General features: G+C 36.6%; 1 protein-coding gene across 2 annotated transcripts; it reads left to right on the top strand.

The window, feature by feature from the left end:
* Positions 1-24716: 24716 nt before the first annotated feature.
* On the top strand, positions 24717-118577 carry Slc12a2 (solute carrier family 12 member 2). Of its 2 annotated transcripts, XM_074076620.1 has the most exons (27): positions 24717-25430; positions 50229-50348; positions 51465-51540; positions 51853-51948; positions 63855-63994; positions 66669-66779; positions 67909-68017; positions 74765-74892; positions 74991-75075; positions 77118-77269; positions 81921-82028; positions 83186-83309; positions 84399-84500; positions 86182-86337; positions 87532-87631; positions 91601-91712; positions 93661-93801; positions 100196-100302; positions 103519-103598; positions 105975-106100; positions 108851-108898; positions 110307-110429; positions 111766-111877; positions 113271-113357; positions 113906-114041; positions 114442-114509; positions 115791-118577. In XM_074076620.1, exons 1-27 carry the CDS (start codon positions 24732-24734, stop codon positions 115924-115926), a joined length of 3582 nt encoding a protein of 1193 aa, XP_073932721.1. In that variant the 5' UTR covers positions 24717-24731; the 3' UTR covers positions 115927-118577. The 2 variants fall into 2 exon arrangements, with proteins under 2 accessions (XP_073932721.1, XP_073932722.1); XM_074076621.1 differs by lacking the exon at positions 108851-108898.
* The last annotated feature ends 25602 nt before the right edge of the window (positions 118578-144179 follow it).

Here is a 144179-nt window from a genome sequence, read left to right on the forward strand (position 1 = left end):
CTGATGGGCAAGAAGTCAAATGGGGATATAGGTTTTAAAAGAATCTTGAACAACATCTCAGAGTACCATTCATGGGAAGCAAGGAAAAAGTTAGAAAAAGTAGGAACAAATCGGCTAAGATCTGTTAACAGCTACTAAGTTGTTAATTTTCTTGAGTTGCTCAAATTATTTAGGACTACTACAGTGAATTCTAAGTCAGGTTAGGTTGAGCATTTAACTGAATATGAGCAAAAAGGGATGAATCATCAATTGAATATAGGAAACACTGATCCAGGAATGAAGTTGACTAACTTGAGATCTAGTATACAGATCAATGTTAGGTTGAAAAACCACCATAATTTTCTATCTGCTACTGGTGTCAAGGTAGAAAGAATAATTTTCAAATATCAATAATAAGAGTAAATATTTATGGAGTGTAATGCTAAGAGCTTAAGCAGATTACCTCAATTATTCTCATAGCAACCTGTGTGGACTCCTGGCATCCCAGAGCTGGTACGCATATTATTTATATTAAAGACAGTTGAGGCTCAACAGTTGCAGAGAAAGTCTTTCAGAGCTTCCCTTATCTGACTAGTGGCACACATAGTGGCCACAAATATCCTGGGGGAAGGAGGGTCTCACTGGTCAGAAGCCAGAGAAGACCACTGACACCTGCATTACAAACATTATCACACACTTGATCTCTCCTTTGAGCCCAGAGACACTCATTTGTCCTTCCCACAGAAACCTCTGCTTCCCCTCCTTCTTCCCTATTAGGCATAGAAAACCACAACTTTAGCTGTTTGGAGAGTCACATTTTTTCTCTGTGCTCCTATTTATCTTTTCTCTTGTCAGTCTGGTTTTGTTTGTCTGTTTGTTTCTGTTTAATTCACAGGCCCCCCAAGAAATGGGGTAGAGGAAAAGTTTTTTTTCCTCTCAAATAAACCCTGTGAGATAAGTAATCTATCTTTATTACAGAATGAGAAAAGTTAGACTCAGAAGCTAGAAGCCCAAGTTCACTGGACCACAGGAGTGAGGATTCAAATGCTATCCCAGAGTCTGCACTTAAAAAAAAGTTGTTCATTTTTGGGTCTAGAGGTACTAGAAGTCCATTCAAACTGTCAGATCAACCAATCATCTATCTATCTACCTATCTATCCATCCTTTGTTTTGTCCTGGTGCTGGGTATGAACCGGGCCTCACACATGCAAGGCCAGTGCTCTACCACTGAGCTACATCTCTAGCTCCAAACTGTCAGATCTTAAAAAGTAAGTTTTATGGGGCTGGGAGTGTGGCTTAGCTGTAGAGCACACATGCTTTAGCATGCCTGAGACCCCGGGTTCACTTCCCAGCACTGAAAAAACAAAACAAAAAAACAAGTAATTGTTACACCTACCATCAGGAGTCTCATTTCTGAATGTTTTGATATTTACTAGGAGAGACATTACTTGGTTGGTTTAGTAAAAAGAAAAGCAAAGATAAATGAAGCATTTAACTTTATTTTACTTCCTTCACAAACTAGTTTCTAAGGTTCATATGTTTAATTCATTGGAAAAAATTCCTTATATAGAATTGAAAACTGACTCAAGGTGAAAGAATTCAGCATGAGTAAGACTTTCAGTTGTCACAAATCAGTAATGAGGAAGTTGAGCAGACGACAGGACACAGAACAACTGGAGACTAGTGTTGCTGAACCCCCAGGAATGCTCTAACTTTTCACAGCTGAGAAGCAGCCCCTGATCTGCCATTCCTGGCTAGCCAGGGTCATAGAGGATCACCTGCAGCTCAGAGGAGGAGAGTTAAAGGTGCAGAAGCCTGAAGATGGGGGTGCAAAGGAAGAAAGTTCCTGTGATCCATATAGGAAAGCAAGCAGCCTGTAAGCCACTACAGTAGGCCACATCTCAGGTGGTTGTATTAGAGAAACCAGGATAAATATCACGATCTCCAGTGAAAACAGTTGTGATGAGTTAACATGGATAGATTTCCAGGACACTTAAAAACAAAAATCAAGATACAATACACATAACATGGTAACTACTTTTGTTTTTAAAAACCTCCAAAACGGAGAAAGGAGTGTTGGCTCAGTGGTAGAGTGCTTGTTTAGCGTGTAGCATGAATGAAGTCCGGAGTTCAATCCCCTATTGCTATATTAAAAAAAAAAAAAGTGAAACAAAACAGTATGAGCCAGGTGCTGGTGGCTCATGCCCATAATCCTTGCTACTCAAGAGGCAAAGACCAGGAGGATCGCAGTTCAAAGCCAGCCCAGGCAAATAGTTCTCGAGACCCTATCTCGAAAAAACCTGCCACAAAAAAGGGCTGGTGGAGTGGCTCAAGGTATAAGCCCTGAGCTCCAGCTCCAGTACTGAAAAAAAAAAAAAAAGAACAGTATGTATTTCCCAAGAGTACAGATATATGTCCATCTATCTAGGTACGGTAAAAAGACTGGGAGGATATCAAGGAAATAAACACACCCAAGTGAGGATAATCAGAGGCTATTTATGCAGGGCTTACCATAACAAGGGAGTCAGCCACTATTACATATGTTTGGCAGAAAGTCAAAGGCAGGCAGGACATTGATGAAAAGATGTGTTATAGTGAAAAGGAAGGCAGGCTCCGAGTATGCTACTATTGGAAAATAAATGTTGGTGTGGAAGCTAGAGGTACACTAACTAGAAGTGGGACATCTCGTATAATTGGTTTGGTGACCCTCTTTGGCTTTCTGTGGTTGGGCCTGAGTTGGAAGCTGACAGTCATTGACCAAGCTCTAATACTTGATGAATTGTTCCAGAGCATCTGGCTTGGCATACCAGGCTGGTTGTTGCAGAGGTTTTGTGTCATAGTTCTATTGACATATATGATCTGTCCTTTGTCCATCTGTATATTTAGTTTCTTAGGTGCACCAAACTGATACTGGTGTTACCATCCAATGGTGGTAACCTGTGGGAAGGGATATAGTCACCAATGGCTAAATTCATTATTTGTAATTTTTAAACTTTATACTTGCATAATTTTGTAAAATAGCAGAAAAATAGCAGTTGACATTCCTAATCCTCACAACAATATTTCAAGATAGGTCATATTTTATTTTACTGAGGCACTAAGAAATTAACCTTCCCCTGGACACAGGTGATACATAACAGACAAATCAAATTCCAAGCATACCTGATTCTAATATTACTTTTCATCATGCTATGATACTGCTTACAAAAGTGCAGTTATGACAACATTTAAAAAAGAGAAAGGCCATCTGTACTGATTATAAAGGGTGAGTGTAAGACACAATATTAATTAGCACAATATTAATATTAGAACTCAAAAATGGCTATGGTCCTTTGCAAATTGACTTATTCAATATTATATGGGAGTCCTGCCTGAATTATTTTAAGTCTGATCGTTTGTATTTCTAGAATCCCCTTCTTTGGCTTTCTAAAAAGGGATAGCACTTATTCTTTTGCTTTTAGCACTGTTGGGGATTAAACCCAGGACCTCATGTATGCTAGGCAAGTGCTCTACCATCTGAGCTATATCCCCAGTCTAAGAGACAGTGTTTAAAATGCAGTTACAACTAGTGAGAAACTAGGATAGCATGGAACTTCGTGCATCTTTCAGAGAATTCCTTCCGGAATACCACTGGTTACCTAATATTGCTGATGAAATGCTATTTGCCAGTTTCAAATCTAGGAGATCTAAAGAATCCACTTCCTGAGGGTTTAAAGGAGGTTATAAACCAGTGGCTGTTTTTCATGTGCTAATCTGTTTATCATGCAATTTAAGAGCTGATAAAAGTTTTATTGCTTGGGTGCAAACCAGTACTTGAAGGGGTAACCTCTTTTTTGCCTTAAATCTTTAATTGGAATCACAGGTTGTAGTCAACGGTGAATTTTTTTTTTTAGTACTGGGGTTTGAACTCAGGGCCTACACCTTGAGCCACTCCACCAGCCCTATTTTTGTGATGGGTTTTTTTTGAGATAGGGTCTCATGAACTATTTGCCCAGGCTGGCTGCAAACCCTAATCCTCCTAATTTCTGCCTCCTCAGTAGCTAGGATTATAGTCATGAGCCACCAACGTCCAGTACTTGGAATTTTTGTTTTTGAGACAACCTCACTGTGTAGCCCAGACTGGCCTAGATCCTATTGCCTCAGTCTCCCAAGTGCTGGGATTACAGAGAAGCACCACCATGCCCAGGTAAATTTGCTAATCTTGTTCAAATCTTCTAAATCCTTGATGATTACACACACACTTTTAAATTTGATTATTCTATTGTTGAGAGGATGTGATGAAATCATCTATGATTTTAGATTGGTTCTTTTGGTAGTTATACCAATTTATGCTGTGTATGTCTTGATGCTGTTAGGACTGTGAATGGTAACCTCCTCAAACATGGCATTTTTGGCATGCTGAGTAATTTGGTGCAAAGTAATTCCCCTGCATGCCTTAAGATCAGACTGCAGAAGGGGACAAAATTGCCTTCCTTCTGCTCATGAAATCCCATTATCTATCTTGAAAAGGAAGAGTGAGGAGTGTAACCACCTGTTCTGATTCCCTTACAAGATGTCCCTGGGCTCAAATTTCCAAGTGAATCTTTCTACAAGCTTATCTCTTGTCCCCCTCAAACATTATTCACAACCCTGCAAAATTGTCTACAGTGCACCCTCTCCTCCCTTCCTACAGAAAGAGGTATATAAGGTTCTGAATGATGCTGAACTAATGGATAATCACGCTACTGTGAGATGTTTTTTCCCCCTCTTGTACATTATCTGTCAGTTTGTCACCAGCTTTTGCTCTCCAAAAGGATGTTATTTCTCCTTTTTAGAATTTGTAGAATCAATTACAAGAACTGGACACCAATTAGACAATGAAGGAGAATTTTACTTGGCCAAGCATTGGATTAAGTAGGAGATAAATAGGAAGTTACAGATACAAAGTAAAAGAAATGAGGGGGAGGGATAGGCTGAAAAAGAGGAAGATTTGGACCCTGCCTTTTCTCACCCCTTTTATGGTTCTTTCCAGTTGTCACATGAAAATCCTCAGTTTTCATGGCACTCGAGGTGTGTCACTTCGCACGCAGGCAGACTTTAATGAAGTTAGAGGTTCTTTGGCCCCTTGCTCTGGCAGCCATCTTATAAGGAAGCAGCTGCAGTCAACCTACCTAAAGGGGAACGTCTGGCCTACAGGCATCCTGTCTTCAATTCAGCCTAGGTCACGAAGGCAGTGGGGGATTTTTGGTACTGTGGGTTGGTAAGAGAATTTTATTAAGACAAGCAAATAGGAGAAACAAGAAGCTTATAGCTTCTGGCTTCTTGTTATAGCCAGGTCCACACCTGTAATCCTAGCTACTTGGGAGGTTGATATTGGGAGGATTGTGGTTTGAGGCCAGCCTGGGCAAGTAGTTCAGGAGACTCCACCTACAAAATAAGCAGAGCAAAATGGACTGGAGGCATGGCTCAAGCAGTAGAGAGCCTGCTTTCCAAGTGTGAGGCCCTGAGTTCAAATTCCAGCCCCACCCTCCCTCTCCAAAAAAAAAAAACTTTATTAGGACACAGAGGAGCAGCAGGCAGGAGAGCAGTTTTATTTATGTAAAGCAAAGCAAAAGTACACCATCCCGGGAGGGTGGGATCTACAGAGATGTGGGTGGTCAGTCCTGGAAAACTCAGAGACTGGGCTCTGTGTCATCAGCTCTTCCCAAATATTGTGGGTGTGTGTGGGGAGAGGGGTAGTTTTGTCCTTGGATGTTCAGGGCAAAATTTTCTGTGGGCTCCAGGGGATGCAGGTCAGCAAGACCCTGCTGTATGTAACAAGACATTTTGTTAAAGTCGGCAATCCAGGATGTGACTCCTCATCAACATCCAAGCCATGCTTTTCAGCCATCAGGTTTCCTAACTCCCTGCTTGGTTCTCATGATTACTCAGGGTGCCAAGTTTATTACAGTAAACCTTCATAGGGCAGAGGGGAAAACTGCATTTGTCCCTACAGTATATACATTATAAACAGTATGTATATAAACAGTATATACATTATACAGTACAAACATTTTATACCTTCATGGTAGACTAACATTTATCATTATGCAGCATACATTTTGTTTCTACAATTTTCTTTTTTTTTGTTTTTTTGCAGTACTGGGGTTTGTGATTGCTAGGCAGGCACTCTGTCATTTGAGCACTTGAGTCACTCTGCCATCCCAGCCCTGCTTTTATCTGGTATTAATTAATAAAACTATTATCCCATTGATTAGTGTTTGCATATTTTTCTTTTTGCATCCTCACATTTTAACATTTTGTGGGTTAAGGGTGAAGCTCCACGGTAGAGCACAGGCTTAGAGGCAATGCTCTTGGTTCAACTCCCAGCACCTCAAAATAAATATAATGCTTATAAATAGTACAAGATGATTTTGTTCAATGAAGCATTTTATTTTTTATATTTAATTTTTAATAAGCTTATGTTTAAATATACCATCTTATGAAGTCTTTTCCTTGTCTTTCCTTTATTGTTTTTTCTTTTTCAGTACTGGGGATTGAGTCCAGGGTCTTGCACATACTAGGCAAGTGCCCTGCCACCTGAGTTACATACTCAGTCCTCTTGATTTGTTTTCAATTATTTTAATTGACTTTTACACATATCTGATTTATTGAGGTGTAACATTATTTGACAGGTTCACTTTCTTCCCAGACAAGTCATGGGCCTTAGAAAACTAACTCTAGTGGCTCACGCCTGTAACCCTAGCTATTCAGGAGGCAGAGATCAGAAGGATCACGGTTTGAAGCTAGCCTGAGCAAATAGTTCATGAGACCCTCTCTTGAAAAAACCCTTCACAAAAAAGGGCTGGTGGAGTGGCTCAAGGTGTAGGCCCTGAGTTCAAGACCCAGTGCTGCAAAAAAAAAAAAAATCTCTTTTGTCATCTTCCTGACTATGCCAATCTTATCAGGCATTTTAATTCTGATTTATCACAAACCATTATTGTTTTATATTGTTAGTATATTTGATCCTCATCCTTATTTTCATTGTTTTCTCTCCTTCCTATGTTTTCAACTTTATTATCTGACTATTTTACATCTGTCTAAAGAACTCCCTTTAGTATTTCCTTTAGCTCAGGTATTATTTTTTGTGGTACTGGGGTTAGAACTCAGGGGCTTCATCCTGAGCCACTCCTTCAGCTCTATTTTTTTTGTGAAGGGTTTTTCAAGTTAGGGTTTCATGGAACTATTTGCCGGTTCTGAATTTGAACCTCGATCCTCCTGATCTCTGCCTCCTGAGTAGCTAGGATTACAGGCATGAGCAGTGCCCAGCCTTTCAGCTCAGTTTTGATAGTGATAAATTCTGGTTTTTTTGCTAAAGATAGCATTTTAAAAGGTATTTTCATTGGGTTTATAAGTTCACAATTTTTTTTTTTGAGACAGGGTCTTACTATGTAGTACAGGTTAGCCTGAAATTTGAGATCATCCTGCCTCAGGTTTCTGAGTGCTGGGATTATAGATGTGCACCATCATACCTGGCCTGAATCTTGTCATTTCTCTTTTTTTCAGTCTTTCTTTCTTCCTTCCTTCCTTCCTCCCTTCCTTTCCCTCCAAAACAGCGCCTCATGTGTGCTAGGTAAGCACTCTAAAATGACAGACATATCCTCATCCTTATCCTTTTTTTTCCTTTTCTTTTCTTAGTACTAGGGTTTGAACTCAGGGCCTCATGCTTGCTAGACAGGTGCTCTACCACTTAAGCCATGCCTCTAGGTCTTTTTGCTTTTTTTGCATCAGGTCTCGTTTTTTGCCCCTGCAGGATTCAGACCCAGATCCTCTTACTATGCCTCCCACAAAATGTCCAGCTGATTTGTTGAGATGGTATCTTACTAATTTTGCCAAGGCTGGCCTCGAACTTCGATTCTACTGATCTCTGCCTCCCAAGTAGCTGGGATTATAGCTATCAGCCATCACACCTGGCTGTAACTCTACTTTTGCAGTTATTTTCCTTCCGCATTTTGAAGATTGCATTTCATTATTTTCTGGTTTACTTTTATTAAGAAGTCAGCTGTTGGAAAGCAGTTTGACAGTTCTTCAAGATAAACACAAAATTACCCTATGATCCAGCAATTCTAATCCTAAATAGTTCAAAAGAACTGAAAACAGAAATTAAAACATTTGCACATCAATGTTCATAATAGCATTATTCATAATATTCAAAAAATGAAAACCTAATTGCCCATCAAAAAAGTGTACAGAAGCCAGGAATGCAGCTCAGTGGTATAGTGCTTGCTTAGTTATGCAAGAGGCCCTGGATTCAATCCCAGCACGGGAAAAAGAAAAAAACTGAGGCCAAGGGTGCCCTTATCTTCCTCCAGAGACTATTTATGATTAATTAATCCAAGTTCCTGGGAGCACTAGCAATCTAGAATCACCTCAAAACCATCAGACTCAGAGGTAAAGCGGGGCGACAGACGCTGGAGCACCTGGCTATATGGTTCTCTTCCTCTTCCCAGCCATAACCCTTGGGTCCTAACCTGTAACGTTGCACAAGTAGCACATTGTGATTCATGACTGATGGGCCTTGGACTCCGTGTTTCTATCCAGTCTGGAAACCCTGGGCCAGGCTCTTCATTTCTGTTCCCAGGGGAAAAACAGTCCCAATTACCATGCCATTTCCCGGGCTCTGCACCCTACCCCACCCAGATCCAGGCCTAATATTTCTTCTTTAGCTTTGAGATACCATCCTCTTTTTTGTTTTAAATAGCTTTTTAATCTGTTTTCAAAAGAAAGATTAATTAAAATAGTCTAACACATCAATACTATGTGGCTAATCTAGACCCAATATTTATCCTTTGAGAAATTCTGTCCTCCCAAACCTTAAGATTCTCATGGATAAAAGTATGACTGCTTTCTGAGGAATACATTATGGATGTTAGATAAATCCTCTCCCAAAACTCAATGTAAGTTGTGTTGTAAGCAGTGTGTTACAGAAGAGATACATTGACAAAAGCTGCCTATGGCCTGCGGTTAGTGTCCAATCAATTAGACCTTTTGCTCACAGATGAGTTGATTTCCAAGAGGGATAGTGAGGATAAACATTTTCTAGAAAACAACTTAGGAAGATACTCCTGTTTAGTTTATTATCTAATTTTTTCAGAGTCATATTCTATTTTTAAGCAGACGTACAGCAGTATAAGTTTCATTTGATTATAGTCATGAGGAAATCATGTTTGAAAAGCCAGTTCTTATGATTTAGAGAGAAGTTCCAGGGAACTTGCTAGAGCAGCAGAATAGCCATTTGATCATAGGATGGACATTAGAGACCATCAACCTAAGGCCCATGGTCCAAAACTAGCTCATCTGTATGGCCTGCAAGTTAAGGATGGTTTTTACATTTTTAAAGGGTTCCAAACACAAACAACACACACACAAACTCAAAGAAGCATACGTGAAGGAGACTATGTATTATCTATCTGGCCCTGTGCACAAAAGTGTGATGATCCCTGCAGTGCGTCATCTAGTTTAGGTGACATCTGACACAGAGTAGTTGTTACAGAGAGGAATCCTGAGCTCAAAAGAATCTGAATCTTTTAGAGCAGGCAATGGGCATACCTGCTCTTTACTCCACAGGGAGATACTATCTCAATCTTCTAGGACTGTTTGCTATAAAAACATTCAAGAAAAGTGGTCTGGATTATCAGTCAATGCCTGTGGGTGCAAGACATGCAGAAACACAAGAGACCGATAGAGAACTGTAGCCAATAATCTAAATTTGTATAGTTGCTACCTTTAGCTTGTTATGATACTTTTAACACTTTGGAAGTCCAAAAATGTTAAGAGTGTATTTGGTATTCTCTTAAACAATAGAGGAAATAACATTATTATAGTACATCAGAGATTTGTAAAGGCAGTTTTAAGCCAGGTGCTGGAGGCTCACAGCTGTAATCCTCCTTACTCAGGTGGCAGAGATCAGGAGGATCAAGGTTTGAAGCCAGCCCGGGCAAATAGTTTTCAAGACCCTATCTCAAAAATACCCAACACAAAATAGGGCTGGTGGAGTGACTCAAGTGGTAGTGTGCCTGCCTAACAAGGCTTGAGACACTGAGTTCAAATCTGCAAACTGAAAAAAAAATAGGTATTCGAGACTATAAACAAAGTAACATTTGACAAGATATTTAAAAAGCTGCTTTACTGAAAAATAATAAGGTTTGTAAAATTAGAAACCTTACAGAAAATGAGGATCATCTTTGAATGTTAATATAGGACAGTGCACAGAATTCCCATTCCAATATGAAAACTGACTCAAAATATGACATCCGTCTGAATGGTCCTGATGCTGTTACCATGGAGGCCTGAACTAAAAATACTTGGAGAAGAAAGATTACTTTGGGGACAATATGTCTTCAACTAAGTATGATCTTGTAGCTTTGAGTTCCCAGCCTACAGAACAAAAGCTGGTATGATATTAAACTATCTAATTTTACTTGGTAATTTGTAAATAGTTTTACACACATAGGAAGCAAGAATATAAACTAAAAAAAAGTCTTGCATTATTGGATGCTCTTCACAACCTCTAAGTATTACTATTTAGATTTACTCAGTCTTTTAGTTTGGGTTAAACTAGAAGTCATTTAAGCTGAAAACTAAGTGTGGAGTAGGTTCACAAGAACCTTTCTAAAATATATTCAAATATTAACTCATTTAGACACCCTTAGTGTTTTGGTTAAATCTTATTTTAACTAGTCTGTAAAAATATTTTATAGTTTTTTTTTTTTTTGAGGTACTGGGGCTTGAACTCAAGGCCTTCATACACTTTGATACAGTGTTTCAGATGAAATGAGGACCAGTAGCATTTTTTATTTTTGTTTGAGATAAAAAAGGCTGGCCTCAAATTCCACATCTTATAGCATCAGCCTCCCCAGTGCTGGGATTACAGATGTGCACCACTCCACCCATCTAGGAGTACCAGTAATTTGAAGCAAGGATGGAGAGAAGGTTTTTCTCTATTTTCTTAGATGACAATCTTTATGCTTGATAATGCTCTTTAGCTGTTCAAACTTTTCTACCCATTGACTTTTAGGATGCATAAAGGAAGGACAAAGAAGTCATTTAAATGACAAATATATATTCTTATAATTACATAAATTATAAAAATATTTTATTATATAATATATAAATTATATTATGTTATGTAATATATAAAATTATTTTATAGAAATTAATTATATAGATATTTATATATTTGGTGTTACTAGAGATTGAACTCAGGGCTTTGCACTTGCAAAACAGGCTCTATACTGCTTGAGCCACACTTCCAGTCCCATTTTGCTCTGGTTGTTTTGAAGATGGAATCTCATGAACTATTTGCCTGAGTTGGCCTCAAACTGTGATCCTCCCAATCTTAGCCTCCCAAGTAGCTAGGATTAAAGGCATGAGCCACCAGTGCCTGGCCTGCATTTTTTTTTTGTGTGTGTGTGGCACTGGGGTTTGAACTCAGGGCCTTGTGGCTGCTAGGCAGAAGCTCTACCACTTGAGTGATGTCTCCCTAGACCTGCATGTCTGTTTTGACAACTCAAACTCATCATATTCATAGATACATATTGGCTCCTTCTAGGAATGCTTTCATACACTTAAAAAAAAAGGGGGGAAAAGGCTGAGCAATTTGTGAACTAAATTTATATGTTGCTATTAATTTCATAAGACAAATGGCAACTCATGAAATAGGTTTCAAAGCAATTTGAAAGTTATATACAATCTGAAAATCATGAAGAATATTTAAACTTGTATACAAAAAGTTATAAGCCAAGTGAAAAAATTAACCATAAAATGTAAAAAAATATTAGCAACACATAACAGACAAAAATGTTAGGTTCTTTACCAATTTTACAAATCAGTAATGGAAAAAATACAACAACGTAACAGGCAAAGGACATTAACAGGCAGTCATTTGAATAAAGAAAACAAATGGAATCATATACAACTCTACTCATAACTGATTAAATAAATATAAACCAGAAAACAAAATGTATTCAACTATGAGAGCAACAAAGGTGAAATATTCTGATAAAAGACAATGTTGGCAAATAGCAGTTGATGTAAAAAAATGTAATTTAAAACAACTTTTTGGACAGCAATTTTGTAATATCTAACAAAACTTATTATGCTTTTATACTCTGAACTGTAATTCTGTAGCTAGGAATCTATTCTGAAAATTACAAGGTAATGGCTGGGGGCATGACTCAAGTATACAGCACCTGCCTAGCAAGCTCAAGGCACTGATGTTCAAACCCCAGTGCCACCAGAAAATGAAAAAAAAAAGTTACACAAAGATTATTTCTCAAATAGTTACTGATTGGTAACAAAGACCTGAAAATGATCTAAATGCCAATCAATTTCAGTCTTCCTGATAAAATAAATTGTTACATACCAAATCCACTTAGTATTATTTATCATTGAAAAGACAGAATCATGTATGATATTAAAGTGAAAAAGCATTATATGTGTGGTATAGTCTTACAAGGTAACGCCGTATGGAAAAAAAATGTACACCACCAATATAATGAGTTAATTGCATGCTGAAAAGAATGAAAGAAACATGCCCTTATGAATCCACGTATATTATGTTGTAGGATAAACATATAGAGAGTAAAACCAAGGAAATGATTATCGAGAACTCTCTGGGAGTGGAAGAAAGGTGTGACCTGGAAGGGGCACACTTAGGGTCTTTGGGAGACTTGGTAATGTTGTGTTCCAGGACCTAGATGGTGACTCACATAGGTATTTGCTTTATAATTTTTTTTTATCAAAATGTACATATCTGTTCTAAACATCCCTCTGTATGTATCACAATTAAAAAATACAAAAACAGCATGGCACAGTGGTACATGCCTATAATCTCAACACTAGGGAGACTGAGACAGGAGGACCTCAAAGTTAAAGCCAGACTGGGATATATAGTGAAACCCTGTCTCTAAACAAACAAAAAAACCAAAATAGGGAAGGAGTGTAGCTCAGTGGTAGTGTATGTGCCTGGCACGAATGAGGGCCTGGGTTCTAACATCACAACTGTCCCCAAAACAATAAAATAACACCAAAAAAACACCACTACCACCCTGTACCATTCTACACTAAGTCAATGGTACACACAGACTATTTATTACTCTACAGTGCCAAGGGAAATTTTATGCTAAGTTTCTAGAGAAATTTAGGCTTACAAAATGAATTCTAAGTTTTGGGCATTTATAATCCAAAAATAAATTACAGAGAGGCTAAATATGGAACTGTGTCAAATTATTATGATAAAGATCATTGGTACCAGCCCCAAGAGTAGATTTTATACTTAGATTAGAAGGTAGAATTTCTAATTCCTTTTTCACTATTAGATCTTTAATATTCATTCCTAAATTAGATACAGGTCATTCCTTTTCAAGGACATTACATTTCATGATGAATTTATTTCATAAATTGCAAATCATCTTAATCATATTAACATATCCTATCATCATTACTCATATTTACCTAGCTTGTTCCGAAATAATCTGAGAGATGAAAAAAGTGTATGAAGCATGTTAAGAGGCTTAAAACCAGCTGCTTACAAATAGCTTCCTTCTATACTCATGTTCCTCATCCAAACATATGGTAGTGCTAGTGGAGATGGAGGAGGAAGAAATGTTTAGAACTGTTATCACACTTACCATTTTGTAAGGGGAAAATCCTTATAAAATGTTAGCTATTTTCACTTAACATTTGTAAACATGTTTTCAGGTACATGCTCAATGTACTTACCATTTTAATACTAGTATTTAAAGTGTTTTCTAATCCTTTCAAACACAGGTTTCTATTTACTGGAAGGACTCATCATCATGGGGGATTTCAGAGCTCCTAGTATTTTGGCTGGTTACATGATTGCCAGATTAAAAAAAAACTTTGTTTCCTTCTCAAAACCCTGAGTTCAGTCAGCATACCAGAAACAAACAGGAAAAAACCCTCTCCACTCTGCACCAAACCCACTTTATTTCCAACCTGCTGATTGTTTTCCAACTCTCTTCTAATTCCCTCTTCCCACTGACTAGAAACTAGCAACAAATGAAGGCTTCCATTTCTAACAGAGAATCAGGAGCCTCCTGGTAAGAATGGAGAGTTACTTGGTTGGCCAGCTTCAGTCACATCATTTCTAGACTGTTGTATGAATAAACTATAAATATTTATCATGTTTAAGCATTGAAATTTGAGGCTAATCTTATAGAAAATTTTAACATAAAAGTCTAAATACTCAATTAAGTTATTTGTAGTGAATTGTTAAATCCTTGCCATATACCAAAGTAAAAATAATTGTCACAGGAATTAGGGGATAAAAATAAAACCTAAAAAATATATATATTAATTTTGATTTATTTAATCTTATGATAATAAAAACCTCTCTAAGCATTACATCAAAGGTAAGAACTACAAAGAAAAAGACCAAGATATGTTATGGTATTTTCTAAATAACTGAATGTTGTAAATAAAACTATAATGGTACTGGCAAAGTGGAGAAAACCAATTTAGTGTAAGGTTTATATCCATAATGTATAAATGCTTTTAGAATATAAGTGGAAGACACCAGAAAAATGGCAAAGAACATAGTATTAAGACTGATTTTTTGGTCACAAGTCACAGAAACCAACAATTTTTAACTAAAACAGAATGAACTACTAGAAGAATATGGAAGAGCTAAAAGAAAGAAAGAAGCTGCTTCATAGCAGCTACAACTGTGTATAGTCTTCTTTGAGTATTGTCATTGGAACAGACAATACGGGAAACAGACTGAGTGGTGGGGAGAAAGCTTTCTGGGGAGTGTTCTCAGCAGATGTATCTCTAGGGAAAAGAGGAAGGCCTGACAGGGAGGAGAAAGATGCAGGCCCACAATGAGGATGCAGCTGAAGCCCCAGCTACTCCAATACAATGCTCTTTGCTGGGAGTGTTCTTTAGAGACCCTGTCTATTCACCATCAGTCAGTCACTGGGCTAATGCCAAGCAAGGCAGTTCTTTAGTGAGGTAGGCAGTGGGACATGAAAAGGTGATAATGAAACCATTAAAAAAATTGCACCCAGGGGGGCGTGGCTCATACCTGTAATCCCAGCAACTCAGGAGCTGAGATTGAAGGGACTGAGATTCAAGACCAGCCTAGGCAAAAAATTAGCAAAACCCCATCTCAAACAATAAGGTGGGCTGTGGCCCAAACCTATCATCCCAGGTACATGGGAGGTTTAAGAGGACCATGGTCTGAGGCTAGCCCTGGGCAAAAAAACCAGTGGACCCTATCAAAAAAATAAGTTCAAAAAGCAAAAAGGGCTGCAGACATGGATCAAGTTCAAACCCCAAATCCCAATACTACAAAAAAAGAAAGATTAAAAAGAGGTTGGGTAGGGGGATAAGAATAATAGAGAGGTAAATATGATCAAGTATATTATACACAGGTATGGAAATGTTACAATGAGAACCTCACATTGAACAGTTATGTGCTAATAAAATGTATCAAAAAATAAGGAGCTAACAGTCCCAGGAGCTGACTTACTTTCTGACACCACCCGAGTGGTTGTATCATACCTGCTGAAGCTCAAACACTAAAAGAACCAGATAGGCACATTTAGTCATGTGCTCTCAGTTCTGGTGGGGCAGGCAAGTCCTCTAATTTTGTTCTTTCAAAATTGCTTGTTTGCTTTTTTTTAATGCAACTTGGGTTTGAACTCAGGGCTTTACTCTTGCAAAACTGGCACTCCTCCACTTGAGCCACACCTCTAGTACTGTTCTTCTAAATTTGTACACAGAGAGGTAATTCTCCACTCCATGGAAAAAAACAAAACAAACCCAAACATTTATATTTCTTACTAAGACAGACTATAAGCCAGACTTCCAAAAGACAGCAAATGTCTACTATAGGCATTAACAGGCAACTGAGAAATAAAAATATATAAACGATCACTAAACTGTTCCTTTTCTTGAGTCAGGGTCTTTCTGTGTTGTCCAGGTTGGCCTTGAACTCTCAGACTCAAGTGATCTCACCTCAGCCTCCTGTCTCTTGAATAGCTGGGACTACCACAGTATGTACCACTTCAACGATCTAACAAACTTTTAAAAGTACACCTTCACTGGCAGTCTAAGATCTGAATATCATATTTTGCTAATCAGATGACAAAAACAAAGAAGGATCTTATTCAGAATTTTTAAGAGCGGTAAAGAAAGTCACTCAAATACAATGTCAACAGAAGGATAAATTCATGTTCCTTCTTGAAAATCAATTCTGCAATGCATGTCAAGTTTTAAAATATAAATATCCTGAAATTTTACTTCTAGGAATTTATTCTAAGGAAAAATCAATGAAGAAGAGAGATATAAGAGCCCCATGCAGTACAGCCGTGGGGCTAAGGTAGGAGGCTCATTTCGGTCTATGAGTTTGCAACCACTCAGGGCAACACAGTGAGACCTGATCTCAGAAGAAAGACTCATACATAGAGAAATTGAATGCAGAGGTGGATGTGGTGGTACACACCTGTAATACCAGTACTTGGGAGGCTGAGGCAGAAGGATGGCAAATTCAAAGCCAGCCAGGGCTATGTAGTAAGACTGTCTCAAAAAAACTAAACAAAAACCAAAAATCAAAACAAAAAAATAAGGTTTCCAGATCAGCATTTCTTGATAGTATTTATAAAGAAAGTTAAACAAAATAAAATAGGTGATAGAAATTTCTATATTAAACATGTATTGCTTTATAAAAATAGGTAATATAAGGAATGCCTAGTAACTTTCTTATAAATATGCAATTTTTTTTTTTTTTTTTTGGTGATACTGGGGTTTAAACTCAGGGACTACACCTTGAGCCTCTCCACCAGCCCTTTTTTGTGAAAGTTTTTTTTGACATAGGGTCTCAAGAACTATTTGCCCCGGCTGACCTCCAGCCACAATCCTCCTGATCTCTGAGTAGCTAAGATTGTAGGTGTGAGCTACCAGCACCTGGCTTATGCAGTTCTTGATGTATAAAATTTTATGATTTTAGAAATTAGTTGCAAAAGAGGCGGGTATTTATTTAGGATGTCTCATTATGTAGTCTAGGTTGCCCTTGAACGTGCCATCCTCCAACCTTTGCCTGCCAAGTGCTATGATTACAGCTATGCACTACCACCCCACCCCCCGGCTTCAGGTGGACTATTAAGATTTTTTAAATGACAAAATTTTTTTTGGCTAATCAGAAGAATTGATACTCAGACATATTTGAAGTTAGCAGGTAGCCCAGACTTATTTAAAGATTTTTTTTTTTTCCCATACTGGTAATCAAACCTAGGCTAGGCAAGTAAGTGCTTTATCAAGGTGCTAGGTACATCCCCAGCCTAGCAGCCTGGTTTTAAATTTTAAAAAATTATTTAAATTTTAAAAATCTGTCTTTAGTTTTATACTCATCAGTTTTTTTTTTTTAACTGGAATATTAAACCTAATAGTTTTGGTCTATATTTAAAGGAAGATTAAATTATTTGGAAAGGGCCCAGAACAAAGTAATAGAAATAATTACATACTTAGAAATTGGGCTTCAAAATGACATGTAAGAAGAAATCATTTAGAAAACAAAACTAAAAATTATCTTACATTTTATGGAGCATTATAATCTCTAAAGAACAGGATAAGAAGCAAATAATTTGAATTGTTCTAAGAATAATTTAGGTTAGTCATTAGGAAGGATATCGTGTTCTCAAGTACTTGGATACCCATTACAGATCCAAGGCTAGGGCTACAAAAACCTGTAACCATCAGAATGTGTTACTAAAGACAAAAACTCTTTCAAAAAATATCAAAGGTAATTGTTCTTTAAAATAGGGGCTAGCTACATATTTAAAATCTTTTCCAAGGGCTAGCGATTGGTTGGCGGAATGGCTCAAGTGGTAAGCCTGAGGCCCTGAGTTCAAACTCCAGTACCAACAACAATAAAAATCCCAAGGGTTAAGGGTGTAGCACAATGGTAGAATACTTTTGTGAAATGCCAGTCTGTTTACCCCAGCATCAACCAAACAAACAAAAAAAAAATTAAAACAAAAAAAATCCTTTCCACATTTATGGCTTTTTAAATTTCAGGCATCTTAGAACAATTATAAAAACAAATTTGAATTACACTTATGGATTTCTGAAGATGAAAAACATTGATTAGTCATTTAGGAATACACAGATAACACGACTTAAGGAATGCGTTACATTACTCAATTCCATGCAGTGTGCAACGGCGAGTAGCCGTGCTTTGTGTTTGTGTGCATTGTAAGTGTCCATGTCTGTTTTGTAAGCATTTTTTTTTTTAAAGAAAGCACACTATAGTGCAATACAGCGAATGGAAAGCAAAGGTTTCTAAGGCATGTTGGTACCTGTTAGGTTTTGTTTTGAGATAAGGTCTCACATGTTACCCGGGCTGTCCCTGAACTTGCAATCTTCCTGCCTCAGTCTCTGGATTAAGTACCTATTAGTTTTAAAGAGCCCAGTGGGAGGAAAAAAAATGGAGTTAAGAAAAATAAGAAAGAATCATCCTTAGTCTGGGCTGTTGTTTCATCTTCTAAGTATGTGGCAGAAACATAATGATACCAACAACCGCTTTAAAAATCTGTAACAGAAAAAAAATCTGCTTACATGCTGCTCAAAAAAAATTTAACTCAATCACCTCTCAAAATAAAAAAATGCAAAAAATTAAAAATCAAACCAGAGCCCACAAAAAAAGACACAATTTAGAAGACTTGCCTTATCATTATTTCTATTCTGAACAAAGTATTAAAACTTTTCAATAGCTGGGCACCAGTGGCTCATCCCTGTAATCCAAGCTACTCAGTTGGCAGAGATCAGGAACAGCCAGCCTGGGCTTATAGTTCATAAGACCCTATCTCAAAAATACCCGTAACAAAGAAGGGCTGGTGGAGTGGCTTAAGTTGGTACAGTGCTTGACTAGTAAGCTTAAAAGCCCTCAGTTCAAACCCCAGTAGCACAAAAAAAAGTTTTCAATAATCGTTTAATATATAAAAATGATAGGTCCTGCCATATGTCAGGCCCTAGCCTAAGAACCTCATAGACAATAATTCATAGAATCCTTATAATTCTACAAGGTACCTACTATTATTATCTTCCATTTTACAGATGAGGAAACTGAGGCACAATCACACCAGAGCCAGTGACTCACACCTATAATCTTAGCTACTCAGGAGGCAGAGATTAAAAGGATTTCAATTTGAAGTTAGCCTCAGTTAAATAGACCCTATCTTGAAAACCTCACCACAAACAAGGGCTGATGGAGTGCTCAAACAGTAAGAAAGAGCACCTGCCTAGCAAGCATAAGGCTCTAAGTAACTGCAGTGCCACTAAAAAAAAAAAAAAAAAAAAAAAGAAAAATCACACCAGCCCAGTCACATAACTAGCAAATAGTGAACCTAAGATTCAAATCAAATCTAGGCTGTATGGTGCTGGAGTTCATGACTGAAGATTCTAAGCTATTACATAATAGTATTTACTTCATATATTAACATTTGATAATTTTAAACCTTGCAGTTTGCAAATATTCACAGTATGTAGAGTTCAAAAAATAAAAACAAATCAGTACAGAAGGAAAATAACTTTCCATATGCAGAATTTAAGTTGGAAGAGATTTCACTGACTAGCTTTATGACAAACACATATGTAGGTGGAAGTAGGGGATGAGAAGATAGACTATGTTTATTTTAAACACATTTTTCCTGAACTTACAATTTGGATGAGCAAACATAAAAAATTTAAATAAAAAATCTTGGGTTGTCTTTTTTGAAAGACAATTTATAAACAGGAATTTAAATACTGTTTTTTCACAAAGTTAAATACTTTTTTCATAAAAAAGAATAGAAAGATTTTAATTAACGTTTAGTTCTATGACTTTAAAATCTTTATAACATTTTTAATTAAAGAAGAATGTGATTGGGACTTAGGTATGAAAACAAAATTATGACATTTAAAGCACAAACAAGCTTCTCTAGGGTAACTGTTTTCTTTTTTCCATGATAGGATAATCACTTTATTTCTCAAGGGAAATACCATTGACTTAATCTGTGTGTTGAATGCCAGCTAGTAAAAATGCAAAACCACAACCAGGTAGAATGTCAGCATGGCATGTCTAACTAAAACCCAGGGTAAGAAAAAAACAAAACAAAACCCAAAAAAACAAAGCTGGGCATGGTGGCACATGCAGGCCAGTCTCCAATACGCAGCGAGACACTGTCTCAAAACAAAAAACAAAAATGGGGTTGGGGCTGGGAAGAGACTGATTTTAAAGGTTCTACATGGTTTTGTACCTTACATGCTGATACAAGCAGTTGTAGATCTAACATAAATTATGTCTCCTTTATGTCTCTTTTTAGGATATTTTAGTGTTAGAGGTTTGTCCTAGCTTGTTCTAAGATCTAAGTACATTCAATACATACTGCTAAGTTCATCGATACACATTGTCAAGGGCTCACTTTTTTTTTTTTTGGTGGTACTGGGGTTTCAATTCAGAGCCTCACACTTGCTAGGCAGGTGCTGTACCACTTGAGTCACTACACAAGCCCTAAGGCTCACCTTTTTGGCAAAAGTTGAGCCAAATAAGTATCCAAATGGGATCCTCCAATATGACACTGACAAAGTCTGTTCTTGTGGTTAGTCTCTGAATTGGCACCTGGTAGATCTGACAGCCAAATGACTGCTATCATAACAAAGGGACCTCCTGGCAGTGTTTCTGCAAGTTTCACATGTATGTTTTGATTATTTCTCCTGGAACCCCCCCTCCCACTTTGCTGGCTAATTTGTGTTACTAGATTCAATATATATTCAACTCATCTTTCCCTGCCTCGTTTCAATTTAACACAGCCAATCCCATCTCCAAATGCATTCATCTGGTTTTCTTTTTATCTGTTAGGTACTCCTTCTACCTGCCCTTTTAAAGTTTTTAGTCATTCTATGTAGGAATTAGAAAAACTTAACCACATTTCTCACCTGAAAAATGGGGGTAATCCTATGATTTTATTCATAGTGTTGTTAGAACTGAATAAAACTAAAAATGTTAAAGAGTTTAGCCCTATGTCCAGGACATAAATTCTCTAGAAATATTAACTACTACTGTTACTATCATTCATGACTAGTGAATTGTTCCCTGTGTTCCCTTGTCTACCTCTTCCAACTCTTCTGTCCATAACCAGAGTTTAATAAATGTCAATCTGATCCTGTAAACCCATTAATGGTTTCATGGGGCCTTTAGAATAAAGACAGTCTCAACTCTCACTACTTTTGCCCCTTACTTCCTATTCTTTAACCAAACTGACTTTAAGCTCCTTAGATAGGCTACATTCTAGTACTAAATGTCCTTCAGACTTCTGCTGAAAAGTCACTTCCTTCCTAAGTCTGGCCTTCCTATTTTATATTCTCATTTTACTATATTCCTCTCTCCTACAATTGTTTGCAATGACATGTTTACGGGTGACTACTATTTATTATTCCTATACATTTATGTGTTTCCTCCAAAAGACATTTCTGACGGAACTCCTACTCTCCATTCCACCCAAACGTTCACCTTTCTTCATCTCCATCTCAGAAAACAGCAACACTGTTCTTCCAGCTGCTTAGGTCACAATCCTTAGATTCTTTTTCATGCACCACAGTAAATTCTATTGCCTCCCTAGACTTCAACCACTCATTCCCCTTCCCATTAGTACCTACTGTGGTCAAAGCTACACCATCACTTCCTGGATAGTTCCAATACTTCCTAACACATCTTGCCTCTTTCTTTGCCTCTGCTACTTATTCCGTGAACTTTTTACAACATACAGTTACACTGATCCTTTACAATCAAGTTTCACTTACCCATAGGGATACCTTATGACAAATGCATCATCAGATGGATTTTATCACGTACTTACAAACCTAGATGGCATAGCCTATTACACACCAAGGCTATGTGGAATAGCCTATTGTTCTAACAATCCTGTTACAGTGTGTTACTAAGCTGAATACTGCAAGCAACTGTAATGCAATGGTATCTGTGTCCAAACACAGAGAAAGTACAGTAAAAATATTATGGTTCAGGAACTATTCCTCTCCACTATTTTATAGGATCACTTCCTGAAACATAATTATGTAGTATATAACCATGGATGTCAGATATCATTTCTCTACTGAAAGCCTACAATGACTTACCATCTGGTATGGACTGAATAGTGTCACCAAAAATTTCAGACATTGAAGCCCTAATCCCCCATCTGACTGCACTGGAGGTAACCCTTTTAAAGAGGTGACCTTAAGGTTAAATGAAGTCTTAAGAGTGGAATCCTGATCCAGTAGAGCTGGTGCCCCTTTTCTCTTTCCACTATGTAAGACCACACCGAAAAGGTGTCTGCAAGCCAGAAAGAGCCCTTATTTGAATCCCACAATGTTTGCACCCTGGTCTTGGACCTTCCAGTCTCAAAACTGTGAGAAAGTCAATTTGTGTTTAAGTCACCTAGTTTATGGCATTTTGTTATGGAAGCCTGAGCTGACTACATCATTCCACTCAGTGTAAATGTCAAGTATGTCCACTAGCAAAGAGGTCCTACCCTTCACCATTCTGGTCTATCATGTTCCACATCCCCCAACTCTCTGACCTAATTGTTTTTGATTCTTTCCATCTTTTAAGTAGTCCTCATCAAACTGGCCTACATGCAATTCCATGAACATGCTAAGCATGCTCCCATCTTTGGACCCTTGTTCTTCCTCTGTTTGGAACATTCTTTTCCAAAACATTTCCATCATTCCCTTCCACGCTCAGTATCATTCTTCTAAATGAGGGCGATAGCATTCTATGGCAAATTTACCACCCCATTTCACACATATCCCCCAGTTCCTTTTCCTAAGCACTCACAACTAGCATATAGGCTATGAGAGAAAGGACTGTGTTGCTCAAGGCTATACCCTGAGAACGCAGAGTAGCTCACAGCAGGTGCTTAGTATTTGTTCAGTTAATGTCGAATTTCAACAACCATGAATTAACTTAGTACTGAAAGGTACCACACAGACCAAGCACTAGGGCAGCAACTGCGCTGATAAAAGGACCACCGATTTTTCTTCTGATTTTCTGTTATTAGGGAAGTTCAAGAGGGCTTTAGAAACCCTAGCTACATGATCCAAGAGCTATTGGTTCTATCTCTATCTTTAAAACATAGATTACACAGATAATAAGATGAGGCGATAAGATGTCAAGGTCAAACAAGATCATAGCTGGCAAACTTTTTGAATTGTTTGCTTGGTTTTATTCATGTTCAGTTTCTGCAAACTATGAGGCTCTGTGATCATGCATAAAAGGTTCAAAAAAGATGGTGTTCATTGACACTAATGAAAATTCAAAATACATACAAAAAGCATAAATGAGATGACCAGAGGAAGCCATTTACTGCCATTCACCGTTTTACTTAGAGCTTCGGGTAGGCAGTAGGTTAAAAGTGGATTCTAACGTTAAGAAAAGTTGGAAATTAGTAGTAGTTCTGTCCATTTTACTGAAAATAGCCCTGCAAAGCAGAGTAAGTACCTTTCTGTTGGCCCTAAAACCATGGCATTCTTCACATCACAAACCAAGTAGAAACTTCTCCTAACTCGGCGGTTCCTTACTGCCATCGCTGCACTGTGATTGCTGAGCTTCCTAGGATCGGAGTCAGAAATTGCCTTCAAACAGTATCAGAGCTTAAGCTCCCTCTCCCCTTTAGACATCAGCTTTTAAAATAAAGGTGCGATCTCCAGGACGGACACACCCACTGCATCTCGGCGAAAGGCCAGCGTCTTATGCAAATCGAACTCGTCAGTCTGCGAGACAGCACCGCCCGCTCCCACCCCCGCCCCTCCGGGGTCTCAGGCCCCAGCACAAGTCGGGCGCCCCGGCGGCTCGGAGCCCGCGCAGGCCTCACGGCGCGCGCACCTCGCCCGCGCCTCCGGAAGCGCCCTCGCGCACAACAGGAAAGCGCCGAGCATCACTCGCAGGAAAGGCGCGGGCCCGGCCTCGGGTACCACGCGCCTGAGGGCAGGGGCCCAGACGCCCCGCAGCATCTCGCGAGATCTCGCCAGCTCAGCCCAAGTACTGCGAGCACAGAACTCCCCCCCACCCCACCCCCACCCCCCAACCAAAAAAAAAGCAAGAAGAGCCTTCGAAGCCGCCGCCGGCGTGCGCTGAACCCGCGGCCTGGGCTGCCGGTCCACTGACGCACCGCCCCGGGGCGTGGAGAAGAGAAGGCGGCTGGGACCCGCTCCTCTCCGCCGCAGAACGCGGCGGGGGAGGGAGGAGGGCGACGGAAGAGGAGGTAGCGGCGCGGAGAGCTTCCCGGCGACGGCGGTGAGGCGGCGTGCGGCCGTGCCTGCTCTTCAGACGCGGTGCTCGCGCAGCCGCAGGCGGGGCGGAGACGGGCGGAACGCGGGCAGCTGTCGCGCGGGGTCGCGCAGAAGCCCGGGAGGGCCGGGGTGCCCAGGGAGCGTCCGTCGCGCGCCACTGCGGGACCGCGGGTGGGCGGGCTGAGGGGCGGGAGAGCCGCCGGCCCCGCCTCCCGCGTGCGGCAGCCCGAGCGGCCGCCGCGGCCCCGCCGAGCCTTTAAACGGCGGGCCCGCCCCGCTCCGGCTACACTCGCGCGGTGCTCGGCCAGCTGGTGGCTTTCGTGCGGGTCGGGCGAGCGCCTCCCTCACCCGGCTCTGCAGCGGCGGCCCCCGCCGGCCCGGAGCGCGAAGGCGCGCACCGCGCAACGTTCGCCAGGCGCCGCAGGTCCGCCGAGGGTCGGGCGGCGATGGAGCCGGGGCCCACGGCGCCCTCCTCCGGCGCCCCGAGGCCGGCCGCCGCCGTGGTGGACCTGCCCGGCACGGCGATGCCCTCGGTGCCGGAGGATGCTGCGGCTGCGAGCCGGGGTGGCGGAGGCGGGGTCCGCGGCGAGGGCGCCGCGGCGGCCGGGGACGGACTGGGCAGACCTTTGGGGCCCACCCCGAGCCAGAGCCGCTTCCAGGTGGACCTGGTTTCCGAGAACGCCGGGCGGGCCGCGGCGGCGGCGGCGGCGGCGGCCGGAGCCGGGGCGGCGGGCGAGGAGACCCCCGCGGACGGTAAAGGCAGCGGCGAGAGCGGGTCGGCCAAGGGCAGCGAGGAAGCCAAGGGCCGTTTCCGCGTGAACTTCGTGGACCCGGCCGCCTCCTCGTCGGCCGATGACAGCCTGTCGGATGCGGCGGGAGTCGGAGGCGACGGGCCCAACGTGAGCTTCCAGAACGGCGGGGACACGGTGCTGAGCGACGGCAGCAGCCTGCACTCGGGCGGCGGCAGCGGGCACCACCCGCAGTACTACTACGACACCCACACCAACACCTACTACCTGCGCACCTTCGGCCACAACACCATGGACGCGGTGCCCAGGATCGACCACTACCGGCACACGGCCGCGCAGCTGGGCGAGAAGCTGCTCCGGCCCAGCCTGGCCGAGCTCCACGACGAGCTGGAAAAGGTGAGCGCCGCGACTCCCCCCTGCCCCGTGCCCCGTGCGCGCCGACCGCAGGATGTGCCGCCGGCCCCAGGGCGGCTGCGCTGCGGCAGCGGACGTACTCTCCGGGCTCAGCTGTCAAGTGTGGAATTGCAGTGCGTGTAACTTAAGCGCTGAGAAGTTTGCAGCGGGCCAGACTGGCTACGTGATGCACAGCCCTCCCCGTCCAGCTACGCGTCTCGCATACCCGGTTTCGCATCTGAGTTGCACGGTGTTCGCGGGACCCGAGAGGGCGTGGGGAGCAGGTTTAGGTGAGGACCTCCCTCGCGAGAGGGTGCAGAGTCCCCGTGCGCTGTGTCCCTTCTACCTTGTAATGCATGCCTTGCGTACGCCCACTAGGGAATCCCCTGAGTGGGAAGGCTGGAGTTTGAAGGAAAATCTTACTAGGCGTTGGTGGAATATGAATCATTAAAGCTCAGTGTTTTCGTTGCTATCTTGAATGTGCAGAGGGATCTAGAAATCTTAAATGTTGAGACATGCTATTCCTAAGTGACGGCCTAAGTCCATTTCGTGTAACGCAAACCTTTTGGGAGAGGGCTATAAATATTTTTTAAAAATTGACAGAGAGGAGCCTTTAAAAAAGAAGAAAAGAAGAATTGGTTTTTGTCTGGAGGGTGTCCAGGAAGACCTGGGGAAGTTGCACAAGCAGTTAGGCTTTGTGAACGGAGAATCATACGCACGCAATTATTGACTTCACTAATTCTGTTTTTTTATGGCCACATAAGGCTTCTTCAGAGTTCACAATCATTAATTTGAGATAACATTGATGCTTTTGAGACTCGATTAATGTTTAACTTTTTTATGACGCTTTTACAAATAAATCTAATTGTAATGACTATGTTATATTGATGGAATTTTGTGACTGCACAGTTGATACCATGTAGGTTGATATTTTAGTGTGGAAAAGTTTAAATCTAGTCAATATGTGATTTCTTTTTGGACATGATTATTTGAGCTCATGTAATCTCTTCATACGAGACTATCCTCAACCCAGTGTTTGATAAAGTAACATTCACAGCTTGGAATAAATGCATAGGTCCCAAGCCTTGCAGCTTTTTGATTGTTTAAAAGCCTGATATCATTTAGCTTTAGATAACACTACTCTTGTGTTACTCTTTGTGGTATTTTGTGATACCAGAAGCAAAACAGTTTCTAAAACATGTCTTTTATTCTTGCTTCTGTAGTTACTTTCAAATAACTTTTCTTTTTTCCAAAACTTCAAATTTTTGTAGACTAAAGTAGGAATGGCAGGAAAGAAATTTTCCTTTTCCTGGAGTATTTTTACTATTAAATATATTATACAAGTATATTTCAGATTTATTTCATCAAATCCAAGTAGTTTAGCAGTAAAGCAATCTGTATCTACCTGTGCAATTTAAATTAAAGGACATTATGTATCTTGAGTTTGAAAGTTTTTTGTGGTTTTTACTTTGGCAGTAGTAGGGTTTGAACTTGGGGCCTCACACTTGTTTGGCAGGCGCTCTACCTCTTGAGCCACTCCAACAGCCCTTTTTTATGTTGGGTATTTCCGAGAGATAGCGTTTTTGAAAACTATTTGCTCTATCTGGCTTAGAGCCATGATTCTTACCTCAGCCTCTTGAGTAGCTAGGGTTACACGTGTGAACCACTGATGCCCGGTTAGTTTTTGTTATTTTAAGTTCAATTCCGTCAGTAACAAAGCATTTCTAGTTCTCTAAGGCTTTAGGTTTATTTTGTGTGTGTATTTGTGTTTTTGGTTTTGATACTTTAATTCAGATCATCTAAATAACAGAACACTTGTTAGTGTATGATAGTTGAAGAAATCATCCAAACTCAGCCACAGCTACCTTGGCTTTCGGGGTCATTGTGCAGATTAGGAAAAAAGTGCAATGAAAATAAAGGTCCATGTTTAGTGCCTGGAAAAATAATAGTAGTTTAGTTATTATTTGGCTCTTATATTGGTCCTGCAGAAAGTAAATTCTAGGATTTCAAATTTACGTTCTCGTAGCTACATTATTAGAAGAATATAAGTATATAGGGTGTTAAATTCAGTCTCATTTGTGCAACAGGTAGTGTAATGAATTCTTTGTAGTTTTTTTCTACCTTCTATGTTTGTTTTCTGGTGGTACTTGGCTTTAAACTCAGGGACTTGCTGTGTTTGTTTTTGTGGTGGGATTTGAACTCAGGGACTTGCTAGGCAGGCACTCTATCACTTGAGCCATGCCCCTAGCCAGTTTTTTATTTATTTTTTTAAACCTTTTGTAGTGTGCGATAGACAGGCAGTCTACTACTGAGCCAAACTCTCAGGCTCCATTCAAATTCTTTATAGCTACCGGAAGAGGCTAATGAACTAACAGCCACATATTGAGGATAATTTTGCTTAGAATTTTAGCAGATGTATTAAAGAAATATCTGTGATGTTTAGTATAAAAAAGAGGGATAGGGAAGGGAGCGGTGATAACAGGTGTTGGCTAGATACCTAAAAAGTTGTTCCTTCCTCTGTAGATTGACAAAACCTCATGTTTTGTTTCTATCCTTTGGCAAATTACAATGTTTAGAATTTCTATGACATTTATTTCTAGCATTTGATTGTCATGTACTCTAGACTCACCATACGTCTAAGTCTGCTAGGAAAAAAGGAGGAAGATGAGTGCTCTAGGAACTTTTTAGGGAAAAGGACTGTATTGTATTTCCTCTTGAATTCCTTTCATTTCTCATCACTGTGACCTTTTAAAAGTATTTTGTTTAAATATCCAACTGTAGGGGAATAAATATCCTGGGTGCATCTTTCTGTATTATTTAGCAGTTCTAGGACCAAGACTCATGAACTCTCATTTATTTAATATGTATTGGAGAAAGGGGTATTTTAGATGTTGGCTACCTGCTGTGTCACTGTGGGATGATAGATGATGCAGTGATAGCAAAACAGATACTACCTTTACCCAGACAGACCTTAACCAAATGGTTGGATAAATAGCTAAGTTGTAAGCTATTTTTTTTTCAGTGCTTGAAAGAAGCGTTTGCTTGTGAGAATATAATTTTAATTGGGCATTGGAAAAGAATAAGTGTGACATTGATGTTGAGACCTGAATGATAAGTTGATAGGATGGAACAACATTCCAGGCCAAAGGAGCCCCAAATATGGAACTGCATATGTGAAGGTAGGTGAAAAAGAACATAAAAGAGGCCAATATATTTTACTGTTGTCCAAGATAGAAAAGATTGGAGGAGGGATAGATTTTGAGCAGTGAGGAGAAACAGTTCTGTAAGGTAGCTTGTAAGACATCATAGTCCAAGAGTTATTGAGAAGGGGAGGGCAAAAATACTACACTTGTAAGTATTATTTAGGGAGAGTGGGGTAGGCAGGAGTACAGAAAGAGTCTGGGATTGGACCTAGTGAACCATCTAAAGGTGTGTTAGAGATTGAGCTGCTAGACTAGAGAGCAGTGTCCAGAAAGGAGAGGAAAAGGGAAAGAAGGCAGGAACTAAGTAATGATTGGGTGGTACATGCTTATAATCCCAGCATTCCAAGTGCTTGAGGCAGGAAGAGGGTCAGAGGCCAGCCTGAGCTACATAGTGAGTTCCAGGCCATCATGGACTATATGGATTATAGAAAGAGACAAACCTGTCTCAAAAAAAGAAAAAGAAAAAAAAAAAAGGGGGCAGAAACTCCTCAAAGCTGATGGCAGGAATTGATTTTTTTTTTTAATTACTGCAAAAAAAATTAAAGTGGTTGTTTCTACTCCTACAGGAAGAAATAAAAAGTTCATCAATCGTTTTTGATGGACAGCTTGAACATGTATCATGGAAAGTATGATTATCAAATGTGGAAAAGTGCAGTGCTGGCTGAACAATCATACTAGCTCCTACTGGTTTACAGCATTATTGTTATTACTATTATTATATTTTAGTGCTGGAGATAGAACCCAGGGCTTTGCACATGCTAGGAAGAGTGCTCTACCACTGACCTAAACCCAAGCTCTAAAGCATTATTAAAGTTTCTTTTTTCCTTTGTTTCTGTAAGGGTAGCATCACCTAAACAGCTGTCCTTAGGCCAAGGTTTGGGAGCCTTTTATTTTTGCCTTTCTCATTAGTTAACAGGTAAAGGTACAAAGGAGGCAAGTATATTATCTTTCATGTCTCATTGAGCTTGTTCCATTTTCATTTAATTCCTAACAAATAGGACTTTTTGCACATTTTACTCATTATAAAATGGTCTCACAGAAACCAAGAGAAACTTTCATTGAAAGTAGTAGACTGTAATATGTATGTTTTTGATTAATGCTAGAGCATTGCATATCATATCTTTCTGCCTATCCACTAGACCTGCTCTAAGGTGGCAGGGATGTTGAGGGGGAGACTTCAGTTTCACCATCCCCTCACCACTTTGACCCTGAGAGTTGAGTGATTACAAAGCAAACAAAGGAGGAGGAGGAATACTTGTGATGATGTAATTACAGTTAATTTTACTGAGTCCTTCACTAGAATCTGAGCTTGTGTCTCCTTAATTTCTGTACAAATTAGTGTACAAATAAAAATGTATTCACTGAATGTATAGGGTAGACAGTTCTGTCACTTAACAAAGACTGAGTAAAACACTAAACAATTGTGGTATCACCTCTAACACTGAGCTGCTTCTCTGAATGGGTTGGTGTTTATCCTAGACCATAAATTTCACACTTTACTAATCCACTTCAGGATATAGCTTGATTCCTTGAATGTCATTCTGGAGAGAAATAAGAATAGATCGCATCTTGGGAGGTGTTTGGGAGTAGTTTCCAGGACTGAGTAAAAGTGGGGCCCTGAAAAGAAATAGTTGCATGTGACAGTCAAATTTGTCCTGTTTCAAGTTTAGCCAGGGACTCTTCCCTGCTAACTCCATGCCACTTTCCACTGTACATACTCTGTATGCATTCTCCATGTATACACCAACTACCTAAGTAGAAGGAAAAATAAAATTTGGGGATGTAAATGTGGCAAAAATCTGTACACTGCTAATCATAATTGACATCTTCTCTATGTATTTATATTCACAGCCACAGTCCTGTGAGTCTGGAACTTAAAGTACTAAAATTGAGTCTCTTAGTTCTTACATATTGAGTGTCTTTGCTTTCAATGACTTTTAATTCTACTTGTCATATATGGGAAGTCTCTAACACTAATCAAGTTGGTTCCATGCTGAAGTACGATGAATGTAAATTCAGTACTCATCAAATCCTACTGAGCTTCAACAATGGCACTGTTATAAGTGACGAAGATATAGTAGTGGTCAAAACAAAGTCACGGTTTCATTCTGATTGTAGGAAACAAACAAATAGGCATAGAACTGTGAAGAAAAAGGTGGCTAGATTAAGAAGGCTGTGGTGGCTCTTTTTTTAAGAGTAATTGGGGGTCTTTCTGAGAGGAGAACAGACTCTAGCAGAATGAGGGACCACTCCAGGCAAATAGGTAAAAAATGTTCTAGGTAGAGAAACTGCAGACAACCAGACTTTGAGATGGGAACATGCTTGTTATGATTGAAAGGACTAGGGAGGTCATTAAGACTGAAGTGATAAGACAAGGGCTCAGTAGTGTAAAACCTTATAGATCATGGTAAAAGACTTAGGGTTTTACTCTGAATGATACAGGGCACTGCAAAGTTTTGAGCACAGATTGGTGTGAAATGGCTTGAAAAATATGACTGACTGCCCCCCTGGAGCATATTCTGTAAGGGGGCAAGGGTGGAAGCTAGGACACCAGTTGGAAGCAAAGTCCTAAGGTGGTGTGATTGATAAAATGAGAGGTGTTCAGATACTGAAGAGTTTCAAAGGTAGAATTTTTGGGAATTGCTGATGGTTCGGATGAGGAGTGTATGGAAAGAGTAATGCCATGATTTTTCTCTTGTTGATATATTTGATGTTAATGGAGATTCGGAAGAGTGGGAAGAACTCTTCCATTTGGGAAGATTTGGGAGATGGACTCAATTGAGTTTTATTATACAAATTAGTTCTGCAACGGGACAAGTAGCTACTAGTTTGTTAACTAGAACTTAAGAAAACTGCTTTTTTTTGTTTTTGTTTTCTACTGGTTTGTTAATTAGAACTTAAGAAAACAGCCATTTTGTTGTTTTCATGACAGGGTTCTACCAAGGCTCGCCTTGAACTTGGGATCTTCCTGCCTCAGCCTTCCTAATGGTAGGCTTACCAGGCCTGTCTAATGGTGGTTGGCTCAACAAAGAGAGAGTATTGAAAATAACATCAGTCTTAAAGCAGTACTTTCCTTTTCTTTAGTGGCCTTGTCATTGTCACATAAATGATAAATCTAATAATACATTGTACTTTTTGCTTTGAACAGTCATGTTACAAAAACAGAAAGAAGAGCCTGTGTGTGTGTGTGTGTGTGTGTGTGTGTGTGTGTGTGTGTGTAGTTTTCATTCTTTAGTGATCTGTGTTTTCATTGCTTCCCTTCCTTGAGCACTTATAATGGAGGTCAACTGCCATCAAATTCTGGGTTGGTTTTATCTGAAAATGTTTTTATTTCACTTTGATGGATAGTTTTGTTGGATATCAATGTCTTTTTTTGACTAGATTTTCTTTTAGCCTTTTGAGTATTATGTTCCAGTGTCTTCTGTCTTTATTACTTCTGCTCAGAAGTCAGCCAACTGTAGAGGATGTGTTACTTTTCTGTTTCAAGGTTTTCTCATGAACTTTGGCTTTCAGCAGTTTGTGCTTAGGGATGTTTTTCTTTGTGTGTATCCTTTTTAGATTTAAGGTTCTTATATATGTGAGTTAATGCTTTACAATGTTTCTGTCTTCTGCCATTTCCATTCTGCTATTAAGTCCATGTAGTGACTTTTTCATTTCAATTATTGTGATCTTTAAAAATGTATTCCGGTCTAGAATTTCTAATTTTTAAAATGAGCTCTCATTTCACTGTTGAGATACTATCTCTGCTACTCATTGGTGATTATATTTATCTTAGACTTTTGAACATGCTAATTATTTTGAAGTCTTTGTGTCCTAAATGTGGTATCTGGGCCCACTGGAGTTAATTTCTAATTTGTATCTGTTGTTTTTCTTCTCTTGTCTTTTTTCCATTCATCATGGATTCTTTTCCTTGCATATATAGTTGAACTCAGGGATTTAAGTCCTGGACATTCCATTTAATAGTTGTATGATCTTCAGGAAAAGGACTTGCTACCTCTGATTCTCTGTTCCTTTATTTAAAATAGGAAAGATGATATGCATAGTGAGAATATTATCTGTTCATGTGAGAAGTACATGAAGTGGTGAATGAATACCATCTATCAAGTGTATAATAAATGAAGCTTTGTTATGTGGATTTGCATGCACATTGCTTTTCCAGTGTTTACCCATTGTGATGCTGCTACTTACATGGTTCTCTATATCTTCCCCAACTTTTGGTTATTTTTAAAATAAGACAATTTGAAATTTAAACCACACAGTAATACTATTACTTGATACTGAAAGGTGTACATTTTCTAGTAACTTCAGTTAGAATGTTTCAAGGTTCTAGTTTGTTGACATTAGCAAGTTGTGTTGGATTTGAAGCAATGCATAAAGTTATGCTATTCCTAATGCAAACTCTCAGAACTCAGTCTTGAATAGTTAGTAAAGAACATGATGGGCTAGTTAGAGGACTGCATTTTTTGACTTGGATCAGCAGTTCTGACTTGATTCATTGTAAAGTCACATGGTTACACCATCCACTTTTATCTGTGGTACTTGAGTTTTAAGCTTTGCATTAATGCCACTGGATATTAATAGAGCATTGTTAACCAGAGCAGATTGGATTCCTGCAAAACAATACTTTGTTTTGAAAGAGTAGTCTGTATGGGGAGCATTACACTGAATACACCAATCACCGACAGCACGGATAGGAAATGTTGGTGGCTTTGGGATGATATAATTGGCTAGTACTTGATAAAACTTTTTAGTTGCTAAATCAGCTACGTTTCAGAATATTTAACACTTTGACTTACCTTAGGATTAAGCAGATGCTGTTAAACAGTATGAGAAATTTTGATATTTTAAGTATGTTTATTAATATTTTAGTCCAAAAGTTTATTTCTAGATAAGCTTTTTGGTGAACTGTAACTTTTTTTTTTTCAATACTGGAGGTTGAACTCAGGGCTTTGTGCTTTCTAGGCAAGTGCTCTACCACTTGCACCACACCCCCAAGCCCAAACTTTTAATGTTTTTGACATTTTATTTGGGGCTGATTTAAATCAACAATAAACTGCTTGCAAACAAACTAATACCTTTTTGTATATTAACAGCTCTCTGAAATAGAGCTTTCTACTCTTCTCAATATTATAACAATGCTGGGCCCAGAAGTTTTGCTTCTCAGACATGCAATCTAGCATTAATGTAGGTGGTCCTGCTGTAAAGTGCCTGTTATTTGCCACAAGTGAAATGGGGCAGGAAAGAATTTGTCTTTTATTAAGTGAATTTTTAGTGCCAGAAAAGCTGTGAAATATTTCTAATAGTGTGATTATTGGTCTTCAAAGCCACATGTTTTGCATGATACCCAATGACTTAACTGATGGTGTGTGATAAATCCTTTGTCACCACCATGCAAGATGGTGACATAATATTTGTTTGTGAAGGTCAGTGCTTTTGTCTTATTCTTACAGAGGCAATCTTGTTTTTGTTGTTGTTGGCTGTACTGGGGCTTAAACTCAGGGTCTTATTCTAACTATGCAGAAACTCTGCCACTTGAGCCACTGCTCCAGCCTAAGAGGTGATCTTAAACTCTGCCAATATAAATTTTAAGAAGATATGTAAGATTCTAGATTAAATGATGTTTCGTAGTATTTGTTTAGTAGTATTTTTGGTGCATGTATTTTTGTCATGTATGCTTGACAAGTGCTCCACCACTGAGCAACATCCTCAGCCAGACCTTGCAGTATTTTATTTTTTCAGCAACTAGTTTTAAGCTTACAACATGGTCATTGCAACAATAGATCATTTATTTGTTGTTTATAGTAATAGCCAAAGTTTATTGCCCTCTTTCTTACTCTGTTCATGTCAGGCAATGTGCTAAGAATTTTAACACCTTTTCTCTCTTAATCTTTTAACAGTCTTAATTGTTGAATATAAAAGAACATGTGTGTAAATGCATATCTTAAGTTATACCTTAAGTGGAAACCAATGTAATCACCACACAAACCAAGAAACAGAACATTGCTAACAACCCAGAAGTCCTTCGTATATACAATTTCTAGTTTTCCCACAAAATAGCCACTGCCCAGACATAACGGTGATCACTTCTTTGGGTTTCAATTTTTTTTTCTTTTTTTTTTTTTGGTGGTACTGGAGTTTGGACTTGGGACCTCATGCTTGCTAGGCATGCACTGTACAACTTGAGCTACTCCACCACCCCCCTTTTGTGTTGAGTATTTTCAAGTTAGGGTCTCACAAACTATTTACCTGGGCTGGCTTTCAACTACCATCCTCCTGATCTCTGCCCCCTGAGTAGCAAGGATTGTAGGTATAAGCCACCAGTGCCTAGCTTGGGTCTTGGTTTTTTAAAAAAAAAAAAAAAAAGTGGTTTTGTCCCTTTTATGTGTTCCTGAAGACTTTCTTTTCTGCATTGAAACTTCATGTAAATTGAATCATACAGTATATTTTTAACTTTTATTTTTTTTGAGATGAAGTTTTGCTATGTTGCCTAGTGAATTTACGGGCTCACATAATCCTCCTGTGTTAGCCTCTGGAGTAGCTAGGATTATGGGTATATGCCACCACACCTGGCAATCTGTTACTTGCTCCTAGATTATGACACTCATTTGTACTGTAATTGTAATTCATTTGCATTGCTATTTATTTTCCATTGTATGAGCACACTGTAATTTCTTCCTTCTTAGTTATGGGTGTTTAGATTGTTTCTAGTTTGGGGAAGTTTTAAAATATGAATGTTTTTTATGCGTATATCTTCTTAGATGTGTATTTCTAGGAATATGCCTACCAGTAGAATTGGTGGGTTAAAGTATTTGCATCTTTTTTGTTGTTGTTCTTTGTTTGACGTAGGGTCTTGAAATGTAGCCGAGGCTGGCCTCAAACTCAAGATCCTCTTGCCTCAGTCTTCTGAGTACTGGGGTAACAGGTGTGTGTATAGCTTCTGAACTTGGCCAGCTGATATTCCCACCAGTAGTGTGTGAAAGTTTTGGTGTTGTATATAATCATCATACTTTCTCACTTTGTCTTTTGAAACAATAAGGGGTAGGTAATTTCACACCTGTTTCACAGATGTGGAAACTGAGGATTGTAGGTATTAAATCATATGGCTAGTTAGTAGCAGAGCTGGGATTTCAAATTAGATCTGACCTGGGAGCTGACAGTTTTCATTTCACTCTATTATTTCAGGGTGTCATTTAGAGCAAAGAGATTACCATAAAAGCTCAATATCCATTTACTGTGTCTTTGATAAAAATGATAGGAAAGATCTGTGCTGTTTCAGACCTTTCATTTTAACATGTATCAAAAGAGTGGAGGTGAGTGCATAAGATAATATAAAACCAAGTACTGTGATTGTGATGTGTGGCATGACGGAAATAAAAGGGACACTAATAAACAACTGTATGTTGTGTAGTCTGGGAAGGAGGAGGTGACATTTAAGCTAAGACTTAAAGGATGAGAAGAAGCCGGCCATCTTCAAAGTATATTATAGACACAGGAAAGAGGAAGCCAAAAGTACGTTGGGAGAAAGTAGTTTAAAACCAATATTTTAGCAAAAAGCTAAAATTATATCAAATTAAGTATTTTAGCTAGAATTCCAAGTAATTTTATACCTTAAAGGTAAGGAGTTTGAGAGAGGTAAAAAGTTTGAAGGAAAATCAATAGAAATAGGGAATCTATTTAGAAAAATACAGGAACTTCACTTTTATAACAGTCTGACTAATGTTTCTCTTTTCTTTAATCAAGTCAAGTGGATTGAAAACCCAGAGAATACTTTGCGGATAATCAATTTATCAAGCCTTCCTCAAAAAGCATGGTGTACAGTTGGGCCCAGGGGTTGAGAGGCTGCAAAGGGAAAGTATATAAAGCAAGAAAAACCTAGTTTAGGTTAAAAGGAGATGCTAGCTAGAGCAGCTATTGAGGATTTTTGACAGAAAAAGAAAACCTGTATGTCACTGAATGATTGACCTATTTTACCTGTGTTTTCTATCCAGTGACCTTAAGTGAATTTCCAGAGTTAAATAATGCACTTAACTGTATTTCACATTTAAACATTTTATATGTCTTCTGATATGTCTCGACATTATAGCAATTCATTTTCCTCCACAGATAGTATTGTGTGTATAGGATAAAGGGTTTTATAGACACAGTATACCGAAAGGGTCCTTCCTTAAAAGTAAGTTAAAAAATCTTCCATGATGCCATCCAGTAGTAGAATTTCTGCTATTGCTTTTATGAGGACCATCTTACAAGCCTATTACTTACGTAGATTTGGAAAGAAAGAAATGAGGGAAAGATGAAGAAAGGTTAGAGCAAAAATAGCCAAGGATTGGTAAATTTGAGTAGGATAGTTTCCTGAGTTGGATAATTTACATATCTTGTCACCGTGCCCGAAGAAAATAATGTAATTTACCTTGACTCACTGTAATTTGTGGAGGTCTACCATTTAAAAGATTATCTGCTGTGCCACATTAATAGCTTCATGATTTCAGGTTAAGGTAACTTCTCAAAATGTTTCATCATATGTGAAGTGGGGATAATAACATCTGCCGCTCAGTGATATGCCAGTTCAGGGTAATGGGATGAGAAAGCACTTAGGGATGTGTTCTGACCCATAGTAGGCTTTCGGTAACTGGTAGCTACTGTTAAAGCCAGGTCATGGGTAACCACCTAGATTATATAGAATACATTGTGTAAGAAGTTTTTTTTTTTTTTTTTTTTTGTCTTGAGCCACACCTCCAGTCCATTTTGCTTTGGTTTAATTTGGAGACGATGGGGTCTTCTGAACCATTTGCCTGGGCCAGTCTGAAACTGTGATCCTCCTGATTGCAGCCTCCCCAGTAGCTAGGATTATAGACATGAGCCACTATTGCCCATCTGTAAGAAATTTCTTGTTTCTCAAAGGCAGAACAGCTACTATTTATTTGTATCTTGCAGTTGTTACTTAGGACAAAATAATCTGGTATTTATCGTAGTAAATACAATTTGACGGGTTGGATTCTATGCCCGAGTTCACCCTACCCCAAATATAAGAAGTCAAGTTCTCCAAACTAAAAGTCATTTCTTATCCAGAATTGAACTCTTTTAAGAGTAATTGGAAAAAGCACTGGAGGTATGGCTTAAGTGATAGAGCACCTGCCTACCAATCATTGAAGCCCTGAGTTCGAATTCTATACCTCGAAAGAAAGATGGAGAGAGAAAAAGAAAGGGTAATAGGAAAAAAAAAACCCCATTGTGTCCCATGTTGTTTGTGTAAGTACAGGAAATATTAAAGGAATATCTCAATCAGATGAAAATAAATGTATTTAATAGGGAAGGTAGCTTGTTAACACTGCTAAGTAGGCTTTTCCGTCTTGTTTTTCAGATATTTTCATTTGGGGTAGAATTTAAAACTTAATTGCTGGGAAGATTTATTGTTCTGGTTTTATTTATGTGTGATTTTGTTTAATGTTGGACTTGTGAGTTTTTAGTGGCTTACAGTTACCAGAAGTTTTTAGCATTTAGATGATATGGACTGCTAGAATATTTTGAAACTGAGTAACCTGAATAAAGGTCAGCAATTTCGTATCTTTTAACTTGTCTGTATTCTCTGCCATAGCTACTACTCTGTACATAGTACCATCTTCTGAATAAATAATTATTAATTGAATAAAAGCTTTATACTGGCCTACTATCCCTCCCTCCCTCCATTCTTTCTCTGTTCGTGTTTATTTCTTGATACTTCAGGTTATCTGTAAGATTTGATTTTCCATGTGAAAATGTTTATAACTGTGACTGGGCTCAAAATTTTTATTTCACAGATCAAACTTTGAGAAATTGAAGGCTAGTTCCTTAGCCTTCAATTTGCAGAATAAGTGAATGTTTGATACTTTTTATTACAGTGGGAAAGCAGCAGCTAGATGCTTTACAGTGCATATAATTTTGTCTTAATGGAAAATTTAACTCTCTTGCCCAGCTTTCTTCCTTTTCATCTTTCTTCATCTTTAATAAATAATCCTTTTTGATAAATGACTACCTTTTATGGCTTTCCTATTAACTGTAACTTTGTTTATCAGTGTAAGAATCACTTTCTGTGATTTAGTTGATGCTAAAAGCAAATTTTGTGGTCCTTTTTTTTTTTTTTTTCATTTTTCTTTTATTATTCATATGTGCATACAAGGCTTGGTTCATTTCTCCCCCCTGCCCCCACCCCCTCCCTTACCTCCCACTCCACCCCCTCTTGCTCCCCCCCCTCAATACCCAGCAGAAACTATTTTGCCCTTATCTCTAATTTTGTTGTAGAGAGAGTATAAGCAATAATAGGAAGGAACAAGGGGTTTTGCTGGTTGAGATAAGGATAGCTATACAGGGCATTGACTCAACATTGATTTCCTGTGCGTGGGTGTTACCTTCTAGGTTAATTCTTTTTGATCTAACCTTTTCTCTAGTACCTGTTCCCCTTTTCCTATTGGCCTCAGTTGCTTTAAGGTATCTGCTTTAGTTTCTCTGCGTTAAGGGCAACAAATGCTAGCTAGTTTTTTAGGTGTCTTACCTATCCTCACCCCTCCCTTGTGTGCTCTCGCTTTTATCATGTGCTCATAGTCCAATCCCCTTGATCTAATGTCCACATATGAGGGAGAACATACGATTTTTGGTTTTTTGAGCCAGGCTAACCTCACTCAGAATGATGTTCTCCAATTCCATCCATTTACCAGCGAATGATAACATTTCGTTCTTCTTCATGGCTGCATAAAATTCCATTGTGTATAGATACCACATTTTCTTAATCCATTCATCAGTGCTGGGGCATCTTGGCTGTTTCCATAACTTGGCTATTGTGAATAGTGCCGCAATAAACATGGATGTGCAGGTGCCTCTGGAGTAACAGTCTTTTGGGTATATCCCCAAGAGTGGTATTGCTGGATCAAATGGTAGATCAATGTCCAGCTTTTTAAGTAGCCTCCAAATTTTTTTCCAGAGTGGTTGTACTAGTCTACATTCCCATCAACAGTGTAAGAGGGTTCCTTTTTCCCCGCATCCTCACCAACACCTGTTGTTGGTGGTGTTGCTGATGATGGCTGTTCTAACAGGGGTGAGGTGGAATCTTAGTGTGGTTTTAATTTGCATTTCCTTTATTGCTAGAGATGGTGAGCATTTTTTCATGTGTTTTCTGGCCATTTGAATTTCTTCTTTTGAGAAAGTTCTGTTTAGTTCACATGCCCATTTCTTTATTGGTTCATTAGTTTTGGGAGAATTTAGTTTTTTAAGTTCCCTGTATATTCTGGTTATCAGTCCTTTGTCTGATGTATAATTGGCAAATATTTTCTCCCACTCTGTGGGTGTTCTCTTCAGTTTAGAGACCATTTCTTTTGATGAACAGAAGCTTTTTAGTTTTATGAGGTCCCATTTATCTATGCTATCTCTTAGTTGCTGTGCTGTTGGGGTTTCATTGAGAAAGTTCTTGCCTATACCTCCTAACTCCAGAGTATTTCCTACTCTTTCTTGTATCAACTTAAGAGTTTGGGGTCTGATATTAAGATCCTTGATCCATTTTGAGTTAATCTTGGTGTAGGGTGATATACATGGATCTAGTTTCAGTTTTTTTGCAGACTGCTAACCAGTTTTCCCAGCAGTTTTTGTTGAAGAGGCTGCTATTTCTCCATCGTATATTTTTAGCTCCTTTGTCAAAGATAAGTTGCTCATAGTTGTGTGGCTTCATATCTGGATCCTCTATTCTGTTCCACTTGTCTTCATGTCTGTTTTTGTGCCAGTACCATGCTGTTTTTATTGTTACTGCTTTGTAATATAGTTTGAAGTCAGGTATTGTGATACCTCCTGCATTGTTCTTTTGACTGAGTATTGCCTTGGCTATTCGTGGCCTCTTGTGTTTCCATATAAATTTCACAGTAGATTTTTCAGTCTCTTTAATGAATGTCATTGGAATTTTGATGGGAATTGCATTAAACATGTAGATTACTTTTGGGAGTATAGACATTTTTACTATGTTGATTCTACCAATCCATGAGCATGGGAGATCTCTCCACTTTCTATAGTCTTCCTCAATCTCTTTCTTCAGAAGTGTATAGTTTTCCTTGTAGAGGTCTTTCACATCTTTTGTTAGGTTTACACCTAGGTATTTGATTTTTTTTGAGGCTATTGTAAATGGAATTGTTTTCATACATTCTTTTTCCGTTTGCTCATTGTTAGTGTATAGAAATGCTAATGATTTTTCTATGTTGATTTTATATCCTGCTACTTTGCTATAGCTATTGATGATGTCTAGAAGCTTCTGAGTAGAGTTTTTTGGGTCTTTAAGGTATAGGATCATGTCGTCTGCAAATAGGGATATTTTGACAGTTTCTTTACCTATTTGTATTCCTTTTATTCCTTCTTCTTGCCTAATTGCTCTGGCTAGGAATTCCAGTACTATGTTGAATAGGAGTGGAGATAGTGGGCATCCTTGTCTGGTTCCTGATTTTAGAGGGAATGGTTTTAATTTTTCTCCGTTAAGTATAATGCTGGCTGTAGGTTTGTCATATATAGCTTTTATAATGTTGAGGAACTTTCCTTCTATTCCTAGTTTTCTTAGAGCTTTTATCATGAAATGATGTTGGATCTTATCAAAGGCTTTTTCTGCATCTATTGAGATGATCAAGTGGTTTTTGTCTTTGCTTCTGTTAATGTGGTTTATTACGTTTATTGATTTTTGTATGTTGAACCACCCCTGCATCCCTGGGATGAAGCCTACCTGGTCGTGGTGAATAATCTTTTTGATGTGTTGCTGAATTCGATTTGCCATTATTTTGTTGAGGATTTTTGCATCAATGTTCATTAAGGAGATTGGCCTATAGTTCTCCTTTTTGGAGGTGTCTTTGCCTGGTTTTGGGATAAGTGTAATACTGGCTTCATAAAATGTGTTTGGCAGTTTTCCTTCCCTTTCTATTTCATGGAACAGTTTAAGGAGGGTTGGTATCAGTTCTTCTTTAAAGGTCTGATAGAATTCAGCAGAGAATCCATCAGGTCCTGGACTTTTCTTTTTGGGGAGACTCTTGATTGCTGCTTCAATTTCATTTTGTGTTACAGGTCTATTCAGGTGATTAATTTCCTCTTGGTTCAGTTTTGGATGATCATATGTATCTAGAAATCTGTCCATTTCTTTTAGATTTTCAAATTTATTTGAATATAGGTTCTCAAAGTAGTCTCTGATGATTTCCTGGACTTCCATGGTGTTTATTGTTATCTCCCCTTTTGCATTCCTAATTCTACTAATTTGGGTTTTTTTCTCTCCTCATTTTAGTCAGGTTTGCCAGGGGTCTATCGATCTTGTTTATTTTTTCAGAGAACCAACTTTTTGTTTCATTGATTCTTTGTATGGTTTTTTGGGTTTCTATTTTGTTGATTTCAGCTCTTATTTTTATTATTTCTCTCCTTCTATTTGTTTTGGGATTTGCTTGTTCTTGTTTTTCTAGGAGTTTGAGATGTATCATTAGGTCATTGATTTGGGATCTTTCAGTCTTTTTAATATATGCACTCATAGCTATAAACTTTCCTGTCAGGACTGCCTTAGCTGTGTCCCATAGGTTCCTTTAGGTTGTGTTCTCATTTTCATTGACTTCCAGGAACTTTTTAATTTCCTCTTTTATTTCATCAGTGATCCATTCTTCATTAAGTAATGAGTTATTTAGTTTCCAGCTGTTTGCATATTTTTTGTCTTTACTTTTGTTGGTGAGTTCTTCTTTTACTGCATTGTGATCAGATAGTATGAATGGTATAATTTCTATTTTCTTATATTTGCTGAGACTTGCTTTGTGCCCTAGGATATGATCTATTTTGGAGAAGATTCCATGGGCTGCTGAGAAGAACGCATATTGTGTAGAAGTTGGATGAAATGTTCTGTAGACATCAACTAGGTCCATTTGATCTATTGCATATTTTAGATCTTGGATTTCTTTATTGATTTTTTGTTTGGATGACCTATCTATTGATGATAATGGAGTGTTAAAGTCTCCCACAACCACTGTGTTGGTGTTTATATATGCTTTTAGGTCTTTCAGGGTATGTTTGATGAAATTGGGTGCGTTGACATTGGGTACATACAGGTTGATAATTATTATTTCCTTTTGGTCTATTTCCCCTTTTATTAGTATGAAATGTCCTTCTTTATCTCGTTTGATCAATGTAGGTTTGAAGTCTACTTTGTCAGAGATAAGTATTGCTACTCCTGCTTGTTTTCGGGGGCCATTGGCTTGGTAAATCTTCTTCCAGCCTTTCATCCTAAGCATATGCTTTTTTCTGTCGGCGAGATGAGTCTCCTGTAAGCAACAAATTGTTGGATCTTCTTTTGTAATCCATTTTGTCAAACGGTGTCTTTTGATGGGTGAATTAAGTCCATTAACATTAAGCGTTAGTACTGATAGGTATGTGGTGATTCCTGCCATTTAGTTTTCTTAGTTGTTTGAAGGTTTGATTGTGTGTACCTAACTTGATGTTACTCTCTACTGTCTTGCTTTTTCTTATCCTGTGGTTTGGTGCTGCCTGCCTTTTCATGGTTAAGTTGGGTGTCACTTTCTGTGTGCAGGATCCCTTGCAGAATCTTTTGTAATGGTGGCTTTGTGGTCACATATTGTTTTAGTTTCTGCTTATCATGGAAGACTTTTATTGCTCCATCTATTTTGAATGATAGCTTTGCTGGGTAGAGTATCCTGGGGTTGAAGTTATTTTCATTCAGTGCCTGGAAGATCTCACCCCACGGTCTTCTTGCTTTTAATGTTTCTGTTGAGAAGTCTGCTGTTTTTTTTGATGGGTTTACCTTTGTATGTTACTTGTTTTTTCTCTCTTACAGCCTTCAATATTCTTTCCTTAGTTTCTGAACTAAGTTTAGTTGATGCTAAAAGCAAATTTTGTGGTCCTTAAATAAGTGGACCTTCATATAAAAGCAGGCATGCATCTAGTCCATAAAATATGATTAAGATTTAATACTATGTGTATTTCAGAGACTCAGTTGGGAGTACTAAAAGAAGAAGCGCCTACTGGTAAGAGAGTTACAGGTACAAACTGGCCCTGCCTTTTTTTAGTCTTCCCATATTGTGATGGTTCAGAGCTTCTCAACAGCTGCAAAAGAAGCAGAATTGACTGGTCACTGAGTGCATGTGCAGTGCTGGGGGAAGCCTCTGTCCTTGCTCTTATAGTCACCCAGTGGTATAACCTTGTTCTTGGTGAAGAGTGGCTAGGAATGGAAAAGCAGTGTCACCTAAGAACAACTTTTCCACTAATTTTTTTCAAATACATAGCCATAAAGTGAGTTACACTTACATTTCAAATGTGGCACTGGCAGTTAAATTTAAATTATGATTTTAGCTAACAGTCAAGAGCTAGAGCCTCAACCGCTTTACATGGCTGCCCTTTTACAAATTGATCTTTATTTAGAGAGCCCTGACGCCACAAGGGGATGGTATTGGTGGGTAGGGATTATCTGCATTTTGTAGATGAGGAAACAGATTCCTAGAGAGGAGGGACTGTACCTTGAAAGGTAAAGTAGAATGTTATTAAACAGGGCATGCATCCTTCCTTTGATGGGTTAAACATTTAATGGAGGCTGCTTTGTATAATGGAAAAATGTAATTTATGCCAGAAGAATTGCCTTTCAGCTTGAGCCTCTACTGAAAAAGTAGTAACTTTTAAGTGGGCTGGAAAGTACCTAGCATGGTGTTTGATAAAATGGGTTGATAAATTTTGTTTAATGAATGAATGAAAGGATGTGATTCTAGTTTGTGTCCAGAAACTGTTTTTGCAAATGCAGAATCTTCAAATAATAGAAGAGCATCAAAATTTGCTTTGGGCCTTTTTATGTATTAAATTTAGTTAAGGAATTAGAACATATCCCTGTTGAAAGGGTATAGATATTTGGGCATCTTTAAGTCTCTCTGGGAACAATATTGTGGCAACTTGGGGAGACCTAAGAGACATTTTACTCTTTGGTCTGTTGTGTGTGTGTGTGTGTGTATATACATATACATATATATGTGTACATGTATATACATATAATTATATAATATATACATGTATATATATATATATATATTTTTTTTTTGGTGGGACTGGGGTTTGAACTCAGGGCTTCATGCTTGCAAAGCACATACTCTACCACTAGAGCCACACCTCCAGTCTATTTTGCTCTGATTATTTTGGAGATGGGGATTGCATGCAAAGTATTTGTCTGGGCAGGCCTCAAACCTCAATCCTTCCCACCTTAGCCTCCCAAACAGCTAGGATTACAGCTGTGAGACACCAGCGCCTGGCTCGATTATTCTTTTAAAATGCCAATAAAACAAAAACCCAAACACCATCCTCTCAAATTAAAAAAAAAAGTGTAGATTATTATCTTTGCCTGTTATGCCTGAAATCACTAAGAAGAAATTTTTTACCAAACTTTTCCCAATTTAAAGGCAGAATTACTAGAGATGTGTTTAATTAGTGTTTTTACTGAATTAAAAAGGTGTACTGTTTAAAGTCTTGATTTTTTTTCTTCCCAATGAAAAACACTTTTATCAGTCTACCGTGTAAAAAATCTGTTTTCAAAAGTTATTTTTGGGGCTATAGGCATAGCTTAGGTGGCAGAGCACTTGCCTACCAATCACAAAGCCCTGAGTTCAAACCACAGTATTGCAAAAAAAAAAAAAAATCATTTCAGTGGGGCAGGCATGATTATGGGTACACACCTGTAATCCCAGCTGTTCAGAAGACTGAGTCAGGAGGATCATGATTTCTAGGCCAGTCTGAGCTACATAGTGAGATCCTCTCTCCAAAAATAAAAATGGTGGCTGCACAATCATCTCTCCTGTATTGCTGTCCTTTTCCAATGACAACTTTAATAAAGATTGCTTATGCTACACTGTATACTTGAGATGTAAACTTTGTAACCTTAGTAGCTGACATTTTAATGTAATGCATACTTTTAAAGCATTTAAAAATGAAAAGCATATTTGTGTACTGGTAAAATAGACAAAGACAATCCTATAGTTTTGTTACAGGGCTGACTACTTAAAGAAGCCATATTAAGGTTTTTAATTATAATAATGAAAGAAACTTTTTCCCATTTGATTTTTGTTAATTACTAAAAAAGATTTGGTTTCATTATAAATTTGGTTTCTAAAAATACTGAATAGAGTTTTAGTGTTAGAGAAAAAGTAGTGGCTTAATATTATAAGAATTTTTCACTAAAAAAAATCATCATTAAGCTAAGTCACTCTGTTACAATGAATGGATATTTTTTCTCAGCTCTAGCAGAATGGAAGACCTTTGCTATGTAAGAGATAAATTGGTGAATCAGAAATCAAATTATTTTTGGATATTGGAAACAATTTTTTTTTTTTGGTAAGTATCTAAGACATGCATCCAGGAATAAATCTAAGATATTGTTTCCATTCTAAGTATTTTAATCTTGCCATCTTTTCTGGTCAAATATACTTTGGCAATTAAGTGTTTGCTGAAATCCTTAGAAATTATAAAACATATACAGAAAAAGAAAACTATTGCATTTAGAAAAAAGTCACTGTTTATAGCACATCAACCATTTCTTTTTCTCCTTTGGTAAAGATTAGAACAGTAAACATACTGAAACATTGAAGTGGTGTCATCCCAATATTTACATACATGGCTATAACTAAGAAGGCTAGTCTGATCTGGAAATGAACCTGAGCCATCCCTCATGACTTCTCACATGTAGTCAGTTGGTGTTTAAAGCTATTGATCTGGTAAGATAATCACAGACAGAAAATATGTTGTGAGAAAAGATGAGTCTATGACCAAACATTGGAAGGGACTCACATTCAGTTTCAGGATAGAAGCAGCTCAAAAAGAGTGGTCTTTCCAGAAAGAGTACGTGGGTAGTATCAAGTCAGCTTCAGATATCCAGTGAGAGGGTCTGAAAAATGTGCAATAGACTTGGCAGAAGAAAAGTCATTGGATGTCTTCATAAACCCTATTTTGGTATTGTGGAGGGGTGACCAGTATTTTTTATTTGTTGGTCTTTCAGTAGCTTTGATGGCGGGCATGGCACAATAAATGTTGATCGTGGTTATGTATACTAAGAATATAACGTTTTTGTTCAACTCCTCATATTTTCTGTTTGTAAGTATGTCTCAGTCTTGTTCCTGTAGCTTCACTCTCTGGTTCTTTATCCCTGGCCCCCTCTCCTAAGCTCCAGTCATAAATTTTTCAACTACATGAAATAGATTCTTTAGTTGTCTTCTAGCTCTTCAAATTTAATATTTCTTCCTAGGTTAACATAATTTACTTGTGTGTGTGTGTGTGTGTGTGTGTGTGTGTGTGTATGTATACACACACAGTATTATTAAAAAATCCTTTCAGTTACTGAAAGTCTTAACTTACCTGAATGTTTCCATTCATTCTTGTCTTTCCCGGTCATCCAATTTCCTTCTCATCCTACCCCCAATTCCTAATTGGTAGGCTCAGAGTCACAATGCTACTTTGCAAAATATTATTTTTCTGAATAATGCTAAATGCATTTGGTCCACCTTATTTAATATAGTATTATCCATAAAATAATTTGTTTTGATTATGTATTAGTGTGAAAAATAGTAAAAAACATAAACCCATCATTGTTGTGAAAATGGCAGGAAGATTAAAGATTTTTATGTACACAACTTTCCATCAGCATGATTTATAGTTCATACTTGAATATTTGATAGTATTTGGTATATTTGAACTTTTCCTTGATAATGAGTTTTTTTACACAGAAGCTTTTTGGGGATGGAAAAAATGTGATACTCAACAATTTCTTTATTTCTTGGAAGCTAATGTATTTTAGCAGACAATGCTGAGGATGCAGCTCAGTGGCAGAACACTTGCCTGGCATGTGCAAGGCTCTGGGTTGATCCCAGCATTACTTAAAAAAAAAAAAAAAGAAAGAAAAACAAAAGACGTATATTCACTTTGGTTTCCATACAACTGAGACCCCAGTTTCATTATACTTAAGTCTGTTAATTGAACTACAAAGAACATACTTACTTGATTTTAACTTTTCTATTTTAGTAATTAATAACTAAAATACTTTTCAAAATAGTTACTAGAAGATGGTCAGAAAGATACAGATTTTTCATTTTGTACAGTGACGTCTTTATTTCATATGTGTTAGAAAATGCTTGCTTTTTTTGTTGTTGTTGCTGCAGTACTGAGAATCAAACCCAGGGCCTCCCGAATGCTAGGCAAGTTCTGTACCACTGAGCTCCATTCCCAGCCCTTACTTTTTTGAGATGGGCTTCAATATATGTTGCTCAGACTGGACTCAATGTTGCTATGCCCATGCTGGCCTCGTGAGTGCTGGGATCCCAGGTGTACATCACTATGTCCAGCTCTGAGTGTTTACTTTTTGAACAGAATCATTCATGGTGTGGTGTAAACCAGCATAATTGCTAGGTCTTCAACTTTGAGGTGAAATTCTGCTAAACACCCATAGCAGAAAAGTTTAGGATACCTTCATATTTTTGCTTTGTGAAAAAGACATTCACATTGATACTTCACACTGGAAAAAGTAGCCTTTTAGGTATGCATGTCTTTTATTTTCTTCTTTCAGTAGAAATGGAAAGGGAAGGATGTCTTTTCTGTGTATATTACAGACATACACTTTCTTGAATTACTTGTAAATTCAAGAAATAATATTTTAAAACTCGATGGAAGAGTACTATTTGTCCTAGAGTGAAAACTAAGAAAGTTTTGTCCACTTTAGAGCTAATTAAATTAACAAGGCAGACTTTTTTTTGTCTGGCTTTATTTGAATAATTGAACAGTTGCATCATTTTTCCCTATTAGGAATTGGGATCATCATTGACTGCTGTCTGAATGTACTTAACAGTGGGAAAAAAGCTGAATTATGTTGCTCTTGCAATTGAGCTACACAGACCCCTGGTCATATTTTTTTCCTACTATTTGTATGTGTATGTATTTCTGACAAGCTTAGTGGCTACTGGTAGCCATGTTCATACTAGATTCTACCCAAGAAGAGAATTGATAGGCAGGCTAAAGTTAAAGAGAAGTTTGGATCATTGTATAGATTTTATTCTGTGATAACAGAATTTCCTTTTCTTTAAAAAATTATGGTCAGAATTCACTTAATGGTGTGAAGCATTGAAATCAGTTTTAAAAATAAATTTAGCTTTATGCATTTTAAAGAAACAGTGTTCAAAATATAGCTATTTTTTGTCCCTTGCTGTTGAGAAGAAGAGAGGAAAAACCATGGGGATAGTGTTAGGGACATGACTTTAGATTCAGAACATACATCTCTCAAGCTGTCTCTCGTCCCTCTTAGTATTGTGTTTAAGGCTCTGTTAATGGTTTGGAAATGTATCACAGAAGGAAGGTAGAAAACAAACTAAGAATTACAGATTTAAACATGAAACTTTACAGAAGAAGGAAACACTAGTTGTGAAAATGCATTGTCAACCATTTCATTATTAGCCGAGTCTGAGAAAAATTTCAAAGGAGATTATCAAGAGCACTGAAAGAATGAATACTTAAAGCGTTAACGGTTTAAAGCTTCCATACTTTCACAGGTAAGGAGTGAGTAAAGGGAAGGGAATATGAATGAATCTTGAGACCCAATCCTACTGTCGTGGACTATAAGGGGAAAACTACATTGATTGGTGATGAAGAAGAGTTTTTAAATTGTTACTGTTGAAATTTCCCATGTTGAAAGGTTGGTAGCTAGGTGATATAAGCTTGTGGCTAGAGAGAATTTATTGACCTACCTAGCCTATGCATGGCCGACAGTGTTCCCTGTGTATTGCAGACACCAACAAAGTGTAAAATTTGTAAATGTTACTTTTAGCTTTTGAGCTAGGATTTTACTGTGTTCCTAGGCTTGCCTCGAACTCCTAGATTCAAGTGATCCTCTATCTTTGCTTTCCAAGTGACTTGAACTATGGGCTTGGCTTAAACTCTGGAGTTACTAAGAAGTTTGCTGTCACAGTCAAGCATAAGTTTTAAGAAATTTTAATAATTAAGATTTCCTTCTATATTGCTTTATATTTTCCTCAGGTAAAATACTCAAAAACCTTTATGGATTAACTATTCATTACCATAATAAAATACCTGAGGCAGGCTACTTAGTAAAAAAAAAATTTTAATTAGGTTACTTTGGGTGCTGAAAGTCCAAACAGTATGGTGTAGCCTCTGGTTAGGGCTTCCCCTTGGCTGTGTCACCTCATGTTGGATTGCAGTGGTGAGAGCATGGGTAAGCACAAGTATCACATCACCCAACAGACCCAGATAGAGACTCAGGGGTTAGGCCCAGACTTTTACAAGAACTTGGGATAACTCATATCAGGAGATTGTTCCCATCTCAGGACAATATCCTAGTGACCCAGGGACCTCACCCTACGCCCCTCTTAAAGCTTCCAGGCCTCCCAGTACCACCACCCTGGGAACCAAACTCGCAATACATGAACCTATGTGGGGAACAAATTATATCCAGACCGTAGCACTTGATTCTTCTACTATGTCTATTATGTCCTTCTAAATATGTTTAAATATATTTAGTTTTGTTGTTAGGAATTCATCTTAAATTTCAAATAGTTCTTAAACAATTTATATTTCTTGTTATAATTAGGAACCTTTTGAGGATGGCTTCGCAAATGGAGAAGAAAGTACTCCAACCAGAGATGCCATGGTCACATACACTGCAGAAAGTAAAGGAGTTGTGAAGTTTGGATGGATCAAGGGTGTATTAGTATGTGTATATATATATATATATATATATGTATATACTTAATTTAAGAGAATTCTTTTTCTTCCTCTGCTTAAATTGTTCTATTTGAGTACTATGGAAGATCACTCATTCCTCTTCTTTTTCGATACTAAATTCAACGGAGGAGATATATTTATTAATATAAACAAATTGCCCTTGATAAATTGGAGAAAGTTTCACAAATCAGTTGGACATTTTTTTCTTTTTTGTGGTACTGGGGATTGAACCCAGGATTTCGTGCTTACTAGCATTCTACCACTTGACTTATGTACACAGCCCTTAAAATTTTTTTTTTGGCAGTACTGGGGTTTGAACTCAGTCTTCACCTTGAGCCACTCTGCCAGCCCTTTTTTGTTTTTTGTTTTTTTTTTCTGGTTATTTTATTTTATTTTTTTTTCTTTTATTATTCATATGTGCATACAAGGCTTGGTTCATTTCTCCCCCCTGCCCCCACCCTACCAGCCCTTTTTTGTGAAGGGCTTTTCAAGATAGGGTCTTGCAAACTATTTGCCCCGCTGGCTTTGATCTAAGATCCTCCTGATCTCTGCCTCCTCAATAGCTAGGATTATAGGCATGAGCCACCAGTGCCTGGCTCTTAAAACTTTTTTAAAGAGGAAAAAGAACCCACAAAATTTATTAGTAAGCCTAAGGCATGAGAATATGAGACTAAATTTAATTTTTTTTGAAAAATCGGGGAACAATTGACATTTTGTGCTTGACAAATATGTAATATTTAAACTATTCTTTATAAAAGAATAAGCAAAAATTAAACTTGTATGATAAAGAGAAATGTGGATTATTTTTTTAAAGGGCTAGTGTCTTAAAATATTTCTTGTCCTTTTGTGTTGTGTTGCTTCTGTTGTGATAATTTTGAGAAGCACATTGATTTGTACACACATACTTATGTTACATTACACTTACATTAGTTTAGCACTAAACTTTCATTAGAGTCTGTTTAGAAACAGCTACAGGTGTTAGATTTAAAAACTAACTTCAACAGTTTTGGATGCACTTATCTTACATTTGACTGGTACAGTGTTTATTACTGTAATGTTTATTTTTTTTAATCTATGACTTGACCTCTTTTTTCCCTTCTAGGTACGTTGCATGTTAAACATTTGGGGTGTTATGCTCTTTATTAGATTGTCATGGATAGTGGGTCAAGCTGGAATAGGTAAGTGAAGTTACATAGTACTTGATTTGAGTGTAATGAATTGGTAAAATAACTGTGCCTGCCCAAGTTCTCAACCTCATAAAATTCAAGTAATTGAAGTCACCTTAAGCTCTCTTTTTCTTTATTTCCTCGATTGTTACATTAATAGTACCTTTTCTGATTTCTAATTTGATTTTTCAAAAATGGGGTTCAAAATTAATTAGTGACTTATTTATAATGTAAATTTAGTGTACTTACACCAACCAATTCTAAATAATGACAAGCTTAAATAAGAGTATAAGCATTCTTAATTTCTTTTTTTTTTCTCTAAAGGTCTATCAGTTGTTGTAATAACCATGGCTACTGTTGTGACAACTATCACAGGATTGTCTACTTCAGCAATAGCTACTAATGGATTTGTAAGAGGAGGTAAATTTACAGTCTTTACACTTTATCATCTTACTATTACTAAATAAATTGAGATTTAAATCTTATTTCTAACTTGTTCTATTTTTATTTTTTGGTGGGATTGGGGTTTGAACTCAGGGCTTTGCTCTTACAAAGCAGGCTTTTTACCGCTTGAGTCAAACCTCCAGAACATGTTGGTCTGGTTTTTTTAGGGATCTTGGAAAGTGTTTGATCTGGGCTAATTGTGATCCTCTCAGACTCAGCCTCTGCCTCCCAAGTAACTAGGATTATAGGCATGAGCCACTGGCATCCAACTATTTTTTGTTTTAATAGAAGAAACATATCTGGTGGTGTATATGTGTATGGAAGTTTCAGCTGAACAGTTCCATACTGTTATATTTGAATGTAAAATTTAATTTGATCCATATTCATATACTACAGGTACAGTTATCTAAGGTATTTAAGGTGTTCAATGTGTAAAGCAGTGAGAATGAAGCATCTGCCTAGTCTCTTATCTACTGGACTGCTCCTTGTTGCTTCCTCCTAAGCTTCAGTCCTTGGCCACCATTGTGTAGGTATAACACCATTTTACCTTCTATTGAGGGAAGCTCATTTTGTTGCTGTGATAAAATACCTGACAGGAAAAAACTGAAGGGAGGAAATACTTATTTTGGGTGATGGTTTCAGAGGGTTCAGTCCATGGTTGCTTGGCCCCATAGCTGTCAGAGCATGTGGAGGAGGAGACTGTTCACTTCATGATGAACAAGAAGTAGAGGAGGAAGGGATTGAGGATAAAGTATAACCTTGAAATGCATATGTCCTTCAACTTAACTTCCTTCAACTAGGTCCTACCTCTTAAAATCTCCAGAATCTCCCAAAATAGTGCCACCAGCTGGGAGCCATGTGTTCAGTGCATGACCCTGTGGGGGACATTTTCTTTTCTTTTTTTTTCAGTACTGGAGCTTGAACTCAGGGCTTTCACCTTGAGCCACTCCACCAGTCCTATTTTTGTGAAAGGTTTCTCAAGACAGGGTCACGAAGTATTTGCCTGGGTTGGATTCGAACCACGATCCTCCTAATCTCTGCTTCCTGAGTAGCTAGGATTACAGGTGTGAGTCACCAGTGCCCAGGTTGTGGGGGACATTTTATATTACAACCATAACATTCTGCCCTGTGACCCCCAAAAGCTCATGGTCATCTCATAATGCAAAATGTGTTTAGTCCGAATCCCCAAAGTCTTAACAGTTCCAACACTGATCAAAGCCCAATTCAAAGTCTCCTTTGAGACTCAGGTAAAACTCTTGAGTGATAAGCCCCTGTAAAATAGAAAAAGTTACGTATTTCCAACATGGCACAGAGTGAACATTTCCATTCCACCAGGGAGGAATAGGAGAATAACAAGGAAGAAACTGACTAAAGCAAGACAAAAACTCAGCAGAGCAAACAGGAAATCCTGTAGCTCCCTTTTCTGTATCTGGGGCAGTGTCATAATGTAAGCTCCAAAAGGCTTGGACAGCTGCATTTGGCTTTCCTGGTCATATGTTCCACATTTCTCGTATCTCCCACATCCTGGGGCCTCCACTACAACTTTAGCATTGCCTTCTCAGGGACTGCCTACAAGGATCCTGACCCTGGTCTCTTGGGCCTTTCTTTGAAATTGGGTGGAAACATCCATGACGGTATAACTCTTGGATTCTGTATGCTTACAAAAGCACTAACACATGGATGTTTCTAAAGTCAGCTGCCAGCTTGAACAGTAGCCAGGCCCTGTTGGACCATGACTGCACAGTGTCATCTGAGGCCTCTGAGTGATTGAATCCTGGAGGACATTTACCTGGATGGCTCTTTGTGAATGCAGGGCACTCTGGATCCCTCTTCTTAAAGCATAGTCTTTCAGATGCATTAAAAGGTTTTATACTCCTGATCCTGAGATGGGTGGGGTCTGGCCAATTCCTGAGATGCCCTCAAGACATCTTTCTTACTGCCTTCTATGGAAAGCTCTTGATTTCTTTTTAATGGTATAATCTCTGAATTTTCATCCACCAAATAATTAATTAGTCCATTACTTTGAATCCAGCCTCACACAAAATCTCAGGAAATGGACAAAAATGTAGACTAATTCTTTGCCATAATGTAACACTAATGGCCTCTAGACCAGTTCCCAATAGGGTTCTCATTTCTACCCGAAACCTTATGAACATAGTATGTAAGTACTCTCCACATTCCTGTCAGCGTTCTGATTGTCTTAGCTCTCACCAGAATCACCCATTAAGCTCTACTTACTGGATTCTAGGGCTCCACATCTCCTAATATTTCTGAATTCCTCCCACAAACCAGTTCCAAAGGCTTAAGAACCACATTGGCAGTTAGTTACAGCCACATTCCCCTTCTCTGGTACAGGTTTTCTCAGTTAGTTGCTTTCCCCATCACTGTGACCAAATACCTAAGAAAAACAAGGGAGGAAAGGTTTATTTTGACTTAGTTTCAGAGGGTTCAGTCCATGCTGCTTGGCCTTGTGTGCTTGGGCAGAACATCAAAGGTGGCATGGGGGCATGTGGCAGAGGCTCTGTTCACTTCATGATAAACAGAAAGCAGGGAGAGTGAGAGAGGGACTGGACACCAGATAGAATTTGACCTACTTCCTCCAACTAGGCCCCACCAGCTAAAGTTTGCATAACCTCCCCAAATAGGATCACTAAGCCTTTGCCACTTGGTGGGTGTGGGAGGTTCATATTCAAACCATAGCAAGTACTTTCCCCATGAGTTAGTGGCTTATATGGATTGCACCTTAAACTTGTTTTAAGTCGTACCTGAAATTCTAGCTCTCCTTTGTGAGCACCCTGAGGCCTTCTTTAATTGGAGTCAGCAGGATCTGCCATGTGAGTTTTTACTCTCCTCAGAGAGCACCCAAAGGAACAAAAGAATTAATGGCCTTGGGACCTTGGAGAACAAGAAGAAATGAATTCCATTTTCCAAATCAAAATTCATCACGCTGTTGAAATGAGAAGATCCCTGGAGAAAGAACATGAAATGTTTGTCAGCACCTGTGAAGTTAAATTGCAAATCACTTGAGAAAATAACCCATCTGTTTTCCATCTGCCTCAATTACTTTGAATATTCCTAACGGTTGCTATATGAGTAAAATTTCTGCTTTATCGGCTTCAGATATTGGGGGAGAGTCCAGATTGAACTTTTTACTTTTTACCATCATCACATTTCTGAGATACCAGAGGATCCAGATTCCCATGTCCTAGGAAGCTGGTATCTGGAATCAGTATGATTATGACTATGCTGAGCATGCATCAATATTTACTGAGGTTTTATGTCTGTATTAATCGGAATTTTTTTTTTTTTTCAGTTCTGGGGCTAGAACTCAGGGCCCTGTGGTTGCTAGATGCATTACCATTTGAGCCACTCTGCCTGTCCCCCATCTGTGTTAATCTGAATTAAGATGTACAGGAGTATAGAATGTGCATATGTCCCAACAGTGTTAGACAACATTGATGTTCGTCTTCTTGTGAATGAGTATCTATGTTTCATTTCTATTGGGAAATATAAGTGGGAATAGACGTGGGTTATTTGCAAGGGAGTCAGCACATCATCAAAGTTTCTTCTTATTCTCAAACCTTAGAATCTAGGTTGTGAAACTCGATGAAACCACTGACAACATGACCCCTGGACCATTATCCATTTGGAACTGAACTTCTGAAAGTGTAGGTTTTCTTGGATAATGACCCAAAGCCATTTTATTTTTCTGTCCTACTGATCATTTGGTTACAAATTCATCCAGCTCAGATACTGAGTCTAATCTTTTCTGTCTTGGATCCCAAGCAGAGTATGAGAATGTGGGACCCTTGAAGATCTGTCACAACAAACTCACATGTGTTACAATTTTTCTTTAGTAGTCTCAAAATGATAGTTTACAAAGGAAGAATCTATAGGGAGAAAGATCATTAGATCATAAAATTTGGAAATCTGTTATCAGGTATTTATATAAATAAGTAAATATATTTGCTGAAATAATGAAACGATGGAAGATAAGAGAAAGTCATTAAAGGACCGAATATCTTGAAACTTTGCTAGGAGACATTTTTTGTACTTGTTAGTTGGTGACTTTGGACACTTGGCTGATCTTTACAAAATAAAAACAAGCTGCGTCATCTGCAGTGAGTGTTTCCTTGAGGTTGTTTCAGTGTTGTATCTGATTCATGGACTTACAGATCTTCTACAAGATTTCTTGTGGAATCATGAAAAGCCAGTATTTTCACGTGAGAGAAAGAAGATACAGGTATGAAACTGTATCAGTCATTTCACAATTAAAAATACTGTATCTCAGTCTCATTCATTTTATCCCCAAAGTGGGTAGTTTTTAGCTTTAGCCATTAAAATTACTTTCAATAAATGACCAGTCCAAGCATCTGTAATCTCCACAGTGTGTATGTCCATTCAAAAGAACCAGGGAATCTTGGAAAAATGATGGATTCTAGATCCGAGCAGGAAATGTGCTTGGTAATCTTTTCATATCTGAAAGTAAGATAACAGAGGCTGCTATTTATGTCAGCAGGACCTAGGAGCCACCTTAAGGAACCAACTTAAAGAAGATAATACTGACTGAAGCTTGAATAATTTAAATAACAGCAGTAATAACCAGTTGGGTTATTATAAAAACATAAAATAACCCATTGGGATGAAAACATAAAATCCATACATTTGTAACAAAAAAAGTATCACAAAACTCATTTCTTTGGAGAATGCTAGGGAAATAAAAATTGGAAAGTAAAGTTAAAGAATCTAGTATCCAATCAAAAAGTTTGCTTACCTGAACTTAAGGTGTAATTACTCTACAATAATAAAGAGTGAAGAGAATAAGAATATTGCAACTTTGTGAGCTCTGAAGTTGATAAGAGTACCTGTGAAGAATTATTTCCCAAAAAAATGAATGTGAATCACATCATGGCTTTAGCTACAGGAAGCATTTTGCAGAGTATACAAGAGGAGTTCAAGGGCACTATAGGATGATGACAGCAAGTAACAGATTGGGAATCTCCCTGGAACAGTGAATCCTAGTTCAACAAAATTTCAAAGAACAAAAAAGATGGAGAAGGAATTAAGGTCTTAAAACAAACTGAAGAGAATCAGAGTATAGATGTGAGTGTTGTTGTTTGCTATTCATAGCCATAAACTACTGAGGGCCATATTGAGAGTGCCTTGAATGGATCTTCTACGCCTCAGCCAGTGAGACTTGATTTCAATCGCTTTGTAATGGTTGCCAAGAGTTGAGGGTAATAGAGCTACAGCTATCCGGAGGATTGGGTGTCATAGGGGAAACAGAAGAATGCTATGGGAATAGTGATGTTGGGGACCACTCATCTAAACTTTTTGTAGACTGAAAGTTGATTAATAACATTAATTCCTCCTGAAAGTGGAAGGCTGTGGAATACTGATTATTCTGAAGTAATTTTAATTTGAAGAGCCCCCTTTCTGTAAACTCGATACTTACAGTTCTCTTATTTGTGAATAGAACTATTTTGAGGCAGTGTTTGACAGTTTAATCTTGATTCTTAACAATTAACAATGTTTATATTTTATGAATATGTAATATTTCTCATTATGAAAGATGTGTTTCTAACTCTATAATTTTCTAGTGTTGTATACTTTTTTTGCTATAGGAGTGATTTAGTAGTTTTAGATTTATTCAGTGATCAGGATTGACTCAAGATCTTGCATATGCTAGGCTAAACACTGAACTACCAAGCAACCTATAGCCCCTAGTTATTTTTAACATTTTCATTAACATTACATTTCAGAAATTAACAGGTGTTGGTCTAGAAAAGTTGTAGTGGTTTGTTTCTTTAATATGAATCAACTGTCAACTTACAAACAAATGTGAAGTCTAGGACAAATTAATATGAAAATAGGCAGGGTTTCTGAAACAAAAAAAAATCAGCCAGAATTTAGAAAATAAAGGATACTAAATTTCAGGATTGACTAGTTTTTAATAATGAATTTAGAGTACTATTTAACAGCAAGTTAGAACATCATCCCCTCAGTGTTTTTCCTCCCATAGAGCAGTAGTGCCAGTTAATTGGTAGAGTTTGCCTTCATCTCTAGCATAGTCCCTGCCTGAAAGACACATTCAAGCTTTTAAAATTATTGCAGCCTGTGGGGTGCCCAGAGCCTTTTACTGTTCTGCAAATCATATCAGTGTTCTTGAGAGTTTATCCTTTATAGAATTTACATGAACCTTGCTATGGATTGAAATGTTAGCTGCTGGCTAGCAGCTGTATTCATTCAGATTTGCATTTCCTTGGTTGGGAACACCAGCAATCTCTCATCTTCACCCAATCTGTGAACATGGACTCAAAGAATAGAGGCCAACCACAGGTGGCCTTTTATAAAATGAATGTAGTGTAAATTCTGATTTTTTTGAGTCCTATTGTATTAATAAACAGTAATAAAAGGAGAAGATTCCTTACCCTCTTTTTCTTTTGGGGCAGTTAACTTTTGTCTTAGATAAAAATAGGTCAATACTCTTTCAAACAAATGTCTGAGTTACGTCAAATTTCACACATGTACTTCTGAAAATCTAGAATCAATATAAACCTGCCTATTCTGTGACAAAAGTGAAATTTTATTTTAGTTGAGCTTTAGTCAGCAGGAAATTGCTGAGAATTTTATGATAGACACTGAGTTTGTAACAGTGTCTATCCAGTTTTCTTGGAGCTCATGTTCAGATAATAGTTATTACTTCAGACCTAACTGCTAGGCATGGTACCATGGTTTTGACTTAAATTATCTTATTTAATGCAGCATTACTGTTAGTCACATTCATCACTTATATGGATAATAAGAGCAAAAATGAAGCAATTAATACTCACTTTTAAAGCAAAATTAAACTTTATGCACATTCTGCTGATCAATCTTAAATGTTCACATCTTTGCTCTGAAATAATTAAAAGCCTCCATGTCTTTGCTTATAGGTAGAGCCAAAATATTGAAAGTGGAGGGAAAAAACCTAACATTTCTTCATGTTGTGACAAAAAATGATTTCTATATTGGTAAAATCAGGTTATCATTCCTAGTATCAAGCACGAAGCTCTTAGTTATAATTCAGTTCTGTAGTTCTTTCCTTTTATAGCTTGTTTCTTTTAAATTGTAACTATTTAGATCAATGGAATGTTTGAAGTAGCTGCAACAGACAGTTCACTTAAAAATAGCGTGTTTTCTTTCAGTCCAGTAAAGCAGTACTCAAATATTACAAGTAGCTCAGATATTAGTCTGGCACGTAATTGTCTTTGATGTCAGTAATTTTGGGCATGAATTTTTTTCTTTAATTAAAACTATTTTAACTGGGCTGCAGAATTGCGTGCTATAGGATTAGTATTATGTTTCTTTACTGTTGTAAATTAAAAGTTTAATTGAATTATTCTGGTGATCGTTCATAGTGATAGATATTACCCAATTCTGGTCTGAAGATTTTATGTTTGTCACCTTACCTTTAATTGATTTAACAACAAACACCACTGTGTATTTATAAACGAGTGTATTATAATATGTTTCCTAGAAGAATAACTAACCCCAAGTGAATGTTAGATCCATTGTAACCCTTTTTCATTCCCCCACAAGGAGGCTTTGGATAAATTGTCTAGAGAGAATAAAGCAGCTGCCTAACTACTAACAGGATTTGGGGTGTATTTGCTAATTATACAGGTGAACTCTGAATAAAAATTTCCAGTTTTATTTCTCATTGATAAGTTTTAAGTTTTTGATATCTTTACTTTTGAATCCTTCAATATACCAGCAACTTTATTTATATAAAATTTCTATAGGTATCATAGAATATGTAGATGATACTTAGGTATATTGATCAATTTCCTCCAAAGAGAATGAAGGTTATTTGGACTCACATTTTGCATTACCTCTGTCTTGGTGAATCATTAAGCTCCTAGAATGCTTCTTAAAAAGTTCTCTAATCGTAAAACAGATGTACGTTGTTGAAATTAATGTTTAGAATAGCATAAACTTTAGAAGACTTAAAAATCCTATCACCTGTATCCTAAGAGGAAAAAAGTGTTTGCCGAATTCTCCAGGTTTTTTTTTTTTTTTCAGTTTTTTATTGAGGTACAATTAAGATAGTTTTTTTTTTTTTTTAGTATATGACATATGACACCTAATCATGTAAAACTACACAAGCAAGACAGGCCAGTTCCATCAGTAGCACACCTCTCCCCACTTTCTCCACTCTTCAAAACCACTCATCGGTTTCCTGTTCCTGCAGTTTTGCTTTTTTGTTGTTTTTGAGACAAAGTCTTGAAATGTAGCTCAGGCTGCCTTCAAGTTTTGGTTCTCCCACCTCAGCTTCCTGAGTGGTGGGATATGGGCATGGGCACCATGCCCAGTTAGCTTTGCCTTTTTCCAGAATGCTGTACAGGGAGAATCATATCAGCCTTTTGTGTCTGGCTTCTTTCACTTAGCAAAATGCTTTCCAGGTTCAGCCACAAGGTGTGTCTATCACTAGATCATTCCTTATTGCAGAGTGTCATTCTGTTGTATAGACAGGCCACAGTTTGTTTACCCATTCCCCAGTTAAGGAGTATGTTGGTTGCTTCATAATCAGTTGTTACAAATAGTCTGCTACTAGTAGACACGTTTTTGTGTGAATGTAGGCTTTCATATTATATTACTTACGTAAATTCCAAACAAGAATTGCTGAATCAAGCGATAAGTGTATGCTTAACTTTAAAAGAAGCTGCCAAACTGTTTGCCAATGCCTGGGTTTGCATGCCAGCCAGCGGTGAGCTCCAGTTCTTCCACAGCTATATCCTCACCAGTACTTAGTATTGTCCTTTCTCTTTTTTTCTTTACATGTTCTAATATGTGTTACAGTACTGTCTCATGGTTTTCACTTTACTTTCATAGTGACTAGTGATATAAGAAATCTTCTAAGGAAATATAAATATCTATTCAAATCTTTTATGCAGTTTTTAGAGATTTATTGCATTTAAAAATTTTTATTTGTACCTATCATTTGTCTGTCTGTCTGTCTATCATCTGTCTGACAGTACTAAGGCTTGAACTCTGGGTCTCATGCTTGTTAGGCAGGCACTATACCACTTGAGCCCACTCCCAGCCCTCATTTATGTTGGTGATTTTTCACAAGGGGTCTTGCTTTGTAAGTGATTCTCCTGTTGTTTCCTAGTGTAGCTGGAATGACAGGCACACACCAACACACCCAGCCATTGGTTGAGATGAGGTCTTGTGAATATTTTGCCTAGGCTAGCCTTTAACTGTGATCCTCCTGCTGTCTACCCCCAATAAGTAGCTAGAATTACAGGTGTGAACCACTGTACTTAGCTGAGTTTTGAGAGTTAATTTTTCATCCTCTGTATACAATTTATCAGCTACATGATTTGTTTTTTTCTTAGTATATATATTGTCTTTTAATTCCCTTAATGGAAAGAACAGTTAATTTATTTTTACTATATCTACTTTGTTACTTTTGATTTCCCAATACCTCTTTGCCTGGCTTCACATATTTTCTTCTGTGTGTTCTTGTAGAAGTTTTATGGCTTCAGGCTTTCAGTTAGATGTAGCATCCATTTATACTTAACTTTTTTTTGTGTGTATGGTACTGGGTTTGAAATTCAGGCCTTGTGCTTGCTAGGCAGACTCTTTCCACTTGAACCACATCTCCAGCCCTGTAATTAGCTTTTGTATATGAGGCAAAATATAATTCAAGATACATACAGATAACCAGTTATTTTGATATCATATTAAAAATTACCTCTTCTCCATTTAATTCCCAGTGTGGTTTTTGTCAAAAATTAATTACCTTATGTGTGAGGATCTATTTCTAACTTAATATTTACAAAAAATTAAATGGAGAGAAACAGAATACAAATCTTTTTTTTTTTTTAATGTGTTTCAGGTTTTAAGTTTCAGGTATTTCAATTTGTGGAAGATTTTTAATTGCTTAGAAATGTTAAAATTAACATTTCATAAAATCAAAACTTTAAAGGATATAACATGACTTAAGCTTTACTTTTTCAACTATGAAAACATGAGTGGTTGACTGGTTGCAATTTGCCTTTCTTTGTGACTTTTCTCTTCTATAGAATCCTGATCCTAAAAAGTCAGGATTAATAACACTTGTCTTAATTCATTGTTGGTATTGACAATAAATGAAAAAATATGTTTTGAAAATATCTGTGTTAAGTATACACTATGGTAATTATAGTATTTCAGGGATTTTCCTTATGATTTATCATAATATGACTTATTGCTCAAACTTTTTTTGGTGGTACTTGGGTTTGAACTCAGGGCTTCATGCTTTCTAGACAGGTGCTCTACCACTGAGCCACTCCACCAGCCATGATTTAGTGTCTTCAGAACTTATTCTGAAATCTTTATTTGACTTAAAAAGTTACCATTAGAGCTGGGCACCTGTGGCTCACTACTGTAATCCTAGCTACTCAGGAGGCAGAGATCAGAAGGATCACAGTTCGCAGCCAGCCCAGACAAAGAGTTTGCGAGACTGTGTCTTGAAAATACCTGACACAAAAAGGGCTTGTGGAGTGGCTCAAGATGTAGGCCCTCAGTTCAAGTTCTGGTACCACAAACCCCCCCCCCCCCAAAACCTCTTATCATTATATAAGTTGTTATTATGTGAATTTTTAGTGTTCAGAAATATTTCTGGGAAAATTTTAAGTTATTTTCATCTCAAAAAAAACTGCATGAGACTAACTGGGTGCCAGTGGCTCATGTCTATAATCCTACCTACCCTGAAGGCAGAGATCAGAAGGTACACTGTTTGAAGCCAGCTTGGGAAAACAGTTTGTGGGAACCTTTCTCGAAAAAACCAACACAAAAAAGGACTGGTGGAGTGGCACAAGTGATAGAGAATCTGCCTAGTAAGCATGAAGTCCTGAGGGCGAACCCTAGTATCACCAAAAAAAAAAAAAGACTAGTACTAAGTGGATAAAATTTCATTTTTTTTTTCTGTAGAATTTCTGTGGTGAAAATAGTTGGTAAAAGTGGGGAACTAAGGAAATTTGAGTTAGATGGGTATAAAGAATAAATTATTATGAGAAAAACTGACAAGAATCATCAACAAAATCTATTTTCCAAATGAAATTTGCATGTTTAGTACTTTATTAAACTATAGCAGTTTTGTTGCATTATCTTCTTTATACTTGCTGAATAGTAGAAACAAATATTCAAATATTACATGAACTTAAAAATTAAGTATTTTGTTGGTGCATAGAACTATGCATGTAACTTTAAGCTACTTTAGTATGCAGCTAATGACCTAGAGGTCATATTTAAAGTAGAATTTTAGAAGAGCTTTTGGACACCTGACAAACATTAGATTGATTTTCTAAATCAGACTTCACATAACATATTTATTTTTCTACTTAGCCAGATTGGCTGGAGTACAAATTATCTCTCTTTGGGATGCTATTATACGCTGTTCTTTGAAGTTTGTTGTGAGGCTTTTTTTTGTTTTGTTTTGCCTTGGTATGGTCATATTACAAGGCAGGTTAAGTAACTGAAATCATGTCAGTTTTGATTTTAAAAGTTAAGATTAAATATATTGGAAAATTATTGGGGAATAATCTTAGTATCTGTGAATATGGGGAAGAAGCTGTTGCTTATTTTAATCTAAGATTTAAAAGAGAAAGTATGAACTTAAATAAGATTTTTATGTTTGATATGGGGAGAATTCTTTGGGTTTCATGAAATAGTAATGAGTGAAACAATTGAATGCTTCTTTTGGGTGTTTCATCCGAATATATACTTACTGCTTGCCTGTTCATTTAACTGCTGTACTTACTAGAGGCATCTGCTTGGTGATTCTTTTGTGCAATTAAAAAGATTGTTTTGGGCATTTTAAACCCCAACTTGTTTATTTTCATTCTTTTCATTAGGAGGAGCATATTACTTAATATCTAGAAGTCTAGGCCCAGAATTTGGTGGTGCGATTGGCCTGATCTTCGCTTTTGCCAATGCTGTTGCAGTTGCTATGTATGTGGTTGGATTTGCAGAAACTGTGGTGGAATTACTTAAGGTAAGTGAACTTTCTTTTAGTCATTTATTTACCAAGTCTTTACAGAAGGGTTATATGCCACTCAGCATGTTAGCCAAGGGTTAAGAAAGCAGTGATGTGATGACCAAGAAATTCCAAATATTGTAGAAGGTCTTGGAAATACAGAGTGGGCAACAAGAGTATTTAAATTACTCTCCCAGAATGGTGGTAGCAGGAGAATGTTCAGGATGAGTACTCCAAGGAAAGGAATCAGGATTAGCAGAGAAAGAAGAAAGGTATACTATGGATAAAGGAGACAGGGAAGAAAAAGAGGTCTAGAAAGGGTAGAGTATGGCATATTAAAAAATAAAAACCTAAACTTCAGTATGGTTAGGGCACAAACTGGCAAGAAACTTTAGAGAGAGAAAAGTATCAAATCAGGAAAGGTGTTGCTTTAAGTTTGCAGTTAAATTTGGGACTTGAATTGGGGGGCCATCACATGATTTTATTTGGATTCCTGTTTGGAATATCTGACCAAATATAGAACATGGATTTGAAGGATCACAAATAGAGAAGGAGACCATTTCAAAGGTTATTGTAGCTATCCTTGGAGGTGGGGGTGAATTGGAGAGGCTTTAATGAAGTTGAATGAGTGGGCTTGATGATCAGTGGGATGTGGGAAATTAGAGAAAGAGGAGAGTTTCACATTTATACACAGATTTCTACCCAGGTGATTTATATGGAAAGTAATGCCATTCACCATGAGATGGATAATATAAGACAGATAGTTTGGGATGTGCTGTTGTGAGGAATCTGGGCCATGTCCAGATAAAGCTGGCTAGAAAGCAGTCGACAATATTGCCCTAGAGTACAGAAGAGAACGTATTTGAAAAGTCATTGGAATCAGTACAATTAAATAAGAGTGAAATAGGATTCCTTCATATTGTTAAATGAGAAGAATCTACAGTGACACTTATAGTTCATGTTAGGTTGTATCTTCTTTTACAGTTGTTTATAGTAAATTAAGATGTTTAAAATCTCAAAAGGACTGATGACTTCATTGACTCTAACTTCTGCAGTATAAGCCAAAGGGATGGGAAAAAGGAAGTACTATAAGCAAACAAGCAACACAGTCATTAGATCTCATATTTTTATTTAATTTAGTGTAAGTTCTTATTTGACACCCAGAGTTTAAGGTTTTAATCTGTGAACTCTTATTTAGTACTTAATTAGGGTTTAAAATATGTTTCAATTATAGTTACATAAGAACAGTAAGCTCTGGGGTATTGCATAGTGTGGTGACTAGTTGAAAATTATGTACTGTACATTTCACAAAGCTAGAAGAAAGGATTTTGAAAGTTCTTACCATAAAAATTTATGTTAATGAGATAACTGTATTTAACCTGATTTAAACATCGTAAAATGTATGCATGCATTGAACATTCTGTGGTACTCCATTAACATGTGCAGCTTTTGCTTTTTCATATCAGCTAAAGTAAAGGTTTTCATGGAGATTTTAATTTAGACTGATCTAATGAAATTTTAAGTATTTGTTTAATAAATGCTTAACATACATAAAATACTGAACAACTGTAATTGTTAGAATCATGGTCCAAGAATCTAAAAAGCAATCAGTAGATACATGTTTACACTATTACGTTTTTTCCTTCAAGTAATTCTCGGGTGTAATTATCTAAATGCTGTAGTAAGTAAAAAAAAGTCTGTAATTAAAAGTTTTTACAAAGTGAAAAGTACATTTTGCTTTATGAAGTTAAATGGAATCCTTCAAATTCAAAAAAGCTGAGAATGGCTTTTTTCTGGAGAGGGGGGCAGTATCTCACTGTATCTCAGCCACTTTAGTGCTGGGATTACAGTTGTGTGCTGCCATGTCTGACTTGGCTTTTCATACCATGTTGTTTAAATATTTATACGTTCTGTGCCTCCAGTTAGCAAGAATATCTTTGGATATGGGATATTTTTCCCCCTAGTTTTTTTAGTAAGCTCTTTTATTTGGAATTCAAGGAAATTTTTTCCTCTCTTGCAATTGACTTTTATGAAGAAATATTTTACAAAAGCATTAACAAAGAATGTTTTTTTTTTTTAAAGAAAGAGGTAACTTCATACTACCATTATAATCTTTATACTTTTCTCAGTTGTAACATGCTACTCATTCTGAGTGATCAATAAAATGTTTTTGTTTTCTGTGCCTTTTTATTACCTTATTTAAGAAGTGGTAATTCATACATAGCTATTTACTTGGTTGATTAGGATTTCACAATTTTTAAATTTACACGAGAACTTTAAAAAAAAAGTTACAAATATTAACTACACGACAAATAATTTTGCTGATAGAATGGGAACAGTGTATGGTTTCGACAATAGCATGAAGGTGTTTTTATATCTTCCTCATGCAACCATCAACAGTATGAGTTCACTAATTACATTGAATACAGAATACATTTGCCATGTCATTTAAAAAAAACTAGCTGTATTACTTTGTCAGAAGATTTTTTTTTTTGCTTGTTATCAATTTCTCTTTTGATTTATGGAGTCCAGTCCAATATACTAATATTAATAATTTAGTTATTTGATATTAGATATGTGAATGATAACTTCAGTGGTAAATATTAATTCTCCCAGTCATTCGTTTTTTAATAAGCATTTATTCAACATCTCCATGTAAGGAACTGTTGCTTAGTGTGTTTCTCTTTCCTAGGAACATTCCATACTTATGATAGATGAAATCAATGATATCCGGATTATTGGAGCCATTACAGTGGTGATTCTTTTAGGTATCTCAGTTGCTGGAATGGAGTGGGAAGCAAAAGTAAGTCATGACTGGAACATCTAAAAATGTTTAGTACGTGACTTGTAGAGCTTGTCAAACTCTAAAATGTGGTGTTTTCAGACTCTAGTGCTACCTAATTGGTCATTTTCACTGAAGTTTATGGATAAGGTAACTTAATATTTAAGGCAAGGAATATTTGAAGATAATCAATTTGGAATTTAGTTAAACACAATACTTCTTTTTTCGATGCTGGGAAATAAGCCCAGGGCTTCATAAATGGTAGGCAAGCAGTATAACCACTGAGCTACTCAACCCTCATTTACTTTTATATATACGTTTAACAAATTGACCTGATTTGCAAGGGTAGAATTTATTCTACTTAGGACAGAGTTAGCACATAAGCAGTTCTTGTTCTCACAGATGACAGTTTTCACAAGGAGATGGTGGTTTTCATACATTTTCCTCCTTCCAATCTCATTCTTCTTGAATTCTCCTCTACACTGGCTGCTGCTTGCTCTGCTTTGCCCTCTTTCCTGGAGCAGTCACACATTCAACATTATGTTTGGACCTGGCATAAAACTTATATTTGTAATTAATATATCCTCCATGTCAGAATTGTGGTGGTTAAAGGGTTGGTGATACAGCTCAGTGTACTTGACTGACATGCTCAAAGACCATTGGGAAAAAACAAAAAAGATTGTAGTGGTAAGGTGGAGGAGATTGGAAAGAGCTACATAGGATAAAAAGTCTGAAGTGTTTTGTGATTTTGGATGTTGTATGGTTTATAACCCATTTCAGAAACGTGGTATGGTCCTACTTTGCTGTCTGTTTTTCCCTAGTATATTGAATATTGTAAGATAATTTTTATTTTATTTATTTTTATGAGATGGAGTTCTCAGCTAGTCTCAAACTTGTAATCCTCTTGCCTCAGCTTCTCCAGTAGCTGGGATTACAGGCATGTACCGCCATGCCCATCCTTTCAGATAGTTCTTTAAAGAACTGTTTGTTTAACCAAGTTTGTTGAGCACCTGCTTCATGCTTGGCAATCTTGAGACATTGAGGAAGAAAGCAAAATAAGCCCTTTCCCTAATTGCAGTTAGATTCTAGTAGAACTGAATAAAAGTATGGATATGATACTAGTTTTAATCTTTGATGTTTAAAATTACAGGCTCAGATTGTTCTTCTGGTGATTCTCCTTCTTGCAATTGGTGATTTCGTCATAGGAACATTTATCTCACTAGAGAGCAAGAAACCCAAAGGTTTCTTTGGATATAAATGTAAGTAAAATAGGTTAAATACTTTTTAAAGGGTGCATAATGTAGCATTCTACTATTAATAAATTTAATACATTTTAGATTTTGTACTAAAATTGAGTTTGATCTAAGTGACTCAGAATTCAGTTCCCCCCCCCTTTATATAGTTTGTACAATTGGAGTAAAAAACATTTTTATTTTTGTATTTCATTTTTCAGTATTAGCAACAGGATGATAGAATGTAGAGAAATCAGTGTTATTGAGAAGAGGTGCTTTTGTTCTCTACTCTTTTTCAGAGTTAGTAACTGGATTTGTACCTTTTAACATGGCTTTCATTATTTTAGATGCATAGTTAATGTGTCTGTTGAGAAACTCATTGTGAGAAATGTGTCTTCAGGTGATTTCATTGTTGTGTAAACATCAGAGTGAACATATACAAATTAAGATGGCTGTGACTTTACTAGGTGATGTAATCTTAAAGAACCACTGTCATATTTTCGGTCCCATCATTGACCAAAATGTTATTTGGTGCATGACTGTATTTAAATACAAGCTTAAAAGTGCTTAAGATTTTGAAAGCAGCTAGAAGTCTTAGCTTCTTTATGTAATTGCAACTTGTTTTTATATAGTTTATATTATGTGAGAATTTTCTTTAATTTTTATTAAAGAAAATTAACCTTTTTCATTTGCATCTAATTTTCACTAAGTGAAATGAACTTGTCATTTGTTACTTCCTGAAGTTTTTTATTATTATCAGGTTATATTAGTGTCTTAATACTACTAGGTAAATGAAGTTTAAAAAGATTACTCACCATACCATCAGAAAGGCTTGACTTTAACTGGCTGAAACCTACTGTGTGTGTGTGTGTGTGTGTGTGTGTGTGTGTGTGTGTTTGACACAGGGTCTTGTTGTGTATGTAATCTAGGCTGGAGTGTGTGTGTGTGTGTGTGTTTGACACAGGGTCTTGTTGTGTATGTAATCTAGGCTGGACTCAATGTTATCATCCTCTTGTGTCAGCCTCCCAAGTGCTAGTATTCCAGATGTGCACCACCATACCCAGCATTAAAATCCACTTTTTGAAAAAAATCCACTTTTTGAAACCCCAGAAGCAAGGGCCTAACTTTCGATCTGACTAGTTTCCTCCCAAGCTACTTATACAGCTTTGTGAAAAAATACACAATGTAAACCATTGCACTTCATCCTTTAGAAAGTCTTAAAAAATAATCAGCTGAACTAGACTGTGGAACCCTACTTGATTTACATTCTGGTGTATCGTCCTCGGATATGTGTTGAACAGCACTGGTTTGGCTAGTGCTGTATTTGATGCTGACTTAGTTGACTGGAAGGATTTCTGATATGAATTGTTTCATGGTTTTTACCTTAACCAAGCATGACAAAGCCTATTGTTTGTTAGCAATAGCCTATTGTTTGTACTGGTAATTGTGATTTATGTTCTGATTTAGTAGTGCATATGCCAAATTCAAATTGATCTTTAACTTTGTTTCCTAGATTGTGGGGAGAAGTGTCTAATAGGCATGCCAGAAATGAAAGTTATTAGCATCAGTTAGACAGTGTTCAGTATTTTGTGCTTTCGTAAATGTTTGCCACATTTCTTCTAATTATGAGTGAGTTTAAAAAAAATTTTTTTTTGGTGGTACTGGGATTTGAACTCTGGGCCTCAAGCTTGCTAGCTAGACTGATGCTCTACCATTTGAGCAAGTCTGCCAGCCTTAATTTTTTTAAATTACTGTTGTATGAGGGGTACATTGTGACATTTACAGAAGTGTTTACAATATGTCTTAAATTCACCCTGTTATTCCCCCCAACTTTTTTTTTTTTTTTTTTTTTAATTTTTGAGACAGTGTCACTAGATAGCCCAGGCTGCCCTTGAACTCCTAATCCCCCTGCTTCCACCTTCTGAGTGCTGGGATTATGGGTATGTACCACTATACCCAGCCTTTCTCCACACTTTTATTTTTAAATCTTAAAAAGTATATGAGCTCTTAACTTCTAAAAATATTCCCAATAGTAGTGCATTTTCTTCTTACGACTTTTAATTGCTTTTAAAATATCTGCAAATACATGTTAAGCCACAATTTTCATTTCCTTTTTTTCAGGTCCCTATAAACTTATAAAAGTGTTAGACAGTTCTGTAGTGTAATAATGTATATAGTGTGTGTGTATATGTGTGTGTGTGTATATGTATATATATATAATATTAGTATTCAAGAAGCCCCTTGGGCTTATCTCAGCCCAAGGTTAATAAATGTAAATGTGTCCTGTAATGTGATTTTTCTTTTTGATGGTGATAATCTTGACTCTCCTCCTGCTCTTTTACTAAGGTTGTGGTAGTAGTAAGGCAGTTATGTTGATAAGCTTGTCAGGTTCACATGACTCCCTCATAGTGGTATCCATTTTGTCTACTTTCCTTTTTCATTTCTGATGATAAAAGTGTCCTTTTACCGAAGACTAGTACCTCTGCTGTTTTCTAGATCCCGTTTCCTTTACTTTCTCAAGGATATTTCCTCCATGTTTTGGTAGTCTGCTTATTTCCTTACACCAAAACTTTCACCTCTGAATTACAAACTTGATCTAGTAATTCTCATCCTTGAAAGTGTTGTTTCTTCTCTCCTCCAGTTATCATCTCACTTTCCAGTTCCTATTCAGAGACAGATTTTTCAAATATATTTTTTTTAAAAGAAGAAAGATTTAATTTTGGCTCATGGTTTCAGAGGTTTTTTCAGTCCATGGTTCCTTGGTCCCATTGCTTTGGGCTTGAGGTGAAGCTGGACATCATGCTGGGGAGGGTGTAGCAAAGCAAAGCTTTTATCTCGTGATGGTCGGGAGGCAAACAGCAATCTTTAAATCCTTAATATCCTTTACTGCTCATTATTTTAAAAGAGACCAGACTTACACTTTTCACCTGGGTTTATCAACGATGAAAACTTTTATATTCTTATCTCATTTTATTACTTCGTATATATCTTAGGCCAGAGCCCAACAGATCAAATCTGTCGAAAACCAAACAGAAAAAGTAATGGTGAAAAACAGGAAGGGAGCTTTAATCAGTATAGTTAACTAGGAAGACAAAAGGGGACCAGTGTCATTAGTCTTGTCTTTGGGGTATTATTATATAGGGAAGGGACAGAAGCAGGCAAACTGGTGTTCTTGATCATTACTTTGGATTGGTCAGATGGGGTCTTGTCATAGCAGTAGATTGATTATTGTCATAAGATGTTTATCCATCAGACCTGTTGTTCCTAGTATCTAAGGCAACTGTAGAACTCAGAGCAAAGGAGACAGAGATGTTAAGTTAACTTCTTACCTCTAAATACTTTAGCTTGCATCTACTAAGGAAAAGAGCAACTGAAGAAATTTAACTTTGGCATAATACTAATATTATGCCAAATAATATGTCCATATGCAAATGTTTTCCAGTTAATTGTCTTTAAAAATCCTAATAGCAACTGGTATTTTTCCTGTCCTGAATAAGTAAGTTGCCATCAGTTGTCATGTCTTTTTTAGTTTCCTTTTTTAAATGGTTCTTTTCTGCACTCTCCTTAGCATTTATTCATTTGCTGTTTGTTTACTTGTTTATGACAGTACTGGGGTTTCAAGTCAGTGCTTCACGATTGCTAGGCAGGCATTCTAACACTTGCAGCCTCTTTCTTAGTCTTTTTTGGGTTCTTCTTGATAGCGATGTTTTTTCAAGAGTACGGGACATTTGTTTTTTAGATCTCTCCAGGTGGGTTCATCAGATCTGTTTCAGTAGTTTTTGGTTATTCACATTTGTCAGGATCACGACATGAACAAGGTATCCTTAGTGCACCAGAGCAGGAGGGCCATGTGATATCAGTTTTTGCCATTTCTGATGTTGTTAATTTTGATTACCTTGGCAAGGTAATACTTGGGAGGATTTTCTGCTGTGAGGTTGTCATTTTTCTCCTTTGTAATTAATATGCAATCTAGAGATTGCATATTAATCTGTAGATTACTTTGAAAGTGTGCATAGCCTAATTTCCATCAAACTTTAACCAAATAACTTTAATTTCAGTCCGTCTCATTTGGCTTCTAACTGTGGAAGTCACATTCACATGGTACAGCGTACAGTTTTTCTTTAATCCTCTGGTCAGCAACATTCCTCTTAGTTGTCCCTTCTTAAATCACTCCTCTTGTTTTTTTTTGGTGTAGCATTCTACCTAGGTCCTCAGTCACTGTTCTATTAATCCTGTTGCCACTTCTCTTCTTCCTGACTTTTAAATGCAAGTTGGACAGAGAATGGTCCTGACCTCCCAGCTATATTCTTTCCTTTAGTGGAATCTATTCTTGTGACTTTAAAAAAAAAAAAGAAAAGAAAAAAACAAAAACCTATCATGAGACCATCATGATTCTGTTTTTGAATCTCTCCATTAAAGTCTAAACACGTGTGTATCTAATTGCTTATTTGATATCTTTCCTAATTACTCCCTTAGACTTTTCTATCTCAGCAAGTGAAAGAAACCAGAGTGTTAGTGCTTACTGTTTCCTACCTGCCTCCCTTCATTTCTATTTCTTTTTCTTTTTTTTCTTTCCTTGGTGGTACTGGGGTTTGAACTCAGGGTCTAGCTCTTGCTAGGCATGTGCTCTACCCTTGAGCCACTCAGCCAGCCCCTGCTTTCCTTAATTTCTAATTCTTCTCTTATCTGTGTGTTATCTATAGGTTAAACCATCCAGTTGTTCTCCTAATCGGTCTCTGTGCTTTAGATGTTCACTCCTTCAGTCTGTTGCCCATACCATATAGTATCCATACGACATAATGCTGTCTCCATGTTTCTGACCCTACCATTTTATTTAATTATGTTTTTTTTTGTTGTTGTTGATTTTGTTTTGTTGAAATTTCTTTTTTTTTTTCTTTTGGCAGTACTGAGGTGTGAACTCAGGCCCTCATGCTTGCTGGGTAGATGTTCTATGACGTGAGCCATTCTGCCAGCCCTACCATTTTATTTAGAGTAAAATTCAAACTTCTGTCTGGCCTTCTTGGCACAATATCTTTAATCCCAGCATTTGGGAGGCTGAAGTAGGAAGATCATGAATTCAAGGCCAGCTTGAATAGCATAGTGAGTTCTAGGCCAGCCTCAGCTATGTAATGAGACTGTATCTTTAAAAAAAAAGCATTTAAACCTCTATCAAAAAGTCTTTCTCCTGCTGAACTCTGCACTGTCATTCCATTCTCATCTTACTGTGAGAACCTGATCTTGAGCTCCCCAAAGAAGGTAAATCTCTTCCTACCTTTATATTTGTTATACATTCTTTTCCCTGTCATCACACCATGTTTTCTGCTCAGTGAAATAAATGTCAGCTTGAATGATATCTCCTTAGCTGTAATTTCTCTAACCTCTGTAACTACATAGCATTAGACTCTCTTTTGTTTCCTTTATCATGACACTGTATTTACATCAGTGCATTTACTGCTATTTATAATAACCTTTTCTTTATGTTGTAGCTCCTGTTGAGAATCTTACATTTCATGAAGGCAGGCACCATATCTAAGCTTATATCTCTAAGCGCTTTGAGATACTAAGTAGCTTTAGAACAGTACCTGGCACGTGGTAGATACTCATGTATTGGAAACCACAGTTAATTGGTTGTTTTAATGTCAGTACCTATGTTTCAGAATAGATTAAAATAGTAGGACTAACTGAAGTTTTCATTATCATTGAAATGGAAAAGAACTTTACTTAAGGCACTTTAATTAAAGTTACCTGGCATAGGTCAACTAAGAAATAGAAAAAGCTATACAGGTAGTGTCGGAAGTTGTTGGAGGCAAGCACGGAGGTAGTGCTTTTCCCTTCCCCATTGTATCCTCAAGCTCTGAGGTTGAGGGGTTTTCACGCTTTGTTATCACAATCAATCAAATCAGAGACTCTTAAAATGTTGTCAATGAGGTATATAAAAAGTGTGATATGATTCAGGTCAGTTCATTTCAATTGTAAGCCATTCCCTCACACAAGAAAAGAGGAACACTGATACTGGAATTAGGAAATACACAAGAATTTGCCAGTTACTTGAACTGAAGAAAGGTTGGGGGTCATATATACCAATGCATATGATATTCTAGGTACTCCTGACCTAAATTACTGGTTTTTTTGAGCAGTAATGAGATTTGAACTCAGGGCCTTGTGCTTGTTAGGCAAGCCATGCCCCTGACCCTTTTAGCTTTTAGCTTTTAGAAGGTAACACCCACTCACAGGAAATCAATGTGAGTCAATGCCCTGTATAGCTATCCTTATCTCAACCAGCAAAAACCCTTGTTCCTTCCTATTATTGCTTATACTCTCTCTACAACAAAATTAGAAATAAGGGCAAAATAGTTTCTGCTGGGTATTAGGGGGGAGAGAGGGAGGGGACGGAGTGGGTGGTAAGGGAGGGGGTGGGGGCAGGGGGGAGAAATGAACCAAGCCTTGTATGCACATATGAATAATAAAAGAAAAATGAAAAAAAAAAAAAAAAAAAGAAATGGTGTTCTGCTTTTTACCCAGGGCTGGCCTTGAACTTGATCCTCCTGCTTATGCCTATGGTATAGTTGGGATTACAAGCAAACATTACCAAATCCAGCTTGTTTGTTGAGATGGGGTGTCAATAACTTTTTGCCTGGTTGGCCTTGAACCTCAGACCTCCCAATCTCTACCTCTCAAGTAGCTGAGATTATAGGCTTGAGCCACCATGTTCAGCCTTTGCCTAAATTATTATCTACTATCCATTAACTGCCCAAAATATTTTGTTTTCTATAGCTGAAATATTTAATGAGAACTTTGGACCAGATTTTCGAGAAGAAGAGACTTTCTTTTCTGTATTTGCTATCTTTTTTCCTGCTGCAACTGGTATTCTAGCTGGAGCAAATATCTCAGGTGATCTTGCAGTAAGTAAAGTATTGTGTCACTTATGTGTGTGTTAAAAAAAGTTGTATTCATACTTTGTTTTAAAAGACAGATTTAAAGAAATCTTCTTGTCTTTTAGGATCCTCAGTCAGCCATACCCAAAGGAACACTCTTAGCCATCTTCATTACTACAGTGGTTTACATAGGAATTGCAGTGTCTGTAGGTAAAGAACCTTTAATTTCTTTATGTGTCTCAGAAATTTCATGTGTATCTAGTATAAATATTTTCATAACATTTTCTAAATATTTCAGTAAAAGATATAGAGTTGCCTATTACAGTTTGAAAGCAGTTTTAAGAAAACTAATAGTGAAGTTTTATGGACATTAAACCATCAAACATTTTATTGAGTCTGCCTCAAGATTTATTGTAATTACAAAGATGTAAAATCTTATTTCTAAATACTTAAGTTTCATTGAGATATAGTTATAGGAAACATCATTTATATGTGGAAGTAAATGGTGCTCTTGGATCTTTACAAATTTCTGAGCATTTTTATTCTTGTTCTTCTTTCATATGATAAAATTATCAAGATTATTAAGCAATGCCTACCATTTTTTACAATACACGCACTGAATTTTGAAGAATAAAATACTAAGTTGAATAAAAAGTCTTACTGAAACCTTATTAAACTAAATGAAAATGATTTTGAAATTATTCTATTACATTCATGGGATCCAGCATTTTAAAACTTAAGTGGTCCACCTGTCTCTAGATTCTCATTTATAGATGAGGAATTGAAGCTCGGAAATTTTGCTACCAAAGATAATGGCACTTGCTTAAGAGAATTATTTTCACAGGAGAGTTTTTTCTTTTTTACTTTGTTTTTTAAATGAAATAATAAAAAGGTATTTATAAAACCCAGATCTTTTAAATTTATTGAAACATCGTAGCTCAAAAAACACTCGGTAAGTTATTGTTAATTTATATATAATTTTCAAGAAGAGACTAGATAAATTGTCTTGAGTTTATTGTACATTTTATGAAATTTAGGAAAACATATGTTCTTGAAATGTAAGCGGGGTTTAAATTTGTAAACTCTAAAAGTCAAGTTTTACAGTTAAATTATTAAAAATACAAAAGTAAATATTAAAGAATCACAAACTTTGGTTTAGTGTGCCTGAGACCTGGGGTTCAATCCCCAGCACCAAAAAAAGAGAAAAAAAAAAGAAAGGCTTCAAATTGATTGACTTCATGGCATGAAGTTTGCATTACATTTCAGTAAGAGTATTTCAGTTTAGTGCATATTTACTGATTTATAGAATTATATTTAAAAACTTTCCTATTTGTCAATGTGATTTTTAAATTTCACTGAACTAAAGTTAGAAATGCTAATAATACCGTAATGGGTTGAATTGGTGTTGAAAAAGGATTTTGAATTTCATTTACCATGAACAATCCATTAATCTCTGAAATTCATTTTGAAAAAACAAATGTAGACACATAAAAATTTATGTAAAAATTTATGTAAAATTCTTAGTAAAATTTGTTTCCCTAAAAGTTCCTAGCATACTTGTATACATTTTACATTAACCAAATAAAACTTAGTTTTAATTTGAAAAATGATATAGCTGATTATGTTTTAACTTCTTAAAATAATTTGTCGTCATGGATAAACATTTTCTGTTTTGATTTGATCCTTTAAAACTGCTACCCTCATTCATTTCATTCTGTCCATGTAGCCCTTAGAGCAGCCTTTTCTCTCTGATGTTTGTCAGCTGAACCAGAAAAGACAACTTCTAAGCAGGTGGCTGTATAACTAGTTCAAAGCAACAGAACCCTTTTCACCCAAAACTGCAGATACAGAACATTGGGATATGAAGCACATGAAAGCGTAGCTGCTTTAGGGCTAATGGGCATCACAGGTCTCTGTTCTCTTCCTCTTCCCTGTCCCCTATGGTTTCAGAGTTACCTTTAGGGACACAGGGTTTTGCAAACACTGTGTTGAAAGGTAGAGAAGAAGGTGTTTAAGTATTTATTTGTAATTACTATTCTTTGTAGAAGGTTCTGCTTCATTACTTAAATTTTGGAGACCATGATGTTTCCTATATTCTGTTCATGGTAAAGATACCTTAACTGTAAATGCAATGTAAGCTATTATAAGTGAGTATATATCTAGTCAATACTTTGATTTCCTTTTGAATTTGTAGAATTCTAGAATGAGCATAGATGTTAGCTATATTATTCTCATTGTCATTTTTGCTTCAGGTTCTTGTGTTGTTCGGGATGCCACTGGGAATGTTAATGACACCATTGTAACAGAGATAGCAAACTGTACTTCTGCAGCTTGCAAATTAAACTTTGACTTTTCATCTTGTGAAACCAGTCCTTGTTCCTATGGTCTAATGAATAACTTTCAGGTGAGCATCAAATCTTTATAGACATTCTATTTATTTATCTAGGGGTTACATTGCTATTAAATCTTGTATATTAATTCAGAATACAGCTATAAATTAGAAGAGAGGACCATTGTTTGTACCTCCTAAACAGTATATTACTAACTGGGCAAACAGAAAAATATACAGGGTAAAATGTGAGGCTGTTCATGAGCAAAAAGCCCTTGAGGGTAGCGGCTTAGTAATAGAATATAAGTTGTAGTGAGTGTGCGTGTGTGTAGTACTTCAGGAAGTAGAGACGCACCTGAACTGTCTTTCACATGACTCATATTTGGGAAGTCATTTCTGGATTCTCGCTATTCTGTTACATTGAGCTTCGTGTCTTTCCTTTCACCTACACCACAGTAACTGTACAGTAAGTATTGAAGTCTGGTACTTCATTCTTTTTACTTTATCCTTTTCCAAAACTGTTCTAGCTATTTTAGTTTCTTTGCAATTAGTAATGTCTTTATAGTTGCATAATTTTTAGAAAAAAATTTGATGAATATCAGTATTATTAATAAGATATGACCCATTTAAAGTCATGTTATATCATCATTTAAGAACAGAATTTAATTCTGAATGGATGCTTGAAAGTTAGCTCTCGGGGATTATCAGTTCTTTTATTATTTATTGTTTACTTCTGTTAAGATCTTGAAAGTGGAATGGCATTTTATTCTAAAACTTCTGGGCTTTAAGAAAGTAAGAAAAGATTATATGAAAGATTTCAAGAGTTGAGTACTAAATTCTAGGATGGTAGAAAGAAGAACACAAAGGTATAGATATAGGAAATTAAAACAAAATTCTCTGTGATAAATTTACAGAATATGTAGTTCTGCTGGTTGCAAATGAAAAATAGAAATTTGCCTTCCATTTTTTCAGTATTATGTAAACATAAGAAATAGAATAATTGAGAATCTGAATATATTCAGAATTCACTATGTATTAGGTAGATATGTAAATTTTATAATACATCTTTTTTTTAGCTGTGCTGGGGATTGAACTGAAAACCTCACACATGCTAGGAAAACACTTTACCACTGGAGTGAACATCCCAGTCCTTTAACTAAAATATTTAATAGCATTATTCTTTTTTATTTCTGTTGTATAGTTGCAAAAAATCGACTGCACTTTCAGTAGTTACAAATATTAGACCCAGTCATATAATAGCAGTTTGTGTTTCCTAGTAATAAGACTGTGCAAAATTATAGGAATGAAAGAAAGTATTCATATCTAGCTAATGATTCAAGCCAGTTCTGACATTGATATTGTGTATGAAAGGCACACACATTGATCTCCGCCCAGTGGCGGAGAATGCAAGTCAAATTTCTGTATTGTTGCCTTAAAATACAAACCTGTGTTGTCTTTCTCAAGTCTAGTATGAACTCATTCAAGCAAAAAGAAGTTTGATATAAGTCAGGCTTTTTAATTTAAATAAATAATCCTTTAATGCTGTGTTAAACAATACGTAATGGTGAAAAATCTTCTGTAGAAATTAAATCGCTTGTCATTTAGAGAATGAAGAGAGGTAGATAGAACACAAATAGTACATAAGTCAGACTCTCCATTGTAAAATCTATACCACCCACAGAATTTTTCATACTTAAGGGAGTAAAGTCTTAAAATTTTAATTTTATATATTGTCTCATGTATATTTTTGCATTTTGATGTCTTCTCAAATCTTTGATGCAACATTTGCCTAATAAAATATGAACTGCTTTGTTTCCCTAGCGAAAGCCCTGCATACCTTTAGTCCTGCTGCTTACTGATCATACTGAACCCCACTCATTGTGTATTTGTATACATGTGGATGCACATGCTTACCCTACTGTCGGTACAGATATGCCACACCTACCATTCATTTTATTATTTTTGTCTTTTGTCCTCTGTCAGAGACAAGACCATTTTGTTTTTCAGCTTTTTTCCTACTTTTGTGAACAGCACAGATACTACCATTATTACATTTCATATCATCCTTGATACTCATATTTCATTGCTTAATTTTGAGAAAAGTAGAGGTTATGGGTAAATATTTCATTAAAAAACCAGAAGCCTGCATTGCAGGATACTTTTTAGCCTTACCACATAGCATTTCCAGGCATTAAGCCTAGATCATTATCTTTGTCAGTTCACAGCTGATAGAAGAAAGGAAAATGCACTTTTTTTTAAGCATAAAAGCTGAAAGATTATAATTATATGAGATGTTGATGGTATCAGTTTTGTTAGTCTAGAACTTGGAATGCATCATATTCTCACTTTTTCCTTATCTCCTGCCTTTGCACTTAATTAAACTTTGAGATCATTACAGACAGGTGTGTAATTTTGTAGATATAACAAGTTATGTCTATTCATTTTTAGTTTTTGCTTACCTCATTTGTCCTTTACTGTCTGTTTCCTAAAGGTAGGGCTGACAATGCTAGATAGTGCAGCTTTAATTACTATGAAAAATGGATGATATATATGAAACTGCTAACTTGTGGCTGAACAGATTTTTTCAAGTTTTTTCTCATGCTTTTCAAAGAAGTCAGTGTTTCTTGAAACATTTAGGATATGGATTCTTTATACTTAAGTCTAGTAAAATATACAGGGCAAAACATTTTTGTAAGTAAAAGAAGTTTATGTATACATGAAATCAGGCTTAGACATTATGGCTGGGAATTGTGCCCAAAGCTGGTTTTACATCTGGCTTAAAGTATTAAATTATAGTTAAGTATATGATAGTCATAAACAGCTTAAACTTGATTTCCCTATCTCATCGGTCTCAGTTTGTAAATTCTCTAAATAAAAGAAATTTCTCCTAATGTAATAAATTTGGGTGATGACCACCATTCCTTGCTGGGAAATTTATGGTACATGGATCAAGCTAACAATACTCGAATCTGCCAAACATTTCCTTTACCTTAATCTTATATTTTGACAATTTTCAAAGATACAGAAGGAACTCTGCAATGAACATCTATGTAACCTTCTTTCAGTTATTTCACTAGCTGTGTATATTTTACCCCCTTTGTTTTATCTTTCTGGGTAATTTTTTCCTCAAGTAAGTGAGAATAGGTTAAAGACATCATTACATGATAATCAGTTTCAAGTCGTTTAAGGTATTTTGTACAAGCACAGTGCAGCTCTCCTACATAAGAAATTTCACACTGATAAAATACTGTTATTTCACTTTTCCCAGTATTGTCTTTATTTTTCCAAGCTAGGATCACGTGTAGCATTTTTTATCTGTCATTTAATCTAGGGCATTTTCTAGCCTATCTTAATCTTTATGACACTGATATTTTAAATAGTCCAGCAAAAGTTGCTTCGTATTTACCCCTCACTTTGGATTTTTCTGATTGACTTCTCACAATCTAAATGAACAATCTTTTTTTTGTGAAAAGTTCTTAGGAAAATGTTGGAAAGAATACAGTGAACTGAATGCATGCATTGCTCAGCTCCATCAGTTATCAACGTCTGGGTAGTTTTGTTTCATTTATAACTTCTGACATCCCAGATTAATTATTTAGAGACAAACTGTAGACCTTATATCATGTTCTTTCAGCTGGAAATATTTGCACATTTAACTCTTAAGACTTTTCAAAAAAAAAATCACACAATACTATGTTAACATCACAAAAAGAAACAGCTTTCCTGATGGAAGTACATCTTGCCAAGAGCTTGTACCCCAGTTTGACTGTGTAGATTTAAATATCAGTTTACTAGAACTAGAGAGAAGAGAGGAACAGGTAAAAACGACAGAATGGAGATGTAGTTAGAAAATTTCTGAGTGAAAAACTTCTAGAGGAGAAATGACATAAAAGTAATAAATGGAAAGGTGTGAAATTGTTGATTGAGAAAGATGTATGAGACATTTGGACAAACTTTCAAAATGATCAAGAAAAGAGGGATAATTGAATGCTGAGTGAATATGTGGTACTGTGAAAGGATGATTTAAGGTTTTGTTTTGTTTTGATGCTGCTGAGGTTTGAACTCAGGGTTTTGTGGTTGCAAGGCTGATGCTTTATCCCTTGAGCCACGCCTCCAGCCTTTTTTGCTCTGCTTGCTTTGGAGATTGCATAGGCCTTCCTGGACCATGATCTTCCTATTTTATGCTACCTCCCATCACTGGAATAACAGGCATGCACCACCCCACCCAGCTTTCCCCCCTTGAGATGGAGTGTTGAAAATTTTTTGCCTGGACTGGCCTTGAACTGTGATCTTCCTGATCTCAGCCTCACAAATAGCCAGAATTACAGGTGTGAGCAGTTGGTCCTTGGGACAATGGCATTTTAGTTGAAGTTTTTAAAAGTCTTCACCTGGGAGATACTGAGTGTTCACGCATTGACTATCTGAGGACTTGTTTCAAAATAATCATTGCTTATACCTGGTGATGGGCTATTACCCTTCTCTCTTCTGTTGTGCAGTTTGAAATTTTACAACATGAAAAGATTTATTTATGATAAAGGCTAGGGGTAAATCTGTTTCAGAAATTTATAATGCTCTTAGTATTGTTATTGCTTATTATTATTTTATCCCCAGTATTAGTTTTCTTTATTAGAATAACCAGGTTGTGTCTACATACTACTGTGGTTTGGTTTTGTTTTTCAAATTGTTTGAGAGACTTACTTTTCCATTTTTGTCACTTTTATTTAAGGTAATGAGCATGGTGTCAGGATTTGCACCATTAATTTCTGCAGGTATCTTTTCAGCCACTCTTTCTTCAGCATTAGCATCTCTTGTGAGTGCTCCCAAAATATTTCAAGTAAGTATTTTCATATTACAGGGTTTTGGTTTTGTTTTGTTTTTTTGTGGGACCTTGTGCTTGCTAGGCAAGTGTTCTACCACTCGAGCCCTAGCCCTAGCACAAATTACAGGTTTTATTGAAGGGAGAGTTATGGTGATATTTCACAATTTGGGATTATTACTTCTTTCAAATTAGTTGCATCTATTAGCCCGATGTATATGATGTATACACATGCACGTATATGAAGATTGGTATGAATTCTATGTGTATGAATAGTATGTACATTTATATAAACATTTTTCATTTATCTACTCTTAAGGTATATAGTCTTTGAGTTGTCTGTTTAGAAATGATGGAGTTTTGCTTTTGGACATACTTAGCTTACAATTTTAAGATTGTTGTCAAGGATTAGGAGTGTAGTACAAGACCATAAAGCAGAAGTAGTAAAGTAGCTTGCTTCAGTTTATATGATAGCAACTGAAATGTTTTGTTTTACAACTATTTAAATGTCTAATCTATCCCTCATATTGCATTAACTATGTAGGGTGTAATGATAAGTAGGATGAGCGTTATTTCACTTTAATGAGTGTTAAACAGTTGATATTGATTAGGAAATACTTTTGCTACTAAATTAAGCAAGTAAAATGTGGATTCTGCAGCTTTTTTCTTAATGTTATGGTAAAGGTGTAAGTACAGTAACAGTGTAAAATACATTTTATAAAAATGGTGTTCAGTAATTTTTAAGAAGTGATTCAGTTTTGTAATTAGGATTTTTATGTGCTTTGAATTTTGGTTTGGACTTGTTTTTCTTAAGTCATAGGTTAGTATGTCATCCTTATCAAGCTTCCAGTTTCCTTTTATCCGATTGCACTTTTATTTGTATGCCTGCTTTCTGATTCTCTCCTCGAACATAAAAAGAATTTCAATCTGGAATGGGGTAGGACAGACAAAAACTAAAGCAGTATTCTAAGCCAGCGAGGCTTCTGATGTTTGAACTATTTGAAATGTTTGAATCTCCTCTACAGTTTGTAGATGAAACACTGAGACAGGAAAGAAAGAGGGTCACAAAGTAGAAACTTGGGTTCCATTCCTGATTAACCTGTTAAAACTGTAAGCAAATTTATGTGTCTTAATTTTGATGTTTTTCATTTTAATATTTACATTTTTTTCATTAGGCTTTGTGTAAGGACAACATCTATCCAGCTTTCCAGATGTTTGCTAAAGGTTATGGAAAAAATAATGAACCTCTTCGTGGTTATATCTTAACATTCTTAATTGCACTTGGATTCATCTTAATTGGTTAGTCATATAAATGGTTAATGTGTTAATATAGATTATGGTATACTTATAGTATTAGTTTATAAATGTTGAATTATTACATTATTAACAAAATGTTACTTTGCTTGCTATACTAGGTTAATTTTTTTCTAATCAGAGGGATGAACATGGGGAGCACTACAAATCCTAGCACTTGGTAGACACTTGCTAAGTTTATTACCATCATTAAGTCACTATGAAGTCTACAGGGAACCCTTAGATTCTTGTTCCTAAAATAAATGTAATAGTGCAAGAAAAGTATACTAGTGCTCCCCTCAAGAAAGTCTGCTTTTTTGCCTCTGATCACAAGTGATCCTTGGGTCTTCACCTTCTAAAGAGGCCATTAAGCTTTGGAGTTCTAATGAATTTTGTCTAACCCCTTAAGGTAGTTGACATTGGAAATCTGATGATGCCACCAATTATTGTGGTGCTGTGTGCAATCTCTCACATAATGCTGACAGGTGTGTATTTTCAGTTGCTTTTGGAGAACAAGTTGGCACTATCCAGTAAAATTTCCGATTCTTTTTCTTGGTGTGCACTTTAAGGAAACTTACACTTATGCCCAAAGTGACATTTATAACAGTGCTGCTAGTATCATAATAGTGCAAAACATGGAAGCAAGCTAAATGAACAGAAGAATGAATCTGTAGAGTAATGTGCAGTAGTAAAAAAAAATGAATAAACGTGTTTTGTATACCAATACGAATGAATCTCAGATACATTAAATATAAAAGATCAAATTGAAGAATGATATACATTATAATATTTATATAATTTTTGAAACACTCCAAATAGTCCTGTAAATTATAAGACTTATGTGTGTAGTAAAGCTGTATATTTGATAAAATTGGAAGAAATGTTCCATGTTTAGAATAATGAGACAGAGGGCTTTTCAGCTATGTATATACAGTTTGGTTTCTGAAAAGTATATGATGCATTTATGGCAAAATGTAAATTTTCAGTAGGTGGTAGATGGTAGTGGTGTTTATTATGGTATTTATTATCTAATAATTTTTCATAATTTTAAAAACTTTAAAATGTCACTGAATATACCTCATGCTTCTTTTGCAGCTGAATTGAATGTTATTGCTCCAATTATCTCTAACTTCTTCCTTGCATCGTATGCATTGATCAATTTTTCAGTATTCCATGCCTCACTAGCAAAGTCTCCAGGTGATTTTATGTTTTTAAAAAAGTTTTCTAAATGTATGAATATGGGGGGAGAGAAGGTAAAGGAATAATGATGGAGGGGGTGATTTCACCTATGATATATTGTAAGAACTTTTATATATGTCACACTATACCCCCAGTACAATTAAATTGAATGAATAAATAATGTATGAATATATTATGATTTCAGAAAAAAGCAAAACTTCCATACATTGTAAGACTTGTGTGTGTGGGATTAGTCCATTATTTTGTTTTTCTTTACAGTTAAGTTTTTAAATTTAGAGTTCTTTATCGTGAAATTCACTGATAATATCCTATTTCTTATACTCAAGCACTTAAAGTACATTAATGTTTCATTCTAACATTGTGAAAAAATTACTCACTGTTTTTAACTGTTTTCACAACTGATTTGTGTCAGTTGTAGAAGACCATTGTTATGATATACATTGCCTCTCCCCTCAACACACCCTTTTTTATGTGCAGGATTTAACCTAGGGATTCATGCATACTATAAGCATGTGCTCTATCACTGAACTTCATTTCCAGCCCCTAAAATATTTTGAACATGACAAGTTCTGTGGAATTGTAACATAAGGGTGCCTCTCGCAGCAGAAAAAAGTATATGGGGCTTTTGCTATTAATGTGACTACAGTTGAAATCAGGGAAAGAACTGAAAGAACAAAAGTGAGGATCTGAGTCTCTCAGAACAGGAAACTAAATCATGGGGACTTTGAGCACAAACATTTTATTTTACCTACAAGTTTTACTTTAAAAATAAAATTTTACTGAAGTGACTTTATTATTATTTTTTTTTTTGCAATACTGGGGGTTGAACCCAGGACCTTCATACTTGCTAGGCACATGCTCTGCCATTTGAGCCATATCCCTAGTCCTTTTGCTTTTAGGGTTTTTTTTTTTTTTTTAAATTTTGTTTTGTTTTGGGTTTTTTTTCCCCCCAGAAAGAGTCTCCTACTTTTGCCTAGACCTGCTTCAGACCATGATCCTCCTACCTCTGCCTCCCAGGTAGCTGGTATAGGCATGTACCAGTGTGCTTGGCCTTATGAAATAATTTTTAAAAAGATTTTTGACTGTGAAAATACTTGGCAATGAAAACTTTAAAACAAGGTCTTCATCATGTTTTAGAGTAGTTTTAATTCATAAATACTTTATAAGACGGGAAGGTAAGAGTTTCTGTAGTCCACTCTTAGTTTATGAAGTAGATAAATTTTATGATTTTCAAAGATAGTTTTGTTTGAAAGGTTTTGCATTATTTGTTAGAACAATGTGTTGTGCAAAACAACAACAAAATTTCTGGAAAATAAAGCTGCTTTTTGTTTTTAAATATCTTCTAGTTTTAGCATTCACAATGGTAGGTTGATTTACATTTTTTACAGTTTATTTTGAATACTAACTTAGATACAGTAATGTGAAAGTAAATAGATGTGCCATTTTCATAGCCATCAGGAATTGTAAAATTCAGTTGTAATCAATAATAACTGTTCAACTTTACTATTAGAAATTAGGCTTGCACTTGATGCTTCGAGTTCTCTCAGTATAGCAGCAATAAAGAAAGCTATTTTGTACATACGTGTATGTATCTCTGTATAGCAGAAGAGAAATCTGAGTGATTTTTTCTTTCTTTCTATCTATCTATCTATCTATCTGTCTATCTATCTACTGTTAGGATGGCGTCCTGCATTCAAATACTACAACATGTGGATATCACTTCTTGGAGCAATTCTTTGTTGCATAGTGATGTTTGTCATTAACTGGTGGGCTGCATTGCTAACATACGTGATAGTCCTTGGCCTGTATATTTATGTTACCTACAAAAAACCAGGTCAGTAGCCTTTTCTACTTAGTATTTCATTCTTGAAAATGTTTACAGGTTCTTTGTTTCTTTTCATATTTAAGTCTTATCTTCTATACAATTTAAAGGTATTTCATGTAAAACCTAAAGTGCTTAATACTTTCTTTCCAAGTACATGTGGCTTTTGTTGTTATTCAAATGTATGTAGTTTCGGTGAAACAATTTCTTTAAGACTTTTTATTCCTATGGAATTTCATTTTTACCCATGAGTTAATACGACTAATTCTGTTTTTAGGAAAAGAATAAATTAGCATTCTGTTGCACTCAATGTATTTTAAATTCATTCTTTGAAAGGACTCAGATTTGAAGTACTGTAGTACTAGTAATATGTGTACATATTAGCTTAATATGTGTACATATTACCTAAAAATACTAGTGTCTTTCCCACAAGGTTACTATATAGCAGGAAAAAATTAGATACACATGTTTTGACTGGGAAATAATTAATGATTATTAATATGCCATATTGAGAATGGCTAGGTATAGCTCCATGTAAGATGATGATGCTAGGATCTTTAAATCAGAAAAAAAACCTGATAAAGATTTGGAAAGTTTGAGCCCAGTAAATAGAATAGGTTGGGAAGAGATTTTAACAGTAGTTGAAATACAGTAATACAGTGAAGTAGTTTTTTTGATGGGGATCGAACCCAGGGCCTGCACATGCAAGTTCTCCTGAGCTACATCCCATCCCTATCCCTGAAGAAACATTTTAATCTATATTTGAAATGATTGTAGTGGTAGCTATAGAAATGAAACAAAGAAGCTATTATCGTGACCATTTTAGAAATGTTTATTTCTCAAACACACCCATTAAGTTTAAAAATTAACATGCCCCAAGTTGTGACTTGAGAGCCAACTTGTTTATTCGGTAGCAAAGGAGATTTTCATTTTCACATAGTGTGAAACCATAGTACTTATGATTTTCTCTTTCCTCGTTGACCTTTGACTACTTAAACAGTATTTTTAAATGTTTTATTTTTGAAAGACTCTTGAGTTGTGTGCACAACATATCTATAGCACTAAGTATCTCAGCTTTTTCTGAGTTAATGTTTTTTCTTTAAAGTTGAGAAGATCATAGTCTTAATGTCATACTATATTATATTTGAACTATTAAAAGTTATAAGCATAGTGCTTTATTTTAGCATGAACACTTTCTTCCCACAGATGTGAACTGGGGATCCTCTACACAGGCTCTGACTTACCTGAATGCACTGCAGCACTCAATTCGTCTTTCTGGAGTAGAAGATCATGTGAAAAACTTCAGGTAGGTGAAGAGGTAATGTGGAAAACACTTCCCTGTAGCCAGCCAGTTCTTAAACTACTGTTCAGTAACATTTTTATATGTTGATATGCATAGAACAGTATGTCTTGTTAACTTGGTCTTGGGCAATCATTTAAAACAAAATTCTACAAAGAAAAATTATCATCTTCCTTAGAAAAATGTTATATGAAAGTTTGGAAGCGCTCTCATCTGAAAACTTTTAAATGATAGGTACCATAAAAGTTATTTTTCCTCCGTGGCCATTGATGTTATATAACCATTTGTATGGTATGTTATACGTATGGGGAAAAGAAAAAGGAATGCAAACCCTGAGAGGAAAGCTTTAATTTTACATACTCTGGCATTTGATACCAACAATAATTTATATGACACAGAAACAAATTATTCTTTCACGTAAAAAGTGGCATCTCATAATTGAAGGAGTGTATGAGAGGCAAAGTTAATTTGCCACCAATAAAATTCTTTTGCTTTCTCTTATTACAATAACTGAGAAAATTTTAAAGTTTTTTTAATCCCTATTTGACATTTTATTTTATTATTTTGTTTTAATTTTTACTTTATTCATATGTGCATACAATGTTTGGGTCATTTCTCCCCCTTCCCCCTCCCCTTCCCCCCCATCCCCTCACTACTCGGCAGAAACTATTCTGCCCTTATTTCTAATTTTGTTGTAGAGAGAGTATAAGCTACAATAGGAAGGAACAAGGGTTTTTGCTGGTTGAGATAAGGATAGCTATACAGGGAGTTGACTCACATTGATTTCCTGTGCGTGGGTGTTACCTTCTAGGTTAATTCTTTTTGATCTCACCTTTTCTCTAGTTCCTGTTCCCCTTTTCCTATTGGCCTCAGTTGCTTTTAAGGTATCTGCTTTAGTTTCTCTGCGTTAAGGGCAACAAATGCTAGCTCATTTTTTAGGTGTCTTACCTATCCTCACCCCTCCCTTGTGTGCTCTCGCTTTTATCATGTGCTCAAAGTCCAATCCCCTTGTTGTGTTTGCCCTTGATGTAATGTCCGCATATGAGGGAGAACATATTGGTCTTTTGGGCCAGGCTAACCTCACTCAGAATGATGTTCTCCAATTCCATCCATTTACCAGCGAATGATAACATTTTGTTCTTCTTTGTGGCTGCATAAAATTGCATTGTGTATAGATACCACAGTTTCTTAATCCATTCGTCAGTGGTGGGGCATCTTGGCTGTTTCCATAACTTGGCTATTGTGAATAGTGCCGCAATAAGCATGGGTGTGCAGGTGCCTCTGGAGTAACCTGTGTCCCAGTCTTTTGGTTATATCCCCAAGAATCTACCCCAGCATCTTCAGTGCTGGGATTATAGAGATGTACCACCATGCCTAATGCTTTTTAGTTTCTATCAGAATTTCACATTAATGTATTATAAAAAGGAGAAACTAGAATGTAAGATTGGCCTGAAAACCAGTACTTGTCTCACTGTCAATATCCCTTTTTCTCTTCCACTACAGGCAGTCACTTTCAACTCTTAGCTGATTTTGTTTTTAAGTATACCATGTTTGTGTCGTTGGACTTCCTGATTTTTACTTCTAGGCATTATCTATTGATGTTGCTCACCTGCCCAACATATGCACATGCCCTTGCCTTTACCCTCTCCTATATACACTTTCATGTTGCTGTTTTGCTTAGATCAAACTCTTTACAACTAAGCTGTGTAGTAAATTATGGTTGCTCTTTCTTGGTTGCACAACTTTTTTGTTTTCCTTGAAGTTAGTATTTATTTTTTTCCCAAAAAGTTCTACTTTTTGATTATCACTTTTTAGCAAAACTTGCTAGATAATTTTGTTTCCTTCATTTACAGTTATTATTTCCTTGAAATTTCATTCTCGGTGTTTCCTGTTTCTTTAATTTGGGTTATTGAATTTAGCCTTGTCTGAAGTGAAGTATTTGTAATCCTCAGCAGGGAAAGTCTGCATTGGTGAGTGGGCCTTGTCAGTTGAAGTCCTTAATGTAGATTAATGTGGTTTTTGCTCATTCTTTGAGGAATTTAAGTCATCTTAAAGGCTTTCTTTTTGATCTGATTAGTTTTTCCCAGAAATGAATCTTTTAATCTTCTGTTGTATATAAAGTCGTTGCTACCATAGTTCTCAGAGAGAGGTGGAAAAGGAGTTTGGAAGTTTTGGTGTTTTGTATATAGACATTCTCCTAACTCCCCTAGTTTGAATAGCTTACTTGTACCTTTAGCTATTTGTCATGTGTCCCAGACCAGAGGTCTTCTCTAGTGAATAAGCCAGATAGAATTAGGCACAGGGGCAGCTACCCATCATAGTGATGGAAACAGTTTCTGCCTTTCTAGTTGCCTGTTACAGACACTTTAACCCAGTCCTCCTTATTTGCATTTCTTTAACTCACTGTCCCTGTCACTTCCACAGGTACTTAGTGCTATCTCCTTGTAAGCATTTTAATGATTTTTAGGTATAAAATCAGGTACCTTCACAGTTTTCTTATGCTCATTTAGGATTGAGTCTTTTCCTTCACACTTCTTCCATTAGCTTTCAGTATTTCAGTGCTATTTTCTCTCATTTTTCTCTTTTTTTAAAATCTCTTTTTATTTTGGAAATTTTCAAGGAAGGAGTTAAAATCAAGGCAAATGCTTACTCTGCCATTGTTAATTCAGTTTTCCTAATATATTTTGTAGTATATGACTTTGTACTGTTTTCTGTTTGGCAAAGATAAGTACAAGTTAACTTCTCACAGTAATAGGTTATGTTATGTTATGTTATTACCATAACAGAAAGACTAAAAAAATACAGTAGTTTGTTGTCATGTGCTAGTCCAGAGCTAAATGAATGGATGGTTCATGGCAAGTAGGCAGATTTGCTCCATTTAGTCATTTGGGACCCCGTTCCTTATGTCTTACCAGTCGTCCAGTCCCCAAAAGATGTTTTTACCTGTGTGGTCAAAGTTGCTACCATGCCCATGGACTAGGAAAGAAAGTGTAAAGGAGAACAGGAAATAAAGGACATAAATGTTTTGTGGACTGTCAGTCACTCATAGGAGCACAGTTAGCTCCTAGGAAGGCCAGGAAATGTCTTCTGTAGTTGGGGAGCCATGTAACCTGCTAAACATTAGAAAGGTAGGCATTAGTAGTCTGGCCATAGGGCATGATGTCATGTTTGATTGCCCCAAAGCTGCTTTCCCAGACAGAATTGATTTTTCAGCTAATTGGCTAAAATTCTGAATACCTTGGCATTAAAAAAAAAGTCTTTATTCAAGTTTTCATGCTTATTTAGGCATGAAAAGTTAATACTTAAGTTAGAAATTTTAGTCTACTATTTACATTTTACTAAAAGATTAATTATAGAAGGTATTATTTTAAAGAACTTTTAGTAATAAAATGGATACCTGAACATTTTTTCATTAAACAAGATTGACTTCTGCTTCTAGTCGGTTTGCAAAGGCAGTTGAATTCAATTGGGCATTTACTATCATAATTATAATGAAAAGCTTTTAGTTCAAATAGAACTTTTAGTTTAAATCTCCATAGGTGATTTTACTTATATGACAGTAGTCATCAAAATTAAACTAGATTAGAGAGGGCTGGTAAGTAGAAGTAATTATGATGAAGTCAAGCTAACTGATTTCCAAACTAGTCAGGAAGCTTCGAAAGCTCTGTGAAAGAATTATTACCTTTGGAAGATGAAAAGTTATTACAAATTTTTTTAATTAGCATGATAATTTCTTTCCATAGTACTAGCAGAATATTGGCGTATAATACTGCCTGTTGTTTTAGAGGGATATTTGACATGATATTTGTTCTAAGAAGGTTTTGTGTTTTCATTTCTCATGTACCAGAAAGGGGTGGTTAAAAGTCATCTCCTAGAAGGATCCTGTAGCCCATGTCTCATGGACAAAGAAACAGCTAAAAATCATGTCCTTGTTGATGAAGATAAACTTCTCTAATTTTGTTTGTTTTGAATTAGGCCACAGTGCCTTGTTATGACAGGTTCTCCAAACTCACGCCCAGCTTTACTTCATCTTGTTCATGATTTCACAAAAAATGTTGGTTTGATGATCTGTGGCCATGTGCATATGGTAAGTATCAATTTTGTTTTCTGTGTTAAAATTCTTTTCAGTCCAAAATGTGGAATTTGTAGGCCTGTCTAGATTGGAAATAAAGGTCTTTTTTTAAAAATTAATGTATATTAATTATACAAAGGGATTTCACTATGATATTTCCATACATGCATGTAATGTACTTTGGTCACTCACCGGTTACTCTTTCTTTATCCACCCTCCACCCCCACTTTTTTTTGCACACAATTTTAATGGGTTTCATTATGACATTTTTGTATGTGTATATATTTTGATCATATTTACCCCTCCATCACTCTCTAATTTCTCCTTCCCTTCTTCTGCTGATTCCCTTTCAAATAGTTTTCTTTTTATATTCTTATACCTTAAAAAAAAAAAACAAATTGGGGAGTCTAGACTCTACAGTTGGGTTTCTTTGTGTGGTCGGGGGGAGTGGGGGTGCTGTAATGGGGGTTGAACCCAGAGCCTTGCACTGTACCACTTGAGCTATGCCTCTAGATGTTTGTTTTCTTCTAAGTATTTTTGCCTCTAAACACTTTCAAAGTAGTATTTTTAAAAAGATTTCGACACTTTGCATTTTCGTTTTTTAACTAGGAGTAAGAAAATTGTTTTAAAATGCTGGTAAACTTTCAATCAAAAGTAGTTTTTTGTTTTTTGGCATCGACTACACTGGATGGTAGCTAATCTGGTCTGTATAAAAAATTTAGAATGTTTATTTGTTAGTATTTTTTTTCCTCCAAACTCTGTTGTTCACCTATTTATGGTGCTGGATATGCGTGTTTGCCCCATGTCTCAACCTCTGCCAGAGTTGCTCTTCTATTTGTATAGGGACAAAGTCAAGTCTGTGTGTGTGGAGGGGGGGAGGGCAGGGTATGTTGGTGGAATGATGCATGCAGACACTGACCCCACTTGGAATGTGTAGAGTTTCCTATTTTGTCTCCAGGTTGATCAACTCAAGACAGGGTCTTGAGCACAAGACATTACAAACGAGGCAGTTTCCCTACTAGGAATGAAAAGTTGTATTTTCCTTTGCTTATTCATGTTTAGGGTATGTATATATATATATATATATATATATATATAAAACACATGCATTGTTTACAAGGTTATAAATAGAATTCTGAGTTTAGAGAGCTCATTTCTTCTGTTACTTTACCCCTTTAATGGGCAATATAAAGAAAAAATACTAATGGTTAGGTCACTTTGATTTTCATGATATTCTTAAGTTATTGAGAACTAATGACTCAGACATTGAGGCCAGACAAAAGCAACTTTCTGTAGAAAAATAGAAGGCTCTTATTTGTTCTGTGCAATCTCTTTTCAATTTTCAATAATTTCTTTTCTCAATAATTTAGTATAATATTTTTAAAAAATTTAAGTTGGTTTTTCTTCCTTCTCCCGGGATTACCTTTATTGCTCTGCAAATTTTACCTTTTTTTAACCTTAAATGTTTATAATTTTTATTTATGAATTAAAATGTCAAATTAGGTTGTGTTTAGGTTCAGCATTGGAAATTGTCATTTATTATTAAAAGAGAATGCTGTTCTATAAATATGAATGTAATTTTTATTATCATTTTCTTTTTTGTTGTGCTAAGTGGGAGTATATTGTGGCATTTACAAAAGTTCTTAACAATATATTGTACTTGAATTCACCCCTCCACCATTCTCCCTTAAACCCCCCTCCTGCCATTCCTCAAATAGTTTCAGCAGGTCTCGTTTTCCATTTAAATACATGTGTACACAGTATTTGTACCATATTCATTCTCCTATATCCTTTCCACACCTTCTCCCCCCTCCTGTTGGTACCATCCACTCTCCCGCCAGGCAGGATTCACTGGCATGAGAATGAAATGCTGTTATTGCAGTTCTCTACCCCAACAGTTACACACCTTTTCTCAACCCAGAATAACAAGATGTGAAATAGATTTTTTTTTTTTAATGTAAAGGGTCCTCGACGACAAGCCATGAAAGAGATGTCCATTGATCAAGCCAAGTATCAACGATGGCTGATTAAAAACAAAATGAAGGCTTTTTATGCTCCAGTTCATGCAGATGACTTGAGAGAAGGGGCACAGTACTTGATGCAGGTGAGTGAGTCACCCTTTCAGATGTCTGCGCTTTACTTTCATATTAGCTTTTGGGAGGCAGGTAGTACTGGGGTTTTAACTCAGTTCCCCACACTTGGTAGGCAAGCACTCTACCATTTGAGCCATGCCCTCAACCCTTGTATAACTTAAAAACTTTTTATTCTAGATTTCATTCTTTATATTAATACCAATATGTGGTAAATCTTTTTAAATATATTTAAGGTAGACTACTAAGTTGTGTTTTTTATATATAATTTAGAACTAAGACTATTGAAATTTTGTATTGTTGGCTGGCAGCAAAGAACCTCTTTGAAAATTGTCTTAGCCTGTTGCCCTTCTATAAAATATTTTGTATTCATTCCCTGCTGTACCTCACTTAGTTGTTTATATGAGATTGTTAACAATCCTTGAATTTTTTTTTTAATTCTAGACCCTTACATTACTATTTATTTGCTAGCACTAAATTTAGATTTTATTTCAGTTTTTTGTATTGCATAGTAACCAGCAGAGTAGATTTGGAATCAGTGCTAAGTTTAAATGCTAGTACTACTGCTTCCTTATTATTTATTTTAGATTAAGCAAGTTGCTAACTTCTGAATTCAGTTCTCTCCATCCTAAAGGGGGAGATAAATAGGCTGAGACCACGTTTACCAATTTATTTTTACAAGAACTCCTTTCTGAAAAGGAAAACAGCTTATCCAAAAGTATTCTGTATAAACAGTGTCATTGGTGTTATTATCTTCCCAGTCCTTTCTCTTGTATCTTAGAACTTAGTTAAGAATAGCCAAGGCAGTCTTCAGGAAGAATAAAGGATGGAAGTTAGGTTGCTAAGTAATTAAAGACATTGAAATATTGAAAGTGGTGTTATTCAAATAAATGTAGAAAGGAGAAGAAATAGAGCACTTATATTGGAAATTTATCATAAATAGAAATGGCATTGAAAGGAAGGCTTAGGACAATTAATTATCCATGTGAAATAGATCCTCACGAAGGTCAAAGAAAAATCATTTTCAAATGGATTAATGACCTAAATATAAAATGCAAATTAAAAAAAAATTTGAGAATACAGAAAATTTTGTAGGAAGAATTTTTTAAACACAGAAAATCAAACTCTGAAGAATTGATTAGTAGTTTTTTAGCTTAAGTTGAAAACTGAGCTTTTAAAGAACATGAAAATGAAAAGGAAGCAACAGACAAGAAACAATAGTAATTTTAACATGATTAACAAAGGAATGGTCCAAAAGATATAAGAAAGTCAGTAAAGGGGGAAAAAAAAAGAGTGAAAGATACAAGTAGAAGAGGAAAACTAAATAACAAATAAAAATTAAAGCCAATTCCATACCTATTAGATTGATCAAAAATTATATCTGTAAAGTATTAGAAGTGGTGCAGAGCAATTAGAAATCTTGGAATGGCTGTGGAAATTTAGATTGGATAACAGTCTAACAATTTGAAGGACATTTCATTCTTAAGTGAATACTTTAGAAATTCTTGCACATGTAAAGAAGCCTGTACCATACTTCATGTCAGAATCATTTGTAATAGCTAAAAAGAACTAGAAGTAACTCAACAAACATCAGAAAATAGAAAATTATAGCATCATCTACAATAGAATTCTATACAGTGGTATAAAGGAACTATACATAGCAATTGAGGTAAAACCTCAAAAACAATGTAAGTATCTATTTAAATATTTCAGGTACAGTGCTATCCTTTTTGTTGTGCTGGAGTTTGAATTCAGGGCTTTGCAATTGCTAGGCAGGTGCTCTACTGCTTGAGCCATACCTCTAGTCTGAGTGGAAAAATGGTCTTTGATTTTGTACAATTTATATGAACATTTTGTTAACCATTTTATGTATAAAATAAGTTTTATGAAGGAATCCTTCCCTGCTTGTTCTTAAACATCAGTGTGTGTCAGAATTACTTGTTAGACTTGTTAAAGTATAGATTCTGGATCCACATCACAGTGAGGCAGAAGGTTTGTGATGAGGCCCAAGAATTTGCATTTCTAATAAAGTTTCCAGGTGATACTACTGCTGGTCCAATTCAGGGGCCACACTTTAAGAACTATTACCCTAGGAGGTTTCTGTATTATAAGTGGCAATATTACAAATTTTCAAGAGTTACAACCCATCCTCCTAATTGTCTCATCCACTTAATATACCCCAGTGGGTCCTGAAAATTTCATCAGTGTGAGGCAAAGTAGAATCAGTAGAAAAGTGTTATTTTGAGATTGCCCTGCAAACATGCAAATGCAACACAACAAAGATTGCTGAAGAGTGACTATGCTGGTGGCAGAATAATGCTCAGGAATTATATGAAATATCCTTACTAATAGATGCCAGTTGCTTTGTAGAGCTAATAGCTGTGGAATAACTAATAAGGTTTTCACTGAAAGGATTTTTTTCCTTTCTACTTGAGGAAAGCTGTTATATAAAGTGACATGCCCATATATCTTTATTGCTTAGAGTTTTCAGAAGGTGCTTATATACAGTAATTTCTTCAGTGTCTAATTTTATAGTTCTAGAGATGCTGTTTTCAAATGACTCTGCTGTTTGTTTTAGTAGGCCTTGCACTTAATTTCTGTTACCTTTCTGTCTAGTTGCTAATTATAATAATAATAATTTATCATTAAGCTAGCATTTGAACATCCAGCCTACATAAAACAATTTAAGATTGCATTATCTTAAAAAGAGACAACCTTATTAAACCTTATTAACCTTGTTTAAAGTACACTTTGACAGTGAGACAGTTGCACTGCTAACTTCTTCACTTGTATATTTGGACTCTTCTTTTTTCTTTTTTAAGGCAGTAGCCACTTGATTGTCAACATGATTTTAAACCTTTATGCTAAATACCAAAATTACATTGTTATTAATGAAAACTCCAGATTATTTCATGATGGCTCTTCAGTCAGATGCATCTTGTTTAGGATTTTTATGTAAACATAATTTTTTTTTTCCTGGAAAAATACTGTCAGTATATCTGAGTGGTATATGCTTAGTGTTCTGTCACTTCTTCATCAATCACATGTTGAAATAAACAGTGGTTGAAAAAAAATGTGTCCTAAAATTAGTAGACCAAAAGAATTAAAAATTGCTAATAAAATTATGTTAAAGGTAAATTTATATTCATATTGTATAGCTGGAATCTAATTATAGATTATGCTGTGAGATATTAACTTACAAGAATATGAGGCCATCTCTATTAACTAAACTTTTCAAAACTAACTTCTGAATTTTTAAAAGTAAGGTAGATCTCATGACAGACAACACTCAATTAAGTTTAGGTAGCTATAACATTTGGAAGTGTATTAACTTAATCATGAAAGACAAAAATGAAAAACCACTTGCCTTTGGGAAGCGTTTCTTCCTACTATTATAAGAGTGCTTATAGTGACACACAGACAGTTATAACAAACTAAATGTACTTCTTATAAGTGAATTGTACTGTTAGTTATAGAAAACATTGTTAAGCTTATGAAGAAATAACACAAGTGGAATGTTTGAAACTAGTGGTCAACTTCAGATGATTGAATTTTGATGTAATCACTTAGAATTACAGAATGCATGAAGAACTGATTTTCTATCCATTGCTAAGGAAATATGTTCTGGAAAAGATATATTTTCAGTGATAAAGTGAAAACATTACCCTCTAAATAGCTACTCTGATTAGGATTTGTGAATGATTCAGAGGTTAGAGTGATTTATGTAAAATTTCTTTATGTAGTCATTTCAGGGGAAGTTACTGCAATAATGAAGTTGGAAGCAAAAGTGCTCAAAACATACATGATGTTTTTTGTTAATTTTATAAAAGTAAAATGTTAGGGTGCGGCCTAGTGTGGTAGAGTATATGTCTTAACATGTTTAAAGTCCTGAGTTCTATCCCCAGCACCAAGATAAATTAATAAATAAACCTTTTAATTACAACAGGATTATGACAGATTTGTGATGAGAAGAGTGATCCTGACAATACTTTGTACTGTTAAGAAGTTACTAGTTACCTTGTGACTTAACTTTTTTTTTGGTGGAATGGGGTTTTGAGCTCAAAGCTTCATGCTTGCAAAGCAGGCACTCTTATCGCTTGAGCCGACTTCCAGTCCATTTTGCTGTGGTTATTTTGGAGATGGAGTCTCACAAACTACTTATTCAGAATGGCCTCAAACCACGATCCTACTGATCTCAGCCTCCCAAGTAGCTAGGAGTATAAGTGTGAGCCACAAGCATCTGGCTGTGACTTAGCTCCTTTAAAGAGCTATCAAACCTAAGTACAATTCTTTGTTTCCTTTTATAACCCCATCACTCCCTCCCACAAATACATCATAAAAAAATTAAAATATGTGTGATTAGTGGCTACCCAGCTGAGAGTTTTAGTTTCAAGAAAAAATAGATTCTTTATCTGTCCCTTCAAGCAAAGATGTTGCTTTTAATATTGAATATGAAAAATGTTTTGAATGAAATTTGAGCATGCATGGAATATTTTGAAGATGAGTGGAAGCTTTGGAGATTAGAGATACTTCTGAACCGTAATTATTCCAAGTACATAGAACAGTGGCACATGGTCAGACCTTCACTAGATATTTGTATCAATTTAATCTTTTGTGAAAAATGATTTAAGTGTATTACTTAGAACCATATATAAAAATGGTTCTCAGAATGGATCCACAACAAAATATGAGCTAAAACCATAAAACTTAGAGGAAAATGGAGATAAATCTATATGACCTTAGATTTGGCAATAGACAACTAAACAAGACACCAAAAGTGAACATCAAAAGAAAAATAAGTTGGATATATTCAAAATTAAAAAGTTTTGTGCACCAGAGGACAATATAAAGAAAGTGAAAGGGGAACCTACAGAATGTGGCATTACCAATTGAGATAATTCAGTTTATAATTGAATAAATCTGATAAGGGGTTAATATTGAGAATATATAAAGAGCGCCTAAGAACAGTAATGATAAAAACAACAGAATTGTAAAATTTAAAGAACCGAATAAACATTTCTTGGAGACTAAAAGGATATAAAAATAGCCAATTAGCACATGAGAAGATGTTCAGGATCATTAGTTATTAAGGAAATGCAAATCAAACCCCTACTAGAATAGCTGTAATTTTGAAATCAGAAAATAAGTGTTCAGCATTCTGTTACCAGATAAATGGATAAATAAAATGTGTGTAGGTGTATATGTGTGTATATAATATTATTCAACTATAAAAAGGAGTGAAATTGTGCCACAGAAAGGGAAATAAGCTAGACATCAAAGGCCAACTTCTGTTTTTTACAGAAAATAACTAGAATAGGCAGATGAATAGAGAAGTAGACTAGATGTTACCAGGAACTGGAGGGAGAAGAGAATTGGTAGTTGTTACTTAGTGGTTATAGAGTTTCTAATTGGGTGATAAAAAGGTTTTAGAAATAAATATTGGTGTTGGTTGTATAGCATTGTGAATCTAATCAGTACCTCTTTTAAAAGGCTTTTTTTGTTGTTATTTTTTAACCGCAATTAAGAATTTTCAAAAGCCCCCCAAATCTAAGTGTAATCTTAAACATGGAATTTTCCAGTGTGTTTTATTTTACTTTATTTTGATTTAATTTTTTTTTTTTGATGTTGGTACTAGGGTTTGAACTTGGCCTCAATGTGTTCGAGGCAGGAGCTCTACACTTGAGCCATACCCCAAGCCCTTTTTTGCTTTTAGCTATTTTTCAGACGCCAGGGCCAACTTCAGACCACAGACCTACCCACTGTGAAGCTAGGACCACAGGTGCACACCACCACACCCAGCTCTTTGATTGGTGGGATCTTGTTTACTTTTTGCTGGGGATAGCCTTGAACCATAATCCTCCTGTTAGTGATGGGATTCCAGGTGTGACCCACCACACCTGGCCTCCAGTGTGTTTTAAAAGCTTATAAAAGAAGAAACTTTACTGGGCTTTAAGGCATATTTGTTAAGTACGTTGAATTGAAACTCCTTGAGATTACAAAATGAGCCACATTTTTTCAGAAACTTTTGCATGATTGATGGAATTCACATTTTACTATTGGTGTGATTCAGAACTACGGCCATTTGGACTTTTGATGCAACTGAATTGTTAGGATTTTTTTTTAATGTTATTTTTCAGTAAAAATATGAAAATTTTGGTAAATCATAAAAGTATAGCAAAGTGCATTTAGAACTTTTCAAGTATTTGGTTTTTAAATTGTTTGTGTATGTTTAATCATAAGTAATATGTGATTAATGTAGTATCTAATTTTTAAGTCAATATTCATGTATTGGATGCTAAAGAATTTTAAGGAAATTATTTAGAGGCAGTCACTTTGGAGGATTTTTATTCTCTTGAACCATTTTCTTGAATAGTACATATTTGAAGTTGTATTTATCATATATTTTAGGCTGCTGGTCTTGGTCGCATGAAACCAAACACACTTGTCCTTGGATTTAAGAAAGATTGGTTACAAGCAGATATGAGGGATGTGGATATGTATATAAACTTATTTCAGTAAGTATCTTTTTAATTCAGTAATTTAGTTGATTCAGAAAATGTTACTTTTGAAAGCTTTCATTCATTTTTGAACCTTGCTTCTCATATAGTGTCTTCTAGCAGAAGCATAAGAAGAAGAATCACACAAGGTGTCTGAGGTTTAGTTTGGTGATCTTTAACAAAATATTACGTGGATATATGTATATATGCAAACAGACATACACAAGAGTATATGCATTATGTATATATACAAAATATTTCAATTTATTTGCTGTTTTATACCTAAGACATACCATTACAGATGTATGTGTACATATATAGGTAAATACACATACACAAATGTGTGTGTATACTCTGGTTTCCCATTTAATGTAGTAAGCTTTTTCCTATTCTTAAGTTACTGCTGAGCAGAGATCCCAAACATTAGCAGATCCATCACCCTCTGGACTGTCACAACAATGTCTTAATGTCTCACACGGAGGAATGGCATTTCATCACTGATACCAGCCTCAGAGGTTTAATTTTGTTCCTCTCTGAAATGAATTTTGCAGTTAGTCATTTGGTTCATCTATTAAATTATTTATATTTCTTTTACTGTTTGCTTTTTCCATGTACTTGAAGTGTTAAGTTCTAAGTTACTATTCACTTTTCAGTGGTAGTTTCAATGATTTCTCTTATACAACTCTTTTTTTTTTTTATGTCACTTTAACTTCCTTCTTAGTGTTTGTCTAGTGTGGTTTTTTTTATTCTTTGGTTATTTTGTCTTTCTGTTCATGGGTTTTTGTGTATGTAGCTCTTCATGTAATCTGCTACCCGTGCTCTTTGGAACTGAGTTAATGAAAAGAATAAAACATCCTTTTTCTTTTTTGCCAGATTTCTTCGTAATCTAAAAAGGTCCTCCTAGATTCTAGAAGTTGCTTAACAAATCTATTTATCTTACTCACACGAAGGTCAAGCACTTCCTTTCACTATGCCATACTCAATTGAAGAGTATTTTTCTTGTTATAGTCACTGATGAAATACTGTACAATAATGTGAGAATAGTTGCATCAGTTGTTATTTCAAACAATTTGTCCTTTAAAAAAAAAACAGAAACCCTTGTAATAGCACACTAGTTCTAAGATCAAACTCAAGTCAAGTCATTTTCTCTATGAATTTTGATATGTTGGACCTTAACTCACTGGAGTTATCCCTCTCCCTGGAACTCCTGTTGTGTCTAAAATATGAAATGATTATTTGCCTGTGTCTCACATAGGGTAGCTTTGTTTTCTTAGCTTTATTTGAAAAGTTTTTGAAGAAAAATCTTGAGCTCATACTCTGCTTTTAAAAAACTGTTTGTATTGACTAGTAATACACAGTGTATTTTTGAAGATTTCTCAGCTAACTATTAATGCTTTTTAGTAAGATTAACTAAGCCTGTGCTGGTTTTGTATGTTGTGAGTGCTGTTTGGCTTTGTGTTACCCCTTTTTTACAAGCAAAATCTCACCACAGCTTTCTAATTCTATACTCAGTATATTTGGGAACTAGGGAAAGAAAGTGGAAACAACAATTAAATCATGTACCTCATGAGGCATAAAGTCTGTGAGCCATGGTCTGTGTTTTTTTTTCTCTCAAGGCTCAATACTAGTAACATGGAATAATAGTCCTAGAAAACAGAACAATTGACATTTTTGCAAGCAATTCTTTCATACATTTACCACATTGTTATTAGTTGTATTTGCTCATAATGGGAGCCCTGGAAGGAGTCAGACTCTGTGTGTGTGTGTGTAGAATATTGCTCTATGGAAATTAACGGTCCTGTTAAAACAGTGACACTGTTCATTCTTTATCTTGTGATACTTCCCTAATTCCCCTCATGTTTAGGTTGTGATTCTAAATACTTTGTATAATTGAGATGTGCTTTGCATATTTTATGTTTGTTAAGCGTATGTAAGGTCTACAACCACAAATCAGTTTTATAGCCTACACTTAAAACATGTAGCTGTTTTGATCCAAAATAAACTTTAGATGCTATATTTTCTGGGTTTTCTTTAAAGAAATAGATTTTTATTTAGTGTATTTATTAGACATTTTTAAATACCTATAGTTATTTCTTCTTTAGTATATGTCCCTCAGGATGTAGTTAAGAAAAGTTAGCATGTCTACTAAATTTCTTTCCCTTATAAATCTCTTTTGACTTTAGTTAGTTCATCATAAGAACGAAGCCAAATTGTCTATGTTTCAAAAAATAACAAAACCTCTTTTATAACTGCATATTATACCCTAAATACATTCTTCACTTGTCAATAGGAGCAATAATTTGGCCATCTTATTAGATTTAAATGTTCTTATTATATGTAGCTATATATTAATACAGTTTTTCATGTACAGTGAATGTTGATTGCTTGGATAATTAAAAATAATTAGAAATAAAGATTAAACTCTACCACTCTTTGAGAACAACTTAAAGTTTTGAAGTTTAAAATTATTTCAGTAGACTTGAAGAAAAATGTGGGCCAAAATTAAAGTTTTTGGTCAGAGTTTATTGTGGTTTTAGAGCTGCCCTCAAGGTTTTAATGTGTATAAAATCTTTGCATTACTATTTAAAACTACCTTTGTGAAGATCAAAAACTTAAATACCTCCCTTTCAGAAATTTCTTCAACCTCTACAGTCTGCTCTCATTCTAAATAGAATCTGGTTTTGTCCTTATATATTTCCCTCAGCTTTAAAGGTATATATACAGCCTAAATGTAAATATGGTAGGAAAATGGAAAGTTGGTTTTCCACAGTTTTACTCTGTAGGATAAAAATACTGTTAGCGCTTTAAACAGCTGCTGTAACTAGAATTTCAGTACAGTATCTGTCACTTAATGTTGGTAGATGCACTCTGAGAAATTTATCACTAGGTGATTCCATTGTTTAAGCATACAGAGTATAGTCACACAAACCTAGACGGTATAGTCTGCTACATATGTAGGCTCTATGATATATGGTCATGTATCCAATTTGTTATTAACTGACATTCCTTATGTCACATGATTACTCTAAAAGTCTATGCTTAGGTGTAGTTTTCAAGGGTACTACTGAAGAAAGGAAAGAAAAGGTATGGGTTTGAAACTAACACTATTCATATCTCATCAACTAGTTTTTAAAACAAATGTTAAAGCTGGAGGTAATTTGGATATTATCTATGATTGCCTTCATGTTATACAGAACCTAAACAAATTTTGTGATCCCCATCCCCCCATTATAGTGATGCCTTTGACATACAATATGGAGTAGTGGTTATCCGCCTAAAAGAAGGTCTGGATATATCTCATCTTCAAGGGCAAGGTAAATATTATTTAACATGAGTTAAATTATTTATTTGAAATATTTATTTGAAATAAATTACTATCTATTCTGTGTCACTTTTTCATAACTACCATCTATTTTGTGTCACTTTTTTCATGGCATTTAAAGATCAGATCTGTTTGTAATCCTCCAAAGTTTGTGCTTTCTCTTTCTACTAACCTTATAGTTACTGATTATTAATGGAGAGAATAGTGGTTTTATTATTGCAAATTGTAAAAATATTACTACATTTGTAAAAATATGTAAGTAAAATAATAATGTAAGGAAAATGTTTAAATCACTACTTAAGAAAGTAATGTCTTATACAAGAGTCATATTAATAATGAAAGTCTAAACTTTATCATGTTTTGTCTGTCTTTAGAAAAGACCCACTTAAAAAAAAATTATGGGCTAGACAAGTAGTTCAAGTGTTAGAGTGCCTGCCTAGCAAGTATGAGGCACTGGGTTCAACCCCCAACTTTGCCAAAAAACAACAAATAAGACCACTGTCATCTAAAAATAGTTACAGATTCATGGGAACGTGTAAGAAAAAATAGTAGAGATTCTGTGTACTCTTCATCTAGTGTTGTCATGTCCTCTCCCACATTGCTCATGGTAGCATTTTGCATATGTATAGTACTGTAGCAAAACCAGCAAATTCACATTGAAACAGTTTTTCCAGTTGTACATACACTTGTGTATGTGTATAGTTTTGTGTCATTTATCCTGTGTTGATTTGCATAACCAACACCATAATCAGGATGTAAAACTGTTACACCGTTACAGAAAGATCTCCCATATTCTCCTCTATAGCCCTCACCATACTCTTTTTGTTTCCCATCATTATGTATTGTCATGTCAAAAATATTAAATACGGTATAACTGTTAAAGATTTTCTAAAAGTGAAGGTTAAATTCTAATTAAGATATAATTGTTGCTTTTGCCAACTTTATAAAAACTTGGAATTTCCATATCCTCCAAGAATTTCCTGATAGTTTAAAGTATATTTGTATTATTATTATTAAGTACTGTTACTATAATTATCATTTTCTTCTTACAATTAACTAAATCATCAGAATTACATAAAAGGCACACAATGAACTTTTGTCATCTGGTTATGTATTTAAACTGTTTCAATCTTCTCACTTTCCTGTAATAATCTACAATTTTGAAAGAAACACTTTGAGGGCCTTATCCACATAATAAAAAAGTATGGCTTGATGAAAATGCATTTTCTCATCCTGAAGTGGGCTTGGCCAAAACACTCTTTAAAATCTCTTTTTTGCTCTTAAAGTGTTGTAGATTTAGGGCACCTGACTTATACCTTATTTACTCTGTATATTATAAGTAGTGTTCCCTTTCACTCAAAAAGTAACACACTTTGCCTATTAAGTTATACAGTTCTATCATTTTCTGAGGTTTGATGTGATTAACACTTTAAAAAAAGTATTTTTGTGTATTTATAATCATTATGAAAGTTTAAAAAAAGCTTTATCCTAAAAAGCCTTACCCATCACTAAGATTTGGATATAGGACTATAATTTGGCATAGGCATTCAGAGCACAGGTGTTGGAACCAGGTAGATCTTTTTTAGAAATACCAGCCTTCTCCCTTACTTTAGTAGCCTAAGCAAATTTGACGACTTCCAGACCTGTTATGTTTATCTGTTAACTGCATATGTCAGTGCAGTTATGTAATGGGGTTGTCATGAAGATTAAAGAGAAGATTAGGACTGTGAGCTCCTAGCATAGTACTGGTACCTGGGCTTCCAAAATGCTTATTGTTTGTCTTTGTCCACACAAATAAGTTAGCAGGGTTATGGACAGATTATCAATTCCATATTACATTTACCTTTATGGTAAGTGTTTGTGGTAGAAGTTAAATATTTACTAGCTCCTTGCACCCAAACGAGAATGAAACTGCTTTAAGAATGAACAAGTGGTACTTTCACAATGAGCTTATTAGGAAAATACTCTACCTCCGGTCTTGGCTTTGTAATTTGGGATAAACTTTTAGCGTTATGGGTCTTAATGTGCACATGAGCTTTTGCCATATTTTACATTTATTTATATTTGTAACTAACTTTGGGAGTAGAGTTGATTCACATATTATATATCATCCTTTTCTCTACCAGATTCTGTTACATGAATTTTATTTATTACTTATTCCCCAATTACCTAACTCAGATATTTTAGCCACTTGTGACCAACATATTTAAGTGAATAATCATTTCACACATTGTCAGTTGTTTATGTAATAAATCATTCATGATAAACTTTGCTTTAAAATATGCCTTTTAATTATTAAGCCATAATATCTTCTTGAGCAGTTAACATGTGATTTTAAATGCTACTTTAAATACTGTCATGTCTACAGAAGAATTACTGTCATCACAAGAGAAATCGCCTGGTGCCAAGGATGTGGTAGTAAATGTGGACTACAATAAAAAATCAGATTTGGATACTTCCAAACCGTCTGGTGAAAAATCTGTTGCACATAAAGGTAATTTTCATTCAAACAAGAAATTTTATTAATGATTATGTTTTGATTTCAGGGGAAATAGTTTTTTTTGTTGTTGTTGTTGGGTTTTTTGGTACTAGAGCTTGTACTCAGGGCCTTCACCTTGAGCCACTCTGCCAGCCCTTTTGTTTGTTTGTTTGTTTTTGTTTTGTGATGGGTATTTTCGAAATATGGTCTCGCAAACTATTTGCCCAGGCTGGCTTCAAACCTCAATTCTCCTGATCTCTGCCTCCTGAGTAGCTAGGACTACAGGTGTGAGCCACCACCACCCGGCTGGAAATAGTTTTTCTTAATGTAATATACATTATAAAGTTACTTTTTCTCAGATTTGGCACTTTTATTTCTAGTTGGGCAGGTAAAATTTATGTCTTTCAAAAATGGCTACAAAATCACTAGCTGTTTTAAGGAGTTTAAAGTAGATCATAGAACAAAACCCATGCCTATTATTTACTAACATGGTCTTGTGTGTTTTTCTCTATATTTGCTTTAAATACAGCATTTTACTTGGAATCATAGGTTCAATCTGAACTTGGAAACAATAAATCTCATGAGGTTTCCAGATAATTTCACCCACAAGCCTATGTGGTCATGTATGTGAGAAGGGATGAGGGATGACTTCCAAATCTTACTCTCCCACCCACACTCTCCTACCTCTGTTCAGACTAGTATCTCCATCTGTCCTACTTCCAGCTGATATGCAACAAGGGAGAAAAAATCTGCACTGTAAATCATCAAACCATAGCATACTTTGATTTCACTAAGATAATTACCATTATTTTTCTGAAATTGATAGCTTTGGACAAGTATGTTTCTGAAATTTATCTTAGATTATTTGAAAGCATTAATGTTGCTTTTTATTCCTTTGCTTCTTATATACCTTCTTTGCTTAGAGTAGTCATAGATAAAAGTGTAGCACCCATTGCCCCTTTCGTTTCTTTGCTGGCTTGAATCATAATTCTTTCCTGCTTTGCCTTAAAACACTATAAACTGATTGTCATCATTATTCTTACGTTCCTTCATTTACTTCAGTTAATGTATACATTCTTTCATTTCCTTCTGCTTTCTTTTCCCTTCATTTTTCTTGCCTAAAACATCCTTTCTGTACAGAGTCTGTTAGGAATTAATGTATGAAGTTGTATTGGGTAGAGAAGAACTGATTTATCAAGTAGCTACTCTGGGCACCTACATTAGCTTATTAATGTATATACAAGTCTCATGAATCATTATTTGTAAAGAATAGGAAACTGGGCCAGTACATTTCTACTCATCTTTCTATCATAAAAATCTACATACTTGTAAATTTGTTTAAGCCATTTTTAAATGTCAAGATTTGCTTGACATTTCTGAACTCTCTCAAGGGCCAACACTATTGATTGATTGGTGGGACTGAATGGAGTTTGAACTCAGGGCTTCATGCTTGCAAAACAGGCACTTTATTGCTTGAGTTCCACCTCCAGTCCATTTTGCTCTGATTATTTTGGAGATGGAGTCTCTTGAACTATTTGACCAACTATTTGGCCTTGAATCTTGATCCTCCCAATCTCAGCCTCTCAAGTAGCTAGAATTATAGGCAAGAACCACTGGTACCTGGCTCAAGGCAGATACTATTAAATATGTGTTTTATAAGGACGGTAATATTTAAAATTTAATGTAATAATTGGTTCTTTTTCCATAATGTGCATTAAAAGTAGCATATTTTATGTTTGTTTTCTATTTGCTCAATTTCACAAAACCAGCAGCATAGATACTATAGAGAAGTTTATACAGTGTTGAATAGTTTTGGGAATTAGGTGCAGTCTGATATAGTTATTACATAGTCATAGTATTTTATTATGTCTGTCTTGGTTATTGAGGCATATCATGTGTAAGGGGATGAACAGAACACCCTTTGAATACTTGCTTTGTTCCAGGCCCCGAGTTCATTGTATCAATGCTTGCAATATAACAACTTTTAAGAGGGAGATACTGCTGACCCTTTCTACAGATGAGGAAAGCAAATATTTAGGAAACAATTTCAAGTTCACATAACTAGGAAAGGGGTGGGGGTAATACTGGAATCCTGGGAGCCTAAGTCAAGATCCTCCTACAGAACATTCTTTCCTGTCCAGGTCCACAGTTTTATGTGCCTTATGCAAACAAATAATACAAACTTACATTCCCCCAAAAATGTATGTATACATTATATATACATTATATGCATACACATATAAATTTTATTTGAAGAAAGTACTCCTGTGTAACCTGGCATTTAGATAAAACAAAAGACTTCTAAGTTTAATAAGATTCCTTAATATTTCAAGTAGTGGTTAATACAAGATATACATTAAATGTTTCTAAAATTGGTTTTCAGTCATTTGCAGAGTGATGCAATGGCATGTTTAAAGTTTATGTATTATCTGCAAAGCCAATTTTTTTTAGTGTTATTGCTACTCTACAAGTTATTGTTTGGCATCTTCTCAACTAATTTCAAGCGGGAATGTGTAAAAGTTTACAAATTTATGGGAATAAAATTTCAGGGTGAAAATTATTTATCCTGCAGGGTCTAAAATGTTTGCTTTTTAAAATCTTGAACAGTCAGTGCAGAAAATATTAATCTTCAGTCTTGATCATTTTTCATGGACTATATCTTCATACTGTGTTTTGTTTGTAAATGTGCTCTATTTACATTTTCATTATTTTATGAATATAAAAGCAATTAACTTAATATTTTGTGTTTTTTAAACATAATCTAGATGAGGAAGAGGATGGCAAGACTCCAACTCAACCACTGTTGAAAAAAGGCAGGCATTTTTCATCATTTTATTTTAATCCCTCTTTTCATGCTGTTAACTCTTTAACTCCAACCTTATTATTTTCTTTTCTTACCTTAGTTTTTATTTCCATGGTGAGGTGATGTTACAGTTACCTATTAAATGCAGATTAGCAAAACTATTATTATTCCAACTAAATAGTTAAATCTTCCCAGGACAAGGTGATAAATCCCAGAAAGAACTTACAAATCATCATTGCATTTCTGAACTACTCAAACTCAGAAAGTCAGCATTTTTTTTTAATTTAAACTGCATGGTTTAGATAATAAGTAGAGACACTGAAAAAGGTTTCTTTACAGTGTCGCTTGCATTCTTTACCATCAGTTGTACCCAGCCAAGTCCTCAATTTTGATACTAATGTATTTTTCATTTCAAAAATTATAATATTTCTCACAGTCATGCTGCGTTTGGGAGATACACAGTCATGTCAGCGTACATGAATTTTGTGAGAAGGAGATAGAGGTGAGAGTTATGGAGCAGTGTGGTTTGGTAGCCATATTACTTCATCATGCAAAATCATTTGTCATGTTTGCATACATCATGGCAGCATGAAAAGTGAATGACATTCTGCAAAAGTGATGAGATTTCCGCCCGTGAATTTCTGATTTTAAAATTTTTGTATTGAAGTTTCATAACGGTCATTTGCTTATTCATAAGAGCCAGTTCTGTCTTTTGTTTTTAATTCCTGGGATTATAAATGGGAATTCCTTTGATATATAGTCTTTTATAGTTGGCAGTAGATGGGTACTGTGTACTCCTCTGAGGAGTTCCCACTGTCTTTCTGTGGTCCAAGAAAGATATAGTGGGTATATGGCTATAGAATTGTATGTTACATATTAAGAAGACAGAAGGTTGATAAAGATGGAGTTGTTTTTTCCACTAAAGTGTCACTGTAATAATTGTTAAGATTGTATTGGTATGTCTTTGGCTCCCTTCTGTCATTTATGATACAGATAACTTTATTTCTTGAAAAAATACTTTTTAAGCCTGAAGTCTTGAAATTACAGATTGCAAAAGAGGTTTCACACAACAGGTATAAATTTCATCTGTCTAGTTAGCCTAAAAGAACCTCCCAGAAAAACTAAACTCAGTAGTCAAGTACAATTTTTTGAGTAGTATATATGATTCTGTCACATTCATCATTGTGCTTCAAAGTACTAGAGATCGGGCAAAATTATTTGGATGAATTTGGCTACAGAAGTATTCATAAACATTTTAAAGTTTTTAAATAATAAGGCTACTGCAACCTTATGATGGGTGCCATATATAATTATTATAAATACTGAATATACAAAGCTAGGAAATTAATAGAAATTCAGCAAAAAAGGGCTTTTTAATATTTACTTTCGTTACATTTATTTGTTGCTTGATCCTTTAGAGTCCAAAGGCCCTATTGCACCTTTAAATGTAGCTGACCAAAAGCTTCTTGAAGCTAGTACACAGTTTCAGAAAAAACAAGGAAAGAATACTATTGATGTCTGGTGGCTTTTTGATGATGGAGGTAAGTTTGTTAATATTTTTTTCAAGTTTAAATTTTACCAAAGATGTGAGAAGAGAATAGTACTAAGAAATGCAAAGTACCTTTCACCCATAGACCCCATTCAGGTTTTGTCAACATTTTCAAAAAGCACACAACTCAAATGAATCAGGCACAGTTGTTATGTGTCATCCCTGTCCTTCCTGTGGAAGTTGCTCAGTACCTCCTGAGCTTCCTGACCATAGCATTTTCTTTAGTATTGAAGACCATTTTGAAGAATGCGGCTCATTTTGGAATGCAGTGAGAGGTTTCATCATAATCAGTTTTGGGCAGTAACATCACAGAGGTGGTGCTGTGCTCTTCGGTATGCATTATGATGTTGGTTTGTCCCATCACTGAGGAGCTAATTTGAACCATTGAGTAAAGGGGTTCTGTTTGTTTTAAGCAGGCCAACCCACTGAAAAGTTGCTTTTATCCTCCTTATGATGATTACAGATACATGGGGGTTTACTTCAAGGCTATATAAATTTACCACTCTTCTTGCAACAGGAAGCATTGCATTGATTGATGTTTCTAAACTTACTCTTGTTTGTTGTGGTTGTCAGTCCCATAATTCCATCCTCATTTCTTAGTTGGTATTTTACTGTTAGGAAAAGCGTTCTCTTTTCATCTCTATGAATGAAATGACTCAGTAGAATATAATTTGTCACTCTTATTATTTGTTTTGATGTTCATATTGTCCATATTTAGCCAGCAGGACCTTCCTTAGGCTTAGTTTTGTCCATTTGTCATGCTCCACTCATTCTTGGAGTTGCTTTCTGACATAAGATGATGTTCTAGGCTCAGTTATTTTACTTTTCTCTACACGAGCCACAGAACGAACCTTTTATCCGACGAGTCCTGTTTAATTGAGAATAGTACTGATTAGGGTGCTAAATGTGCTTGTGGCTATTAAGATATTAGTGTTCTTAGGCAGAGCTGGAAAATATGCATATGTTTATATGTGTGTAAATATAAGATACTGAAACATAACTTCAGTCTACCTTCCCCTTTTAATGTTTCTCATATCAGGATCCAATTAGGTTCAATAAATATATTAATTTCCTCAGTTCTTCTTTCAGTGACTCATTTTCTAACTGCCAGGTTACTGTCCCATTTGGTCACCTTATTTGAAGAGCTATCTCTCCTCTTGCTTAGGCCTGCCTTAATGACTTTTCATCTTAAATTATCAAGGGAGGACAGAATGAAAAGTTTTATTTTAGGTTGAGTTGTAGTAAATATGCCTTTAGAGAATAAGGTGAAAATAAAAAAAATTGATACTTGCATTTAGTAAATGATTTGTTGTGTTTTTATAATTCAGGTTTGACCTTGTTAATACCTTATCTTCTGACTACCAAGAAAAAGTGGAAAGAATGTAAGATCAGAGTATTTATTGGTGGAAAAATAAACAGAATAGACCATGACCGGAGAGCGTAAGTGTATTTTAATTTGGAGGGCATTAGTCTAATGGCACTTCATTATTATAATACAGATTTGATAGAATAAAAATTTGACAACCCAGAAAATGCCAATCATATTGCTCTGTTCTATCCTGAACCTAAGAGATTCTAGTTAAGTGAAGCTTCATTCACTTTAATTTGGTCTTTATATTTAAGTTATAAATTAATAATTTTACTTTAATGCAGTATTTTTAACAGGTTGGGATTTTAGAACATTTTTATTAAATTCTTACATTAAGTGTATCTTACCATGAAAGCAGATCTTTTTTCTTTTATTAGGAGAAAGTGTATGAAAATTACATATTGTATATTAGATGCATACTGCAGGATGCCATAGTCATTTATCTACTGTGTTTGTACCACCACAAGTCCAGTTGTGGTTCCAGCGCTTCTCTCCTGCACTATAAAACCCGTCTTCTCTGACTTTTTCCCTATGTATTACACACATTGCTCCCAGCTTCATTTGAAAGCAAAGTTTTGACCATCTGATTCCTCTACCTAAAATACAAATTCTCCATGAGCTACCACAGTATAGGTGCCAATTGCTGTCATGTGGTAGTCGAGGCCTTTGATGATCTGTCCACCTGTTCCTTTTCCCTTCTCATCTCCTAGTCCTCTAGAGAAGCCTGGTACTCAAGTGTGTGCTTCTGTACATCCTGAACATGCTTTTCAGTTCAGACTTTTGCTGCTTTGCCTGCACTCATCTCCCCTATACACAGTTGTTCACTTGCCTCCCTGTTCTCTATCTGCTTATGAATTCTGTTCTTTAAATCCTAGCTCTTTTTTTGAGAATCCTGGCCCCTATTTTATTTTACCCTTGCTTCCTCCCCACCCCCATCTGATTATCCTTCCTTCCTGAATCACTGTACATGGGCTACCACTCATCACTTTTTGGCTTGTATTTATTTTTTTAAATTTGACCTTTGTTTGGGTGCCATTGGCTTATGCTTGTAATCCTAGCTACTTGGGAGGCTGAGATTGACGGATCATGGTTTGAGGCCAGCCTTAGCAAATAGTTCACAAGACTTAATCCCCAAAAACTAACCAGAGCAAAATGAACTGAAGATGTGGTTCAAGCAGCAGAGCACCTGCTTTGCAATTGAATTCAAACTCTAATCCCACCTCTCCCTCAGTCTACCCAACCAAAAAAAAAAAAAAAGTGACTTTTGGCTGGGGAAGTGGCTCAGGTAGTAGAGCACCTACCTAGCAAGCGTGAGACCCTGACCTCAAACCCACATACTACCCAAAAAAAGAGTTTTGTGAGTCCTGTAACGTTTAGCAGGTTGTATAGTAGGCACTTATGAAATAATACCATAATTCAGCTAGGTGTTTATTCATTCATGAGTATTACTCATTTTTGTTCTAGGATGGCTACTTTGCTTAGCAAGTTCCGAATAGACTTCTCTGATATCATGGTCCTAGGAGATATCAATACCAAGCCAAAGAAAGAAAAGTAAGTTATTGATTAAATTATTCTGAACAAATTTCCAATTCTTTTATGGTTGCCTACTCAGATGTAGATAATTCAACTTAAACTAATTACCCAAGTTTTTTTCTGCATTAGTTACATTTTATTACACCACTTTTATTCATTGGTACTTAGGTTGAAAAAGTCTTTGGTGTTTTCAGCAAATTAGACTGAGTATACAAAAAAATTATTTTGGTTACTGTTACAGAATTTATGTACATTGAGAGGGACTGGCACAGAGGCAAGGATAGCTACAGGGAAATCAGCTTTGGCTACAGTTTTATTGTTATTGGTGTGGTTCTAAATTTATAATCCAGTTTGAGAGACTAGGAATTGCTGTTTTCTATTAAAAAAAAAAAAGAATTGTCAATGATTGCTATAGTTGGAATGTGGAGAGCAGCATAATTGATAAAAAGCACTAATTTTACAAGTTGTAATTTACTGTTTAAGATCTTCCTTTTCCATAATTTAAAATAAGATTGTCAGTATTCTATTTATAATAAGGCTAACAATATTCTTTCTATTCTTTTAAGTATTGTAGCTTTTGATGAAATGATTGAGCCATATAGACTTCATGAAGATGATAAAGAACAAGACATTGCAGATAAAATGAAAGAAGATGAGCCATGGCGAATAACAGATAATGAGCTTGAACTTTATAAGACCAAGGTATTCTGTCTTTTCATTAATCTTCCATGTGCTTTCAAAAAAATACTTAAGACATAAATACCAAGCACTGTAATTTAATATGGGAGAAACCATATTAAATTGTGAATTAAATCTAATTTAAGTTAGTTTCATATATGAATAGTGAGAAACGCCAGCTTTTTTTTTCTAAATAGGGAACAGATATTTTTATTACACTAAAATCCATTTTTGTCCACTTTACTATTTTATGAACTGTGGTAGTGGATTTTTTGTGTTTTGTTTTGATGGTGCTGAGGATTGAGCCCAGAGCCTCATGAATCCTAGGCACATACTCTACACAGAGCTACATCCTCAAACCTGAACTATGCTAAATTCTCATTTTCAAATAGCCTAGGAATGACTTTGTCCCGTTTCATTTCAGACATATCGACAGATCAGGTTAAATGAGTTATTAAAGGAACATTCAAACACTGCTAATATTATTGTCATGTAAGTACTATTTGTATTACTATTTCTTTGGCCGTTCATTTTATGAAAGTGTACTGTGGGGAAATAGTAAAACAGGGTCTTGCTATATAGCCCAGGTTGGCCTCAACCCTGTGACCCTACTGCCTCAGTGTCTCAATACGCAGGATCTCCGGCACGTGCCTGGCAAAGTACTTTTGATTAACTTCTGTTCCAAGTACTTATCTATAAAGAGAGAATACCAGACATTTTTGAGTATACTTTGCTTTAAGCATGCAGAAATAGCATTTAAGTTAGGAGAAAATAATTACTATGCATCTGAGTAATTCTTTATTATAGTAGGTTCTGGATTTTTCTTTTTCATGTTTTCTACCTATCTCATCTTTTCAGAATTCTTTAGTTTTGAAAACACTATAGCCCAGCTATTAGACATGTATGGGGTAATTTTTACCACAGACAGCTTCCTCATTAAAATAACCCCAAAGAATTATTTAGAGGATTAAATTGGAATAGTAGTGATTTTCATCTGATTCCTCACCCCTAGGTCTCCCACACACAAACTTTCCATGTGGACACATTGTCCTTGTACTGAATATAAATGCTAATGGCTGCTTTGGCTTTTCCTCTGCTGAATGTGGTTAGCTAGATATTACTTGAATCCGAATTTTCTCATTCCTGAGCACTGTGTCCTTCAATAGATAAGGAAAGCTTACACCTCCAGATACCATGCCAAATGATGAAATAAAGTAGCACCAAAAGATTGTTAGTTTGATTAACAACAAACACTTACTGTACCATTAAGTTTTAATTTGTGTGTTGATGATCAAATACCTAAAATGGAAGATGCTAAAAAGAAAAAAATCTACAAAGAAACCTTACAGGTCAAGTAGTCACTACCATCATGATCTATAAATAGAAATTAAAACTTGCAAAAACAAGGTAAAATTAAAATGAATTGTGTTTGAATTTTATTTATCCATATATAGCTTCCATTTTCTAAATTCTGACAGAAATATCCCTTTCTCAAAAAAAAAAAACCCTTATTAAAGGAGAAAAAAATACGAGATTTAGTGTTATTTATGGATTACTGTATTATGGTTTGTAGGAATACTTGTTTGCTATTGTTATTAACAGAAGTTTTAAAATTTTTTGTTGAAGCCTGAAAACATGGAAATGTTACTGTGATATTCTATATACACAGTTTCTCCACACACGGAATTATTTTGTAATTGCAATAATTTATTATTGAGACTTAATTTTTGTTACCTTTTTTTTTCTCAATGTCTTCTCTCTTTTTGATCCTAGGAGTCTCCCAGTTGCACGAAAAGGGGCTGTGTCTAGTGCTCTGTACATGGCATGGTTAGAGGCTCTATCAAAGGACCTGCCACCAATCCTCCTAGTTCGAGGGAATCATCAGAGTGTCCTTACCTTCTATTCTTAATTGTTCTACAAAGTGGACTGCCCTCCAGAATGGTACTTCAGTGCCTAGTGAAGTGACTGAAATCTTCAGTGATGCATTAACATCACAATGGCAAACTGTGACTTTTCTTTCACTGTTTCATTAATTTGAAAGCACACAGGAAAGTTGCTCCATTGATATGTGTATATGGAGGCCAGTTTTAGTCAATTCCATATCTCAATCTTAATGAATGGTGATTCTTTCTTATTGGACTGAAGTTCATGAGAGTAAAGTTTTCCTTTGCTACTTGAATAGCAATAAAAGCGTGTTATTTTTTGATTGATGAAAGGAGTACAAAAAGCTTTTTGCCTTGAGGTGCCTTCTGAAATTAACCAAATTTCATCCATATATCCTCTTTTGTAAATTTTTAGAATGTTGGACTTTGCCTTCATATATTATTTTTATTTCTAGTCTCTTCAACCTTAAAAAAAATGGATACTGTTTTTCATCTTCCATTGACCAATTAGTGTTGAGTACTGTATGTTTTCTATTGCTTTTGGAAAAGTATCTGTCATTAAGGTAAGAATTAAGGCAAGCTAATTAAAAATTGAGGAAAAAAATAGTAACCAAAAAGTGGACCCCAAGGTTAGGTTTATACAAGTATATGTAAATGTAGAGTTAGGAAAAAGAGTCCCCAAATACCTATTTTTAAATCCTTAGAGAGGGTTGAATATTCACCCAGTACTGCTGTATACCATGCTGAAAAATCATCATTCTTTAATCCTTAAGATCATTTGTATTTAAGAGAGATCTGTCCTAATCTAGAATTTCCCTCAAATCTGAGAGACTTAGAATATGCTAAAAGATGTTACTTGAGGAAATTTAGACAAAACAATGTCATTTCATAAAATATTTCAATAAACATTGTATGGGATTTCATTTTACTTTACCATCCTTTATAAGTCATTCAAATAATGTTTCATCAAATGGTTAAATGGACCGCTGGTTTCTTACTTAGTGAAATGTTTTAGGCTTAATTTCATTCAATGTCAAGTCACTCAGTCTTAATATACTCAGGTTTGAACAGATTATTCTGAACATTGAAATTTAATCCGTTCTTAATACTTTAAAACTTGTGTTAAGAAAAACTGCCAGTTTGTGCGTTTGAAATGTCTGTTTTCACATCATAGTCTACTAGTCTACAATTTTGACAGTGCATAAGTACTGTTACTAAAGCTTTATATACAATTATTAATGTGAAATTTTTCATTTTTATTCAAGGAAGGATTTCCTGAAAACATTTCAAGGGATTTATATCTACATATCTGTATGTGTGTGTGTATATGTATATGCATACACAGGTGCATATGTGTACATGTAATGAAATTTATGTTGCTGGTGTTTTGCATTTTAAAGTGATTGCGATTCAGCAGATTAATGTTTTTTAAGTAAACATTCAAAATCAGATCAACGGATTATAGCTTTCATAGAGAACAAAGGTGATTTGAAGGACACAGTGTAAACTTCACACAATTAGCCAGTTACAACATGGAGAACATTTCATATACAGTACTGTTCAGTGGGTTCATTGATTAGTTTCAGTGGTGGAGAAATTTATACAGGTTCTCATGAATCTTGATTAAAATCTATAAAATTATTTTCAGTGGTGCAGCATTTTTTGTTGCATGAGTATGAACTTAATTGAAGATCTGATGATTTTAATTCAGAATAGCAAGAAAATGAAGTAATTGATTTCCTAAAATTTTTTCTTACATTAATACTCACAGCATTGTTCCATTTATTGCAGGTTTTGCAGTATTTGAGGGGAGAGACAGTGGAAATGTTATTATTCAGTAAACAATATCATGTGGGAATTTTCTAAGTGGATAATAGGGAATGGACTGAGTGCTGCTATCTTGAAATGTGCACAGGTACACTTACTTCTCTTTTCTTTGTTTTGGTTTTTCCTTCAGGAAAACATTGTAGACTGTACTACAGGAACCAAATGTCATGCATCATATATGTGTGTATAAAGTTCATAAAATATATCTAAATATGCATACTGTGGAAGGATGATATTGTCTGAAATAATGTAAAAAGTTTTTCACTTAAAAAATGCATTACTTAACACTAGACACCAGACAAAAGTTTTCAAGGTTGTTGTAGTGCTCTAAAAAGTTTCAACAATTCTTAGAAATGCTACCTAGTGTGAAGCTATTCTGTTCTGCTTCATTTATGTTGAATTTTGATTACTTTAATGCCAAATTTTTTTAGTCCTAATCATTGGTGATAATTTAGAAATAATTACACAATGACATTTGAGTTCATTGTTCTTATAGGTAAAGAATTCAGGGGGCTCAGAGAGAATGTTGGTGTTAAGCTGATTATTAACACTTAATTAAATCAAATATTTATTTGTCCACATTGTTTCCTTTGTATTTTAGGTTTCCTTTTACATTCTTTTTATATTGCTTTCTGACATTACATGTTTTTTAAGACTATGGAAATAATTTAAAGATTTAAGCTCTAGTGGATCATTATCTACTAAGTTTGAAAATGTAATATTTTGATAATACTGTACTATAACTGTCACACATGCTTTTCTAATGTTTTAACCTTGAGTATTGCAGTTGCTGCTTTGTACAGAGGTCACTGCAATAAAGGAAGTGGATTCATTAAAGCTATTTAATGTCTTTGCTTATGTTTTACTGTTTTATCAGTCTTTGTCAACTTTGATTTCATCCAATTTAGCTAACTATTATTTCATTAGTATTTGTTTTTTTTAATGGCTTTTATCTTAATATTCATATTTTGGAAAAGTCGAGATTATTCACTACCACTCAGCCTTTGGAATAATCACTCTTGCTACTGACTAACTGAAGTATGAGGTGCAACTCTTTGTGTGATTTTTTTTTTGTTTGGTTTGGTTTTTTTTTTTTAGACTGACTTAACTTTTCTACTTCTGCTTATATATTGGGCCAAATCTCTCATTTAGGAATGAGGAAACCCAGAAATTAAAAGGGATTCATACTCCCTGAATTTAATCTGATTCTTTTCTAAGATTTTTTTTGCTAAGCTGATTCACAGTTTTACAGAGTATTTTCCCTTTCTCATTTGGACCCTTTGGTAAGTTTGTTAACATATGCAGGACAGTTATTTATCTCTCTTTTACTTTTGAGAATACAGCTGGGAACCGTTTAGGGAATTTCCTAAAGTTGTGATAAATCAACAAAGGAAGGATTTCAGCCTGGAGCCCCAGGTCTTTCCTCTCCAGGGATCTCTCCATTATGTATTCACTTGGCCTGATCTATAACTTAAGACAGTTGGGATAGATTGTCATTTCCAAACTACTCATCTTACCTGCCAGCAAGTCAGTATTCAAGAAATGCAAATGACTTGATTGGCTATAGGTGCTCTTCGTATATCTGAAACCAAATATAAGTGTCCATTGTATGATCCTTCTTATTTATACTATCTAGACCAATTTACTTCTTTGGGAACCTAAAAGAGAATTCAAAGGCTACTGTGAATGTGACATTACCTAATTTCAGATCATCCAACAATTTTCAAAACAGGAGTACAATTGATTTTTGAACCAGTAGGTTTTTGTTGTTGCCCATTCATTAGGAAAAAAAACAGATGCATTTACTATGACTTCTTTGTTTATTTACCAGTAGGTCTTTGTTTATTTACCAATAGGATGTATGTAGTAATTTTAACTGTTTGGGTAAAGATGGTACAAGTCCTAGGGGTACACTCAGTAGAAAGTTCTATTTAATTCAGTTAGTTCAGATAGTAAATATACAAAATGTGTTGGTGGATTAATCAATTTAATTTTTTTTTAGATTGATACCTAAGTCTCATTGACTTTTCTAGAAGACATGTTTTAGATGCATGATAGGCATCTATTAAATGGCAGCATTAGAACTTCATCCTCCGCGGGGGCCCCCCCCCCCGCACCACCCACCAAGTCTAATACTGAATTTTGTGTTAGTCAAAATAAGAATTAGAAGCTGTTATTTTAGGGAAAATGTGAATTTGTCACATCTTACTATTTGCATATGAGTATAAATTTCCAATGTATTCTACCCACAGCTATAATGAAAATAAACTTTTGTTGATCCATGAGATAGGGTCAGTGATTCATGGATAGTGGATGTAAAAACCCTGATTCTGCTTGTCATAATTTCATTAGAATACTGCTGAAATCTTTCTGGTGAAGAATTGAGATTTTTGTCCTAGAAGAATTTAGTCTAAAGGAGAGGAGCAGTTTATAGGGTAACTTTATATTTAGCTCTTACATCTCTAATAGCAAATAATACTCCAAAAGTTTTAAAATTAAGTAGGCAGTATTCATATTTTGTATTTATGGAGCTACATATGTAACTACCATAAGCAATAACTACACTTGGTATTTCTACATTAAGCTCCACTTACTCCATTCTTAAAACAGTTATTATCTGAAAAACAATAATCTACAGGACTTTCTCTGAATAACATTAAGCCATGGGTTATTTTTTATTTTAGTCTACAACTAAATGGTTTTGCTTAAACCATGGAAACAGTTCCTAAAAAATGTTGCTAATTTAAAAACAGAGAATGAAGACAATTTGTGAATGCAGGTGGGGCCAGTAGCAGTGGGATGGAAAGTTAGGCTCTTAAGAGGTTTGTGGGTTGTGAAAGATTTGCCTCTTATTAAGTCTTACAGTCATGTGTCCTTTGGGAAATAGTGACTTGTCACTATTGAATGGAAGTCACTTTTCTCCCCTGAATTTATAAAATCTCTTTACTCAATCAGCTTTTCCTTATTAGCTATGTTGTCTCAATTTTAGAACTGTTAACATACATTTTGTAGTTTATTTCTGTGGCTTTTCTGTCAGTAAAGATAAACCTTTACTTTCTGTGTACCTGTGAGTTTAGCATTGTTGACATAAACTTTCCACTTGGGTTTTTTTCAGAAAATTGTTGATACAGAAGCACAGGTATGTTATATACTGAAACACTGACTGGAACAGTGGTTCCGAAACTGTCACGATTAAAACATACATTAGGACTTAGGGTATAGCTACTTGCCTAGCATGCATGAAACCCTAGGTTTCATCCCAGCATGCCAAAAGACAAACAAGCAAACAAAAACATAGTTTATTCCTGCCATACAATCTGTGTTCTAAATGAAAGTCTTTATGTGTGCTGCTTCTCAGTATAGCCCTCCCTCCTTTGAGGTTGTTTTTGTCCTCCTTCCATGATATACATGTATTTCCATCTCTCCTTACACCAGCTGTGAATTCAAGCAGTCCCTTCCTTTGCAAATTATTCTGTTTTCATTTTTACTTAGGTCTTTGTCCATGGCAGGAACAGAACCCAAAGGAGGCTAATGAAAAGGAAGTCCAGGAGGGCATCTGAGAACAGTATTGTTAAGATTCTCTGTCTGCCTTTCCTTCTCTTTAGTTTGCTCTTCTAGGCTTGATCTGGTTTTTGAAGCAGTCTGTTATGTTACCACATGGTATGCTGATGGCTTCTGGAAAAAAAGAAAAGCTCAGTCCCAACAGTTTAGCAGCATCCACAGTAATAAAGCATACATCCCAATAAGTTCTGGCAGAAAAGACTAGGGAAGGCCCTGGGGGCTCAGCAAGTATTACCCCTCAAATAATCATGAATCTGTTTTTGGGTAGGCATAAGTCTTGTGCCTGCTTGACATGCAGTAGATACTCTGTAAAAATGAGGAATTTATTATCAAAAGAAAGGCTGTGAAGACTAAACCAATAAATGCCAATGATCTGTTACCCCAGGATTACTTTAAGTAATACAGCTGCCCCCACATTCTCCTGAATATGGGAAAAAACCTATGTCATCTCCCCCTTTTGGAACCTATAGTTACGAGGACTTTTATAATCCAGGATATTTATGATATTCAAGTCCAGATGTGGCTCTTCATAATCCAGCAACCTATAAATAGCCATTGAAATACTTTCAGTGCTAGTACACCTTTACAATGACTAATGTTTATTAAGTGTGTCTGTATAACAGATATTTGGCATGCTTTGTCTCATAACACCCTTAAAATGCAAATAATCACAAATAAAAGCTAGGATCCAGATTCAGGGAGTGTGGCTGACCTCTCTGCTCTTAACCACTCAACTAGCCTGCTCCCAGCTTACATATAACAATGGAGAGGAAAGCATTTGGAAACATGAAAGCAAAAGGACTGGGTATTTATATGAGTTCATGCTCTGTCACTGTCCAGGTTCTGCACTCTGGCCATCCTCTCATCACCGTCTCCCATGACTGCACAGGAAGGAACCTCCCTTCTGGAGGTTCACACTGGCGGCTGCTATGGGCCAGGGATCTGAGGACTGGTCTGAAGAAGCCCCAGAATCTTGTCCTCAAGTTAGTTTTCTCTGATAAACAATAGCCGGCTGCCAGCCTGTCAGACTACGTATGTTAGCAATTCCAACTTTGAAAGTCTAACTTCCACCTTTATCTTAAAAGGTTTCAACATGCTTATTATAGCCCCTTGCTTCACTTTATATACCACTTACAACACAATGAGGACAGTTTACATATCATGGTAACAATTTTTGTTCATCCTTCACAGTGAAAAAATATCCTATGCACCTTACTCCCCCCCATTCCTATCACTTAATCCAAAAATTATTTTAGGCTTGTACTGTAAGTTGAAACAAAACATTAGACTGAATCTAAGAACAAACTTAAAACTCCTTATTTACTGAGAAACTATGTAAGAACTGGTAACTTGTATCTCTCTGTGTAACAAAATGGCTTTTTTTTTTTTTTTAACATTTAAAGGCTAGAAGTAATTCATTGGTTTTAGGAACCAAATGGTTTATATAACTCCAAATAAAAATAGCACACTATTTTTACTATGTATTATCATAACATTACTTATTATAACAACTGACTTATATAAAAATATCTCTTATCCTCATTACATAAGACCATCCATCTCATGCTTTTTATCTTTAGGCTAATTCCAGTCCTAATAGTTATCCATTTAGGCTATGAAGTAATTGTTTCTAACTAGCCTGGGATAACTATTTAAACTCTTAATTTGACTCTGAGTTTCAAAATAGATTACTTTTCAATAGTACTTAATCCTTAGCACTTGTCATATGATCAGTTTTTTATATGATATATACACTCATTCAAATATAAACTGATTCTTTAAATACCTACTTCCATTCCTTATCACTAAACTAGTTCTAGTTACTGCCAACAATCTATTTCAACTTTTTTTTTCAGCTAGGTGTAGGTATTAAATTATTCGTACTTAATCAGGTGGTGATATGGTCAACCACACAAACAGCACTTCTTTAATCAATTTTACATAACTGCATTGTAGAGAACAGATTCTATAGCATGATTTTTTGGGGGGTAGGGCGGGTGGAACAGGGTCTCACTATGTAGCCTATGCTGCCCAGGGACTCACAGCCTTCCTGCCTCAATCTCCCAAGTGCTGGGATTACAGGCATGCACCATCATGTCCACCTTATAGCATGACTTAATACACTCATCAAAGAGAATTTCAATAAATATTTGCATTCAACCATAAGCCTGATCTTCTCCTGCTAATTGGCTACTAGCAGCAACTGGTGAATCAGTCCAATTTGGCCTCACCCATGACTGCCTTAAACAACAGAAGTGGCTATACACCAGTATCAACTCTACTCCTTTCCAGCGCTGAGTTTTTCTATTGATGTGTTATCGACTAGTATAAGACTATGTTTCTGTGTGAGACTGGGGTTTTAACTTGGCCTTGTGCTTGCAAAATAGGTGCTCAACTGCTTGAACTACACTTGCAGTCCATTTTGCTCTGGTTTTCCTGGAGATAGGGTCTCTCAAACTGTTTGCCTGGCCTCAAACCTGGATCCTCTCCGAGCTCAGCCTCCTAAGTAGCTAGGATTACAGGTGTGAGCCACCAATGCCTGGCTATAAGATATTTAGGCAATTTGCATATTCACTATTACCATACATTAACAACTAACTTTTAACAGAATGGCATCAAACTTTTTCTATCTCATGTCAACTAGTATTAATAAAGGAGTTACTATTGATATGAATCACATTTTAGCATTTCTCCATATCTGCACACACATGTTAAAAGCATACTATTTACATGCTCATCCACACTCTTAGCAATGAAAGAGATATTCCAAAAACAGGAGGTATATTTAAAAGTCATTCCATTAACTAGTGCCTCATTAATTACTGGAAGCCTGACATAGATACACCTTTATATAGAGTTTTATTCTAAAGATCTAACTACCTTCCTAATAGCTGCCAAAGGACATAAGAACAACCCTGATTTCTAACTTTAACAAAAACAGCCCCCTTCCTAATAAATTCAGTCAAACATCTTGCAGTTGATAAGATTTTTAAACATTTTTTATTAGTACATAATAGTTGTATGGAGGGGCTCATTGTCACATTTCCGTATGTTCATACAATGTACACTTGTTTGGTTCATCCCCTCCATTATTTCCCCTTGTCCTTTCCCAGGATTTTTGCTGGGTTTTTAATTCCTAACAGTTTTACTCCTATAAGCACCTCCCAATTAACTATATGCTATTTTATCTAAAAACAGACTTCAGGTTAGCAATAGTAGTTAACCCAATAATTTATTACCTTAAAGTTAAATTCTCATCTCCAAATTCTCAAATCTCTTAGGATTTTCCCCAGTTATCCACCACATATCTCCATTCATAAAATTATCAGCAAATCAAAATATAGCATCCACTCTTCTAGACCTAATCTGATTAGAAAAAGTACCCCCTCAAAGTTTCCCACTTTTAAATAACAGCTTCAACAACTGGTTCTGACCAAAAGGGATTCATCAAACTATACTCTTAGTCTCACTCCTAGTCAAAACACTATGAGTAGCTTCAGTTGCAATAAAAATAATAACAAAGATCAGTTTTGTAATGAAGCCACACCTATAAAATCTTCATGAATGACTTCACTCTCAAAGATCACTCAATTTCCCAAATTCTTAAAACTAATAATTTGTATTTCATCATAATACATTATCATAAATTTATTATAAATTGTTATAAGTAATTCCATGAAAAGACCAAATACTAATGCACCCCAAATTACTACATTAGACCACCAAGTCTCAGGATGCACCTCAGTAACTTGGCATAGTATATCCAAACACCACCAATATTCTTCCTAAATATATTAAAAGCACCATGGAACCTAGAAAAGACCTACCAAAGTTTAATACAAAACCATGACAAATCCCACTATAAATAATCCAAATCCACCACAGAAAGGAAAAGGGTTTTGGAAAAAAAAAAAAAACCCTACAACATCTAAAACAAAATAATACTTAATAAAAATAAAATATGTATCATAATTTCTACATGGAATTAAACCATGATTAATGACATGAAAAATAATTTCTGTATTCCAACTGTAGAAACTTTAATAAACCTGTCTCCTAATTAAAATTATTAACCATTGACCTACCACCCCTTTATCTTTGAGCCTGATTAAACATCTCAGCATGATGAAATTTTGGCTCTTGATTGGAAATCCGCCTCCTTTTGCGAATCATTACCAGGATATTTCTAGCTATACATTATACGTCAGACATAGTAACCACATTCTCACCTGTTGCACATGTCTGTCGAGATGTACATTATAATTAAATTATCTGATATCTTTGTGCAAATACAGCCTCCATATTCTTCACCTGCTTATTTTTACACACGGGCAGAGGCTCCTATACTTCAGAAAACTGAAAGAATGACATAATTTCACTACTTTTTTTAGTCATAGCCACAACCTCTACTTATCATCAAGACAAATATCTTTCTGAAGAAAGATTTTGCTACTCCTTAGGTTGTACTAATCTAAGAATGCACCTAAAGAGGAATTATAGTTGACAAAGACATTCTAGCATTCTGTGCTTTCCACTTCATCTTACCATTCATTGGCTTTAGTAATAATTTGCCTTCTATTCATGAAACAAGATCATATAACCCATCAGGAATAACTTCTGACTCAGGAAAATTTTCCTTTCATTCCTATTACACAAAGATATTTTTGGCTTCCTACTTGTAATCTTCATGCTATTAATTCTCGTATTTTTCCTCGATCCTCTGGGAGACCCAGATAACTAACTATATACCTACACATCCCCTCAGTACACCTCCCATGCTAAACCAGAATGATATTTCTTTTGCTTATGTGATTTTATGGTCCATTCCTAACAAAGTAGGATGTATATTAGTCCCTTTATTCTAGTAATCATCATTCTAGTAATTATTCCTAAATGTCAGCTAGCCAAACAATGAGGTATGGTATAACATCAGTTAAGTCAGTGCTTATTCTGAACTCTAGTAACTGATCTCCTCGCACGTACGTGAATTAGAAATTAACTGGTGGCATATCCTCATCATTATCAGACAAATATCATCCATACTCTATTTTCTTACTCTCATTTTTGCTCCACTCACAAGTTTATTCAAGAAAAAACTTTTCAGATGAGTCCTTCTAATCTAATACTTTGGCTTTGCTAATGAAAGATGGAGAAATGATCTCTAATGCAGTGGAGGAAGAAGCCCACAGTGTCACCATCATTACCCAGAGCTGATTCTTCTACTTGAAGCATATAAATTGTTTTTAAGTACTATGTGACTATTAATAAATTATAAATTTCAGCACCCTATATATGTATCATGCATTTATGCTATAGTACCCCATTAGTAATGTATTATATATGCTTAATCATACATTGTACATTAATACTTAAACATTAAGATCTCTTATGCATAGAAGCATTGCACCAACGTATATAATGTGCATATAACTCATTAAATTATTAAACCATGTACTCATTTTCATATGAATATCACAGCCAGTTTTAATTATTAATCTTACATAGGACGTAATATCAATCATATGACATGTTAAGTCAATTCTTGTCAACATGCGTCTCAACTTCCAAAGAGGTCTCTAAAGCTACCATCATCCATGAAACCATTATGCTGGGCCTGTCACACTTGAGGGTTTCCATAAAGAAACCTTTCCTACCATCTCGCTCTTACTTCAGGGCCATGACAACTAAGAACACCCACTCATTCACCTTAAATAAGACATCTGTTAGACTAATGACTGATCAGTCCATGGTCACAAAGAACTGCAGTACCATGAACTTGATATGTTTTAATTTGGGAGAATGATATGACCTAGCATAACCATCAAGGTTTAGATGCTATCAATTATCTGTAGCTGAGCTTTAGTGAATATTCAATAAATTTAATAAACCATAGGTGCTATAAATAAACCATAAGGTGCTAATTTGTTCATGTTTGATGGACAATACAGTTGTACAATACACGCTTTACAATACAGAACACCACATACACATATGCGTACACAGGAACACACATGTATACATGCATACGTATACATGTGAAACACACTTTTAGATTACTTTTATATCAATTCCACAAACCACTTTTATATTCCCACCCACACACAGTTTCTTCAAATCTCTTAAATTTATATACTAATACATTCAGGTATCAAAATGCTATATTAGCTTTTATTCTTGGTAGACCCTAAAAAAGAAGTATTATATATTTATCAGTTGAAGATAATTCTATAACTTCCAAATTTTATTTCAACTTCAATTAGAAGGGAATTTTAGCCCAACTGCTAATGAAAGCAATTTCAAAAACTCAAAAGTTTTACAAATTTTCAGAATTAGCAGGCTAAAACTTTTTCTTTGTAAGATTATTAAAAAGGCTCCCAATGTTAACACAGTACTTAAAATATAGCATTTTTCTCCAGGAGGGATTTTTCTATGTTTGAGTTTTTAATTTAATTACAACTTCAGTTAGAAGCAGGTTTTATTCTGACTCCTATAAAATATATTTAAATTTCTCTGCAAAGTTAATGTAGCTTAATAAATAATGCAAGATACTGAAATGCTTAGATGGATTTTTAGTAACTCCTTTAACATACAGGTTTGGCCCTAGCCTCTTTATTAATTTCCAGTAAAATTACATGTGCAAGTATCAACATTCCAGTGAGAATGCCCTGTAGATCATAAGGTCAGAAGAAGCTTGCTTCAAACACACTTCCCAGTAATTCACAATGCCTTTTCTAGCCACACTCCCAACAGCAGTAATAAAAGTTAAGCAATAGTGAAAGTTTGACCAGATTATACTACTGTCATAGCTGGTAAGTTTCCTGCAACCCACTACAGTCATACGATTAACCCAAATTAAAACCCAGCATAAAGCATATCTAAGAATTGAATAATAACATTAAACTTTAAGTTGTAAAAGGTTACAGGTAAAGTAAAAAATAAACTATAAAAGAAAATGTAGTATCTTTGAATACACAATAGTTAAGACCCAAACTGGATTAAATACCTAACTATGTGTAGCCCAAATGTAAGTAATGATATAACAAAATTATTCACTAAAGTACTACCAGCAATAGCTTAAAGCTCAAAGGACTTGGCAATGCTTTATTATCCCTCTATAGAGGAACCTGTTCTATAATTGATAAACCCTAGTAAACCGTACCGTCTCTTGCCAGCTCAGCTCATATACCACTATCTTTAGCAAACCATAGTAAGGTCTTAAAGTAAGCACAAGTACTGACATGGAAACATTAGGTCAAGAGCTAGTTCATGAGAGGGTTACGTTTTCAAGAAGAATTTAGTAGTAAATTAAGAATAGAGAACTTAAGTAAATAGAGCCATGAACTCCCACCATCACCTTCCTCAAATATTTTTCAAACTAAAATTCATGGTCTATACAATTGCAAGAGAAGATAAATCATAACAAGTTAAGAATATCTAAAGCACTCAGTTAACATCTGAACGATTTCACATAAATCTGACTGCTTTGAACTAAACCATCTCAAAACTCTAGTTAACTTAACGGTCTTGTGTTTTCTTCTCAGCAACAACACAGCTCATTTTCTAGTCCTCAGTGTGCCAGCTGTGAAGAGTTGGCAGAGATTCTCTTCCCTGCTCCAGGCTACATCCCATGCCCATGCTTTATGATGCTCGTAATTCCTCCTGTGGAGCTGTAATTTTGGCATTTACATTCTAAACCCTCACAGGAAGTCAGCATTGCACTTAAAAATCACTTACATCATCCCCACAACTACACAGTACTGTTTCTCAGTGACTCTAGCACAGTTTTTCGGTCCATTTAAATTATGTACCAGCTAAATTAGTTGGCTTGTGCTTAGCAGCATGTTGTTTAAATAATAATACAGTAAACTCTAAGGTTCCGAAAAGAGGGATCCCACACCACTGGGAGGAAAAGCAGGTTTGGCTCCCTCATCTTTTCCTTCAGGACAAATGTAATCATTGAAGAATCTTAACTTTCATGCTTTTCCTAACCCTGTTACCATCACCACCACCACCACCACCAAACCTTCCAACAGGATTCAATCCAGCTGGTGTGAGTTGCAACTCCACTGTGTTGCCCTTGCCAAAAGGGAATACAGAGCAGAAGCTGCTCAGAAAGAGACAGCTAGGTGCCCCTGACCTCAGGCTCCTTCCTGGTCCTGATTTTGCCTGTGTTTTTAGCCTCTACCTTTACTGCTTTGGTTTAGGACTGAGAACTGGGGTTTTAAATACTGAGGAATCTTTAGCTGTTTAAACTCTTGTAGGTATGTTTGCTAGCTGCAAAAGAGCATTTAGTAAAACCACCTGTATATCTGTATACGTGAAGTATACAAGGGTATATGAGGGCCAGCCTACCTAGAAGTTTTGTCTTTTCTTATAAAAACTTGTGGAATCCTCCAGCACAGCCAACAGCATGTTGCTAACACATGAAAGGCTAGGTCTGCCCACTGCACGAGGGAAGTCAATTAGTCAAGAAGCAACACAGTAGAGAAAGAACTTTATTACAAACAGCTATCTTATTGGAAGGGATTCCAGTCCTAAAAGAACTAGATGCTAGTTCAGGGAAACTAATATTGAGGTAGTCTATGTAGGAAGACTGGTGGACACCTTCTCACAGGTGGAGATTTGTGACCTGATGACACACATCTGCCTGAGGCTGTTCTTATCACTTGTTAGTTTGCCCACAAGCAGTTCCTGATATATTACACATAGACAGGTACGGGTAACTGCCCTGAGGCCCTCTTGCTAATTGCCAAGAAAACAGAGGATTGGTGTTGGAAAGGATGGAGGTGGGGGGGAGGAAGAGAAGAAAGGAGGGATGGAGGGAGAGAGGGAGGAAGACATATTTCACTTGATTTATTATGGAAGTCAAGAGTCACAGATTTTAAAAAAGGAGTTGGGCATGAGATCTGGTCCCAGTGCTTGGCTTCAATATCAAACTATGATTTTCCAAAAGTTAAAAGCAGCTGGTGGAGTAGTTTAAGTGGTAGAGCACCTACCTAGCAAGTGTGAGGCCCTGAGTTCAAATCCATTGAGTCCCACTAAAAATTAAAAACATGAAGCAATTAGGTGGAAAATGTTATCATTTCAATTTCATATATCTAATATATATTCCTTTTCTTACTTATTTTTACACTTATTGATGGATTTGTTTCTATCCCCTAAATAACATACTTTCAGATTTAGCATTCTAATTTTTCAGGTGTCTTGCTGAAGAAACCAAAGCAGAGTAGCAATGAACTGTGTTTTAGTTCTCCCTCTTACTAGAAAAGACCTGAATCACATGGGATAAATTTGTTTAAACTTAGTTCCAACCCAGTACATTCCTACATAAGTAGATATGAATCTACGAAGATAGTCACTGGTTTCCCAAAGGTCCCACTACCTTGCCTGTCACAGTCACCCAAGTATCCCAATAGGCTTACCTATTCCAAAACATCGGCATAACTCTTAGGTTTCTAAAACCATGGCACAAAATTAGGTTCTTGACAGAAAGTTGCCTATCAACCTCAGATTGCAGAGAGTTGACATATTCTGTTGGGTGCACTTTTACCAGACTCGCTGATAAATAAAGAGCTATCTCTTGAACTTTTAAGGAGTGATGCGGAAAACTTACCAGCCTCATTCAGTGACTGGAGCCTTATTTTCAGCTACTATCAGAAACTGATCTTTCTTCAGAGTTGTCACGATGTTAAGTATTAGATACTCAAAGGCTCACCTGTGAAGAAAGAGAGACAAGTGGATGTCTTTCCAGGGAGGTGGCTGGGCTCCCAACCTGGCTCCATAGCTCCCTGTGGCTAGAGACATTTTCCTCAATCCCTGTGAGCTTTAAAACTCTAGGATGGCAGTACTACTTTCCTTTTCAGAGGACTTTGTAAAATTTTGATATATTAAAATAGGCCAGTGAACTGGGATATAGTCAGCTCTTAACTCTCCTTCCACTCCCTTCCATCTCTTGTGAATTACAAAGAATCACAAGATAGTACATAGGACCGGTGGAGTGGCTCAAGTGGTAGAGTGCTTGCCTAGCAAGTGTGAGGTCCTGAGTTCAAACTCTAGTGTAACAAAAAAATTTTTAAAAATACAACAGTATAACCAACATAGGCACCCCATAGGACTCCAACCTTCTCACTCACAGCTTAGGTGCAATCCCTCACCTTATTCTATTGGTGTTTCCCTCCTTTCTACCTCCCTCCCATCCCTTTAGCTATCTTTTCAGATCAGTTATCTGGCATTCCAACTGGCTTTGTCAGGCCTGCTTAAAGTCTGATGTGATGGAAAGAAACAGCATTCAGGAGCACATGGCCGGGCAGATGAGAATTCCCGAATGCCCAGAGGACCCTGCCTGTTCATTTGGATCATATGTCTGGCTCCTTGCTCCCTTCTCCCCAGGGGCTTCCCACCACCTCCCCTGCACATGGTGGATACATGTTGAAAATTCAGAGCTGTATCTGCTAACCTGTAGTTTTCTACTGTGGCTCCTCTGCATTGTTTCTTTGCTAGTTTTTCAGCAAACCCTAGCAGGGGCATTGAAACTGAGTCAAAATCATCTTATTTAGTCTTGTAATTCAGTGCGGGACTTTGTTCATTGGCCAATTTCAATTATATTTTTTTCTCACATTATTGCAAAAGTTTTCAAGTTTGTCTCTTTGCATTCCATATCACATGAGTCAGACCTTTCTCCACAATAAAGCAACGGTGAGGATGTTTTCTTTTTTTTTTTTTTGGTGGTACTGGGGTTTGAACTCAGGGCCTCACTCTTGCTAAGCAGGTACTCTACCACTTCAGCCAATCTGCCAGCTCTAATTTGTGTTGGGTATTTTTGAGACAAGGTCTGGTGAACTATTTGATCAGGCTGGCCTCAAACTGTGATCCTCCTAATTTTAGCCTCCGAAATAGCTAGATTTAGGATATGAGCCATCACCACACAGCTGACAGTGAAGTTTTTAAAGCAAAAATGTGATTGTATCACTCTCCTGCTTCAAATCCTTTTTGCCTGGATATATTCAATGTTCTTCCTCATGTTCTAGGTGCCCCACGCCTGTCTCTAGGTTCAATTTCAGCCACTTCTTGGCCATCTGGACATCGGCACAGTGCTCTTTTCTGCCCCAGGTGGCTGACCATGCCATGCTCACCAGCTGCTCTGCTTTCACCTTTCTTTATAGAGTGTACTCCTAATGATACATTGCCTAGCTTCCATTTTCCATACCCTAAGCAACACAGTTTCTAAATCTCAGCCTCCTTGCAGTTCCTCAGTGAAGCCCATCCAGACATCTGCCTTATACCCGGGCCTCTTGGTGACCACTGATAACACCTACTCCACTTGCCTCAGTGACCTTCACACTCCCCACAGACTGCATAGATATGCTAAGTGACCCCTGCTCAGTCATGCACAGTGACTGCTTACTCTAAGCCCACTCCTCTAGGGGAAGTGCTTGGGTCAGGTACTGGTCCCCATAAAGACTCTAGTCCTTCAGGGTCTCTCTTTCCCATGGTTGAGTGCAGGTATGCCAGACAGCGCCCCGTTGCTGTTGGCTCCAAGGGGTGCTGCCTTTGTCTTCTGGGATCTGCACACAGCACACAGGCTTGTTGTGTGTTTGTATGCTGCCTCCTGTGTCTCACCTGACCCACACACCTGAACCTGACTCTCTTACAGGTCAGGGCCCTCCTAGGAAGGTGATAGGAATAAACTGGATGGGTCAGACAACAGCCACAGAGGTTTCTGTGAGTGTAGACAAGTTTCCTGTGGAGAGACACCTAGCCATGTCAGATGCTTGAACACTCATCCATCCACCAGAATAAAGAAGAATCCCAATCCTGTGAGATGCACCCTGTAAACCCACAACCAACTCCCTTGAAGCCTTGTCAGGGCAAAGCTGGAATTTATAACCACCCTCCAAAGAGAGATTCCAAGAGCACATTATAGAAAGATGAAGCAATTGGCATGGTTATACCATGAGGGGCACAGTGGATGCCTTTCCCCTGCTCTCAGCTTGCTGACTCACCCTCCCAATTGGCCAACAACTTCCAGGAAGGCTGCACGGCCTGCTTTTGTGGGTCCTTGCCACTGTGTGCTACTGTCTGTGGTGTTTATTGAGTGCTGCCCAAACTCCTTGCCGAAATTGGGGTGGGTCCTAGATCCCTGAGTCCTCCCTGGGACTCACAAATGGACAGCCTCTGGGCAAACAGGTGAGCATAGGGCTAATCCTTTCTCAATGGGTCTCGAGTCAAAAGTTCCACTGATTCCACTGAAGGCCTCACTTAGCCCAAATGTCTTGCTGCTGAGATGCAGGAGAGGCCACCTCTGCCAAGGGCTGTCAGGTAGACACAGGGCACTGCCAGGCTTAGCAGGTGAAAGCTGGTGAGGCAGTATCTGAAGCATCACCTCCCAGCCTTGGCCACATTGGCATCAGTGCCACTGGGGTCTGTAAGCCTCATGTTGCTGCCTTCCCTTGCTTGTATGACTTTTCTTTTTCCTACCCTGATGAGGTCAACTGGGACACCACGGAGGAGGGTGACTTTCTGCAGAAGGGATGGGCAGGAACCAAAAATGGAGGCTGCCATCCACATAGGAGCTAACTCAGGACTACCAAGAGATTGTAGAGAGAGGGAGGAAAAGCCATTTAGAAATACAAGCCATTCTAAAGATTTTACTTTACAAAAAAAATAGGAGGGAGAAAGAAACTTTATCTTGTGGTGAGGTAGCTGTTTCAAAGAGAAACTACCACCTAGAGATACTGGCTGCTCTTTCATGAAGTAGAGACAGCAACTAAGAACTTCTGCTTCAGGAGGGGAAACAGACTGATATGTAGGGGCCTACAAATGGTGGTGGTGTGGGGGGGTGCTTTAAACTTCGTGTACCAAGCAAATACTAGGTTCAACAGTCACAGTGCTAGCCTTGGATTACTGTCCATATACAAGCCCCTACATAGAGGGAGAAAAGAGAAGTAAATTGTTGTGTGTGTATACATATTCATTTAGCATAAATATCTTATACATAGGTTAAGTATATATGTATATGCAATATGTAATTAAATTAAAACACATAAACTGATCCAACTAAAAATGTTAAATTTATATGCTAAATTTATATATTAAAGAATTTAAGTAACAAAGCATTTTTTTAAAAAAGGTGCTGACTGGCTTTTGTGCCTCTTTGACACAGGGTCTCACTTAATTTTCACATTTTCTAAAATGTACTAATAATCAAAAGTTCACAGACTTACTAGGGCTCCACTTATATGGGGATTCTATTAAATTTAAATGTCTGCCCCTAAAATCTTGAGAGGATAAGTAGACATAAAATAGAAAAAGATGGATATGCCTCATGTTAACTATAGCCTTGTCTAAACTTCCCCAGTCATAGTTACCCATCGTCCTACAATATTACGTGTTTGGCATAAATGTTCTTTATGGGGAGTAGATTGAAGTAAGTTTTTGACACTTCCACATTGGCTTGATAAAACAGGACCCCAGAGTTAAGATAGTTAAGATGACCCAACCTTAATTAAAACAGAGCCTGAAGGCTCTTTTTTAGGATTCATTAATAAATTATAATTAATAAAAGGATATTTATTCCCACTGCTTCTTTATTGAAAGCCCAATTTGATCCATTATTAAGTCTGGAATTATTAAGGATATCTTATGGCAGATTTCTATAACCTTACTCTGTGTCTGTCCCTCAAGGCCCAATACCTAATAGTAAAATTAGTGATTCTATTCAATCAACTCCCAGTAAATATTTTGTTCTAGACTGTTCTATTCCAATACCTATTTCAATGGTCTCAGGTGTAGTTTGCTTCCAGCTCTGAAGGGACACAATATACCTTTCCAGGCTACCCATGCTATGTATCAGCAGCTTGCCAACCTACACTAACTTTGAAGACCAGATCTACCACTTGAGCCAGGCTGCCAGCCCTTTTTGCTTAAGCTATTTTTCAGATTGGGTCTTGGTTTTCGCCTGGGCTGGTCTGGACCTTAATCCTCCTATTTATGCTTCCTGCCTGACTGGAATGACTGACACACAACACCACACCCAGCTTTTATTGGTTGAGATGGACTCTCTTGAACTTTTTGTCCAGGCTGGCATTGAACCATGATCTTCCTAATCTCTAGGATTACAGGCTTGAGCCGCAGTGCCCAGTGGAAGGCAAGTTAATAAGGAGATGCACTGTCTCATGTGGCATTACATTGATACCATTCTTTTTCAAGGAGATTCGCTTAACACTCACCAAGAACAGGTAAAGTCCAATATCTTTGAGTACTTTCTCATTTACAAAGTTTGCCTACAAATTAAAAAGCAACAGGTACTCCTGCTAGTCCCTTCTCAGTGGGGCAGGGAATCAAATTCCTTCACTGACTCCTCCTGTAGTCTCTAAACCATTTATTATAGCCATTCATTGCCCTAGAGTTTCTGATACAAAAAAATTGGCCATTTGCCACTGGTGCTATATCCCATTAAAACAATAACAGCAAGACCCCAAATGGCTACTAACTGGCTCCCCCCAAAAGAAGCTTTCATAGGCCCTGGACATGTGACTCTTCACATCCAGCTGCCCAGTGGCAATGGGTCTTGGAAATAGCATTCCCCTAAGCATGGCCTCTTTAAGACAGGATGGAGCCAGACCTGAGTGGGCCTGCCATATGTTCTACTTACAGGAGGGGGTGGCTTCTTTTAGCATGTTGAAGAAAATCATTCCTCCCCCAGACCCTGTAACTACCAGAAAGCACCTTGGGATTGACTGAGTGAAGAGAAACGGAAGTTGGCACACTATGCAAGTGGCATTGCTACCATCATATGTATGGAGCTCAGTGGAATGTGTTTTCTAACCCATGGTGGGATGCCCTTGATAAAGGATGGGGCCCTAAAAAACCACTGTGCCCAAATTTCAGCAGTCATCTTAGCAGTGGATGCTTTGGTCCATAAGTGGCCCCATCTTATTTTTTATTATAAACCGTTGGGCTAGAGCCTAAAAAATGATCCTTTTTAAAAAAGAAACCTCTGGGGGAAAAAAAAATCTCTGGGGTTTATGTGGAATTCTTCACTGTGGTGTCATGTTGACATTCAAAAAGTTTTGGGAAAAAAAGTTTTGGAGTTTGGAGCATTTCAGATTTTAGATTTTCAGATTAGGGTTGCTCAACCTGTAATTTCCCAATTAGATTCAGTAACTGACTTAATCACTTTTATAATTCCAGTGTCTTATCTTAATTGTAAGGAGGTAGGAGCTTTCAGTACAGGATGCTTTAATAATGGAATGAATGAAAAAACTAATTATATAAAGGGGAGGCTGCTGATGACAGGGGCAAGGATGCTGGGGTCATACATGTAGGGTCTTATTAGAATTGGGGCTTTTTCTCTCTAGCTGTTACTACTACAAGCTAATATGACTTTAAGATGCGTCATGTTTTTTAATTCTTGAAACCTTTCAATAACCGTGATTTCAATGCATTAATTTATTTTGTCATCTTATTAGAATACCATTATTTGAAGGGGGGGTCTTCTAATAAACTGTTCACTGATTTAATGAATACTTACTGGTTTTCGTAACTGCAGCACTTAGAATAGTGTCTGGCATATAATAGCTACTCAGTAAATACTTATCCAGTAAATGAACAGAATCAATTCATTTAAAAGTAGCAGTCAATTTCCCAATTTGAATTCCAAGTAAGTCTGTACAAAAGGTAGCAAACCATCGAAGCTACAAATGTCTTATTTCAGTCACCTCCTGTTGAAGTGACTGGCCTGGCATTTGGGTGCTGTTAGTGACCTTCGGAGTCTATTTTTAGCTCCTTGTTCTGCTCATAGGTGATTTGACCATTTCTGTTTTTAAGTGACCTATAAAAACAACTAATTTAACTAATGTTGCAAAGATTTATTGAGCTGCCACATCCCAAATATTGTGCCGGGGCATAAAAAGGTATAAGACACAGTTCCAGTCTTTCTGAAAGCCACCGTCTCCTGTTGAAATAAATAATTGCAAGCAAGCAATACTAAAATTCAGGTACAGCAAAGCAGAGTTTTAAAAAATGCTCTAGAAACACACCTGTTGGAAGAAAAGGCTGGAACTCTTGGTTTTTATGGGCTTTGAGAGGTACACACAGACTTTAGGAATTCTAGTTCTTTCTTGTTTACAAAGTTCATTAGCTGGGGGTGCAAATCAGTGTAGGATTTGTGGGTCAGGGGTACAAAGGAACTCACAGTAAGGCAGTTACTACCCGAGTTTTACATAAGAGAAACTAAGGCCTAGAATTTGTGCTATACTTCCAAAGACCCTTATCTCCACCTCAGAGAGAAATTAGGGGTGGGGTGATGCCAGGTGACCTAGGACCAGGAAGCCCTGAGGCAGGGAAAGGACCATTTAAGTGAGAGTGGAGGACCCAGGCTTGAGGACAGACTCAAACCCTGAAGCCCAACAGGCTAAGGCCAAATCCCCAGGAGGCCTTGAGCCCTTTCCAGGCACACCCAGGTCAGGAGGAGAGCTGGGCTGGAGAAGGGGAGGCTGGGGAAAACCGGCTAGGAGAGAGTGGGGTGGGAGCAAGGAGAGGGAAGCTGGTTGAGGGGACACAGAGGAAGGGGTGCAGATGGAAGACGACAAGAATTAAAGGAGAACCGGAGAGAAGGGCTGAGAAGATGACAGTAGGGAGAGGGGAGCAGGGATGGGGTGGGGATACCTGGAGGCTGGGGAGCTGGGCCAGCCCTCTCCTCCCCAAACCCCCGACATGACCAGCTTGGGTCTTCCCCTGACCCCCCGCAAGGGGAGGTAGGCGCTGGGGCTTGGATCCAAATGCTTAAGTCAAGAAGGAAGGGGACACAGTATTTAATTAGGTGTCTGAGTATTTGCTTAAGGACTTAACCACCTGCTTGTCCAAGTTCAGGCACCGGGCAGCAGTTATCTTAACTGCCCTTTAAAGGCAGCTCCGGCGCCTTTGTTCTTTGAGGATTATTGAATAGTTCAGCCCCACAGGTGTTCGCTATTTTGAGAAAACTTTGTGTCGAAAAGTACACGAATGGAAGCAAATCCTTATTTACTGTTTAAACTTCGAGTCTTTCAAGAGGTCCTTTTCCAAGACAGGGGACTAGGGTTTGATATAATCCTATGGTCCTAATCCAGGGTGACTCCCAACTCAGGGTCACACCAACCTCCCTCCCTCTCTGCCGTCCTTCCCCTTCCCCTCCGTGCTTCCTTTCTCCCCCTCTCTCACCCTTTTCGAGTTAGTATGGCTGGAGTTCTTACTCCGTTCCATTCTGTCTTCTGTTTGGTTTTTCTCAAGTGTCATGATTTGGGGGTGCGGAGTGTGTTCGCAGAACAAGTGCACAAAATATTTTCAATTAAAAAGTCCATTATTTTGATTCGGTTTTCTTGATCGCGGCTCGTGGGATGAGGACTGGATGACCCGGCATTCGAGCTCTCCGTCTCGCCCACACCTGGAGAGTCCACTACAGCCCGGCACGCCGCGGAGCCGCGCGGGCCCTGCCACGGGCGCCCCCGTGTGGCTGAAGCTGATATGAACTCTGCGTCTGTAATACGGACTTCAGCAGGATCAAACAGGAGCCTCTGGTTTTCTTTTCTTCTTTTTTCTTTTCTTTTCTTTTCCTCCTCCTCCTCCTCCTCCTTCTTCCTTCTTCTTTCTTCTCCTTCTCCTTCTTCTTTTCTCTCTTCTTCTCCTTCTCCTCTTCTTTCTCTCTTCTTTTTTAAAAACACATTTGTCCCTTCATATTCTGGTAGAGGAATTTAGAGATGTCAAATTACAAAGAACCAAACCCCTGCCAGGGAGGTAGTTGTGGGTAGAATTGTTGCAGGATGCTTTCTTGCCTCTCTCTGATGAGAGAGAAGGGGGAAGACATAGGTGGTGAATACCCAGTAGGTGCCAGTACCTCACAGATATTGTACAATCTTATCATCTCTACCAACTTTAGGAATTTCCATTTCCATTTTACAGAAGAGGAAACAGGTGTTCAGAGGTCCAAGGTCATGATGCACCCAGGGTTAAAGGTGGGACCCTGCCAACTCCAGAGACTACACACTTGGAAATGATGAGAACTGCTCCCAGAGGAGAAAGTCACCCATTCAAGCCCCCTCCTCTCCTGTAGGTCACACTCCGGGAAAGTTCACATTAGGATGCCACATGTGAGTTATGCAGGTGGGCCACTCTGATCTCTGCCTGGTCACACTTAATCTAGACCACAGTCTAGATTATTATTTTTATTGACAATTTATTCATAAACTAAAACAAGCCCAAGGGAAATGAACACACATGTTTAAAATTATGACTAGAAAATGGATCTTTCCAAGTCTGGGGATGTGAAATTCATTTTGATTTTCATATCATGTTGTTTTGCATCTATCTTTAGGAAACAGGTTTTGGGGCTGGCACAGTGGCTCAAGTGGTAGAGTGCCTGCCCAGCAAGTGAGAGGCCCTGAGTTCAAACCCAGTACTATAAAAAAAAAATACATATATATATATATATATATATATATATATATATATATATAAATTAAGAGTTTTTGGAAATTTATCAAATGAAGGGATCAGGCGATTCCTAAAGTTCCCTTCTAGCCACTCAGTTCTGTGAGCTTTAGTCCTCCTGTTTTTCCCAGTGTTCCAGCCAGGGATACCAAGGCACAGAGAAGTTTGATGACTGGCCATTGACCACAGAGTGGTCTTTGCCTCACTCCTGGCATGTGGTTCCCTGACTGTAGTTGAGTGTAGCCCTGGCCCTGTGGTTGAGATATTTGCTGATTGACTTCCCACTTTCTCTTTTCTTGATGACACTCCTATTTTCCCTTTGGGACAGTCTGTTCCTTTCTAGGAAGGAAAGGGAGGGCTGCCTCACCCCAGGTTTTGAGGTTGGTTACATGACTCTGGTCTGTTGGTCAAAGTGATTGGTCCAAAAAACCAAAATCATGTCTAAACTGGGCCAATAACAACCAGCTGTAGGTCTTGCCAGTCCATTTGGGAGAGAAATGCGGTTTCAATTGTACTTTCTAAGGTGTTTGCTATGGGCTGAATGTTTGTGCACCCCTCCCCCATTCATATGTTAAAGCCCTAATACCCAGTGTGACTTTGGGGGTGGGGCCTGCTATGGCTTGGTGGTAGTTTGAGTGTCCCCTACATTTTCATGGATTGAAGTTTATTCTCCAGTGTAAAGTAGTAAGAGGAAACTTAATTAGAAAAAGACTACAGTGTTTAGAGGTAGCATCTTTGGGAAGTGACTGGGTAATGATTAGGATTAGGTAAAATCATTAGGGTGAACCCCTGTGATTAAATCCTAGGGGTTTTATAAGAAGAGAGTGAGAAGACTGGAGACGTAGTTCAAACAGTGGAGTGCCTGCCTTGCAAGTGTGAAGCAGCCCTGAGTTCAAACCCCAGTACCACCTAAAACCAAAACAAAGAAGAGAGTGAGAAACCAAACAAACATGCAGACACACATGCTCCCTGTCTCTTGTCACATAGCTCTGTACCACCTCAGGACTGTGCCAACGAGAAGACCATCACACAAGAAGCCCCTAGACCTTGCCCCTCCGGGACCAGAAGCCAAAATAAACCTCAGGTAGTTAATTACAGAAAAATGAATTAATATAGGGCTTTTTCAGAAGTGCTTATATTAAATGAGTTTGTAAGGATAGGGCCCAGATCCCAAACGAATAGTGTCCTTAAAAGAAGAGGAACATAAATCAGAGATCTCTCTCTCTCCTTCCACGTGCAGGCACCGAAGAAAGGTGATGTGGTGCCACAGGGAGCAGGTGGCTGCCTGAAGTCGGGAGGAGAGTCTGCTCTAGCAACCAAACCCTGCTGGAGCACGATCTTGGCATCAGGATCTTAGCCTGTGGAACGTTGAGAAATAAATTTCTGTGTTTAAGTCTTCCAATCTATGTTGTTTTGTTGTAGTGCCTAAACTGAATAATACTGTGGCAAAAAAGTCAGCGGTGAGCTATTAATTATCATCTCTATGGTTAAGTGAGAAAGCCAGCAGTCAAAGGGAGAACTGGGAATGGGACGGGCAGTGAGTGTGGCAGCCTGGACTGTTCACTATGTGTGGGTTTTTTTTTGTTGTTGTTGTTGTTTTTTGGTGGGACTTGGGTTTGAACTCAGGACTTCATGCTTGCGAAGCAGGTGCTCTACTGCTTGAGTCCATTTTTGCTCTGGTTATTTGGAGATGGGTTTTCTTGAACTTTCGCCCGGCTGGCCTCGAGCTGCTATCCTCCCTATCTCAGACCCCTCAGTAGCTAGGATTACAGGCATGAGCGAATGGCACTGGCTAAGTAAGCTAGTTTTTAAAACATTTTTATTAGGGTATATTAAATGTACAAAATAATGGGTTTCCTTAAGACAGTGTCATACACGTGTTTAATGCACTTTGATCATATTCACTCTTCATTCCCCTCTCTCCTCTCACTCCCACTGGTCCTCTTCCCCTTCCCGAATAGTTCCCTTTCTGCTTCTTTGTATTTTTATCTTTTAAATCTCGATTCCACATATGAGAGAAAACATGCAATATTTGTCCTGAGTCTGACTCATTTTGCTTAACACAAAGAGCTCCAGTTTCATCCATTTCAACAAATGGCTAATTTCATTTTTCATATTGGAATAAAACTCCATGCTGTATATATGCTGCATTGTCGTTACCTGCTGATGGACACCTAGGCTGACTTAATAACTTGGCCACTGTGAACAGTGCTTTGACAGACACGGGTATGCAGGTGTTACTACTGCATGCTGCCTCGATACCTTCAGGTACACACCCGGGAGTGATATAGCTGGATCATATGGTACAGCTACTTTTAGTTTTTATTTTTTGCCCATACTGATTTCCATAGTTGCTGGAGAAATTTACACTTTTACCAACAGTGTATTATGGTTCTTCTGCTCCACCCCCAATCCTCGTTGTTTTCTTAATGATTGCCATTCTGATTGTGGTGAGATAGACTTTGCATTTCTCTGAAGGCTAAAAGATGTCGGACATTTTTTCAAGTATTTATTGGCCATTTTTACTTCTTTTGAGAAGGGTCTGCTCATTTATCAATTCTGTTGTTTAATTTTTTGAGCTCTTTATGTATTCTGACTAGTAATCCCCTGTCAGATGAAAAGGTGGCACAGATTTTTCTTTATTCTATAGGCTGTCTCTTCACTCTGGTAATTGTTTCCTTTGTTGTACAGAAGCTTTTTAATTTGATGCGATCTCATTTGTCAGTTTTTTTTCTCTTATTCCTGGAGCTATGAGAGTTCTATTCAAAAAGTCATTGCTGGGAGTGGCTCAAGTGGTAGAGCGCCTGCCTTGTAAGCACAAGGCCAAGTTCAAACCCCCAGTACTGAAAAACAAAGTCACTGCTTATGCCTGAAGTGTTTTCCCTGTGTTTCCTCTAGTAGTTTCAAAGTTTCAGTCTTTGATGACTTAGTGTCTCCCACTGCCTGAGCTCTCTGATGCTTAAACTTCCCTGTGGGTCCACCTCCAGTCCTCTATTTCTCTATGACTATGCCTTGTGGCTGTCTCCCATCCAGTGACTGTGCCAGGGTGTCCCCAGTCTCCCTTATTTGTGATTTTTCCCAGTTTTCAGGTCCCCAGGGTAGTGCAGTCTCAAATAATAGGCTCCCTCTTAAGATGGTGCTTGGCTAGCTATAGCACTCTGAGATATGGGAGCAAGGGGAATTAATTTTTTCTGTAATGCCAGTCTGCCATGCAAGGTGAGTCACTGTCTCACCAAATCCCCACACTGAATTTGAGATTTGTGAGAAATGTGGGACCACCAGTCTGTTCTTACCAGGGCTACCTGGCTTACTTTGTGGTTGAAACTTTAGCTTCCCCTCCCACCCAGGGCTGGGGTTGGTGCTTTGAGCTCTCCCTTATTTTTCTCTGGGTCACTTTTCTGTCTCAGCATGCCTTTTGGTTGTCTTGTCACCTCAGTTTTGACTCCCAGTGCTCTTTTTTCTTTTTCACACCTCAGAATACAGTCATTCCTTTGCCATCCTGACTCTTCTCATTCACAAAAACTTCTCTTCTGCCATATTACCCCCCAAAACTCTCATAGGTAACATATTCTTAAAAACAGCTTTATTGAGGTACAATTCACATACCATACAATTCACCCATTTAAATTGTACGAGCCAGTGGATTTTTAGTATATTCACAGCTATGTGCAACCATCACCAGAGTCAATTTCAGAATATTTTAATCACTTCAAAAAGAAACCAGCCACATCCACAAATACTGTAATAGCTAAACTGGTTTTAAATCTCCACAAGATAAAATGTACCTGGAAATGGGGGGATACATTAAGTCTGTTTATATATGTTTTCTGTATATAGAATAAATCAAGTATAAATATGCAACTAGCAGTGGAAGGATAAATCTTTAAATCCAAAGATGGTAAAGTTCTTAGGTAAAATGTTTAACTTAATTCTTTATCGAGCTAAAGGTCAAAGTTTAACTGTTTCTAGAAGACTTAATGTTTTACTTATCTCGAAAATTATTTTTTAACTTATTTTTGAGATGCACTTTCTCAGTGTAGTCCAGGCTGGCCTCAAACTTTCAACCCTGCCTCATTCTTCAGAGTGCTGGGATTACAGACATATGTCACCATACCTGACTTTATCTCTAAAATTCTAAAAAAGCACAAATTGCTTAAATCCTTGGCAGAAATAATAGAACACATTGGTTTTTTAAAGGGAAAGATAAATATAACTTAGAATACAAAGTCATTCCAACTACTTTCTGCTCAAAATTCCTTAAAAACAGTGGTCTTGCTGGGTGCTGGTGACTCTCGCCTGTAATTCTAGCTACTCAGGAAGCAGAGATCAGGAGGATTGCAGTTCAAAGCCAACCCAGGCAAATAATTTGAAAGACCCTATCTTGAAAATACCTAACACAAAAAGGGACTTAGGGTGTAGGCCCTGA

The sequence above is a fragment of the Castor canadensis genome, chromosome 6, assembly GCF_047511655.1.
Source record: "Castor canadensis chromosome 6, mCasCan1.hap1v2, whole genome shotgun sequence".
Taxonomy (NCBI): Eukaryota; Metazoa; Chordata; class Mammalia; order Rodentia; family Castoridae; genus Castor; species Castor canadensis.

Bases quoted from the DNA above. Each gene is read 5' to 3' on its own strand.
- Slc12a2 (XM_074076620.1), top strand. From the start codon at position 24,732: ATGGAGCCGGGGCCCACGGCGCCCTCCTCCGGCGCCCCGAGGCCGGCC. The intron at 74,893-74,990 runs GTAAGTAAAGTA...CTTGTCTTTTAG, and splicing joins ATATCTCAGGTGATCTTGCA to GATCCTCAGTCAGCCATACC. The intron at 86,338-87,531 runs GTCAGTAGCCTT...TTCTTCCCACAG, and splicing joins TGTTACCTACAAAAAACCAG to ATGTGAACTGGGGATCCTCT.